General features: G+C 50.5%; 6 protein-coding genes across 8 annotated transcripts; 1 reads left to right on the top strand and 5 right to left on the bottom strand.

The window, feature by feature from the left end:
* The first annotated feature begins 34,873 nt into the window (after positions 1–34,873).
* MAN2C1 (mannosidase alpha class 2C member 1) lies at positions 34,874–59,504 on the top strand. Its single transcript, XM_074966022.1, has 26 exons — positions 34,874–35,045; positions 37,147–37,272; positions 38,880–39,003; positions 39,631–39,701; positions 40,202–40,379; positions 40,822–41,011; positions 42,483–42,589; positions 42,966–43,076; positions 45,231–45,323; positions 46,032–46,148; positions 46,539–46,634; positions 47,131–47,276; positions 47,548–47,671; positions 48,696–48,817; positions 49,830–49,915; positions 51,364–51,525; positions 53,095–53,177; positions 53,351–53,445; positions 53,900–54,004; positions 54,377–54,533; positions 55,911–56,054; positions 56,829–56,938; positions 57,576–57,655; positions 57,867–58,012; positions 59,079–59,182; positions 59,259–59,504. Exons 1-26 carry the CDS (start codon positions 34,945–34,947, stop codon positions 59,374–59,376), a joined length of 3,096 nt encoding a protein of 1,031 aa, XP_074822123.1. The 5' UTR covers positions 34,874–34,944; the 3' UTR covers positions 59,377–59,504.
* An 8,910-nt stretch (positions 59,505–68,414) lies between these two features.
* Positions 68,415–86,915, bottom strand: NEIL1 (nei like DNA glycosylase 1). 3 transcript variants are annotated; one of them, XM_074966025.1, is made up of 10 exons: positions 86,839–86,915; positions 84,872–85,359; positions 82,704–82,823; positions 81,665–81,728; positions 79,406–79,508; positions 77,745–77,869; positions 73,518–73,545; positions 72,841–72,902; positions 71,119–71,359; positions 68,415–70,592 (listed from the first exon to the last, which is right to left on the bottom strand). In XM_074966025.1, the coding sequence occupies exons 2-10, from the start codon at positions 85,348–85,350 to the stop codon at positions 70,546–70,548; spliced, it is 1,269 nt and encodes a 422-aa protein (XP_074822126.1). In that variant the 5' UTR covers positions 85,351–85,359; positions 86,839–86,915; the 3' UTR covers positions 68,415–70,545. The 3 variants fall into 3 exon arrangements, with proteins under 3 accessions (XP_074822126.1, XP_074822125.1, XP_074822124.1); XM_074966024.1 differs by having other exon boundaries at positions 84,872–85,519; positions 86,839–86,891; XM_074966023.1 differs by lacking the exon at positions 86,839–86,915 and having other exon boundaries at positions 79,406–79,505.
* Positions 86,916–87,882: 967 nt separating this feature from the next.
* On the bottom strand, positions 87,883–99,228 carry COMMD4 (COMM domain containing 4). The gene is made up of 8 exons (XM_074966033.1): positions 99,087–99,228; positions 97,368–97,439; positions 96,635–96,700; positions 94,679–94,718; positions 92,627–92,746; positions 91,992–92,072; positions 90,229–90,405; positions 87,883–89,960 (listed from the first exon to the last, which is right to left on the bottom strand). Exons 1-8 carry the CDS (start codon positions 99,087–99,089, stop codon positions 89,920–89,922), a joined length of 600 nt encoding a protein of 199 aa, XP_074822134.1. The 5' UTR covers positions 99,090–99,228; the 3' UTR covers positions 87,883–89,919.
* A 10,815-nt stretch (positions 99,229–110,043) lies between these two features.
* Positions 110,044–112,390, bottom strand: LOC141994666 (zona pellucida sperm-binding protein 3-like). The gene is made up of 8 exons (XM_074964891.1): positions 112,229–112,390; positions 111,394–111,512; positions 111,207–111,310; positions 110,948–111,125; positions 110,750–110,870; positions 110,556–110,647; positions 110,322–110,467; positions 110,044–110,195 (listed from the first exon to the last, which is right to left on the bottom strand). The coding sequence occupies exons 1-8, from the start codon at positions 112,388–112,390 to the stop codon at positions 110,044–110,046; spliced, it is 1,074 nt and encodes a 357-aa protein (XP_074820992.1).
* Positions 112,391–119,720: 7,330 nt separating this feature from the next.
* On the bottom strand, positions 119,721–122,766 carry LOC141994502 (zona pellucida sperm-binding protein 3-like). Its single transcript, XM_074964734.1, has 9 exons — positions 122,566–122,766; positions 121,702–121,820; positions 121,508–121,611; positions 121,254–121,431; positions 121,056–121,176; positions 120,864–120,955; positions 120,630–120,775; positions 120,358–120,483; positions 119,721–119,827 (listed from the first exon to the last, which is right to left on the bottom strand). The coding sequence occupies exons 1-9, from the start codon at positions 122,749–122,751 to the stop codon at positions 119,721–119,723; spliced, it is 1,179 nt and encodes a 392-aa protein (XP_074820835.1). The 5' UTR covers positions 122,752–122,766.
* Positions 122,767–128,053: 5,287 nt separating this feature from the next.
* On the bottom strand, positions 128,054–131,318 carry LOC141994501 (zona pellucida sperm-binding protein 3-like). The gene is made up of 9 exons (XM_074964733.1): positions 130,884–131,318; positions 130,020–130,138; positions 129,826–129,929; positions 129,572–129,749; positions 129,374–129,494; positions 129,182–129,273; positions 128,948–129,093; positions 128,677–128,802; positions 128,054–128,160 (listed from the first exon to the last, which is right to left on the bottom strand). The coding sequence occupies exons 1-9, from the start codon at positions 131,295–131,297 to the stop codon at positions 128,054–128,056; spliced, it is 1,407 nt and encodes a 468-aa protein (XP_074820834.1). The 5' UTR covers positions 131,298–131,318.
* Positions 131,319–132,867: the final 1,549 nt, after the last annotated feature.

Here is a 132,867-nt window from a genome sequence, read left to right as displayed (position 1 = left end):
AGGCAAAGCAGGGGCTGAGACCCTATCCCCGCTGTGGGTGTCTGGCAGGCAAGGGCCAGGAGCAGCTGGGCAGGCTCAGAACCAAGTCAGCGGTCACATGGCCCGGCAGAGGCCATGGATAAACTCTCCTAGTGAGTGACTGAGCCAAGGCGGGTTTGGTACCTTGAAACCCCCACCCCGATCCAGCTCTGTAGCACTAAGGATCCCAATTCTGCTGCCTGGTGACACCCCCCGCCCCCCTCCGGATATGCTGGCTGTACCTCCCCTTGTGTACCTCCCCCTGTACCTCCCCTTGTGACAGCACATCTGGGCTGAGTGGGACCTAAGCATCTGGGAATCATTTCAATCCGTGTCCACTGACTCTTTGCCCAGTGGGCACGGGGGATCCCACTGTGGGCTCTGTTCCCCCAGCTGGGGGATGAGTCTGGAGACAGGGCACTTTTCCTAGGGAGTGAGCTGGGCAAGCCAGACTCCTGGGATCAATGCCTGCAAATGATTACAGGGCCGTGCCCAGTGGCCGCCCTGCAGACAGGGGATGGATGGGTCCCATTGATCAATGATGGTGAGAAGGGACATCTCCCCTCCACATCCTCCCTCGTGCCCCAGAAATTCTGGGCATGGGGCAAGATGGAGCTGCCCAAGATGTCCAATGCCCAGCCATTACTTGGCCCTGTAGCTCTGATTCTTTCTCTCTCAACACCGCCTCCATGACGCCTGCCCGTTGGTCAGCACGCTCCCCCTTCTCCAGCAGGCCCACCGGCAGGGTGAAGCTGAAGGGCATGAGGTCATGCGATGGCAGGTGCTTCGCAATGAGCTGCAGGGAAAGGCACAGGCCGAGTGTGAGCAGTGAGCCCTGGCCCAGGGAGGTGGGTTTGCTCCTCAGGGAATGGAGATAGAGGCACTGGCAGCCTACGCCCAGGGCTATGTGAGTGGGCATTGGAGCCCATACCCAGGAATTTCCATCTGCCGGCTCCTCATGGAGGGAAGGAGACAATAACACCCCCTTTCCCATGTGTGTGTCTGTCTCTCCAGCCACAGTCTCTTTTACTCCCATAGGAACATGGGCAGGGCTCTCTCTGCAGCTGGCATCCTTCTGCGTCTTGCTCAGCACGGTCACCATGCCCCTGTCTGGGTGTACATGACAGCTGCCCAAGAAACCAGCAGCGCTCAGGCAGTGCTCTCGGGGCCGGATTCTTCCCCCTCCCCGTCGAGCCAGGTCAGAGGTGCCAAAAAGCCAGACTCCGGACGCCGCTGGGAACGCCCAGCTACGGTGAGCTCTCAGCTGGCTCCTGGGCCAACTGCCCACCTATCACCCTGATGTAGAAGGAGTGTTGGGGGTAGGGGTGGGATCAGGGGAGGTCATAGATGGTCCCAGGCACCTGGTGAAGGGCAGATGCCAGGCCATCCTGGTAGGTACCAACTCACTTCTGCTCTGTGTCCCTCTGGTCAGGGCTGGGATGAAGGCGCCATGTTCTCTCTGCAGCCCTGCTCGCTAGGTCACGGCCGGGGCTGGCAGGTGGCGACTGTTTGCTTCCGCTCCATCTTACCTTTGCAAGGCGTGAAGAGCCAGTAGAGAGCCTGAGATGCCCAGTGTCTGGTGGCCTCCTGAGCATCGAAGGCCTGGCTTGTCAGCAGCCTGGCCATGTAGCCCTGCTCTGCCATGGGTCTCAGGTCCTAATGAGCCACTGAACAGAAAATCAAGGCATGGACTGGGGCTGAGCCCAGCTCTGTCTGTATCACCCCTCCCCCTCTCTCTGTGAGTGCTGCGGGGGGCAGCAGGGTCCGTGCTGCTCACCTTGGTGATGGCTTGGAAGCGATAGAACATGAGGAACCGGGCGCTGGCTCTCACAGCTCGGCTCTGCTCCTGGGCCCGGGGAGAGCAGATCCACGGCTGCAAGTGCTGGGGAGCAGAGAGAAAGCCATGTGAGCGGCAGCAATGCCGGGGCGACCTCCCCGCCATGTCCTTTGGGCAACCTCCAGAACCTGCTTCCCGCCCCAGCAGGGAGAGGAGATGGAGCATTTAACCCCTTCTCCTCCGCTGCTGGACACTGGAACTCGGCGCTCCTCTCCTGTCCGGGGGGCGAAGGGACAGGTCCGAGGATCTTGGACTCAGCGCTTTGACGACTCTCCCCATTGATCCTGTGGGGTCTCGGGGCTGTTTCCTTCAGGAGCACAGGGGTGCCAGCCCAAATTTAGGAGGCCAAAGTGACACCCCCTGGAGCAGGACTAGGATTGTCTTGCTGGATCCCAGGGTCGGGTGTATGCCCCGTGGGGACTGGCTAGTTCACAGCAGCTGGGAGGCCTGCTCAGCCCCCTCAGGATGAACTGGAGCCTTCCCTCTTGTGGTTCGGGTAGAACCTGACTAGCCGGCTCATCCCCACATGGCCAGCGTGAATGGGCCCCTCTTCCCCATCATACCAGAAACAGATGCAGCAGCATGGTGGGGGTCAGGTGCAGTTCCAGGAACGGCTGCAGCATGAGATCCAGGGCCTCCCAGGGCAGTTGCTGGAGACACTGGAGCAGAGAGAAGCGGGGAAGTAAATAGCAAGGAAGGTGGGGTGCACAAGGCAGGGGGACGAGTGGATCCCCCGTCTGGAGCCAGGTGCTGTTGGTATTCGGGGTCCCTTTCCCCAGGTGATACTGATCCCCCTGCACATAGACATGGGTCTCACCTGGACCACGGGCTGCCCTTTCCCAAAGAATCCTTCCTCCCACCTGGGTCCAGCTACTCAGCAGGGGGGTGGCTGAGTTTCCCAGCCAAGGAGGCAGGTGGGAGCTGCAGCTTTGTCCATGCCTCACTAACCTCTACCTGGATAGCGGAGCTTTCTGCCACCTTCAGCACCAGAGCCTGTCTGCTGGGCTAGGGGCCTGAATCACTCAGTGCCCCTTTTGTGCCCGGCTACACCATCGACTGCAGTGTGTGGGGAAACAAGCCCTAAATCTTTATCTTCTGATCCCTGAGTGCAGCACAAGCCTAGAGATACCAAACAGGGTACAGTCATCTCTGGGACAATAGCATCAAGTGATGCACAGTTACATTCTAACAAGGCCCAGATGGGAGTCCTTCCATTAGCTTCCATGGGCCTGGAATCAGAGCAGAAGCTAATCAAGATTGGAGCGGGGGCACAGAGAGTGGTGCTGCTCCCGTGTCTCCTGTCCCTCCTGGGGCAAAGGGCCAGCCTTTTGAGCTGAGTTTATGCAAAGACATGGCTCTGTGCTGCTGTGCACACCCTGGGTAGGTGCTGCGTGGGCGGTCAGGGGAGGGCTTTGATTTACGTGTGGGCTCAGGCAAAAGGGCTTCTGGATGGGAGACAGGATTTTGCAGCCTATGCTCTCTGGGATGAGATCCATGGGGCCTGAGTGGACCACATGCCTATAGGTGAGGAGCAGGAGGCTTCGCAACTGCTCAATGGAAGCTGGCTCCTGAGAATTGCAAAGGAGAGAGTGAGGAGAAGGGATGGCTTCCAGCTGGTCCTAACTCATGAATGGGGCCAGGGGAGGATTTTTCACCCAGCCGGGTTAGCAACCAAAAGCTACTCTGCTGAGCTGAATTGCCTGGACTCCAAGGCCCTTCCCAGCTTCCCAGGGTTGGGTGATTGAGGTGACCCGGCAGCCAAAGGGGACACACTAGCAGTTGCTTTAATTCAGCCTAGCTCCAGAGATGTCACTGGGACTATAGTGGATTGCACCAGCTGAGAATCTGGCCCAGAGAGTTACTAGGAAGGTTTGGAGGGTTGCAGGGAAATGTCAGACACGCCGGCCCTGGTGAGTCTGCCAGGAGGGTCTGTGAAATAGTTCAGAGGAAGACCAAGGGTCTGTTTTGCTGAGAAATGTGTCAGCTGGAGCTGATGGCATGGCAGTGTCTTTTGGGCCCTCTCTGAGCCTTGTTTATGGGGCTGCGTGGAGCATGTCTGAGCTGCCCAGGAGATACCCTGGAGAGCTTATACAACAGGACCCACCTTTCCCCCAGGATCCACCCCATTGTGCTGCGATTTCAGCTCCATGGAGCAGTAAGGAAAGGGCTCTCTCCACGGAGCCTGAGCCACTGCTTGGAAATTCAGCTCCTCACCAAACAGGCTTCTGGGAAGCAGTGTCCTCCCTGGCAGGTCCCTTTATCTGCAAAGGTTTGTGGAGGGATGGATGAAAGAGCAGAGATGCTAGGGGGACTGTACCTGCAGAGAGCTACCGGCAGAAGGGTGGAGCTGCACCCTGCTGACGAACTCTTCCCAGTGCTCCAGGATGTCGAAAATCTCACCTAGGTGTTGCCTGGCACGCAGCCCAAGCCCTCAGGCCAATCCCTGAAAGACAGAAAGACGGAGGTTGGGAATGTGAGCAACAAGCCAAGGGGCCATGATGGGCTCTCAAGGTCATTGCCAAGGGCATGTGTATAAGGAAGGTCTTTTCAATCCCCTGGACTGTGTCCAAGGCAGAACATACACACGTAGCATCAGGGGATTGACAAGGAACGAGTGATCTCTTGTCAGTGGAGGAGCAAAGGCCTCACCTCTCTTTCCTCTTCTTCTCGGAAATTGACCATCTCCACCATAAGCCATAGCTGGGGCTTGATGCTCTCTGCTGGAGACAACATCAGCCCGGTGAACCAGCACTTGTAGAGACAGCTCTGCAAAAGAGACACCATCATGCTGGCTGCTGGCATGCACAGAGCCCACGGGGTACAGTTGTGTGCTTCACTGGCCCCAAGCTGCCCCTGAGGAGCGACCACTGTTCTGAACTAGGCACTGAGCCCTAATTCCTTCCAGGACACTGACCTTGTCACTGGGCAGCTTATCACTGTAGACCAGCTGGCGCCTGATACTAGTGATGAACCAGCCCAGCCAGATGTGGTCTGAGATTAAGAAGAGAAGGTCTTCCAGGAACTGCCAGGGAAAGAAGAGCCAGTTAAACTCAGACAGGCCAAGAAACTGGTCCTCTCAATAACTCCAGCCAGGAACCCACAACACTTGGGAGGGGAGGGGAAGAGGGAGCATGAACTGTCACCCCCACGTCTCTCCTAATGCTTGTGAATCTTTGTGAGCTGCCCTTGGTGCTTCTCCAATTGTATCTGCTGGGCTCAGCCGCTTCCTCTGTCCCACAATGCAGTGCTGCTGGGGGGCCTCTTAATCCTGCCCCAGTGCGAGGGACAGAGCCCGGATGGCAGCTGGGGGAGCGATCAGAGAGAATGGACTGGGAGGAAAAAACACTGTCTTCTATTTGTCATCATCTTTCATCAATAGATGGAGGGTGCCATCCCCAGTTCCATCTGCTTCCCAAGCCCTATTTGCTGCACATCGCCTGCCCCTCCCACATCTGCAGCTGCCCCTCCTTCCCTATCCCTTGACCCCATGTTCTACCTGTTCACGGACTCCCATCTCTAAGGTCTCTGTGGATTCTTACCGTGCTGTTGAGGATCAGGGTGCACTGATGCACCAAGAAATCAATTAAGGATCTTGATGCAGATTTCTCCAAGAGCCCATGCGCCCCCATTGTCCGTATAAAGTAAGCAAGGGCTTCTCTGACCTGCCAGACCCAGACAGAAACAGAAATGATTTGCACACAGTGTGGAGGCACCTTGTCCCCTCCCAGTCCAGGCTGGGATCCTTTCTCAGCGGGGTGTTCGGTGAAATGCTGCTAGGCAGCCCAGCAATGGGAGTGCAGCCAGAGCCCTGCTGGGATTCTTTCTCCCACCTTCTGCCCTACACTATGGAGCACTGATGGGTCGTGTGTTTCGATGCACAGGGTCCCAGCAGGCTCTGCACTGGCAGGCAGACATTCACCAGCTTTGGCCGCTTTGGCCATGGTTCCAGACTCACCCATAGGCTTGTGCTCTGCAGGATTGGCCCCAGGGCTATGAACAGCTTCTCTGTATGGTTTGTCATTTCAGAAACTGTAAGAGACACAGACACATGGCTCAGCAGGGCTGGTGTTAAACCAGGGTGTGCAGGGACCTGAGATCTCAGGAACCTTAGAGCAACCTCAATGTCCCTACATGACCCTAGCGGCAGATTACCCCCATGGGTAACCAGCTGGATCTGCCCACACTTGCAGTTCCAGCAGTGATTGTCCTCTCTCATTGCTGCAGCATCGGCTGAGGGGGCTGCAGGACTTGGATTATCTACTGCAGAGACGTACAAATGACCCCAGTGAGGCCCAGTGCTAAGCGCTGCTAATTGCACAAGAGGCCATAACACATCAAAAGGCGAGGCCTCGCTGTGGAGTCACTTACTGTTGGATCAGACTATCCGGTCCAGAATGAAGAGACTGGCACAGGTCTCCTCTTCCTCGTCCTTGTTCAGCCTCCTGAAGAGGAACACAAGCAGCTCCACCAAGAACAAGCGAGCTGCAGGAAGAGGAGTGAATCATAATGGGGTGAATCATAAAGGGGAAGGGAATATAGTTCTATGCCTGGGCTCTGGAATTCCGCAGGCTGTGATCTCCTTCTCTGGGAAAGGTGAATGGGTTTCTAACCCAGATGGACCGGAGAGTCCAGGGCCTCTCTCCACTCCTCCAGGTGCTCTCTGGGGAGATGACACACCTAAGGGAAGAAAGCAACACCAGCAAAGGCAAACTAGATCAAGCATCTCTCAGGCCAAGCCCTCAGATGGCAGAGTGAAGGGGTTAGGGTGGAGGAGCAGATTTTAATTCCCATCTAAAGAACAGGCCAGCCAGCTGGATCAGTCTATGAGTGAAGCCGAGGCTTCGGGGGCCATGGCTCATGTAGAAGCAGAGCATCTCAGGTCAGGAACCGAAGATGTGGAGTGTTGGAACAAGGTGCGGGATGCTGATGTTCCCGGTCAAAGGGGTTGGGGTGGGTGGGAGGAAAAGAAATCAAAGGAGCGTTCTCCAGGATCCATCACCCAATGGGAACAGGATGCGGCAGGGACAGTTCTTCCCACAGCCTACCCATGTTAAGCCAGTAGGCCCCGGCATTTTGCCTGAGTGATTCCAGCATCTCTTACCATGGAGTGGAGTGCTGGGAAGAGGGTGCCAATGTCCTTCCTCAGGGCAGCCTCATCGATGTCTGAAGGATTCATGCAGGGTTCATGCACTTGGCAACATTCAGGGCACACCCTGAGTGTTGTGTAGGAGCAGTGCACACACGGCTCCTCTCAAGGGCATGAACCTTGGAAACTCGCCCAGAGGACATGAACCGTGGGAAGCCTCCCAGGACTGGGCTCAAGGCCCGAGAGCAAGGAATGCGGTAGATAGAAATTGGTAAATAAGAATATTAAACAAAGCCAGTGTATTCCTTTTATCTGTTGGAGTATGTAATGCGCAGGAGGAGAAAAAGAATAAAAGAGAGGGTGGAAAGCTGACAAGGCAGACCAGCCTGCTTGCTTGCTTAAAGCCTTGTTCTGTCTTGTATTTGGACCGCAACACATGTCCCTCACGCGAGCAAGGCTCTGTGCAAGAGAAGAGAAGCAGGACATGGGGATGACGTGTCAGCCAGACAAGCCCCAATGAGCAGAGTCTCCATCAGCGGCTGGGTTACCACAACCCAGACTTGGAAGGAATAAAGTTATGGCCCTGGTGGAGAGCAGCTTCCAGCTGGTGCCGGTCTCTCCCTTCTCTGGGAGGGGCATTTGACCCCTTTGGTTGCACTAGCCTAGTATCACTTATGGTTGGTTCAACAGGATAGTTGTACCTGGCGCCAGCTGGGGTGGTGTGTGCTGAGAGGATGGCAGGGATGGCGGGGCCTGGTTTGAAAGAGCAGGGCCTGCCCTGATTACTTGTCACTACTGATGTTATGGCAGTGCCCGGAGGCTCCAGTCAGGATCAGGCCCTGTTGCACTGTGTGCAGCACAACGCAGACAGACGACCTCTGTCCTGAAGGGCTGACAGTCTGGAGTCCCACACAGACAGGTCAGCAATGGGGAGACAGCATCCAAGGGCTCCTCCCTGCCCCCGCACTGGGGTGAGGAAACAACATGGCAGCTTGGAAGGGAGAGCTTAAGGTCCCTTCATGCTGCCTTACCAGGGGCCAAGGATCTGGCCCATTGTCTCTGCCTGCCCACCTCCTACAATGGTCACTTCCAGAGTGTACCAGGGATGTATACTCCTGCTTTCTGGCCTTGGGCCAGCCACTTCCCCTCCTGGAGCCTTGCTCTCCGCAGGTGTAGGCTGGGCTAACAGCTGACCCTGCCCTGGGCCCAGGGTGAGGTGAGTGTGTGGGACACTCTGGGGAGAGGGGAAGCTCAGGTTGATGGTTATTATTTCTCTCCCTGGTTCCCTAATGCAGCCCGTTTGGAAAGGGGGTCAGAGCTTCAGAGGGTCAGTGCGTCGTGGGGAAGGCAGTAGTGGATGGGAGTCCTGGCTGGGTTGGTGATGGAGGGAACCTTGTACCATCTGTGCCACGGGCACTTCCCCAGTGTGCTGTGCATTTCCCGCTCTCTCCTCACTCACTCTTGGCCTTTCCTCATCCTCACTGACTGGGGCTAGCTGTCCCCATGCTGACGAATAGGCCTTTCGCTTGGTGCCTAAAATGAACAGAAGGAAACTAAGTTTGCTCTTAAGCAAAGTAAGCAGTCATGGGATTAGAGCGAAGGTCCTCTCATGGACTGTAGCTGGTTAAAAGACAGGAAACAAAGGGTAAGAATATGTCAGTTTTCACAATGAGGTAAATAGTGGGGTCCCCCAAAGATGTGTACCAGGGCCTGTGCTGTTCAGGGTAAAATGGTGAGGTGGCAAAATCTGTGGATGATCCAAAATTACTCACCATAGTTAAGTCCCAGGCAGACTGCAAAGAGTTACAGAGGGATCTCACTAAACTGGGTGATGGGGCAACAAAATGGCAGATGAAATTCAGTGCTGATGAGTGCAAAGTAATGCACATTGGAAAACATAATCCCACATACAAAATGATGGGGTCTAAATTAGCTGTTACCAGTCAAGAATGAGATCTTGGCGTCATTGTGGATAGTTCTCTGGAAACATCCACTCAATGTGCAATGGCAGTCAAAAGAGCAAACAGAATGTTGGAAATCATTAGGCAAGGGATAGATAATAAGACAGATAATATCATATTGCCTCTATATAAATGCATGGCACGCCCACATCTTGAATACCATGTGCAGTTCTGGTCACCTGACCTCAGAAAAGATAGATTAGAAATGGAAAAGATACAGAGAAGGGCAACAAAAATGATGAGCGGGATGGAGCAGCTTCCATACGAGGAGAGATTAAAAAGACTGGGACTGTTCAGCTTAGACAAGAGACAACTAAGGGGAGGCACGATAGAGGTCTATAAAATCAGGAATGGTGTGGAGAAAATGACTAGGGAAGTGTTATTTAGCCCTTGACATAACACATGAACCAGGGGTCAGCCAATGAAAATAGGGAGTGGGTTTAAAACAGACAAAGGGATGCATTTCCTCCCACAATGCACAATCAACCTGTGGAACTCATTGCCAGGGGATGTTGTGAAGGTCAAAAGCATCACTGGGTTAAAAAAGAACTAGGTAAGTTCAAGGAGGATAAGTCCATTAATGGATATTAGCCGAGATGGTCAGGGATGCAACCCCATGCTCTGGATGTCCCTAAACCTCTGATGGCCAGAAGTTGGGACTGGATGACAGGGGATGGATCCCTTGATAATTGCTCCATTCTGTTCATTCCTCTGAAGCACCTGGCATTGGCCACTGTCAGAAGACCGGGTCCTGGGCTAGATGGACCATTGGTCTGACTCAGCATGGCCATTCTTATGTTCTTATGAAGAGCCACTGGGGAGCTGAGCTGGTAGAGGGAGCTGCCTGGTGGGTCAGTTCCCCCTTTACTGGCACCCAGGCTGCCAGGTGGTGATTCCATTGCTGCCCTATGGCAGCCAGGCTGTAGCCCAGGGTGGGATGGCGCAGAGGCCGGCCTGGAGGGTGGAGCACAGGGCAGTGGCTTATGTGCATGTGCAGAGCAGGGCACAGAGCCTGGGTGGAGTCTCTTCTTGCCCTCTCAGCACTGGGGTTTTGCTGTCACTGTGGCTGCTTTCCCCCCCTTTATTCCTGGCATGCAATACTGGGCATGGGCCCACCTGGATCAGGAGGCTCAGCACTTGGTGCTGCAGTGGCTGCTCACTCCTGCAGCCAGGGTTTGTGGCTCTGGGTCTTGGTTTTGGGCCTCCTTCTGCTCCTCTGTGTCTGTGGATACAGGCAGATGGGGGTTAATTCCTCACTATCATGGTCACTAATAGAATGCCCTGGGAGTGACAGGGACATACAACTGTGTGGAAACGTCTGCACTGTATGGAACCCCTGGCGAGGGATTTCCACCAATCACAGCCCGCACAGTGTCATGTTACTTAACACTGAGATCAGGCATTTCCTCTTCCAGTCCCTTTACAAACATTACCCACACCTTCCAGACCCCAGTGAAGGTTGTGAGTCTTGTTGGCCCCATTATACAGCTAGGGAAGCTGAGGCACTGAATGATCCTGTGTGCACTGCGATGGAACTTCCTGATGAGACAGAAATAGAAATGTGGTGATTTGTCACAGCCAAAGGCTGTTGACTCCTACCTGGGGCAGAAGAATCAGTGGGGCCTGGCTGGCTGGAGTCCAGATTTGTCCTGTCCGTTCGGAAAGGTGTCCATCCTGTAATTCAGAAGGGCAGTAGTGGGGTGAGGTATCATGTGACTCATTCTATGTAGGGGCAATAGGAATCGGAGGGAAACTGGGGGAAATCTGTAGCATGGGGGACGCTTCTGGGCAGAATTCCTACTCACCAATAGTCTGAGTCAGTCTTTGGCAGAGACAGTCCAAAAGCCCCATATTGACTCCTAAGACAAGAACCAATGTAAACAGATCACAGGAGTTTCTCTTCTACTGCACGGACCTCAGAACATTCACACCTCACTCTTGGGAGGCCAAGCTAGCACTCTGGTGCCCAGTGCTCTGCATTGCCATGTGGAATGAGACCCAAGCTTAATTCTCTGTGCTGGTCTGCGGCTCCCAAGATGGCTGGAATTGCTCCGGGTGGGGGGAGCCTCCATTTCCTAGGGGAGGCTCTCTGCTTGACTAAGGGCTTTGAAATGGATTCCGTTGGGTTCCCCTCAGCCAGAAGGAGGTAATTCATGAGCTGGAGAACCCCAAGGAGCCAGAGACATTGCGAGGCTCGGACAGAGGTGGATGCACAGAGCTGCAGCTGCTGAAATGTGGGATCCCCCTTCCTTGGGGATAAAACCTTTGTGGTACCTCTCCTCTTCCTTGGGATTCAGCAAGGCGGCTCTGTCACCTAGAGCATTGGTTCCATGAGGTAACTGAGTTTATGAGGTGTGTTCTGGCTGGAGAAACTCTGACCAAGAAGTGATCTATTCTGGCCCACCTCACTGCACAGCCCCCAAACCAGCAGTGCCTGAGGCAGCATCTGATCGTGACTCACAAAGCCTTTTGTAATGTACATATGAAAACCACGGGCAGCTCAGTCATGAAAAATGCATTGGTGTCTGCTTCCACGAATGGAGTGTGTGTGGCTCAGTAGCACCCACAGTTCCAGCCCCAGCCGTGATGGCTTGACACACAGTCAGCCAGTTACACATCACAATGATCGTTTGCACAAGCAGTCACCGCAACTGCTTGGATCATTGCTGCAACCGTGCACACAAGTTCATAAGCCGTTGTGGGCATCCTTCTGAATTTTGAGGCTGATGAGACATTTGCTCTCATAATAACAGCTGTGATGCTCTAATATAGCACTCTGTGTTAATATACCACTCTTCACCCAGAAGGATCACACGGGGCTTATACTGTTTGCACAAGCTAGAACTAAACATTATGTTGATTCTGTAAAAGACATTGTAGATGACCAGCAACTTTGGCCTCGGAAAGGAATTCTGGCTGTGCATCATGCTGCTTTCTGCCTACCTGGACCAGGAGACTCTGTGTCAGGTGGGTTGCCATCTCTGGCTGACACTGCAGTCTCTTGCTCTGCTGTGTCTGTCAACAGAAGAGAAGGGTTAAATTTCTCCATTAAAGGTCTCTCGTTGAACCGCCAGAGGAGTGATCTGAATGATAGTGCTGAGGGGAGGGGAGTTTTCTGTACCCAAAGCAGCAGGTTCCAGTCCTCTTGTGGAACTTCAATGAACCTGATTTCACTGAGTAACAAATACAGTCACACCTGGGTCACCAAAGAACTTCCTCAGTTACAGAGAACATGTGTGTGACCCAGAAAGGAGCGATTCTCTAAACAGAGGCAAAGCCACCCCAGCTTTCCTTCTCACTGTCACAGGTCGGTGCCAACAATCACAGCCCTCCGGACTCCCCCTCAGTGTGCAATGGGGTCTCAGCAGTGCAGGGGATGGGGACTAGCTTGCAGCAAACACAGCTTGGAGGATTTAGAAATCTAGCACGTGCAGTGCCTGGGGAGGGAGAACTGCAGGGAGATGGGGACTCCAAGAGCCCTTCTCATTCAGGCAGTGCAGACCACAAGGCCTCTGGAAAAGTCGAATGCCAGGCACAAGCATAACCTCATTAATGGGAAGGAAGGGGCCGACGCACTGAAGGGAGTTGGCAAAGGGCAGGTATAGCCTATAGGTAGCACCCTACCAAATTTACGGTCCATTCTGGTAAATTTCATGACCACAGGATTTGAAAATCAATTTCAGGTTTTCAGATGTTTACATCTGAAATTTCACAATGTTGTAGTGGGGGTTCTACCCCAAAAGGGAGTTGTGGAGGAGTTGCAAAAGTGTTGTAGGGGGGTTGTGGGATTGCCACCCTCACTTCTGCGCTGCCTTCCAAGCAGTGGGGGTATGTACCCAGAGGGGGGTCTGATCTCCCCCGCGAGGGCAGCTGTGCAGGGGAAGTGTGAGTTCCGTCCCTCCCCAGCCCAGAGGGGACTAGCAGCTGGAGCCAGGGGCATGGTAGGAGCCTGCTCTTCACTGCCCCTCCAACAGCTAGATTTCATGGTGGAGGTCTGAATTCATGGTCCATGACTTTTCATGGCTGTGAATTTGGCCTACCAATGGGATGGTTTAGGTTACGAAATAAGTAGAAATTAGGTTTTTGGCCTAAGTTAGCTTAAGTATAGAAGAGTTTGGAAAACTGAAGTTGTTAGTGTGAGGAAAGCTAGCGATAAGTTGGAGATCTTGTTATGGGAAAGTAAGAGTTAGCAAGGACATGGCCTGGGGTTCTGCTACTGTTAGGTTTTGGTTATAACTGGCTTAAGCAGGGTTTTTAATGAGTGTTTTTGTGAATTGTGACTGTTTTATTAAAGTGCTATCTATACTGCTGGTATGGGAAGGATATTGGTGCAGATGTTAATGTAAACCACGTGTAATGTAGAGTCAATAAGGAGGCGATGGAAATATAATTAGTGTAAGGGGCAGTTGCACGTTCAATAGTATGAGAATGGCTCCTACTGGGAGTTGTTTTGTTAATTCGGTGAACGCTCCAATTAACACCCCAAGGGTACCGTTATGTCCCAGGGTTCTAAGGCTGTACTTCACTCTGTTGTCAGTGGGCTGATCCCCCACTGATCCACAATACAACAGTTATATGCACACTCGGTGTTGACAGTGTAAGTGGTAATTGTGCACCTGTTTGCTTAACTAATCATTTTCTTTTTGAATGAAGTTTGGTTTTTATCATTCATAGTGTTGCCTAAATACATTTTCTGTAACCGACCTAGATGCTTGAACCTGGGTTTTGTTGCAGCCTTATCTGTAACGACTTACTGTGAATTGGAAACATTTCAACATCAAGGTTACAGAAGGTTACGCAGGGAAAGGGGTGAATCTGAGTTGTATATACCCCTGTTTCCTATTTACCTGAAGCAGCAGGCCCAGATAGGGAAGGGCTGCAACACCCAGTGGCTGCTGTATTCTCATTCCCCTGGTCTGTGGCTGTGGATACGTGCAAAGGGGGGGGGGGTCATTTCCTCCTTTCCTGGTCACTGATAGAAACCCCAGGGGGTGAGGTAGACAATACAGCTGTGTGGGGAACTAATCACACTGCTTGGCTTCTCTGGGGAGGGACTGCCACCAGTCACAGCCCAGAGCATTTATATTGCACACCCATCTCCAAGGCATTTGACAAACACCTCACCCCACAGGTAGGGAGCTGAGATAACATGGACAGGGACAATAGGGACCAGGGGGAAATTTGGGGAGAATCTGCTCCAAATTCTTCCTAAACCAGCAGGATTCCATTAGAGATTTTAGCCCAAGAGGCCAGGACTTCACCAGCTCTGCTTGTCCCCACTTCTCTAGTTAATAACAGATCTCCCTCAGGAGACGAGGAGAGTGCAGACAAGGCCGGGATGGCAGTGCTGCATTGGGGTCCCATCAGGGAATTCCCTGTTAGTCCAGAAGGGCTAGAAATGTCTGTGGGTTTAAATAAAGCTAAAATGCTCCAAGGAACCTTGGAGAAAACAAAACTCCTACATCAGGAGACCCTGTCTCCCCAAGCACATGGAGATTCCAGGCACATTCCCAGTAGTCTCCTGCAGGTGGTCTGGAGAGGACAGCAATGGGGGGAGAGCAGGTTCCATTTCTGGGGAGAATTCCTACTCACCTCTAAATCAGACCAGCAGTTGGCAGAGGTGGCCGTAAAGATCCATATCTGCTTGTTAGAGGGGGAAAGGACTGAAAGGCAAAGGAGGAATATGTGTGTGTGTGTGTGTGTGTGTGTGTGTGTTAGTTAAAACAAGAGATATGGATATGCTGTTGTAATTTAAGATGTTAACAGTTTCTCCTGTTAACCACTAAATGGTTAGATCATGCATTTGGGGGAGAGACAAGGGCTAAACATTGGGAAAAGGAGAAATAGTGGGATTTAACTGAATTTAAGATTCTAAATATTTTGTTAATTGGCCAATCTCAAGACAGCTCCTTAAATGGCTTCTTCTAACTAAAAAAAGAAAAGGAGTACTTGTGGCACCTTAGAGACTAACCAATTTATTTGAGCATGAGCTTTCGTGAGCTACAGCTCACTTCATCCGATGAAGTGAGCTGTAGCTCACGAAAGCTTATGCTCAAATAAATTTGTTAGTCTCTAAGGTGCCACAAGTACTCCTTTTCTTTTTGCGGATACAGACTAACACGGCTGCTACTCTGAAACCATTCTTCTAACTAAGTAATTTAACTACTTTCTTCGATTTCAGAGGATTTAGTTAAAATTGCTTACTTTGCCCATCTATATAAACTGTCTAGTTATTAATAGGATCTTAAAATTATTTTGCTCATCCATAACCAGTCTTAGTATCGATGACTCACAATAATTTTGGGAAATAAGACCTTGGTTTCAACTTACCAAGAGAAAAGTGCCCCATCAAAGGCAGGCCTGCTCACAAAGGTGTAATCTGTTAAAAGCTCTCCAGAGAGAAGCATACAGAAGAGATTGACTAGAAGTCAGCCTTTTATCCTTTGTGTTCTATCTTTTGTTGTTTTTAGTGTTTTCTTTTCTTTAATAATAAAATAGCCATGGTTAATAACAGTGATTATTTTGCTTGGCTTTAATCATGGTGTCCCCCACGGTATGTAAAAGAACCCCTGTGACTAAAATAGTGGAATTGGGAAACAGGAAGAGACAGCCGAGCATTTCTTGTTTCTCTAAACGCACTATTTTTACTAAGTTTTGGGATGAAATTACTTGACATTCAACACAATTTAAAATTACCCCTTTCCACCCCACACTGAGTTCATGGCAGTATGGACTGGTTTAAATCAGAGCGAGTCAAATCAATGATTTTCATTGTGATTTAAATCAGCAGGCACAGGAAATCTTGATTTAAATCAGTGATTTTAATCTTGTTTTCCATTTTTGCTTTTTAGATATTTACCTAAAGAAAGGCTGATTCTCAGAGCTTGGTATAAGTTTGTACTTCTTTTTCCTAATCCCTGAGGATGCACTAAGTGTAAGCAATTATATAGCTTAACGTATGTTTATTCAGTCTTAATTTTTACATTTTTTATTGTGATAGAAAATTGTGAATCATACATTTCCTATTTACTGGATGGCAATTAATCTTTTACTCATGATTTGTGTCAAGTTAAATTTAGATGGAAATTGGAATACAATTAAAAATGTACAAAAGCGTTTTTAAATTGTTTCTTATTAAAGAAAATGATGTTAAATGTGCTGGGTGCATAAGAAAATATGTAAGTTTATCAAAGCCTGTTTTGCATTTAAATCTAACTGATTTATTAAACAAAAGAAGTATTATCTGCAACTGATCAGTTGAACTGATTTTTTCCGGTCACCACGTCTGTCGAGATTTTAGAACTAATAGATCTCATCCTCTCACATCTCTTTTTAATTCATAGATTAGAAGAGGAAAACAAGCTTTCCTGCTTTTTCAACTCCCAAATGAGTCCTAAACTTTAGATGAACTACTCATTGAACTGAACTAGTTGGATAAACTGAAATGAAGAAAATATTCTCTCTGAATCCGCAGAAGAGGCTACTGCCATCGAAAGAGGGTTTAGTACTTCAGCAAACTCTGGTTTCTTCCAACTGGTTAGTCAGTGACATCTACCAGGTCAATGCTTTGACTTTCTTTAAAACTTTGACAGCAAGCCCAGATGGCTAGAATATTTGCTTATTTAATTTCAGTTATATTAATAGATTATATTCATTTTAGGGCTGAATATAGATTGTCATACTTTCACATTTAAATTTTAAATATATTTATCTGTAAAAGTGTATTTAATTTGAAGAAAAAATCTGATTACAATAAAAATATCTGATATTTTTGATTTTTTAATTGATTTTTTTATTCACCCTCGTTCATGGAGGAATCAGGAAGAGAGAGGAAGGGGCACTGAGGGAGAAGAACGAGGGGGCAGGGAGGTGGAAGAAAGAAGGGAAGAAGAGGAGAGCTCAGATTCCTTTTCCCAGCCCGTCACTGGAATGTTTCCCCCAGATCAGCCTGCGGGAAAACTGGAAGATCCCCCTTCTCTGTGGAGTATCTGGAAAGGTCCCTCACCCCTGTGCTGGGATGTTCGAGCCACAGAAGAATTTTGATGTTTCATGTATAATCGCAGATGACAGTGAGGATGTGGATTCCTCCACGAGTTCTGTGTAAACAGGTGCTATCCACTCCAAAAAATGCTCCCAACTGTCTGAAAAGCAGAGCCCAGACAGCCATGTGCTCCCTCCTCCAGCTCCCAGAGCACACTGAGCCACAAGTTGCCTACCCGCTTTGTGACCCAGGGCCACTGCTGACATCACAGGGGCAAGGTGCCTGGGGCTGTCTGGGTAGGGCCCTTGGGGTTTGCATCCCCCAGATAGGATTAAGGGAGGATTGCTCTTGGCATTTGTTGGGGATTTTAATCCAAGGGGGCCCCGGGGCCTCCCCACAAACCCTGTCCGTGTAATGTGTCATGAGAAAAGGAGATTTGACCACAAGGTGCAAAATCATTCTGTGTCAGACACTCTGGAGATCATTTGTTCTCTCCACTCCAGTATCTTGCCTCTTGCAGCAGCAAAGGGGAAGGTGAAATCCCCACAATGCACCTGGCCAGCTTTGCAGTTCTGGGATATATGGGTAAAAAATTCCTTCCTCGCCCCTCAGTGACCATGGAATCCCTGAAGCATGAGATTGGACTGGCCATCTCTCTCAGTGTGAGGCGCTCCAATTGCTAGTCCAGCCACAGCCGCATTGGTGCCCTGGGCTGAGAGAATAAAAGGGCTGAGAAGATTCTTTCCTAAGGATACACACAGACACTAAATCCCATTCTTAAAGGCTGCAATAAAAGGCAGTCAGAACGCAGGTCCATGGGTATTTAGTGAGTCCCAACATCATGCTGGGGGCTATACAACACAGGGGAGGGCACAGCCCTACCCCAAAGAGCGGAGAATCTCTTGCTTGGTTTATTTGATTTCCCATTCTCCTGAGCAGGATCTTGTTTAAGGAGGAACTTGAAGGAAGAGAGGGAAGTTTGGGGCAGGAGAAAGAGAGAATAATGTTAGCCTGAGGAGCAGCATGGCAGGGGGTTGGCAAGGGAGAGCCAGGGAAGGACACAAAAGGAACGGCTGGGAGAGTGGCGGGGGAATGAGCCCGGAGAGCTAGGTGGGGACAAAGTTTGCAAAGACTCAACACGGAGCTGCATTCGGGTGCTGAACGGAGCTGAGCGAATCAGTGACTTTTCAGTTTGGGGGCCAGTCGGAGAAATACAAATACAGGTTTGGTCTGGCCTGAAACAAAACTTGTTTTGGTTTTTTGTTTCAGGTTGGTTGTGGATGTTTTTCAACCTCCACTTTTTTTTTAAATTGCCTCAATTTCAAAATGAAAAGTGACATTTTGCTGTGGAATGGTCCAAACAGACTGGTTTAACTTTTAAAGCAAAACATTCCCTTTTTGTGTGTGGCTGAAAGGATTTGCTGAATTCACACATGGTTTGGGTGGCCCTGAGAGATGCATTCTTGGGGAATTTGCTAGCTCTAGCATAGGACCTGCAAGGGAGCCAGGGGATGGATCGGAATGGGCTGATCTGATGGGTGAGAAGATGATTTTACAGCGGGCTCTGAAGAGGAATGAGAGGAGATGTGGGGGGAGGGCAGAGTTAATGGGATGGGTGATCGAGGCCTGGAGCAGGTGGGCTGGAGAGGACAAGGGGGATTGTAGAGACGTGGTAAAGGAAGGACTGGCAAGATTGGGCAGCAGCCTTGATGTGGGGTGGGGGGAGGGGGAGAAGAAGGGGCAGAGTTGTAGCTGATCCCAAGGTTGAGACCGTGGGGTTGATGAAGAGGAGGGTGGCTGTGGGGCCGGCATTGGAGGGGAGGGTATGGGGCAGCTGGGCAATGCAGCTCTCACAAGGGCTAGTATGAGTTGCGGGGAGAGAGGCAGCCATAGCCTGGAAGGTTTTTGTATTTGTTTTATTGGAATAAATTGGCCTAGAGATTGAAAGGTGTTAACACAGGGGTTTTCAAACTGGGGTTTGGGACCCCTCAGGGGGTCACGAGGTTATTGCATGTGGGGTCGCGAGCTGTCAGCCTCCATCCCAAACCCTGCTTTGCCTCCAGCATTTATAATGGTGTTAAATATATTACAAAGTGTTTTTAATTTGTAAGGGGGGGCTGCATTCAGAGGCTTGCTATGTGAAAGGGGTCACCAGTAAAAAAGTTTGAGAACGACTGTGTTAACATGACCCCTGCCACTGTACAGCACTAAACAGTGAAATAAGGCTTGGGATTTTGGAACACACAGACATTGGTCTGCTCAGTCCCATGGCAAACACCCCGTTAAAAATCGTTGTAACCTTTATTAAAGACACAGAACAAGAAGGAAACAGTTCAAGCATTTGAAATGCCGGGTACTGAGTGAGGCTTTAGTTTTAACAGTATTCTTTTGCAATAGAGAGAATTTTTAGAAGGGAAAAGCCCTGTCTGAAGGTCTCTTTGAATGTATTAAAGATGATTATAACTGTCCTTTGTTTTTCCCGTTGTTATTTTGGTTTTGTTTGTTTGTTTGTTTGTTTTTGGTAAAGAGAAGGAGTTTGTTGAGATGGGCTGGATCTGTTGTTGCAGATGAATGCTGTTTCCAAAAAGACAGAACAAGCCAAAAACACACCAATAGGGGAAGATTGAAAAAACAGCTTCAGTTTCTGGTGTTGACTTTCACTTGCAGCCTTACTGCTGGTGATCTAAAGGCACAGCAGCACACGGTCCGATCAGCCACCACTGTGAGACCTGGCAAACTTGTACCAGTGTTGGGCTGCTTAGAACATTGCTTTTCGCTGCGCCTTTAGTCACAGGATCACAGCAGTGTTGCAAAATATGCACTCTTGGCCAGCTCAGCCAGACTCTTACTAAACAGAAGGCAAAAGAAGAGGAAAGAGGAGAAATAGGAGGGAAGGAAAATGATACACAAAGGTGGGGGCGGTGGTGACAGCAGGAACCAAAGTCTTACATCCCAGGTGGTGTTTGGGATTTGGCCGGAGCCAGTGGAGGTGGCAGTGTCATCTTGGTTCCTCTCTCTCAGGCCTGGTTGGACAGGACATTTCTCAGGATCAGGATCATGAAGGCCCAACAGCATTACGGTGGATCCTGAGGTCCCTAGGAGATGGTGGATGTGGCAGCCATGCGGTGAAGCTCACTTCTTTCTGTCTACCTGTCTCCCAGCTAGTCAGAACACTTCATTCTCCCAGCAAGGTCTTTTTTTCTAACACACCCCAAAGGGAGCGATGGGTGAAATAGTCCTTCCCCTTATTATTTAGTCCAACAATTAGGCCTAATTTCTGACACACCAGTTTTGGTCCCTTGATTTCCAGCCCCACAGTTCTCTTGTTGGCCAGACATGATCTTAACACCAGGTCCGGCCCACAACATTTTGTCACCTGAGGTGGGGAGCTCAAATGATGCCCCCATGCCCCCTTGCTTGGGCCAAAACTTTGAAAGGTCTCAATTCTGCCGCCTTCCTGTTCTGCTCCTCTCATGGTACTGCTCTGCTACCTACCCCAATAAAGGAGAACTAACAACTTAAAATGCCTTCTTCAAAAATTTTAGGTAACACTTAACTTTCAAACACCTGAATGTAACTTTTCTTGTCTGCATAGTAAACACTGGCATTTTTATCTGTTTGAATAATCAAAGTGGTGCTTTCTGTGCCTTCTTGGTTGCAAAGATTTGAACTGCTTCCTGCTGAAGGTCTACAGTCTGGGCCAGCTCATGCTCTACTGAGATGGTTGCAAGGCCGACCAGCCTCTCCTGTGTCATTGTGGAGCGTAGATGTGTTTTTATTAACTTCAGCTTGGAGAAGCTGCGTTCTCCACTGGCAACTCTTACTGGAAGTGTTAGAAGTATGCGCAGAGCAACAAAAGCATTTGGAAAGAGGGTGGTCATCTTATTTGGGCACATACATTCCAGAACAACCTTTGGAATTGATTCTGCTGAAATGTATCTTGAAAGGGCTTTCAGTTCATCACCTAAATCACTCGCATCAATATCACACATGTCATCATGTGTCAACTCTGTCTCTAGTGCCCTGCACTGCTGGTGTAGGTCTTCTTCAGGTATAGGGGGTAGTCTTGGAATATCATACAACATCCCAAATATACTGCTGTGTTGCTTGAGCTGCATGAAACATTCTTCATCTGACTGTATTGCACAATCTAGCACCTGGTTAAAGAATTCAATTTGAATTGTTGTTTGGGGTCTCTTATGGGATTATCCCGTGCCTTGTAACCAAAATGTCTTCTTCTTTGGTGACTCCTGTATTCTTGAATGGATGGGAAAATAGCTTCAGTGTGAAGTTCCTCTGCCAACTTCTGTGCACTCTTCAGAATGTTTTGAAATCCCTCATCTGACTGGTAAGACTGTAGGTAGGACTTTGCTTTGTCCAGTTGTTCCATTGTTCCAGCTATATCAAGGTCAGCTCCTTGGAGTCTCTTGCTTACAACATTTATTTCAAACAGCATGTCATGCCACAACACAATGCAGAAATTTGAAGTTATGTATGTTTCTGGTGATTCCATTTCCCTCTGCCACTGTTCACCCACGAACAGTTCCTGTCATAGCGTTATCCTCCATAATGGCAACGATGGCATCATCGATCTTCCCAATTTGATGTTTGATAGGCTTTATCACCTCCACTCGACTTTCCCATCGTGTTGCACTCAGTGGTTTCAGTGTCAGAGAGGATGTTCCCAGATGTTGCTTCAAAATTTGCCAACAATGAGTTGATGCAGAGAAAAATACATAGATGCTTTGTATTACATTAAAAAATTCAGCAGCCTCACTAGAAGCTGATGCTACATCACTGACCACCAAGTTCAATGAATGAGAACTGCATGGGACAAAAAAAAACTCGAGGGTTTAACTCTCAGATCCGTGTCTGCACTCCTCTGTTCTTTCCTCTCATGTTGGCATCTCTCATGTCAGCTATCGCAATTCCCATATCTTCCAGCTTTTTAAGAAGCACAATTGTCATACCAGCTCCTGTAGTATCATCAATGTCAATACATTCTAGAAAATGCTCTCTGACAGTCACCATTGCAGGGACATTTTCACTAGGTTCTGTTGTTGTTACAAAACGCACCATTAAAGTCATTTGTTCCGTATGGCTGATGTCAGGGGTGCAGTCCAGAATAACAGAGTAATATCTTTCTGACTTCAGATCTGCCACAATCTTCTGTTTGACTTTTGTTGCCAGTAACTGTGTGATCTCATTTGGAATTGTTTTTCCAAGGTAATGGTGCGTGTACATTTCTTGGGTGGTGACTCTTCTTAGATGCTCCTGGAGTACAGCATCAAACTCAGCCATCAGCTCCACAATTTTAAGGAAGTTTCCATTGTTTGGCACATACAGCTGATCTGAAGTGCCATGCAGTGCTAGGTTTTGGGTAGGAAGCATTCTCACAACGGCAACGAGCCTTTTCAGAACATTTTGCCAGTAAAGAGACTCTGATGCAATCTTCTCTTGATGCTGATCATCAATGGTGGCCTTTAACCTCAGTCTCATCTCAAGCTCTTTCCACCTATGGAATGCTCTCTGGTGATTTGATGCCTTCTCATGGCATGCCAGATTTCTAGCCAGATTTTTCCAGTCCTTTATTCCTGTAGAGCCCAGCATGGCTGGAACATTAGACTGGAAGAGTTTGCAACAAAAACACTATGTAGCATTCTGGGTTTTGAGCACATAAGCCATGGCCTCTCCACTTTGTCACCATTGGGGATTTCATCCCAGTAATGTGTTGGATGAAAAATTCTATTTTCATTGTCTTTGGGGAACATGAAGTTTTTCACTTGCTGTGGCCCATGCAGAACAAGGAAGTCCCTCAGGCTACTGCTCAAGTGGGTCCACAGTCCTGGATTGTCTAGACTTAAGGAACTAAACTCAGCAGCAGCTGTTTCTTGTGCCTCCACCACACCCTTCTCTGATCTACACTTTTCTTCAGGAATGTGAATGGTTACATCCATTTGAGATGGAGATATGGATGCGGCAGTAGCTGCCAGGTCACCTGCACTCTGACTAACTGGAAGATCAGACATCTCCTCACCATGCACATCCTTACTGGGGCCGGAAGGTATCTGTATATCTGTGTCTGTGTATCTCAGGAGAGATCCTTCCTGCTTAGATAGAAAAGCTTCCTTTGCTTGCTTTCTTTTCTGAATGTGCCCCAGAGGGGTGTTTCTTCTTTCACTCATGATTGCTGTTCTGTGCCAGCTTTAGTGGCTCTCAACACTCAGTTGAAGGGGACAAATAAGCAGGCTGGTAGCAGGGCCTGAGTGAGGGAAGATATCAGCCTCTTAAGGGCCTAATGACAGGTTTCAGAGTAGCAGCCGTGTTAGTCTGTATTCGCAAAAAGAACAGGAGGACTTGTGGCACCTTAGAGACTAACCAATTTATTTGAGCATAAGCTTTCGTGAGCTACAGCTCACTTCATTGGATGAAGTGAGCTGTAGCTCACGAAAGCTTATGCTCAAATAAATTGGTTAGTCTCTAAGGTGCCGCTAATCCTCTTTTTCTTTTTAAGGGCCTAACTGGCTGCTACTACTTCAGTTGACTGCCTGATCTCCTCAAGTGGGTTCAGGGAAGCAGCAGGAAACAGGAAGCAACCTGAGAAGCTGGTGTTAATCAGTCCAGGCTCCTGGGGGTGCTAGAGAGGGACATAAGAGGCTCCTCCTCCTCCTCTCTCTCCCTGCAGCTCCTGTTATTCCCTCTCACCTTTTCTCCTGCCTGCCTGTTATGTCTCTTGTACCCTCCTTCCTCCAGCACAGCACTCCACCGTCTCTGTGCATCTAGATCAGAGAGAATACACATGCACCAGCAGCAGACACAATTTTCTACACTCTGGGTCCTAGTGGCGGTGCCCCCTCTCCTCCCTTCCCCCCATAGTCCGGCACCTGAGGTGGCTGCCTCAGTTTGCCTCATGATAAGGCCAGCCCTGCTTAACACTGTCCTTGAGTTACTAGTAGGCCTTTCTGTTTGGGCTCATTCAGTCTGTCTCCCTTTCATCAACATTCCCTGTTATGAGTTATTGGAACATTTGATCAACTTTTTATCCACTGACCCAAAATTAAGCTTACAATTGAGGTAGGCATACGAGGCCCAAATTATTACAACAGGTTCCACTAGCACGGCTGGATCGTAACGTGGTGGCATGTCTTGCTCCCTCATCCCCTTGAGCCATTTCTTTATCCCTTCTCTCTATGATTTTCATTCCCCCTTCATCTATCTCTCTCTCTTTCTCTCTCTCTCTCTTTTTTCTATTCTCTTCCTCTGCACCTCCTCCAACCCCTTTCCCTGGGGCCTGCGGACTCTTCCCCTGAGTTTCCCCAGCTCCCCTCCCCTCCAGGCCTCCCTGTTTTCTTTCTCTTCTCCCCCGCCTCTTTCTTTCCTTCTGTCCCTTTTTGGCTCTTCCTCCCCCAACCCGCTTGCTCCCCATTCCCCATGGGTGACTTTCCCTAGTGCCTGTCTCTGCTCCCTGCCTCCTCTACCTGCTTTTTCCTACCCATATAGGTACACACCCCATGTACTTTCTCTCTCTGTATCCACACACACACACACAAAGAGTGACTGAGGAAGAATTTAGAATGAATCAAAGCTCTTGGCTCTCTTAAGGAAAAGCTGCCAAACTATAGGAGAGTCCCTGGCTCCTGCTTTCTGATCATCTCGATGTTCCTTTGTAACAAGAGTATCTTGTCCCCCCAACCCCAGGCAGTATTGTCAGGGGCATCTGCTCTTCTAATGTGCCACTGAGGAGCAGTTGAGCGGCCACTCGAGATGCAAAGGCAGTTTAGAATTGTTCAGTGGACGCATGATTTCACTGGGCATTCCAGAGACTCAGTCAAAGGGGTGGGAAGCAACATGGCTTCCGCTGGGTCTCTTTGATCCGTGGGTGAGGATAGTGCCTCTCTCTCTACAATCTCTCCAACAAGCATGACCAAATATTCATTATTCAAAGTGCTTTAGCAAGGTGGGTGAGGAGTACTATCTCCATTTTATAGATGGGGAAACTGAGGCACAGAGGGGGGAGGTCAACGTTCTCGAAAGTGGCTACTGATTTTTGGGTGCCTTCATTTCTTGTGTCCAACTGGGGACACCTGGGGGCTGATTTTCAGTGGGGCCGTGGAGCCAGTGCTCCCATTGCCTTCAACTGAATTTGGGGCTAGAGCTGGTGCGGAGGTAAAAGGCCTCTGCATGGAGAGCCCTCCCCTTCTGTGGTGCTCTGGGGATGTGCAGGGCTTGAGGGCCTTATGGTCTTGTTTCCTCTTTGCCCCCTACCAGGATGATGTGGAGGTATCTCAGCTATGGTCTCCTCATGGAGATTTCCTCCCCCAGAGCCTTCTACCATGGGTTTGACCATGGGGGTGGGATGACGTTAGCCGCAGAATCCCAAGAAACTGCATCCTGAAAACAATTCAGGTCAGAACAAAACCCTCATTGGACAAAGGATCACGGTGCAGTATGAGTGAATGGCGAGAACAAACAGCGGCAGTGTGGAACTATCTGTACTCTGCTACTTTCTGGATGCCACATTCTGCAACATGGGAAATTCACAGGGGCTAAATTCTTCTCTTACAGAGATGTATCTTTAAATGACTGCCCTTGTCTGATTTCCAGCCCCATAATAGCCCATGCTTATTGAACTCTTAGGGAACAATGTAAATGTCTATTGAACACATTTGCAGAAGTGATTCCTTGAAGTGGAGATAGAGAGTGTATATTTTAATACATGATGGAGTTCAAGCTTCTCTGGCTGCTCACACTTCTGGGAATGTTTTCAGCAACTGTTCTGATCATCAGAGAAGTTGTCACAATGAAGGCCCCGATCTTACAAGCTGATCATTGTGGGTGGCTCACTGCACCTAGAATGAAGCTCACAGAAGACTCTGCAGGCGTCCACTTACACGGACCTGCTAGCAGGGTTTGAGCCTGAGAGAGTTTGAAATGGGGTCCCCTTTCTAGCTATGATTCATTTACAATGCGGCTGATGTAACAGTGACAACATAGTGGGGTGAGTAAAAATATTTGAAGGTGTAAAATTGTCATGCAATGGGGGCAAACTCAGTAGATGTCCCAGTGCTATCACTAATTAAAATGGATTAATCATCTCTCTTGCATGCAGTGACGACTATAAACTAGCACATTAAAAGGAGATGTTTGTAAATGCTGAGATGAAAAAACCGTATTCTTTCAAAGGTCCCAGTTTTACAATGAGATGAATATGGGTGGACCCCTGCGGCTGTACGGAGCTCAGACAAGTTTGGGGGCCAAAGACACTGATCCTCTAACTGATCCACATGGAAGGACTTTTGTGCATGTGCAGAGCCCCAGTGAAGTCAATTAGACTATTCACGTGAGCAAACTCATGCAGAAGTGACACAATCCTGCAAGCGGGTCCACCTCGGTGGATCCCTGCATGCATGGCAGACCCTTCTTGGCTTCCATGGAATTTCTTGCAGGTGTAAGGACTCGAGTGCCCAGGGCAGCTTGTGGAATCCTGGCCAGCGTTTGCAGGGACAGGGCCTGATTTAAAACAAGATGCAACAAGCGAGTGTGACAAATGCTAGGAGGAAAGGGCATGTGGAATGAGGGTGACAGTAACAAGTTCAGCCTGGTCCATGGGCTAGTTGTGTGTGGTTGGTTTGTGGGTGTATTTTATAACAACATTACCTGGCGTGGTTCAGTTTGGGAGTGTGTGTGTGTGTGTGTGTTTTTACTCATATCTCTGCCTGTTTGTAGTCTGTCTTAGGTACTCCTGTGGCCCCATTACTCTAAGAGCTGAGCACCTCCCAATCTTTAAGGTCTTTATCCTCACACCACCGCTGGGAGGAAGGACAGGGCTGTAACCCCCATTGCAGGGTTGGGGAACTGAGGCACAGAGAAGGTAGGACTTCAAGGGGATTTAGGCACCTAAACCCATGAGGATCTGGGCCCAAAGACTGGCCCACCATGGCACTGGGAGCCTGCGGCAATCTTGGGGCTGACCCCGTGGCTGTTCACAGCCGGTGTAGTGAAGGATACTGCTCTGTGGAGGAATGTGCTACCAGTAGCACTTATCGATATGTGTAGATTGTAAGAAACTGCTATTGTATTAAACAGCTACCTGATGTAGCAAATGCCTACAGAGAGCAGTTTCTCGCACCATTGTGTATGTGAAATTGCTACATGTAGAAATGTGCTATCTGTAGCAGTTAGCGATACGTACAGATTGCAAGAAACAGCTTTTGTAAAAAGATGCTACTTTATTTGTACATGCTTGAAAACTGTTATCATATTTCAATCTTCCCTCATTGGTCATGTTTTCTAGACCTTAAATTTTCACAAACTTTATAAGTGTACTCTCTATGCCATTATCTAGGTCAGCGGTCTCCAAAGTTTTTGGATCGTGCACCCCCACGGTGCCGCCGAAGAAAGGAGAGGGGAAGGCCTGCCGCAGGCATGTCGCCGGAAGGGAAGACCTGCTGCAGGTGTGCAGAGCTGCTGCCCACGCCATCTGGCTGCGCTCCTCCTGCCGTGCACCCCCTGGGATCCTCTGGCGCACCCCCTGGGGCATGTGCACGCTATTTTGGAGACCACTGATCTAGGTCATGTTTTCTAGACCTTAAATTTATAAGTGTACTCTATGTACTCTCTATGTCATTATCTCAATCATTAAGATTTTGAATAGAAACATATCCAGAACTCATCCCTGAAGAACCCCACTCGTTATGCCCATCTTCTTTACCCTTATGTCCATCTAGGGTTCATGTCCATAGTTTGTTCATGAGAAGGTCATGGGAGACAGTATCAAAAGCCTTACTAAAGGCAAGATAGACCACATCTACTGCTTGTAGGCTTTTTACACTGGTAAAGAGAGCGATCAGGTTGGTTTTACATGTGAGATTGCTTGAAATACCATTTTTAGCAAAGTTGGATCTGTCGCTGCTGCAAACTATAGAGATGTGCTGCCTATGACTCTGCAGTGCGATGAAGCGAATTCCTACAGACAGCACTTTCTCACGCCACTGGTATGTAAGGCTGCTATCTGTAGGAATCAGCTACATCAGCTGGCCTTAGTGAGTTCTTACCATTAGCAGTTCCTGTTAGGCTTGTGGTGTTCTGAACAACATTAGCTATTATGCTAAGAGAAAGTGAGATGGATTGGGTACGAGCGAAAGATATGACAGTCTTAACTCCTCTGCTGACAAAACATGAAAATAACCTTTTCCTTACATATGTTTCTGGATGGTACACAGCTGTGGCCAGCTCAAGTAGGGCCCAGCTGGCCCTGATAAGAGGGCTGTGGGCCAGAAGCTGGAGAAGTCTCACTCTAGCCCTGGAGTGAGTGGGGAGGGGACTAAGGTACCTGAAGTGGAGCAGTGCTGGGGAAGGGCAAGAGGAGCCGGGGAGCTCCAGCCTGTTACCCCCAGGCTGCAGGTCTTGATGAAGGCCTTTGAAAAGGTACTGGGGCTGCAGAGGGGCAGCCCGGGGATAGGAAAAGGCAGCAGGTCCTAACCCCTTGCCAATGATGAGTGGCCATTACACTGCAGTCTGCCTCAGTGAGCGGGGGCTAGATGATGACTGGCAGTAGCCACTGAGGCAAGGTGGGTTTAGAGGGTTGGGGGTTCCCCTGGGAGGGGAAACCCAGAATAAGAGGTTACTGCGGGGGCAGCACCCCAAGGTAAAGGGCACCGGGGTCCAGCAGGGACACGGGTGCCAACAGCAGGCGAGACACTGGCCAGTCGGAGGTGCTCTGTACACTGGAGAGCTAATTCCCTAGACTACCAGCAGGAGGCGCTGCGCTGGTGAGTCTCGACCTCGCTACAGTGCCATTGGGTTAGAGAAGCTTTTGTGGCAAGAACCACCAGTAGAGCAATGTATGTGTAATATAACTATGTTAAAAACGCCCACCTTAGCCTATTATTTCCCAACTCATGAGGATAAAAGAACTAACACACTGGATACCAGTAATATTATAAACTTTAACTTTTCTTTGTGGGTCAGTTGGACAAGTCTGTACAAATTAATGAAGAAAAATAACCAAATTATCCAACTGACTGAAATCACACAGGCCCAGGTTCAGACATGCAGTCTGGCTATTTTACATCAGGGATCTGAAATATAAAGAGTATCTGCACAAGCAGAACAAATTATAACACACCATTGGTAGGATATTCTTAAAGGATGGGCCCCCTCTTGGTCTTCAACTTTAAAAATTGTTACACCCAATTATTCTTTTCTGTGTTCTGATAAGTCTAATGTTAATTGTAATGTGTGGTATGTTCTGTTGGATGCTGAAACCACCAGCTCAGGTTGTTTCAAAAAAATTATACAGCCTTGAGACAATTACATAAAGTGTGACCCATTCAATACCTCTGGATTGAAGGGTCCTTTGCGGGTCAATGTAGAGCTGAATTGATGAAATTGTTTCTTTTCTTTAATTATTTATTACTTATTAATATAACTTTATTTTGTATCAAATGAACAAACCAAATTTCACTGTTCTAACATTGTAACTCCTGTTTGCTTCCCAACATTATAAATTGTTCATTACACTTGTTTTAATAAGATTCTATATTGTAACTAAAACCCCATTTTAAAATGCTTACTCCATTTCGCAAAACCCTGCTGTAACCTCATGAACTTAGTTCAGGTGTGTGAATGAGGTATGCACGGATAACAACCTCCAGCTGCAGCCTGTCCTGATAAAGTTAAGTGCAAACACCAACGGCTGAAGATGCAGACAACAGCACTGACAAAGTAAGAAGAGTCCACCCCAAAAGAAAAGAACAAAGGTACAACTGAAGCAAGATCAAAGACAGGTCCAACTGACGGGTGATCAATCACACCGAACCCAGAGGCAGCGTGACATAGCAAGACCTATAGACTCTGAATTCAAACTAAAAGCCTATAAAAAAGGATGGGTGAGATGGAAGACTGTGGGTAACATTCTTCTGCCAACATCGAGGGGCATCTGTGCACGCCCAACAGAGACCCAGCCCTTCCTTGTACCCGGCTTTCCTGGCCAGTTAGCCGCTACGAACCCAAGCTGCGAAATCAGGCCATGTACTCAAGCTACGTTCAGGACTGGTAACTATCCAGCAGCTGCAGAACATTTGAAGTGTGTGTGTGTGTGTGTGTCAGTATTAGGTATAAGCTATTGGTTATAGATCAAATTGTGTTATCATAATAAACGTGGCATCTTGCCTTGTCCCCTGAAACGATCCTGTGTAGTTTTATCTGTATAACATTTTATCTGTCCCTCCCCTGTTAACTCAAGAGTAAATAGTCCAGCTACAATTCTGATTTCAGCAGCAGATATTTTCACCCCTCTGGATCTATCACCTGGTGGTGGATAGAAGTTTCTGTGCCTCCCACCTCTCTTGTGTGGTGTAGTGGACAAAAGAGAGAGAGAAATGATTTTTGCAAACAAACAACAGATTTATTTAAGGGAAGTAACATCGGGAAAAGGAAAAAATCATGAACTATAAAAAACATAGGCCCTAAATAACCGGAACCTTGACTGTCTCTATAACGAACAGCCCCCGAGCGATGGGTGCTCACACCGTTTTTTTTCAAGATGCATGTGCCAAAGTTCTGAGGTAAGCAGCTCTCTAGGAAACAGGTGTAACTGGTTCCAAATGTCTCTTGGCCTCTTTATGGAACTTTGGATGGAAAGAAACTTCACTCATTTTTGGAGACCCATTTTTGGAGACAATCTACCATTGTGCTTTATACAGACTTCCACTTCTGTCACCGTTACACACACTTAAGAGTAAAGAGGTATCACCACCAAAATGACACTCAGAACTGTGGTACTCACGTCACCTCATTGCTCTCTCATTTAATTTTTGAGACGTTTTCTTCAGCCTTTGTCTTCACTGTTAAAATGTCACTTGTCTTGTGTTGTTTTCATTAGTTTTATTAGCAGTGAAAAAAAGGCCTATGTCTGCATAATGGGGACACCCAATATATTAGACACATCTGGACTATTCTTCACTAAGTGATAATATCAGATCCTTCTCATTCTCAGTATGCTGAGCTGAGCTGAAGGGTCTGTCTTCCCATCATCGAGATTGCTGGGACAATCACTTCTCACTGTTCAGTCTTTGTACCTCAGGTTGTTTCCAGTTGTTCTTGTAGGCTGTCATTGTCCACCTTTTCTTTCTTCCCCCCACCTTCTGGAAGGCTCTTTGCTGTGACCTGGGTCAAACAGCACCCACTGTGTAGAGGTATCTGATCTTGGTCAAGAAGTCCCCATTGTATAGCACTATCGTTCAGAGGTTTCTATTGCACACAGTTCCTGGGGTAATCTTTATGTGTTTGTGCGTTCCTTCAATAAGCCACTAACATTGTCTGGCCTCATCCAGCAGAGCACATTTGAAATACAGAGACATGGTCAATATTTCTAGCCTCAGATACAAACATTACATGCATACAGGTTGGATAAACACAGTCAATAGGTCTTAAGTTTTGCAATGATACCCCATATCAGCCATCTTGTATAAAGTATACATTAGCTATGTCATATCCATATCATAAGCATATTTTCATAAAGAATGTGGAGTATAATGTCACACCCCACATGCTGATCTGCAAATACTAAAGGAGCATGCACCTTTGGGTGAAAACGCTCATGACAAGAGTGCAGAGCCATGCAAGCTCCATGATTCTGTGTGAGATGGCAGACAGGGAGGAGGGCCAGGCAGGTTAGTGGGTTTAGAAAAAAAGGTGTAAACATTATGTATACGTTTATGTATGGGATACATATAAAATTAGTGGATGGTTAACAATGCATTATAAGAAGTTTGATCCCATGGCCACAACCACCCCTGTCTGACCTGTTTGGTACCCAGCATATATTGCAAAACCAAAGCTTCCCAAAATACAGTGGGTGGACAGTGGGATATCTATTCACGGTGCACCTCACTCTGAATCTATACAAGTGCTTCTGGTGAGTACCCTGACTGCTGAGGCAAGGAGTCCAGGAGGCATGCACACAAGTGACATAGTAACCATAGTGAATCTATGCTGACATAACTTGAGTTAACCCACACTTAAAGTGTAGATATGGTCTTAGGTATATGAAATGTTTGGCAGAGGTAACAGGAACAGTATGAGGGTTGACTAAGATTCATTCAGGTGTTTAGGCTCAAGGCATTGGAACTGGCCCTACTGAACCCTACAGGCTCAGGAACAAAGAGGCACAAAAAAAAGATATAATTTCTTTATTAAAAATTCTTGACTGGAGGGTGTATAACTCATAAATTTAGAATTCTTGTGGTTGTAAAGGTTTCAGAGTAACAGCCGTGTTAGTCTATATTCGCAAAAAGAAAAGGAGGACTTGTGGCACCTTAGAGACTAACCAATTTATTTGAGCATAAGCTTTCGTGAGCTACAGCTCACTTCATCGGATGCAATTTGAGCTTATGCTCAAATAAATTGGTTAGTCTCTAAGGTGCCACAAGTCCTCCTTTTCTTTTTGTGGTTGTAAAGATATCTTGGGGTTGTAGATGAGTGTTCATTATACTTTGAAAGGAAAAACTATGAATGGATTGAACAAAGAATTAGATCAGTCCCTTAGGATAAGTAGATTGGCTATTAGCCAAGATAATTGTCACGGAGTCCCCGGGCGATGCTCTGGAACTGCTCCCTACGAAGCCAGTCAGGACTCTGGTGAAGTCTCCTCTCTGTGAGCAGACTGTCTTCAGGGCAAGAAGCTCACACGGCTTCCACCTTCCTCGGTCTGACCTTGGAGCATTCAACATCCTCTGCCCCTCCGTGAGCTTCCCACAGCAAGTCTGCCCAGGTGGGGTCCTGGGGAAGCCAGAGGGTCCTGCACCCCAACTTCACAGTCAGACGTGACTCTCAGCCAGCCAGTAAAACAGAGGTTTATTAGATGACAGGAACACTGTCTAAAATAGAGCTTGTAGGTACAAAGAACAGGACCCCTCAGCCGGGTCCATTTTGGGGGGCAGTGAGCCACACAACCACATCTGCACTTCGCTCCACGTCCCCAGCCAGCCCCAAACTGACTCACTCTCCAGCCCCTCCTCCTCTGGGCTTTGTCCCTTTCCCGGGCCGGGAGGTTACCTGATTCCTTTGTTCTCCAACACCTTTAGCTATCACCTTGAAGGGGGGAAGGGCCCAGGCTATCAGTTGCCAGAAGACAGAGTGTCGGCCATTTATGTACATTGGCCCTTTGCTTTGCAACAATTACACCCCCTTAGCCCACCACCTAGAGACTTAAGAAATGCATAGGATGTTGTGGAAAACGAGTCATATTTTTTGTTTGGTTCAAACAATCTGAGGCCTTTTATTGAGTACAAGCATACAGGGAGAAAGAGTCAGAGATGGTCACACGCAGGTGTCAGCCTGATTTCTCTCTGCCCTGCCCCTATAACACCAGTCTTATATAGGTCCATGTTCAAGCTGAACCGATTAGTAATTTCCCACCACTCAAGCATTATTAATAAAGCCTTATAAGGAAAATAAAAAAACAGCTTCATAATTAGCACAGTGCTGATGCACCTTGTCATTATCAAGATCTGCGGTTTGTTATGGCAGCATTTTGACTAGGGACTTTTTGCAGGGTGGAGGGTGCATACAAGGGGCAGCTAGGGCCTTTTCAGAGGCCCTTTGGTTCTTATTTAGTTAGAAATTGGCCTAGTCCATTATTTGTGTCAAGTGCCACAGCCTAGCATATGTCAATGCTTTAGCTCAAGCCAAGTTTTACAGGAGACAGGCCTGTAGGCCTCTTGCATTACAGCCCTTGCATATGTTGCATATAATGCATAGATGGAGCTGCAGAAAGGGGAGGAGGTTAGGTCTACAGCAATTGCCCCCACAAGGGGAAACTGAGGCACCCCTACAGTATTCAGAGGAAACATTAAGAACGTTCCCACTTTGTCACAATGATCAGGGATGCAGGCCCATGCTCTGCATGTCCCTAAACCATCCTTTGGCTGCCAGATGCTGGGAGTGGACAATGGGATGGTCACAAGACAGGATACTAGATTAGGCGGACTATTTGTCTGACCTCCAATATTTACACCATTGGTGGATTGACTCAAAACAAAGTTTTGACAATAGGCCAGAAATTCAGTCAGAGTGGAAGACAGATGATCCAACAGAATAAACATCTGCTCTAAAAACGAGAAGAAAAAATTAGAATTAAAAATTCAGGGAATTCAGGGAATCCCAGCAGCAGCAAAGACAACTTGGGAAACTGCTTGGAGACTCTATGCATTCAGATACAGTGATAAGGGATTCTTTGTTTCTGAGGGGATAGATGTAAAATGTTTCACTGAATTAAGTCTCAGGGATTATCTACACTGGCAAGTTAAAGCGCTCTAACTTGCTGGCTCAGGGGTGTGAAAAATCACCCCTGGCCCCCAAGCGCAAGTTTGAACGCTTTAAAGCGCTAGTGTGGACAGGCTCGGCTCTCAGTGCTCGGAGCTAATCCCCTTGTCGAGGTGGATTACCAGGAGCACGGGCACCCGCGACAGCGCTTTGAAATTTGCAGTGCAGACATAGCCTCGGTCGGTTAGATAAGACAAAGAGGAGCTGCATTGACGAGGCATTGGGATGCCTGTGACTTTAAGAACCCGGCCCTGGGAAGCCGATGCTGAGAGGTGCTGTCTGTGAGAGGGGAAATAAAAAAGGCCCTTTGCCGCCCCCCCCATTTTGGCGAACACTGGTGTCTCAGTCCCACTGGGGCACCTGTTACCCCCTGTGCCCCTGCCTGGGCCCGGCTTTGCCCTCTGTCAGCACCTCGCTCCGAGCTTAACTCCGGCTCCACCCTGATTTTGCCCTTTAGCCCCTCTCCTTATCCTGCCTCCAGCTGCCTGACCAGTCAATTTCCGCCCCCTGCGCAGACCCTGGCCACCCCCCTGCTCCGATTCGCCCCCTTTGCCCCTGTAAAGAGCAGCCCGCAGATTTTACGGCTAGTAAGGGCAGGGTGAAGGGCTGTGGGTTCAGCAGATGTTACTGAGCATGCGCAGATGAACGGAGCATGCTCAGTACACCTACGCGGAGCCGTAGCCTGCGTTACAAGGGGCTCCCCAGCCGCGGCTCGGCCCGTGTCCGCGCGGCCATGGCCGGGCCCCAGGTGCTGAAGCACCGGCGCACCACGCTGGAGCGGGCCGAGAAGTTCCTCTCCGAGCACGGCTTCCCCGACTGCAACCTCCGGGGCAGGTGGGAGCCGGACCGGTGCCCCGCTAGTTCCGCCCCTCCAGCCGAGGGGGGGTGATGGGGGGGCGCTAGTTGCGTCGCCGCACCCCCAGCCCCTGGTGCCTGCTGGCCCGGCTGTGCGCAGGGGCCGGGGTCGGGCGGGGCTGGGTTTGGAAAGCGACGTGGCTTCTCCCCGGTGAAACCCGCTGCTCGGGCGGTGGGTCTGCCTGAGAGTGGCGGTGACTCCAGCCGTGCCCCGGGGCGGGGGAGATCGGGTGGGATGTGCCCACCGGCTACAGCACAGGGGTCGCCGCTCTGGAAGCGTGGAGCAGGCTCCCGGGGGGGGGGGGGGGGTAAAGGGACACTTACAAGATCCTTCATTGTGCGTTTAAAATTAAAGGCTTGAAAAATCAAAGGTGCTCTGCGGCTCTTTCCTTCCCCTTTGCCGTTTCACTCTGCAGTTAGGCTGGTCAGTTTCAGTTTTGCTGCTTCTTTCTCTCGGATTCTCATAATCCTTTTGAGTTTCTCACACTGTAGGACGGAGGTTCTCCTTTTCACCCTGTAGAGCAGCTCATAACAGATCCTCTCACAGACCCATCTGTCTTACCAGCACCACAGTCCTCCTGTTGTTTAGCTCTCAAATATTTAAACAAAAAGACTATTTTCATAGACCCTACCATGACTGCTTCTGTTCCTGGCAGCTGTCATGTAAATCCTTGCTCCTGCAACTGACTCCGCTCAGGAGGAGCCCAGCGTGGAGGCTGAGCCTCATTGACGTTAATGGGGCTTCTGCGTAGACACACTTACAATAAATTGCAGGATGGGGGCCTGAATCTACGCATGCACAGGAAGCTAGATGTGAGATCAACAGTATTGCCACGTGTGTGTCCCCCCTCCAATCCTGCCATGGGGCACAAAGGAGTCATGTAGGCTGGGTTGGGTGGGAGAAAGTGGGAACCAACCAGCCTCAGAGCAATACTGCTGTTCTCACAGCTAGCTCCCTGCCCACATGCGCTACTCTGATAGCAGCATGCTGCAGCCACTAACCTGGGAGGATGTCTGAAACCCCCTACTTGTATTACATTTTAAAAAATCCTTCAATCCTGTTTTCCTGGAAAAGAACAAACCAATAATTGCATTGTAACCCTCTTCTTCATAACTCAGATAAACGAATGACGTGACGGGTCTAAGACTACGTCACTCTGTTGTTTCAAGAGTGGAATTTCTGTCTGGACTATAAATCTCTAGATGCTTTAAGTCATAATGTGACTTACTGCTCAGTTAGTGTCTTTAAAATCTGTACAAGTAGATAACTATACCATGGTATTGCTATCCATGGCTCATGTGAGTACACGTAGGGACAGATCCTCAGCTGGTGTAGATTGTCATAGCTTCATCCAGTGCTAATATGGGGAATACTGCTGTAACCTTTGCTTGCAAAGGTATTTGTAAAGCTTTGAATGGGGGCTACTGTCCTTTAAATAGAAAGGAACAAAAGGGATACATTGTTACGAAGAGGATGGTGATCGATTGTTCTCCACATCCGCTGAGGATAGGACAAGAAGTAATGGGCTTAGTTTTCAGCAATGGAGATTTAGTTTGGACATCAGGAAAAAATTTCTAATTATAAGGATAGTTAAGCTCTGAACAGGTTACCTAGAGAGGTTGTGGAACCCCCATCATTGGAGGTTTTTTAAGAACCCCTTGGACAAAGACCTGTCAGGGATGGTCTAGGTTTACTTGGTCCTCTCTCAGCACAGGCGGCTGGGCTAGAGGTCCCTTCCGGCCGTACATTTCTATGATTGTGTGATTTGTGGGAACAAAGAAAATCTCCATGGCTTGGCACTTGTGGTAGTGAAAATATACAAGGCAGATATAGGTGTTCTGCTGCTGATGGTGACCACGTGCCACTCTGGGCACCCAGGCTTATTGTCAGGCTAACAAGAAACGGGGTTGTTAGTGTTTTAAAACATGGTTTGGGGTTTTTTTAAACTGAATGTTTCTGCAATGGTGAACCACTGAGAAAAACCAAGTGTGACAAAGTTTTAGCCTTGGTCGGGAGACTGGGAGACCAATCCTTGTACCTTGGGGCATTTGGCTTTATTGCCTGTCATCTTTACTGCAGGCTGTTTGGGGACACCTGCCCCCTGGAGTCTCTCTCCTGTTTCCAGACCCCTCAGCGAATCCCATATGATGAAGCTGTCAGACAAGAATTCAGACCTGCGAAAGTTGGGGATTCCTTTGGACCCACGTAAGTACCAGCCTTAGAGGAACAAAGTGACATGAACTGGTTTTTAACTGTCTCTTATTTAAATGAGGAAGTGGTGTGAAGACACCATTGGTTTTCCCCTTGAGGGACACAATGAGCTCTGTGTGTGAGGGTCCATTTTTACTCCCCAGGTGCTGCAGATTAATCAGTAGAACTGTATGCAGCATGTGTGTGTATACAGCTATTCTTTTCTACACCTAAAGATATCTTTATCACCTTGCATCTTGAGGTTACTTGTAGACATATTAGCTAATCCTTAGAAACCCCTGATGAAGTAGGACAGAAGATATTTAATCGTCCCTGTTTTACATTTGGGGAGAAAATGAGGCACGGAGAAGTTAAGTAACTTGAGTGAGGCCGCATGGCAAGTCAGTGTCAGAGGCAGGACTAGACTGCGAGCCAGGCACTCTGAAATCTCTTCACTCAGCCTTCTACCTCACTCTTTTGGATTCTTTCAGCTCCGTGTTTAGGACTTGGATTTTGATTTATGCCTTGGGCCTATCGGCAAATCTCCAGACAGAACAGAAGGTCTGTGATAATGCTGGGGCAGTTAAAGGAGGTATCATAAATACCTCTGTCATGGGTGTTTGTAATTTGGTCATAAAAATAAACTCCGGACTAAAACTTGACCCAAGATCTCTGGAAGCTAATTACCTGTCTCTGTCCATCCAGAGCCCCTGTCCTTCAACTTGACTCCCCCAACAGCTGTCCGTGTGGAATACTTCATGTTAGACTATGGAGGTGCGGGGAGTGGATCTTTGAGACTTGGGGCTTCATGAACTAGGGTTGATTTCATTCCTTTTCTCCCCTTCTGAGGCCTTTTCCTGCCTGGTGGGTAGCTGCTCTATCCCTGCAGTCACAATCTCCTCTGGTCTCACCCCATGCTGGTAATGTGAGACCCCCCTTTGCGTGCCTCTTCTGCTTCCAGCATGGCAGCTCCTTTGTCCTCCTGGAATTGCTACCTACAACACTGCCAAGCCCTGCTGCATTGGGGAATGCCATGGAAAAGGGAGCTGATCTCAGTGTCCTGTTTGACCTGCGCTGTCAGAGAAATCTACTGCTAGACAGCTGGCTGAGATGCCCTGGGTCTTTGGGGACCAAGGTGGAATGTGTGGGTGTCTCAGTCCAGTTCTTAGGTTACAGGTGTCTGTACTGTAAAAGCGCCTCTAAACATCCCCCTCCTTGATGACCTTCTGACTGAATGAGCCATGGAGAACAAACTGCCCGTGGATGTTCCTGGCGCATCTGGCTTGATGTGTATGGGTGGAGGCAGAGCATGGGGTGCTTGTACTGCTGCTGACCATGCCCTATTGTACCTGATCTATACAGAGCAGACCTCTGTCTATGGGGCTGTCAGCTGAGCATCTTTCACTCTTAGAAAAAAATAAAAGCAAGCCCTGGAGGGATTGTCTCCTGTGTGTGTGTGTGCGCGTTGGTGTCTGTACATACTACGTGGTTTTCCCACAGACCTCCTTAGAGATTCTACTGAGGCTGTAGTGGGTCTTGTGCATGTTAACCTTTCATAGGGAAATGCTTAATCATTAATGGCTCAACATGAGTTCAGGAGTGTATGTGCCTATCTTTTTCAGGTGGTGGACCTGCTGGTTTAAAGTGGAGCTTAGGATCCCCAGAGAATGGGCGGAGAAGGAAGTGCATCTCCTGTGGGAAAGCGATGGGGAGGGGATGGTGTGGAGGGATGCGCAGCCAGTCCAGGTAAGAGGAAGTGCATGTGCCAATGCTAGATCTTCATTAGAAGTAGATCCTGGGCAGTGCTGCAATCAATGCTGTTTCCTCTGTCTCAGCCCTTTATAACGGGGCTGTAGGAATGCCCTGCCATTTGTTACATGGTTTGAATCAGACTGGATTTTAATTTCCTCTAATTATATAGCGCTTTTCCCTGTTTTCTGAGGTTTTTAATGCAATAGTCCTGACCATTGGTCTGTGGCATGGAATACCCATGGGATTGGTATTCACACTGGGGTTGCAGCAGCTCTCCAGGAGAAGCCGACCCTTTCCACGATGTTTTTAGTGTGTGTTTGATGGGGCATGGAGACATGTCCTAGGGAGTTTAAGCAAAATCTTCATTTAGCGGGGTGCTCCAAATACTCTTTGTACTAGTTCCATAGGCAAACAGTGAGCACAATCTCAGTACACACAACTCCATGTAATCTGCCATGTGTCAGAAGGGGCCCCTCTGCTGATATGTATCAACAAGCCGTGGGTTAGTGATTCTGTACTGATGCAGAATGGCAGCCGTTCCCATCGGACCTGTTAACGTCTCTGATGTGAGTGTTGTCATGGAGCTATTTTAATGTCCCTCCTCCCTGTCCTGAGACACAGGGTTTGACTAAAGAAGGGGAGAAGACCAGCTACATCCTGACAGAAGGCCTCAAGGAGGCGGAGCCTCACAGGTGAGCATTGACGCTTGCTGAAATTCAGGGAAACCCCCACCCTGCACTGGTTGGAGGGGCCATGAGGCACTCTTGGCACAGCCACAGCACGCAGGGAAAGTGCCCAGGCCTCTCTGTTCAGAGCTGTGTGAAGACCAGTGATGCAGCATTGTCACCCATTGGCTGCTCAGCTCCTGAGGTAACGTCAGGCTGGATTACAATGGCAAGGTTTATTGAGTGCTGTGCTTCAGGGTGTGAGTTGCTCACTAGCTAGGATCAGAAAGAAAATTGTCCCCTGTGGAACAGTGTTGCGGAGTTAGGGAGGTGTAGTATGTCTGTCTCTGAAGCACTGGCCACCATAAGAGACGGGATACCAGACCAGACGAGCCATTGGTGTCTGGCCTGGTCCAACCGTTCCTGTGCTTTTGGCAGATCTTGTTTCCTAGTCTCCACGCAGAGAACACAGTGAGTTGCTCATTGATATCTGGTGACTTCTGTTTCCATTTTTCTCGTTTCTACAGTCTGACTGTCTACGTGGAAGTTGCTTGCAATGGTCTCTTTGGGGCTGGAAAAGGCAGCCTGATTGCACCTCCTGACCCTGACAAGAAGTTCACCCTGAACAAGGCGGAGCTTGTGGTCTTCAACAGGGATGTCCATGAGCTGCTGGTAGATTTTGAGATACTAGTGGACATGGCCAAGGTAAATATTTTAGTCTTCTGTCTCTTTTATTCTCCAGCTCCTCTACCTCCCTCCTGCCTCCTTTTTTCATGTCTTTCCCTTGATTTAGCCTCCTTCCCCCCAGCGCTCCAGCCTCTACCAAAAAGACCTGAAGGAGTAGGTATTTGCCATCATAGCTTATGTCTCCTTTGTCTAATCATGCCAGCTAACATCTGCAGCCTCTGAGTTCCAAAAAAGCGAGGTGCAGACACTAGGTGAAGGAAACACCACCTTTGGGTCTGTATTGCATCAGGCTCCACGTGTCATTGGTAGAGGTGGGAGGTTGGTAGGACACGGCTAATGGGCTGTCCACGTGTGCAGCAGTTCAGCATGCTGTCCATCACCTCGTATAGACTCTCAGCCTGTTCAATATAAGAGTTGCTGAGCTCAGTGTCTCTCTCTTCTCACTCTTGCCCTCCCTCAGCTCCTCGGGGAGGAAAACCAGCGGAGCTTCCAGACACTGTACGTGGCCAATCAGATGGTTAACCTGCTTGACGTCACTGACCCCTCTACCTTCCCTGCAGTGCGTCAGCTCGCCTCTTCCATCTTCAGCCAGAAGAATGGAGAGAGCCAGCACACTATCCACGCTATGGGCCACTGCCACATCGATTCTGGTAAGAACGGGTCCAGGGGATGTGTCCTTACTGAAGGGTCTGTGGTTAGTAGGGCTGGCCATTGACGCTGGGTTCTGCCAGAGGGGAGCGGTTCTCAGGCGAGCAGGCACTGAGCGTTCTGTAGAAGTGATGCTCTGAGCCTCTAGGGGAAGGGACTGGGACATCCTAGCCATCAGCTACGAAATGTACGTAGCCATGTCAGCCTGGCTGGAGATGGTGATTTACCACAGGGCTGAAAGGCATCCTTTTCAAAGGGGCATGTCAAAGCCTTCCATGCCCATTCCTTACTTCCTTTGCCTGGCCCCTAGATTTCAAATTCCCCGTGGGGTTTTCCCTAGTCATGCTATTGTGGGGAAAGGAAGTGAGGCATCCAGGACAGGCAGCTGCCCCGTGAGCTGGGGACTCCTCAGGATTTACAGCCGTGCTTCAATCCATTTTCATTTTAATAGTGTGATTCTTCCCATGTCTTCACTCCCCGCAATAGATGATTCTTGTAAAGGCAGTACAGCTTGGATCCCGGATGAGTAGGGCCCTACTGAATTCACAGTCTGTTTTCGTGAATTTCACGGTCGTAGCATTTTAAAAATTTTGAATGTCACGATTTCAGATATTTAAATCTTAAATTTCCCGGAGTTGTTGCAAAGCATGAATATGTACTGAAAAACGGAAAAATACAAACATGTAAAGCCCTTAAGTCAGCGTGTCTCAAACTGAGGGTCCCAACCCAAAAGGGGGTTGCAAAGCTATTGTAGGGGTGGTTGCAGTATTGCCACCCTTACTTCTGTGCTGCCTTCAGAGCTGGGTGGCTGGAGCATGGCGGCTGCCGGACGGGTGCCGAGCTCTGAAGGCAGCGGCGCCACCAGGAACAGCGCAGCCTTCAGAGCTGGATTCCTGGCCAGCAGCCGCTGCTCTCCGGCCACCCAGCTCTGAAGGCAGTGCCACCAGGAGCAGCAGCGCAGAAGTAAGGGTGGCAATACCCTACTATGCCATCCTTACTTCTGTGTTGCTGCTGGAAGTGGCACTACACTGAGACCTTGGTGCCTGGCCAGCAGCTGCCGCTCTCCGGCCACCTAACTCTGAAGGCAGCATAGAAGTAAGGGTAGCAATACTGCGACCCCTATACAATGGGCTTGAGACCCCCTTTTGGGTTGGGACCCCCGGTTTGAGAAACGCTATGTTCTTGTATATACTTTTACCCTATAGTATAAAAGAGTACAGTAAAGGGTAAAAGTACTCAAAAGATCAGATTTCACAGGGGAGACCAGATTTCATGGTCTGTGACACGTTTTTCACGGCCGAGAATTTGGTAGGGCCCTACAGATGAGGCTCAGTTGTGTCTTTCCAGCCAGGGGAAGGCAGCACACAGTGGGCACTGGCAGGCGTCAGGCTGTGTGTGTATATAAAATAATGGCCATTTGAAATGGAAAAGCCATGTGGCCACGGTGAGCTCAGCCTGCTTCTGTCCCTGCAGCCTGGCTGTGGCCATACGAGGAGTCTATCCGCAAGTGTGCTCGCAGCTGGGTGACTGTCATACGCCTGATGGAGAAGAACCCGGAGTTCACGTTTGTCTGCTCACAGGTGAGTCGGCGTCTTCTGCCCCGAGGTGGGCAGTGAAACTCCTGGAGCAAAGACAGGAGGAAGGTCAGTGCATATTCTAAGGAGCATGGTAAGTGGCTGGGAGGGGGGCTTCTATGCAAGGGACTTCTCTATCCCTAGTCTCCAAGTTGCTTCTACCATGCTCCCAACCCCAGATGCCAGGTGCAGATTTCAGCCCAAGCCTCCTGCCTGGCAGCAGAGAGCTGTCCTGCCAGGTCTGGGACCAGTCCTATTTGCACTGAGCTCCAATGCCTGCTGAAAATTCAGGTTTGCAGCTGCTGTGAGCCAGAAGCTTTAGCCAAATTGGATAATCTCTAGAATAATTTCCATGTGCTTTTTGGCTCCGTCTTCTTTGCAGGCCCAGCAGTTTGAGTGGGTGAGGAACTGGTATCCTGGGCTGTACGCTCAGATTCAGGACTATGCCAAAGAGGGACGGTTCATACCTGTTGGTGGCACTTGGGTAGAAATGGTAAGATCACAGCAGCCCTTCTGCACCACCCTCTGAGTCTTCTCTATAACAGATCAGTTACTGAGTCTCAGGTGCCTTCTCTTAACATGTTCTTCTGCTCAGACCCTCAAGGGGAACCATGAGAGGGGTTTTGGAACCCAGACCCTGGCCCGGGGAGCCCTCCCTTCTGGAAGTATAACCCTAACCCTACCATTTGGAACACGAATAGTACCTGAAGACCACTATCTCAGACCCCTACCCTTTGGGACATTAATCTTAGCCGTTGGGGCCTAGCACAGTGACCCTACCCTTTGGAGACCTAAATGTATCCTGGAGAGCCCTATACTCTGAAACCCTAACCTTCGCTAGGGGAGTCCTTTGCATTGGAAACCTAAATATAGTGTGGGGAGTCCTTTCTGTTGGAACCATAAGGCTACCTTGGGGATCCCTACCCTGTGGAACCCTGACCCTAGCTTGGGGAGTCGTACCATCTTGAATCCTAATGCTTGCTTGGGCAGCCCTGTTACCCCGGGTTTTCAGAACCCACAGCGCTGCAGTAGTAACTTAACTGTTTCTCTCCAGGCAGTGTCAGGAATAAATCAGTGGGGACACAGCTCTTCCGTCTGATAAATGATTGGCACAAATGAGTGCTTTTATCTAAAACTACTTTTTTATGAGGTCTGAAGTGCGCACACATCTAAATGCTTCAGCAGCAGGGCTAGGGCATTCCAAACATTTATATTTACCCAAAGTCTGAAATGGTTTTGAGTGATAGCCAGCCAGCCTTCCGGGGGCCCTTCTGTCCAGCTGATGGGGAGTTTAGGTATCGGCTCCTTGCCTGAAGAAAAGCTTCCTCCGACTGCTCCAAAGCATGCTTTTTAACTAAACTCTTTTTATAGATTTTCTCCAGACAAAGCACATAACTCACAATAGCTTCTAACAGGCTAACAATTTCCCTAGCAACAGCCAATAACAATTCATTATTCTCCATATAAGCAAAGCAGCTTCAGCAAAAAAAAACCCTGATAAACACAGACAACCAGAATCAGGGTCAGTTTTCCATGTTTCCCTCCCACACACACCTTCCAATGAATCTATCCGTTCACTTTATCTATCCCAGCCAGTAAAACTGCAGCTTGCAGCTGTTTTTGCTTTGTCTGCCTAAGCAAGGCCAGATTATTCCTATGTGGTGTCCTCGCTTCCAGCTTATGGGGGGCTAAGTGCACAAGATGGCTGCGAGTTATATCAAATCCTGTTCTTTCACAACAGCCCTACCCTGGGAACCCTAACCCTCGCTTGGGGAGTCCTCTCCCTGGGAACCCTAACCCTCGCTTGGGGAGTCCTCTCCCTGGGAACCCTAACCCTCGCTTGGGGAGTGTTGTCCATTTAAACTCTAACCCTAGCCTAAGGAACCTTATCCTCAGGAACCCTAACTCGGTGAGCCTTACCTGTTGGAACCCTAACCAGGGGAGGCCTATCCTCTGGAACCCAAACTTGAGGAGCCCTACCCATTGAAACCCTAACCTAAGCTTGCAGAGTCCTACCCTCTGGAACCCTACTCCTAGCTTGGGCTGGCCCTACCTGATGGAATCCTAATCTGAGTTTGGGGAGCCCTACCTCTGGAACCCTAACCCTGGCAGTCCTACATTCTGGAACCCTAACCCTAGTTTGGGGAGCTCTACCCTCTGGAAACTTAACCCTAGCTGGGGCATCCTATCCATTGGAAATCTAACCCTAGCTTGGGGAGCCCTGCCCTCTGGGACCCAACCCTAGCGGCAGGAATCCTATCCATGTGAACCCTAGGCTTGGGAGCCCAGCCCTCTGGAACCATAACGCGAGCTTGGATAGTCCTACCAACTGGAATCCTTACCCTATTCCTACTCTCTGTACCCCTAACTCTAGCTTAGGCAACCTTATACCCTGGAACCGTAACCCGGTAACGCCCTCAGCTGTATTGTCAACACAGCTCTTCCCTTTCCCCAGACCCTGTCACCCTCCCCCACCCCTCTGGAGGGTGTGTCAAGTCCACACATGACTGCAGTGTCTCAGCTGGGAGCTGTATGGATTGGGCCTGCCATGGGGTGCATGCTACTGGGGTGGCCACTCGCCTTTCTCTGTTGGCAAGGGGTTCGGGAGATCTGCACAGAATTCCTCAGTGCTGCCATTGTCTCCCAGGATGGGAATCTTCCCAGTGGCGAATCAATGGTGCGTCAGTTCCTGCAGGGACAGCGGTTTTTCCAGCAGCAGTTTGGGAGGCTCTGCTCGGAGGTACGTGTTCCTCCTCAGTGGATCCTCTACGCATTCCCTCTCTGTGTGTGGGGGAGGTGATGCATGTAGTCCTTTCCAGAGCTGATATTCCCACTGTCTTTGCTTCATTCTTGGTGGGACATGCTCACTTAGGAGTGATCTATCTAAGGTATGTATGTGGCCCATCACTGGGGTATTTGAGTTCTTTCGATCTCTTTTGTATCTATCCTCATGCGTCCCTGTGGGGTAGGGCAGTGCTGCTATTCTCATTGTACAGATGAGGAAACTCAGTCACAGATAGGCCCAGTGACTCGCCCAAGGTCACACAGGAAGTCTGTGGCAGAGCAGGGACTTTATTCCAGGTCTCCCAAGTCCTAAACTAGTGCCTGAACCGCTGGACCATCCACAAGAAATTCTAGCTGGAGGCTGCTAGGGCCTTATATATATTAGTGCAGCGTACCTCTTCCTACTCCCCAGGCCTTGAGCAGTTCATACAGCACCTACTACCTAGCAATATTTCCTCCAGGCTGGTGGGGACCTGTGCAGGGCATTAGGACCACAGTGATACGTGGCTGACTGTACGGGGTATCCAGAATTTGGGCCTGTTCCCATCTCTGCCCTTGAGATGTGTGGCGAGATAGGTGCACCCGGATACATTGTCTGAGAGACACCTGAGCAGGTGACGGGGTTGTGTTTCTCTCTCTCGCACGCTCTCTTCTCTACTCCCAGTTCTGGTTGCCAGACACCTTTGGATACTCGGCCCAGCTGCCCCAGTTGATGCGTGGTTGTGGGATACAATGGTTCCTCACTCAGAAACTCAGCTGGAGCCTGGTGAACACCTTCCCGGTGAGCTGGGCTTTCCTGCTGTGGGGGGTGTGCGTGGGTGTATGGGAATCTGCCCAGTGGGCTCGCATGTGACCAATCTTCCTACTAGTTGAACTGTTCCTTCGGCTCTCTGGGCATAAGCCCTCGTTCAAAGAGCTCACCAGAGCTGTACGTGAGACTGACTGGATCAGGTAGTTCATAGCCCACGACAAGAGAAGATTTGGTTACTGATCACATCGTGGTAAGGTGCTGAAGTATGAAGCCAACAGCTTTGAAAAGTTAATAGTGGGCAACCAGAAGTTTCCTTTCAGTAGCTCCCTGGACTAATGTGCCCCACTCTGGATGTCACTGTGGTGTCCCCCTGTGAGGCTGTAATAGACTCCCCCTTGGTGACATTTTGCTCTCTTCCAGCACAGTACCTTTTTCTGGGAAGGCATCGACGGCTCCCAAGTTCTGACCCATTTCCCGCCTGGCAATTCCTATGAGCTAAAAGGTCGAGTGGAGGAGGTGAGCAATGTGACATGGTAGGCAGATGGGTATGCATCTGTCTTTCTGTCCCAGTGTACCCAGCTTGCAAGGGAATGTCACCGCCATCTGGGCTGTAAGCAAAGGCTGTTGTAGGGGAGCGCCACATGGCGAGAGGTGAGGAGAAGGTGATAGGACGAGCAGGTGGGGGCTTTAGATGTTCGGAGTAAAGCCCAGATTTGTCTGTCTGTGCAATGTGTCAGAGCCTTGAGTTTTTATAATTAGCGGCCTTTTAAAGATAAATCCACAGGGGAGTGGGGAGCTGATGAGTCACTGCAGGAGGGCTCTCAACTTCTCCAGCTTCTCCTGTCTCCCTGGGCCCTGGTGGATGTGTCCCAGGAGGCAGATCTGAAAAGAGAATGAACATGGTGAGAGGACAACAAGCTAGTGCCTGATCTTTACGCCTGCAGGGCTCTCCTTGGCTTGACGATGTGAGGGCCTGGCACTATGTGTCATGTGTATACGTAATCTCCTCTAGATGCTGAGAACCATGAACAACAACAGAGACAAAGGCCGTGTGAACCACAGTGCCGCTCTCTTTGGGTTTGGAGACGGAGGAGGTGGCCCGACCCAGAAGATGCTGGACAGGCTGAAGAGAATGAGAGACACAGATGGGCTACCCAGGTCCGGGGAGACTCTGCCCTCTCTTCTCGTGTGTCCTTCAGAGCTCAGTGCCGACTGCTGACTCCTGAAAGCTTTCTGCTATCGCCTTTGGTCCTAGCGTTCTGGAGAGCGGGGCTGGAGGGAGCTGATGATTCACGGCTGGGGCTGTTTCTTTCCCACTGGCAATCCATCGACTCATGCTAGGGAAGGAACCACAGGGGTCCTCGTTCCCTCTGCAGTGGGCAGCAGCTGCTAAGCCTGTCTTGTCACTATCTGCATTTCTCCCCCATAGGGTTCAAATGTCCACACCTGACCGGTTTTTCTCTATGCTGGAGAAGGAGAAGACCCAGCTGTTCACCTGGATAGGAGAACTGTTCCTGGAGCTGCACAACGGCACTTATACCACTCAGGCCCAGGTTACCACTTGCCCGGGATGGGAGGGGAGATAAGGCAGTGGGTGGAAACTATCTAGATCAATGTTAACTCTGACCAGTAGGGAACGCTTCCACTCTGAATCCACCTCCTTGGTGTGCTGTCGTTGGTGCAATTTGGCACCATAGCAGGACCCGATAAAGACTTTGTGATTCTCTAAAGCTGTGAGCCCATGTAATTTCCCCAGTTAGTCCAATATAAGTTATCAGGACAGAGCCCTATGTGCTACAGTGATTGGTGCTCCGGCTGCACCTGAAAAATTAACAGAAAACTCCCATCGGCGTGAGCCCTAGTGTAGACAAGACTCCTGCAGATGGTCCGTTTTGAATGCCATTTCTATTTGCCTTGTTCCAGTGTAGACACACTCTGTTTCTGGTCGATTCCGCTTTCTAGGTCTCATGCACTGGCACAGCATTGGTGGGTTGGGGTTTTTAGCACTGCTTTTGGTTAATTCAGGTTTTCTTCTTTACAGGTCTTAAATCTCAGCTTTAAACTATTTGACAGGGTCTCTCTGAACTGTGTTTGAAAACAAGAGGGATGCTCTTGTTTGAGCCAGAGATGATCTGAAGCTGCTCATTGGATCTCGGGTTGATTGCTGAGCCAATGGGGTTTTCCCTGTAGTAGGAAGGGGCATTCAGCCCTCAGTTTAGTGTGTCTCTGTGCCTAACCTTTGTAACATGGTACAGAAAGGCTGCCACCCAAAGCCCCTTGTTTCCAAAACTGACATGGCAGCACTGGGTGCTGCTGTCGATTTAACAGAGCATTGTGGGAAGTACCATCTTTCAGAACAGCTAGCTAATTTCTGAGCGACTGTAATCTCTGCTGTTAGAGTGGGAGGGGCTCTGGAGAAGGAACCCTCAGGGAAAAGAGAATCTTATTGCTATTTGTGAATACGTAATAGATACTGTCTACATCCCAATGTCTGATCTGATATTTTGCTACAGATGGCAAAAATCTCCTCTGATATAGCTCTTCCTAAAAACCTGTTTTCTCCTACTTTGGGATCAGATAAAGAAAGGGAATCGGGAGTGCGAGCGGATACTCCATGATGCTGAAGTACTGAGCAGTTTTGCTCTGACCCACAAAAATACTTTCCAGTATCCTTCCATCAAACTGCAGCATCTCTGGAGGTAAAGTACTTCGTCTGAGTGCCACCATTGATTGGATAAAGCAGCAAGCATGACTGGAGCCCTGCGCTGATACAGAAATGTGGATCTGCATCTGTGATAATTAACTTGTATCTGACCTGCAGTCCGCACTCCCCCTTTTATATGCATTTGCATCCGCACCCTACCTCACTGGTAGAGCTCTGCGCGCATACAAAAATTTGGATCCGCATCCGATCCGTGATCTGCAAAGATGGCAAACAATACAACTGCATCAGTGGATGCAGATATCTGCGAGTATAAAGTGGATAACCGCAGATTTGCAGGGCTCTAGTGATGAGCACACTCAGGTATATAAAAAACAAGCAGACACAGTGTTTTCATTAGATGAGATCGTAACGAACAATGTATTAAGTAGCAAACCAAAAAATAGCGTCATTCATTTTTAGCGTAGACCAAACCCCAGACAATGTCACAACAGACTGATTTAGAAGAATTCCTTTTATGGACAAGTATGTCATAGTTTCCTGTATATCACAGGCGAATAGAAATACCCCTCTGGTCCTCAGGAGGCAGAACTATTGTGTGCCACAGGCAGAGACCAGGAGAGACTGAGATGTCACCAATGCCCAAGGTTACTGCCAAGGCAGGGAATTGTAGGAACAAGTACTTTTGTTTCTGTGAATTCCCAAACCTGTGCCCAGGGAATCCTCCCAGAAGAAGGCTAGGAAATGCCTGGCTCAGGTGACTGCTAAGAGAGCTCAGGGCCGGCGAGCCGGCAGCTCTCTCTCTTGTCTCCAATAGCAGCAGAGCAGGGTCCAGCAGAACTCCCGTTTTTGATGGATGGAATGAAAATGGTGACCTGAAGCCAGAAGTTACCATGTGCATGTGAGAACTGCCTGACTGTTGCAGTCCCCATCAGCCAGCTGCAGGATACAAAGGGCTTTGTCCTCTAGCATGAGGGTGGCGTGGTTCATTCATAGCGATCCTAATCCATAGCTCTCTTCTGGTTCTTGCCTCGGTCCCCTGTGCTCAGGCTGCTGCTCCTGAATCAGTTCCATGACGTGTTGCCGGGCAGCTGTATCCAGCTAGTGGTGGAGGATGCCATGAGATACTACGCAGGTGAGGAGTGATTTGTGCTAAGAGGCTTTTCCTGCCAAATGGGTTGGGTTCATTGTAACACCCTCTGTCAGGTGGGCTCTGAAAGGTTTTGTTCCTGCTTTCTGATCTGACTCCTCACCTGGTTTGGTGAATGTTTGGTTGTGGTTTGGTTTTGTTACAAGCCTGAGAGGCATCGGGGACTCTACATTGATAGATGGTGCTCTTGGCGTCGGTAATAACTAACGGGACCTGACCTGATTTCCTGCCCTGCCCATCCTGCTTCCAGTGAGGCTGGTAAGAGGAAGGATGCATGTAGTGTCCTGGGCCGTGGCCCCCCTGCACTCAGCCAGTCTGCATTATGCCATTTGTCAATATCCAGAGAACACAAGTCCCAACTGTGTCTGGTTACACAGTCCTAGTCTGGCAAGCAGAGACCTCCCCCTACAGGTGGAGACTCCCAGGAGCCCTGTGACACTGGAAGAGACTGTGCATGGGACGGGCTGGTTTGAGCAGTGGGGACGGGGAGGATTGTTGGGAAGATGCTAGGAATGGCTGCAGAGATGTGTCAATTCCAAGGCTAGATGGAATCATTGTGATAATCTCACTGATTCATAGACTTTAAGACCAGAAGGGACCATCATGATCATCTAGACTGATCTCCTGCACATTGCAGACTACAGAACCTTACCCACCCCTTCCTGTAGTAGGCCCCTAACCTCTGGCTGAGTTACTGAAGTCCTCAAATCATGATTTAAAGACTTCAGGTTACAGAGACTCCACCATTTACACTAGTTCAGCAAGTGATCTATGCCCCATGCTTCAGAGAAGGCAAAAACTTCCCAGGGTCTCTGCCAGTCTTACTTGGGAGGAAAATTCCTTCCTGACCCCGAATGTGGAGATCATTTAGACCCTGAGCATGTGGGCAAGACCCATCAGCCAGACACCTGGGAAAGAATTTGCTGACCTCCCGTATGACACAGGCCAGAGAACTTCCCCAGAATAATTTCTGGAGCAGATATTTTAGAAAAAAAAATCCAGCCTTGATTTAAAAGTTGCCAGTCATGGAGAATCCACCACGACCCTTGTAGGTTGTTCCAATGGGTAATTACCCTCACTGTTAAAAATGTATGTTTTATGGCCAGTCTGAATTTGCATGGAAGATGGAGGAATGTTAGGATGGTGCAAGGAGGGAATGCAGAGTTTAACTGGAAAAAATGCAGCACAGAGTTAAACACAGCAGATGAATGGAAGGGAGTTGGGGGAATTAGGGTTAAGAGCAAAGAGAATTTGCTTAGTAAGATTAGGCATGAATGGGGCAAATGGACAAGAAATTCTGAGGACAGTGTGTACTACATCCTTTCTCTCTCTCCGTGGTCTTTTTGTATGTCTCTAAAGGGGCTCGCCAACTTTTGGGTGCTCTATAATTAATAATAATCTGCTCTGAACTGAAATGTCTTTTCTTTGCCCAGAAATCCGTAGCGTGGGTGGTCTCCTCATTAAAGATGCTGTTCGGTCCTTGTTTGGAGAACTTTTGCCGACTGGTCCCGAGACAGCAGAAAGCCTCCTTGTTCTGAACACTTTGCCCTGGGAACGGACTGAAGTTGTCTCCAAGACTGGAGCAAAGACCTTAGGTGCCATTGTCCTGCCTATCTAAGGACTTCCAGATCGTCCCCCGCAAAGCACAGATGCACCCTAAATTTTCTGGTGGGAGGGATAGGAGCAGAGGAGGGGAGGTGGACCAGGAAAAATAGGCCAACAAAGTGATGGCTGGCTAATTCCAGTCACATGGAGGATACAGAACCATTGCCTTTCGCACAGCTGAGAAGGACATTGGCTTATCCATTATCTCTAGATCAGGGTTCTCCATGATCACTGTTCCCTCTAAGCTGTGTGTGTGTGCACGCACACAGATCCTACACCGCGCGCACATTAGTCCCTCATCCCGACTGCACATCGGTCGGGACGCCCTTTGTCCTGATATCGGGGACCGCTCATCATCACCGCCAAAGTCCCAGGGCTGGCGTGGCGGCGATTCTTGGGCCAGCTCCTGGCGGTGCGCCCACCCGCTGGCAGTGCGGGCAGCCCCCAGGCACAGAGGCGGAGGGGGTCTCCATGTCCTGCACCGGCTCCCTCCTGCCCAATCAGAGCTGCAGGGGCGGGGCTTTTAGGCACCGGCAGTGGGCAGAGAGCTCTCTGCTCCCCCCGCCCAACCTGACCTGACCCTAGGAGCCAGAGGGACCTGCTGGCTCTTAGGATCGCTGCACACTGCAGGCGCCTGCAAGCCCCGCTCCGGCAGCTCCCATTGGCACTTTTCCTGGCCAATGGGAGCCATGGAGCTTGCGCTTGTGCTGCGCCCACCACGTGGAGAGTCTGGAGATACCCCTCCCCTCGCCACTCTGACCCTAGGAGCCAGAGACCTCCCAGCAGGGCTGATGAGTGCAGCCAGGGAAGGGGGCAGGGCATGATGGAGTGAGTGTCTGGGGAGTCTGTGAGGCTGGGCTGTGAGGTGGTGGAGGGCACTGGGCAGTGGATCATTTGGACATGCTAATGTGTATTAAGAGTTACCAGTTGGTTGGAGGACTGATAGATCTGGACAGAGTTTATATTGAATGGGCAAATGAAAAATATCGCAGGGAAAAACAATAAGGTTAGTTTAGCAGTCTTTGACAGTTCGACCAGTAAGGAAATTAAAATGCATTTGTAATTACAGTACATATCTTATTCTTGGCTGATAATCATTTATTGATTTTTTTTTTTTTTTTTTAGGAAAATTTTAAATTTAAAAAACAAACTCTTGTTTTTCTTTTTTTACTTATGATATCTCTATCTGAAAACCCATATAAATTGACACAAATTGCAAATTAAAACTTTGTAAATGTATAAGCATTTTACTTGCTTGGACGCATTTGCCTCATGGCGCACAAATTTGAACTCGGCTTCAGAAATTCGCACAGAAGAAATTTTTTGCGCACCCGGCCTGTCAAAAATTAGAGGGAACATTGGCCATGATCTCTAGAAATAGGTTCCATCTCCCTCAGCACCACATGGAAAATTATTTTTATGTGGGAAGCTCCTGGGCATCAGAGCATGGGGGAGGTATTTCCTAGTGAAGAGGAGGCCCAATGGCACGGAGTGAGAGAGAAGACATCTCTTAAAGGGCAAAGCGTTTGAGTGAACCGCTCTGCCTCTCTTCCTTTCAGCCCTGGTGAAGGTACCTAGCATGGGCTACTCTGCCGTGGAGGATTCGTTAACACCCCCTCATCCCGTGACGGTGACGAAACAGGTGAGCCGCCCTGTGGGGTTCCTCGCTTGTACATCAGAAAGCTCCATGGGCAAAGCTCCCAAGCAGGATTTGCAACACCGTTTTCAGTAATTTGTAGCATTACACACACTAACTCACTCTTTGGCTGATGCGGAGCCTGCGCTGTCTCCTGATTCTTTCCTCTTTCTCACCAGGCGGACGGCTCTGTGACCATGGAGAACGGGGTTATCGCGGCTCACTTGGACTCCATGGGGCGTGTGGTGTCGCTTCGCTTAGTGCACTCGGGGAGGTATGATGATTATTCTTCGTGTTTATTGCAGCTGTGCCTGAAGGCCAATCCAGATTGGGGCCTCATTGTGCCAGGCACTGGGCAAACACGGGAGCAAATGGACCCTGCTCCAAAGAGCTGACGGTCTATGTTGTTTTTATTTAATGTTCGTAGAATATGGATCTGCTGTCACTGAAACCATCTCCAGTGATTCCACAGACTGGGTGTGAAACCCAGTGGGGACTCATTTGAGGCCTCTTCTCCTCCTCAGTTTCATCATAACTAAGGCTGGCTGTGGGGCTTGAACCTCAGTCTGCCAAATGAAAGGCTGGTTCATTTCTCCCACCAGAGAACCTGAAGTGGCAGGTGTCTGTTTCCAGGCTGTTGGAATGTTGTTTCAGGTCACGGAATTTCTTGTCATCCACCGCAGCTTCTTGTTCCATTGCTGATCCTCTGCCTCCCTGCTTTGTTTCAGAGAGTCAGTCCAGGATGGTCACTGCGCTAACCAGTTTGTGATATTTGATGACGTTCCCTTGTACTGGGATGCTTGGGATGTGATGGATTATCACCTGGAAACCAGGTAGGTGAGCAGTGCATTGTGGGTACCGGTACTTCTTTAGGACCCTGCAAAGCTCTCTGCCTCTTGGTTCTCTGCTACTCTGGGATTGTAGCAAAGAACCAAGAGAGAGGACAAAACTTCTGCAGTGGAAAACTATGTGCTTGTTCTTTCCAGCGCTTTGTGTCCAGGGGAGTAGCGTAGAATAGTGTAAGATTACACAGCACCTGGGAGGGGTTCTAAGAATTCCTCTGGTGAGAAAAATGGAGCGTCAGGTGGGTGGGCAGTATCCCTGCTCCCTGCTTGTCTTCCAAGTGTAGGAGCCTGATGTTAACCTTTTGAACGCATTGCTGTCACCCCCTGAATCTTAACCCTTATGCTTGACATCTGTTTTAGGAAGCCAATCACAACCCTTCTGAAGCCTCTGGAGATTGTCCTAGCTGGGGGCCTGCGAGGAAGTGTGAAATTCTCTTTGCAGATCAGCGAGCGGAGTGTCATCACCCAAGAAGTCATCCTGGATGCCATGTGTCCTTATCTTCGATTCCTGACCCAGGTTTGGAAAGGCCTGTGCAGGCCAAACCCTCCTTATACAGACTGCCGTGGTGGGAGGAGAGAATCCCAGAAGGACGAGTGCTTTGCAGGAATGGAGCATAGAGGTGGCAAAGGTGTGGATGGCCGGGGTGAGGTCCAAGGAAAGGTTGCATTCTAGGCAAGCCGAGACCAGAACTGGAGGACAGTCAAGAAGCAGCCAAGATAGGGAACGTTCGTAAGCAAAGACAGGCGCGCCTCCTCACTGGAGGCAACACCCAGAGCCTCTGCTGCCTCTCCTGGATGCCCCTATTCCCACCGAGCCTTTACTGCAAATAACGGGTGGCCAAATTTACCGACAGTCTGAGCTGCATACGACAATCTTCAGAAGTTTGAGAGTAGGGCATGTCTGCTGGGGCTTGGGGCTTCAGCCCCACTCCTGCTGAAGCCCTGCACCCTGGCAGGCATGTCCCATGGGACTTGAGCCCCAAGACCCCCCGCCCTGCTGGGCAGAAGCTGGAGGTGACATGGGGAGGGACGGGACACAGTGGGTTACGTGCCCCCCAGATATTTGCCAGGGTTTGCTAGCCCCACTCGGTCACATGGTGCTGCCAGGCCTCATCCCTGCACAGCGGCTGCTGGAGCCGGCAAGCTGGGAGCTGCGGCCGTGGGGAGAGGCAGCCGCACACAGCTGGGAGCTGCAGGGAGAGACAGTGTTTTGCTGCTCTCTCTCCCCACGGAGCCGAAGCAGCAGCCCCTCGCTGCAGCTCCCAGCTATTTGCCGCTGTCTCTCCACAAGGAGCTAACACCTGGGTGCTGCAGGCAGGGGCCACTGAGGGTATGAGGGGGTGTGTGCCTGGGAGGGCATCACTCAAGCTGTTGGGGGGGGCAAATGTTTAAATTTTGCCCCCCACCCTCAGCAGGTTCCAGTCATCTCTGGCAGAAGCCCTGAGCCCCACTACCCTGCCGCAGGGCAGAAGCCCTGAGCCTGCCCCGCTTCTCCTACCCAGTCTGGTAGGGGGAGAATGGGGGGATTCAGGGAGGTGTATTTTAACTGTAAAAGAGCCTCATGTGGCTTGCGAGCCACAGTTTGGCCACCCCTGGCGTATAACGAAGCACTTTGGAAGAGCTTTGGGATTGTTTAAAGCCACTGGGATGGATTGATGTGATCAGGTTTTCCCACGTTCAGAGGCAGGAGAGTACAGTCCTAGGGCCAGTTTTAGCCCTTGCTTGATACTTTCCTGCTGTTGCCCTTGAACCAGGTCCCTGTTGGGTGGGGCTAACGAGCTGGCAGACAATGGGGAAGCGAGCACAGGGGAGCCGCTGCGGTGAAGATGACGCCGTCTTTCCTGTCTCCCACACAATGACCTGAGCCTCCTTTTGGCCGCCCGGTTTGCTCTAGGTTGACTGGAACGAGGCTCACCGATTCCTGAAGGTGGAGTTCCCGTTGCGGGTTCGGAGCATGAATGCAACGTATGAGATTCAATTTGGGCACCTGCAGAGGCCGACGCACTGGAACACGTCCTGGGACTGGGCTCGGTTTGAGGTAGGAGGGCAGCAGCCTGGGCCCTGCCGCTGCCCCAGCTCTCTAGGTAGAAATAGCCCTGATAGATGGACACCGTCCCTTGTTTCCCCACCCCACGTGCCCTCTGAGAACAGCTCGCCTCGGGCCACAGCTGCTTGCTGAACTGCTGCAGGGATAGGCTGCCTCCTGGGCGGAGGGGAACCCGGCAGGAGCAGATTCCCCGTATCCCAAGAGAGCAGCACTTCAAGCAGGGACCTCGGTGAGAGCAAAATCTTGGGTCGCTGTGTCGGCGCCGCTGTTCAAATCCATCCCAACCCGGGCGCAGATACGGCTTTGTACACTGACGTAGCAAAGTACCAGCCTCCCACGGCCCAATCGCCAGCTCCCTCCGGGCGATCCAGGTGGGGGCTGAACTGCCTTGGAATGGCCTGTGGTTTGCCGGCCTGGGGCAGATGAGGCTGCATTTCAGTGTGAAGTGGGTCATGCAGTTCCCCAGAGGTAGGGAGTTTGCATCCCGGCCTCACTGCAGCTGCCGGTCAGTTTGGTGATGGAGCCCGAGCCGCCTTTTCTTCATGGGGACTAGCTTTCCCGTTACGCTCCTGATTGGTGCACCTAGGCCGTTGACAGGGATTGGCCCCAGTAATCTCTGCAGAGCCCAGGGGGCCATCGGCTGCATCCCCCAGCCAACCCTTGTGTTCTTGATCAGAGGGACAGTTTGTGTAGCACCCACCTTGCTCCACAAATGACCGTCCTGGGTGACAGCCCCCGAATGCCAGGCTGGTTGTTTTCCCCAAGGTGTGGAGTCACAAGTGGATGGACCTGTCTGAACACGGCTTCGGGGTGGCACTGCTGAACGACTGCAAATACGGCGCGTCAGTGCACAAGAACGTGATGAGCCTCTCGCTGTGAGTGGGCAGGGGGGTGGGTCTGGGCAATGGATGCCTTGGTTTTACAGTTCTGCTCGCTGGGGATGCTGCAGTCCCGTGTGCGCTATCGTTTAACTTTGCAAACGCTGTGGTCTGCACCCTGTATATAGCAGCGGGATTGGACTGGAAGTGGAAGCCCTGGTGCATACTGTGCTTTAGAATGTGTCCCATTTATAACGGGATCCGCTCTCTGCCCCGTCTCGTCAAGTACGGAGGTTTTAACCCTTTCCGGCAGCGGTCAGGAATGCATGCTGCTAAGGATTGCCTGTCATTGATCTAGTTATTGATCTAGAGAGCACCTTGCTCTCTATAGTGGGATCAACTTCTTGACCACTTTGATCCTAGTGTTGGGTCAGTGTTTGGTGACAAGTCAAGTCAGAACTAGGCCTCTGGCGTGTGAGTGCAGCGGTCCTGTGGCAGGAGCTCCTCCTCCAACGGGGCACCGCCACGGGGCCTGACTGCGGTGCAGTTTGCAGGGGTCCCTGCTGCCTGTTGGAACGGCAGGGTGGTTTGACACCGGCAGTGTGCGTGCACTAGCGTTTAAAGGGAGTGGGGCTGGTTCTAGGCACTGCCAGTGGAAGAGGCTCCACCCCCTTAATCTGCCCTTCTCCTCCAGGCTGAGAGCGCCAAAGTCACCAGATGCCACTGCAGATATTGGACCCCATCAGTTCACCTATGCCCTGATGCCTCATAGGGGTGAGTTTCGGGGGCTGAGCAGCACAGCCGATATGCCCCATAGGAGCCTGCCAATTCATGAAGGGAGCATGTGGGCAAAGAAGATCGCCCTCTCCTGGTGTGGGGCAGCGGCATGGCGACCGCTCCCCTCTCACTGGGGACGGTGCCGTTGCTGTTTCTCACTGTGCTGTGCGCTTAGCTCCTGACAGCTGCTGTTGTATTCTCTGTGCAGGTTCCTTCCAGGAGGCGGGGGTGATCCATTATGCCTACAACTTGAACTTCCCCCTGCACACCGGGCCAGCTGTGTCAGCGCAGCGCCCAGCCTGGAGTGCCTTCTCTGTGCACTCACCAGCTGTTGTGCTAGAAACCGTCAAACAGGCACGTGCCCCAAAGAGAGACGAGGAGGGCGGTGGTGTGTTGAAAGACGCCAGCTGCAGTATCTGCAGACACAGAGCACTGGCAGCTCTTGTGTTAGCATTGTGCATTGTTACAGCAGTTTGGATTGACAGAGACCAAGTGCCTTGCTGGAGAGTTAGCTACAGCTCTCAGTCCTAGTCCAGTGATTGGTCCTTTTCATTCATCCTTAATCTGCCCCCACCTCCCAGGTCTTTGGCATTCAGCTGAGCTGAGCAGGAATTTCCCTACACTGACAGGGCAAGCAATGTGGGCTAGTGGTTATAGCAGGAGGCTGCGAGTCAGGCAGCCTGGCTCGCTGTTTGGACTTGGAGGAATCGCAGTAGGCAAAATCTTGAACCCATAGCTGTGGCAGCTTCTCTTCCATTTTTGGGCACGCAATTTACAGTGCCTTGGGCCTGATGCTCAGAGTTGCTGAGCGCCCACAAATCCAGTGTACTTTGCTGGGTGGGGATAGGACTGAGCTCCTCTGGAGATCAGGCCCAACGTGAACACTCACAGTATAGGCATCTAAACCCAGTGGCCACTTCTGGGAATTCAGGCCTGGATGGGCTGAACAATTCCTGGCTGTGTCGCGCTCTGAGGGCTCTGGAAGAGAATTGCAAAGCATTACTCCTCATTACAGCCTCCTGCAGGGACTTGCAGAACTCAGAATCCGTCTGTTCTAAAAGGGGGCGACCCAGCCAGGTTCAGAGTTTGACCTCTTCCTGCTGGCTATCGTCTAGTTGAAATGGTGAACCAAAGCTGCTCTTGAACATTAGTGATTGGCAGGAGGCACCGTGCCCTCTAGGCAGCATATGCTAGTGCCTGGAGTACTGGACTGGGGCTCAGCTGACCTGGGTTCTAGGTCCAGCTCTGCCACAGGCCTACTTGGTGTGTGTCCCTTCCCCTCCCGGTGCCTCAGTTTCCCTGTCTCTCTAATATGGATTAATGATACAAAGGGAGGGCGGGGGTGGTAAAGCATTTGGAGATCAGGTATCATTAGCCATCTGGCTGATCCTGAGAATAACGTTTCTCTCTGTCCATGAAGGCTGAGGACAGGCTGGACGGACTGTTAGTCAGGCTGTATGAGTCACATGGCAGCACGGTGGTCACGTGGCTCCAGACCTCCCTTCCTGTGAAGGAAGCAATCAGGTAAGTAGGTGGTGGAAGGGGGAGGCCCCATATTCTGGGGCTTCACCTTCATCCTCTCTTCTTCTTCCCTCCCCAGCTGTGACCTCCTGGAGCGGCCAGACCTGAGCAGTCATCTGCCACTGGAGGAGCATGGCCTGAAGCTTTCTTTTACGCCGTTCCAAGTGCGCTCTGTCCTCTTGATCTTGAGGCAGTAAGAGGACTACCCTGCTGGCAGCCCAGCCCCTATCCCGGCACCAGGCAGAAATCACTGTGCTCGGGGCGATTCACTAGCTTCTCAAATCATGGACACGTCGATTCCAGCACCACAGCTACACAATGGGGGTAGTAATGAGTTGCCCCTTCTCAGTGTGCGCCAAGGGGTGGTCTCAGGGCAGAGCTCAGCTGCCTCTGGGCTCAAGTCAGCACTGATTCTGAGTGTAAATGCCTGACTGGTGGGCTACGACCTTAGTAACGTTGGGGGTGGGGAGATCTTGATTTGTGGGGGAAGATCACAGAGCTGGTGTTGTACTGGCTTAACCCACTAGTGAACATCCCAAATAGAATCCTGTCCTTTTCAGGGGAGAGGTGCTGGGGTTTGATCCTTGATAATGGCAGAATCGGTTCCTTTTACTGCGTGCCCTACAACTCCTAACCGTCCTGTGCTTCCCTGGGTGGGGTTTTCTCCACAACACTAACAGCGAGGCACTTCACTGTTTCTGCAGACGTGGCTTCTTTGTGCCTCGTCTTTCTGTAGAAACTGAGCATTAAACACTGAGTCACTTGCTGAGTAAAGTGCTGACTGTTTGACTCTTGCCTGTGGCATCAGAAATGGGGCTGCTGCCCTTCACTCAGACCAGTGCCCGGCCGCTAATAAAATCCCTAGTGTAGGAGCCACAAAGCTTCCTAGGCTCCAAAGTCCTGTTTTTAGGCTCAACTGTGACCCTCAAAGCTCCTGTTCGGCTGCCATCCAACCCTGCAGGCCCCTCCGGTTCTGCAGCGTGTGCTAGGGTTTCTGCCTCTCTACACGCAGGCTGTTGCCTCACTCAAGGTGTCCTACCTACCCCCCAGAGCGAGTGAGCCACAGCCTGGTGTTCTCCTAAGTCACAGGTGGGGCCAGTGGACATGCTCAGAGGCTGCCTAGCTCCACAGGACAGCTGCTGGGGGGGACTTCACTTGTCAGCTGTAGCCCTGTGATTAGACTGCTGGGAGGAGACCCTTGGTTCAAGTCTCCCCTCTGCTGGATAAGAAGAAGGGATTTGTGCAGGGATCTGCTGCCTCTCAGGTCAGGGGCCCTGAGCATGGGATATTCTCATGTAGTCTCCCTCAATCTCTCCTATTGAGGTTTTCACTTTAATTAAATAATTGAAAGGGCCAGAGAAAGTTAGAATGACTCTGCTTGGGGCACTCACCTGAGAGGTGGCAGAAGTTTGTTCAAATCTCTTCTCAGCTGGCAGAGGAGGGACTTGAACCCCATTTGTCCATGCTCTTTTGTGGAATTAGGCAGCTTCTGAGTACCCTTACTGGATCAGGCCCCGTTTGTGACTTAGGCAGCCGAACCCCTGTTTGCTCCTGGTTTGTGGATTCCTACCAAAGATAGGTGCCTTCCACCAGCCCAGACTTAGGGGCTGAACTCAGAGAGAGGGGCAAGGCTTAGCACACTCCTCTTACTGGCCTCTTCCATTGTCTCCCCACCTACCTTACTGGCTTTATGCATTGTTCTCAAAGGCACCTGTCTCACCCCATTCACTGTGAAGGCTCCTACCGCAGGGTTGTTCCTATGATTTTCTAGGTGTCTAAAAGTTAGGCATTGTGGTGCCTCAGACCCTTTTGTGGATACAGGCCTTAGGGCTTTCAGTATCATTATCCCCACTTGACAGTGGGAAACTGAGGCACGGAGCAGTGATGTGGCTTGCCCAAGTAGTCTACTAGCTTGGACTTATGTTGAGCACTAAGGGGTAACCCATCAGCTAGAAAAATGTTCTTGCTACCACACTAGGCACCTCTCTGGTGCTCATCACCAGGGTGGATGGAGATGCTGGAAATGGTGCAGTTTTCTAAATCATTCAATATTTAAATGTTGGGCATCCAATCACAAAAAGAGCCACACCTCATAGAAAGGTGGTTTAATTTTGACCAAAGGTGGCAGAAAGCATTGAAATACAACTGGTAATGGAACTAATACTCAAAGCAACGCTGGTTTGGACAGATTGGGAAATATTTAGTCCCCCCAGTGATATATTTTATACATATTCCTGTGTTGTTTTGCCTTTGGTTAAAACAAAAGTCTGTGGTCACACAACATTATGAGTTTGTTTGTACCATGTATTACATCGAAATATGTGTCATTATTTGTAGAATGTACTAATTTGAGAAAAGGTTTTCCGTCTGCTATTTTTCTGAAGTTATGCAGATAAGACCCCCTACCTCTTAATTATAAAACATAGTTTGATGTTATCTGCTCTGCCAGAAACACACGTGAGGAAGGAACATGGAATGGAATCTGTAAGGCTAGGGCAGAGAGTGTAGCCTTAAAATGTAGACTATTGCAAACTATAATCATGGCTGTTAAATGGTTAAGACAACATGCCACAAAATTGGCAGGGCAAATAACAGAAACAAAGAAAGAGTTCAAAGAAGCAGGGGAAGCCACAGAGCCCTGGAATGCTCCCGCTCTCCTAACACGTCAGCAAGCAATCCAGGAACAGAGTAAAACATTGTGGAAACAGCTCTAAAAAACCTACAAAAAAAGAGATGTGCTGTGCCATTATACATATTGGTGGTCAGCAGGCATCAGGTAGCTACCCTGTGCCTGAAAAGTGGGAACAGGAATGAAGAAAGGTGGCCCTAGGAAAATGAAAAGATGCATTAACAGATGGAGTTGCCCCAAAACAGTTAACTGAAGCATATAAGGGCACTGCTGCACTCCATGTGGCATGCAGACAAAAGCAACAGACACTGGGATGGGGTGGGGGGAGACAAATTGAGGTTTTGCAAGAGCAGGTAACAACCCCCACTTTCAAAGCCCAGATAAAAACCAGGGGTGCAAGTTCCCAACTGCTTTAACCCCTGGAGCCACGCTCCTTGCTCATGGCTAAAAATATAACCACCTTTCGCAAATATTTTTACATACCAGTTAAGTTTTCCTTTATCACCTTTCTCAGTCTGCTAAACTTGCTGCTGCTGCCAATACCTTAAGATGACTTTATAGAGTTAATTTCTCTTGGCTCAGGTCTCGCTCCCTTCCTCGGTTGCTCTTCATCCCCTCTTCCCCTTCCTCTCCTCACTTGGTCTCTCTCTCTGTTTTAAAAGTTACAGGTTTTACAGAAACTTCCAAAACATAACAAAACAACAGTCAAACAAAGAAAAAAACAAGGTAAACATTTTACTTCAAAAAAAATCCAGTAAATTAATAATTTTAACCCTTCAGGAATGCAGTTGCTGGAATTACTCCTAACTTTCTTGAATTATGATTGCCAAGCAACAGAAATACACACTCTGCTTCTAATCCTAACCACTCACTAATATTTGAAACATGGGCGTTCCTTATTACCACATAGCAGAGTTTTAAAATAAAGTTAATATAAAATAACGGAAAAGGCCTCGTTACTGAATTAATACAACTACTTTTGCAAATATCAATATGAATTATTATTTTTATTAAAAAATTAAATAAGGTAATAACTTGCTTCTTTAAAGGGCTAACCATTTTGTTTATTTTTTGAAATATTTTGTTATTTTTGTTTGTCTTACCTTGCGTAGGTATCAATAAGAATTCTGGCGCCACTTGTTTTTAATTGTAAGTTTGTCACGTATGCTGCCCTGTGTTGTACGTTATGGGTGTAACATCACTTTTTTTTTAAATTATTTTTATTTTGTTGCAACAAAAGTCAATTTTATACCTTTAAAAATAAATTTATATATATATATATATATATATAAAAAAAAGTGGTACCACATAATATTAATACCATTTTTTTAAAGTTCAAAAAGTCTGTTTATAAAAATATGTACATATATTTCTGCCTCAACAAATAATGCAATTAAAAACCAAAAGCATTCTCTTTTATTAATCAGTTTTTTTATTTTTATTTTTTATTCAATGAAAGAGGAAATCTCAACATTAAGACTATTTTGAGCCTCTATTCTAGCAATTAAGCATTACATTTAGTATCAAATATTAGTAACGCACCTCAAATAAAAATTAATATCTCTACAATTGCAAAAGGAAAGCTTGCGTTATAAAAGACTCGGTCACCATTACATTGTAAACAAACTCAGTTAATCTGTGTATTAAAGTTCGAGGATTAAACGCCAGAAGAAATATCAAGCAAACAAACTTTATTAGGTTAACTAACTAGCTGTTTAAAGTTGCATCCCACAGACCAAAAACAGCAGAAGACATCAGTATACAGTGAAGGAACCCCCAAGCATTAAAAAAAAAAAGGAAAGTGCTTTATAAATAAGAGACTGGTCAACTACACCTCAGTTTACCATATATGGACAATTACGTGGGTAATCAGCTAGAAACCACTAACTGGACCAAATTAAACTGTCATTTAATTGAATTTGGCTACTGTGTACAAACTAATTGTGTTATTGCTGGATTTCTCTATTATTGCTGTACAACGTTTACAATGTGCATAACCTTGCTAAACTGTTTAACCAACACACAGGTAAAAATCAACAAACCAATGGCAGCAAACAACATGAAGGCAAGAAAAAAAATGGTTAAAAAATTAAGTTACATAGTAACTACAAATTGGGTACAGAAATTCCCTGCTAGTACCACCCAAAGAATAGTGCACGTGTGAGCCCAAGATCTTGCTCTATCTGAGTCCAAGCTCCACATTATCACCCTGCTTACTCTGAGTGTTTGCTTTGAACATACAAACGGGCAAAATGGGTCAGACCCATAGTCCCATCTAGCCCAGGAGCCTGTCTTCCGATAGTGGACGGTGCCAGGTGCTTCATAGGGAATGAACAGAACAGGGTAATTATTAAGCAATCCAGTCCCAGCATCTGGCAATCAGAAGTTAAGGACACCCAGAGCATAGGGTTGCATCCCCGACTATCTTGGTTAATAGCCATTGAAGGACCTATCCTCCATGGACTGATCAAATTCTTTTTGAACCCAGTTATACTTTTGGCCCTCACAACATCCCCTGGCAATCAGTTCCACAGGTTAACTGTGTGTTGTGCAAAGAAGCACTTCCTTCTGTTTGTTTTCAACCTGCTGCCTATTAATTTCATAGGGTGACCCCTGATTCATGTGTTACGTGAAGGAATAAAGAAGACTTCCTTCATACAACTCATGATTTCCTGGACCTCTATCACCCACCCCCGTCATCTCTTTTCTAAGCAGAACCGGACCAGGTTTTTTTAAATCCCTTATCCTGTGGACACTGGTCCGGCCCCCTAATCATTTTTCTTGCCCTTCTCTATACTTTTCCCAATTCTACTCTATATTTTTTGAGATGAGGTCAGAACTGCATGCAGTATTCAAGGTGTGGGGGTACCATAGATTTTAAAAGTGGCATGATGCTATTTTCTGGCTTATCTGTCCCTTTCCTAGTGGTTCCTCACATTTTGTTGGATTGCCGCTGCACACTGAGCAGCTTTTTTCAAAGAACTAGCCACAATGACTCCCACGATCTTTCTTGAGTGGGACTAGCTCATTTAGATTCCATCATTTTGGGGGAACAGTTGGGATTGTGCTTACTTCGCACTTCTCAACATTGAATTTCATGTGCCATTTTGTTACCCAATCAGCCAGTTTCGTGAGAGCCATTTGTAAAGCTTCACAGTCAGCTTTGGACTAAACTAGCTTGAGTAATTGTGTTTTGTCTGCAAACTTTGCCACCTCACTGTTTACCCCCTTTTCCAGACCATTTAGGAATATGTGAAACATCACTTGTCCCAGTACAGCTCCTTGGGGGAACCCCACTATTTACCTCTCTCCACTTAGAAAACAAAGGGTAGGAATAGTCAGTTTTCAATCTTTTAACCAGTTACTTTTGCTAGCTGCTCTTCAAAATCTTTCCGGACCTACCTTTTCCACTTGACTTGCCAGAGTTTATGCTCCTTTCTATTTTTCTCAGCAGGATTTGACTTCCATAAAGGATGCCTTTTTGCCTCTAACTGCCTCTTTTATGCTATTGTTTAGCCACGGTGGCATTTCTTTGGTCCTCTCTCTTTTTTTTTTTTTATTTGGGGTATACAGTACATTTCATCTGAGCCTCTATTATGGTGTTTTAAAATAGTTTCCATGCAGCTTGCAGGCATTTCACTCTTGTGGCTCCATTGAACTAGCCTTCTCCTTTTTGTATATGTCCTTCCCCTTTTTGAAGCTAAATGCTACCTTGGTGGGTTTCTCTGGTATTTTCCCCCTATTGGACTGTTAAGTGTAATTACATTATGGTCACCCTTACCAAGTAGTTTGGCTCTATTCACCTCTTGGACCAGATCCTGTGCACCACTCAGGACAAAATCAAGAATTGCCTCTCCCCTTGTGGATTCCAGGGCTAGCTGCTCCAAGCAGCAGTCATTTAATGGTGTCTAGACATTTTCTTACTGTATCTCTTCTTGAAGTGACATGGACCCAGTCAATATGAGGATAGTTGAAATCGCCCAATTATTACTGGGTTTTCTGGTTTTAGAGCCTTTCTAATTTCTCTCGGCATTTCACTGTCCCCATCCTGGTCAGGTGGGTGGTAGCATATCCTTACTGCTATATTCTTATCATTCAAGCCTGGAATTTCTATCCACAGAGATTCTATGGGACAGTTGATTCCTTTAAGATTTTTAAAGGAATCTTTAATTTTTAAGATTTTACTATATTTGACTCTATGCTTTCTTTCACATACAGTGCCACTCCCCCACCAGCACAATGTACTCTGTCATTCCTATATATTTTGTACCCTGGTATTACTGTGTCTCATTGATTATCATCATTCCACTGAGTTTCCGTGATGTCTATTATATCAATAGCCTCCTTTAATATGAGGCACTCACGTTTACCCATCTTTGTATTTAGAATATTAGCATTTGTACGCAAGCACTTATAAAATATCAATATTTAGTTGTCTGCCTTCATGGGATATAACTGAATGGGACTCTTTTTTTATTTGACTCTTCAGTTCCTACCTGCACTTTATCAGCTTCTATCCTCTCCTCCTTACCAGGATATAGAGTATCCCCTTTAAATTAATCCTTCCCTAAGGGATATCTCTGTCTAAACACTGTGCTCTTCTGCAGCTATTGGCCCTTAGTTTAAAAACTCTATGACCTATTTTAATTTTACATACCAGCAATCTGGTTCCGTGTTGGTTTAGGTGGAGCCCATCCTTCCTGTATTGGCTCCTCCTTTCCCCAAAGGTTCCCCAGTTCCTAATAAACCTAAATCCCAACACCAGCATCTCATCCATGCATTGAGACTCTGTAGTTCTTCCTGTCTAACTGGCCCTGTGTGGGGGACTGGAAGCATTTCAGGGAATGTGACTATGGAGTTCCTGCACTTCAATCTGTTACCTTGCAACCTAAATTTGGCCTGCAGGATCTCTCTCCTACCTTTCCCTATGTCATTGGTCTGACACATACCACAACAAAGGGCTCCTCCCCAGCTCTGCACATGTCAATCTAGATGTCTTCAGAGGTCCACATCCTTTGCAACCAGCAGGCCATTCACCATATGGTTCTCCCAGTCATCACAAAACCTATGGATATTTCTAATAATCTAGATAATACTTAATCCTGCCATGAGTGTAGAGGACTGGACTAGATGACCTCTCGAGGTCCCTTCCAGTCCTATGATTCTATGATTACCCGTCTCTTCCCAATAACTTGGCTTACCTCCCATGGAGGAGTATCCTTAATGCAAGAGGATACGATGTCTTTACCTTGAAGGAGGGTCCTAACTCTGGGATTTTTTCCCTACACTCCAGCTTGGTGTTCTCCTTCCCGGAGACTTTCAAGCATGTTCTTGCACGTGGCTCACAAACCTGCTTCCTTGTGATCTGCCTCGAGTTCTGGTATTGCAGAATGGGTGCCAGGCACTACTTTCACTGCTTGTGCGATGTCGTGAAACCCACCAGCAAGCTATACTTCACAACCAGCTGATCATCTCTGTTCACACTCCCTGATCCCATCAACTGAGGAGAAAGTTTGCATTGTTACGCATATTCTTTGAATCTGATACGATCTTCAAGTCTCGCTTTGGTAATGGTGTTACCACAGTGTGGTTCCAAAGTTCTCGCATTTGGACATCCCCCTTGTGGGCTCTCTCACCAGTTTTCATTGATTCTTCATTTGCACCAACAGCAGGGTACTGACCTTTTAGTCAAAGGATAAGTGTTCAGGAGCTGATCAGACAGCTCCCCAAAAGTTTTTCACTTGGCAGGGTTGGTGCACACCGTTGGCAGAATCCTTGTGACGTCAGTAATAGCTAATGTTGGCTCACAGGAGTCTGGTAGCTCAACCATTGATAGATTTTTCTCCAGCCAAGACAACGTGCTGCTCTTTGGGGTCTTTCTTAGGGCTTGTCTACACTACCGCGGGTGTTCGATCTAAGATACACAACTTCAGCTACGTTGTGCAAAAGGGGCAGGGATGTTAAAGCATTGCCACGGCAGCACTTTAACGTGGGCTGCGTACGGGCTGATACCGTACCGGCTCCCTTTCACCCGTGTCCAGGGTACAATCTGGACTGTTGGACAGCTGTGTCCCCTCAGTTCTCCAACATGGGTTGCCTTTTACGCTGCTTTGCTGTCAGAGCAACCACTCCTGGCTTGCTCACACACACAGCCTCTAGCATGTAGACTACTCCCAGCTGAGTTAGATGAGTGCTCTTAGCTAGCCACTCCTGAATTATACTGCAGAGGGACACAAGCAAATTCCCAGTCCCAGACATGTCCCCAGAAATGTGCCCAGCTCTCTCCTTCTTGACAAGGAAAGCTCATAGAAAGGCTGTCATTTCATTAATAGAAAATAATATGCACAAATCTTGCTATCCAAATGGAGTTTCCCCAAACACTTCAATCCAAATACACACTGGTTTAGATAAAACAGGAAAATAAGTTTAACAACTACAGAAAGATCGATTTTAAGTGATTACAAGGAATGAGGCATAAAGGTCAGAAATGGTTACAAAGAAATAAAAGGTAAAATGCAAACTAATACCTAACCTAACAAGCTAAGTGAACTTAGAGCAAGAAGCTTTCTCTCACCATAGGCTTACAATAGTCTGGCTGGATTCCTCCCAAGCCAGGACCCCTCCCCAGGTACCGTGATGCTTTCTTTGTCTTTCAAAGATTGTTGATGCAGTGAGTAGAGATGAGGGGAGAGAGGTGATTTGGGGCCTCTATTCCTCATTTTTGTATCTTTTCCTCCTCTTTGAAGATCATCTCCAGCTGGAGTTCAGGCGACAGCCACTCTGTTTACCCCAGCTGTTCCATTGCCAAGATTCCCAAATTTCTCACTCACACCTTTCTTACTGCCAAAGAACGATTGCTTAACCAGGTGATAGTCCATTTGATTATGCTGCCAGCTGGCTGAGGTGCTGGCTAGCCTTGGTCTCTGGGCAAATAGTTTGAAGCTGTTTTTCTAAACTTGGAGCATGTCTCAGTAAAATCACACAGTAGAATCTTATAATTTTACACACAATGTTGCCACATGCATTTTACCAGGACAATACTGTTCAGCAGATTATGGGCTTTTAAATGATACCTCACAAGGCATACTTTGTACAAGAGTGATCATGGTTTTGTAAAAGTGGTGAGCATAAGGGTACAGACTGTCACAGGGGGCATTCTCAACAGCCCTTCAGCTTCACTCCAACAGTTTCCTAATTCACATGGGGAGCCAGGGCTCTCACCCACAGTCAAAGGCCCCCACTCCCTCCAGACATGAAAAAACTAGTTCTAGCCAAATGATCCAGGCAAGCACCTGAACTGGTGCCAGAAGAATCTGCCATTAACTCCCAGTTATTACAAGGGCTTCTTTACTCCATTTATGGACAGGTATTTCTATAGCATCCTTCCCCATTTGAATCCTCACATTGAATCCCCATGTGAACGCTCACAACAGGAATCCAGCAAAGCTTAGCTATGGCCACTAGGACCTCCCTTTAGCTGGCTGGAAAGGAGGCACATCCAAATCACTAGCACCCAGAAAGGGCAGGTCCCAGCAGAATGGCCTGAGCTGGCTGTAAGCCATACTATGACTATATTGCCTCTTTGCCCTAATACTTGGCCTCCAGAACAGCAGAGAGTCTCCTGCAGTGATAGCAAAGCAGCCACACAAGGGATTGTTTATGGAAAGCTTTTATTGTTAGTACTAAAATCAGATTGCTAAAAGCACTGGTAGTTGGGTCAGAGAACCACACTATAAGGAGGGTGGGCAGGTTGGCTCAGCCGCTGAGCCTGTAACCTCAGGGCACTGGTTTCTGGGCAGCCCAGCTCAGGAGCGACTGACTGATGGACTCATTCCACACAACAGCTAAGTGTTTGCACATCCCCTTTGCAGAGGTCAATTTTTGAAAGAGCCATCCAGGCTGTCCTACCTTCTGATCCGCTACAGCGCTCAGGCACACTAGCAGGGACAGCAAGGAAAAGCTTGCATGGCCGCTGCCCAGAGACTGTATGTGTGTCCAGTAGCAAAGTTGATTCCTTATTCAGACATGCCACTGCCGCCCTCCTCCTGAGTTACAGGAGATAAAATGCTGCTGATCTGCAAAGCTCATCCCTCCTGCAGACCAAGGGTTAGAGACTCTGGAATCAGCCAGGGCAATAAAAACATTTGCAAACTCTGCTCTGTCCCCATTAACTTGGGCCAAACACAGCCTCAGAAGCCAGAGCCATCTCATGGCAGCGTGCAGGGAGGCTGCAAAGGGCAGCTGAGAGCAGGGAATGAAGAGCTATGGTCTTCTGAGGATTTTTAACCTGACCCTCAGGAAACTGTTTCAATCTCAGACTTCCCCCACTCGGCGTGTTCCCATCTCTCTGCCCAGAGCTGCCAGCTCTCAGCTGCAGTCACCAGCGGGTGCCCCAGCAGCTTCCAAGGGGTTCGATACAAAGTCGCCCAATTGCTGGTCCTGAAGCTGCATTTAAAAAGGAATAAAACCCTGTAACCGAGCAGGGAGGCTGACGCCATGGCATCACCTTCACCATTTCATGGGGCGGGGGCTCTTGCGTCAGCTGCTTAGAGCCCCTGCAGCAAGCCACCTCTGAGAAGGGATCTAAGAAATAACGCAGCGGGCACGCCCGCTTCAGAGAAGAGTCACCCCAGCAGCTGCTCCCTGCGCATCTCCCTCAGCACGTGCAGCAGTAGCAAGCGAGCTGCCTTCTGAGTTACTCCAGGCTGAAGCGAGGACAGATGCCGTGCCAGACCAGTCATTCAGCCTTCACCCGCCTGGATCTTGGGGCAACAGTAGCTGTTCCTAAAAAGACAGGAGAGAAAGTCAGAGCAGTGAGAGGGCAAAGTTTGACAGTCAAGCTACCTGTTCCCTGCAGCAGGGGAAATACACTTTCTCCCATGGGAAGACTGAGGGGGCGGGAAGCTGGGAGGGAGGAGGCGAGTGCCAATTGCTTCCTAATAGAACTCAGATCTCAGTCCTGGCCAGATCTGGGGCCCCAGGATCCTGTGTAAGGTATCACCCACCCCAAGCCACCAGTCTGCTATCCTGGTGTCCATTAAGGATTCACTCGCTGCGGACCCACCATTCCTACGGTCAGTGATCTGGTCACACAACACATGCACAGAGAATTAGCTTCAGAGTTTCTAATTCCAGTGGCTGGCCAGCAATCCTACAGCGTGTGGGTGGTGGATGGGGCTTCCCCTTCCTTGCAGAACACAAGCTCTTTTATTCCACTTTTGAAAAAAAGCCTGATTGACCTTGACCAGCATAAGCCATCCGGGCTTATCCCCCTCCCATGCTCACGTTGGAGCCAGAGCAGAATTCTAACCTGTGCTTCTCCGAGCAGATGCCTGCCTCTTCCTATCTGCAGCAGGAGTTTTGCTCGTGGGAGACTCTTGGCTTGCCGAAGCTTTCCTTCTGGACCTGGCGTTTGGCTTTCTTGCTTCATTTCCCTTGGTGTTCTCGGCTCCTGGGATGAGCTCTTTCCCCTTCTTCCTGCCAGATCGTGTTGCTACCTTCTCTTGGCTGCTGCTGCCCTTCGAACTTCTCTTAGGCACCGGCTTTGTGACCTAGGCAGATGATTGAAATGTGCACTCTCAGTCACAGGGAAGCGACTTGAGCTTCTTCTGTACGTTTGAATGTTCAGGGGAACCAGGGGCAAAGGCTGTTGTGGGAAGTGCTGTCGCTGTTCTGGGATCGACCTTCAGATGCACAGGTTTAACCATCTGCCCTATGGAGTTTACTCCACACACATCAGCTGGGAGAAAACTGGGGCAAGTTTTAAAACGTAAGCTGCCTAAAGTCAGGCACCAAATGTGAACATTTGGCCTTGTTCTCCCTAAAGTTCTCCACCTCAGGAATGCACATCACCAGCTGTTCGCGCAGCCACTACTAACCCTTACAGTAAATGCTGAGAGAACATTTGGTGCTGTGCAAGGCAAAGACAGAGCTCACATCATTGGCTTTGGAGCAGGGACCGTCTACTACTCTGTCTGTACCGCACCCAGCGCAGTGGGGTTCTTGGCTGGCCCTTAGAAAGAATCATATTTATTATGATAGTGCCTATGTTACACAGACAGACAGAGAGAGGTATTTTGCAATCCGCCAGTCAGATATGCATAGGGATGTTTGCGGATTTGCAAAGTTTAACAACAAAGGGGAATAGATTAGCTGTTTCACAATTAACCCAAACAAGGGCAGTAGTACCAGTAAGATATGCCACAGCCTCGGGTCAATAGCAGCTGTATTTTGATTAAACGTTTTGCAGGGACTTTGCAGTTAAAAAAGCTGCATCTGTACCCACCCTTAAGACGCTTCCTTTCGCCAAGTTGCACAACTTCTGTTGTTCCAAAGACACTCCTTGATCAGCATGATCCTGGTAGCGATTTGTCTCTTACTGCAACATCGACATTTGCAGTATATTGCTCACTTTCAAACGTGAGATTAAATAATGTCTGGACAATAGAAGTGCGTTTCTTTAACCCCACCCCTGAGGCCAGTGGGCAACAGTTAGAACTGCCGAACCAGCAGAGACTACTAAAAAATAAAATAACCTGTTATTCGTGTACTGCGTTCATTTCATCCTGAGATGAGCTTAATGAGAGCGTGGGGTTGAGATCCCAGCTACCAGAATATCTCTGGGATGAGGAGCCTCTCTACAGAGATGTGTGTACAAACAGAGTGTAAAAACATGCACACATGTGCCTAGTGTCAGGATATGTGTAGTAAAGTGTCCATGACTTAGGGGGCTAGTTGAGAGAGGCAGTATTATCTAGGGAAGTGTTTAGAGGACAAGAGTGCGAGTTTGGATTCTATTAGTTTTAGTCCTGATTCACCGACCCCTAATGGCAACACATTGTAGAACAGAGACAGACCAGTTTTCTCATCTGGGAATAATGGGCGGCTGTGAAGGCTGAGGTGGTGTTTAGCTTCTTCCATCCAAAGATCCAATGACATGCACAATGGGGGCAGCAGGAGAATGACTCTGGGAGTAGAGGAGCCCCCATAAACACTGAGAGTTACAGAAGACATCTAGACTAAGGCTCTGTACCTTTGGACTTGAAGGCTCAGGGTCAGCATTCACCCGCGAGCGCCTCTTGCGGGACTTTTCCCCTGCAGAAGAGAACGTTAAGATGACAGTTTAACTCTGGAGGCAACAAAGGGGCCTGACTGCAGCTGAGTCAGAGGTCTAATCCCCAGCCCTCTTTTCCTCTGGGAAGCCATCCAGGGAAGAAAAGCTCCCACATCTGGTCTGGAAGCTTGGAGATGGTTCTGAGAGAGGTTGGACACAGCTGGCCTGGTTTTGTGGACATCTTGCCTGGACTACACATGAACTGAGTGTACGGAGGGCGCTCAGAGTGGGCTGGTTTGCATAGCTCTCCCTCCACAGAGCAGGTATAGCACAAAGAGCGACAGTGCTAGCTTCCCCACGTTCACATGCAAGGACACTTGTAGGGTACACAGGCCACTTGATACTGGGCTGCCAACAATAATGGGACCCTTGGAGACTCACTATCTCCTTTCACCCGGGCTGCTGAACTGCCACCCAGTGGTAATGATGCGTAACCACTACTGGATTCAGGGCAGTGAACTAGAGTTTGAGAAGAGTGTAGCTTGTTTCCTTAACCTTAATAATTCCACAGCAAGCGAAGGATCTCCCTGCCTCTCCCAACCCAACCAGAAGCAAGAGAACCCTGCAAAGCACGGAAGAGTAAAGCGGATGTTCACCTTTCGGGGCCATAGGTCCAGGCTCTCCCTGCAAAGGAAGGCAGAGCTTTTAGACAGTGCCCTAACCCAATCCAAAGGGCAGTTCAAACCCCCCCCATCAGGCATCAAAGGTCTCAGCAATGCTGCCAGACCCAGCAGAGGGGCACCCGTACATTAGCTGGAGCAACAGACAGTGACAGAATGGCGTCTTGGAGCAGCAATAGCTCACTCAGAGTAGTGTAAAAGCCCAAACGTTGGCATCCTAGACTTGGCGTCTGTGGTGTCCATTTCTTACAGGTCTACTTCTTTCTATATTAAGCCATATTAAGAGAGCAGTAGCCATTAGCCAAGAAACAGGAAGTCACATTCCATCTAAATTACATTAAAACAATGTAACATTGGGCTGTGTGATGTTATTGACATGAACTGGGACCATATAGATCATTGTTGCAACCAAGGTCCTGTAATGGCACCAAATCTTGTATAAAGGGGGTCAAATAAGGTGTCTAAGACAAGGTTATGGTTTGCTGGTTATGATTATGCTATCTGTATGTGTGTATCATTTTTGTAGTTGAAGTTATGAATATTGGCTCTATACCGTCTATATTTCAAACGTATGCTATGTTTCTGGGTGACACTGCAGACGAGTTGGTGTCAGCTCTGCCTAGCCTGCTTGATGGCCCATTAAGGACCATCAGTTATACAACTGACCCACTGAAAAAAGGCAGATACACCTTGGGACTCAGCAAGGCATGCAGGGACATGTCTATGGACAGAATTCTGAGGTTTTTCCATGCCCCTGTGATGGACAGCTTGTCTTTGGGACAAAGAAAGCAGAGACCACATGGCAAGAGACTATAAAAAGCTGCTGCAGCTCCTCCATCCTGTCTTCACTCCTGCTTCTTACTTCTGGAGGGATTTTGCTACAAACTGAAGCTCTAAACAAAGGACTGATGACCCATCCCAACTGTGGATGCACTCCAGAGACTTGATTTGAACCTGCAGTTTTAGTTTATTCTATCACTGTTACAAGCCTGAACCAAGAACTTTGCCATTACTGTATGTAATTGATTCCATTTAACCAATTCTAGCTCTCATCTATATCTTTTTCCTTTTATGAATAAACCTTTAGATTTTAGATTCTAAAGGATTGGCAACAGCGTGATTTGTGGGTAAGATCTGATTTGTATATTGACCTGGGTCTGGGGCTTGGTCCTTTGGGATTGAGAGAACCCTTTTTCTTTTACTGGGGTATTGGTTTTCATAAGCATTTGTCCCCATAACAAATGGCACTGGTGGGGATACTGGGAAACCGGAGTGTCTAAAGGAATTGCTTGTGTGACTTGTGGTTAGCCAGTGGGGTAAAACGAAAGTCTTCTCTGTTTGGCTGGGTTGGTTTGTCTTGGTGTGCACAGAAACCCCAGCTTTGGGCTGTAACTGCCCTGTTTTAAGCAATTTGTCCTGAGTTGGCACTCTCAGTTGGGTCCCACCAGAACCAGCATAGTTACAGGCTGTTAAGAAGGAGATCCTGTCCTAATAGCACCCACTATCACCAGATAAAGAAACTGATCTTAAGATGGTTAAAGAACATTTAATTTGACAGCATTCTGTCTGGCAAGAAATCACTTATCAATAGTTGTGGGTGTGAAATAGATTCATAGAGTCACAGATATTTAGGTCAGAAGGGACCATTGTGATCATCTTGTCTGACCTCCTGCACAACGCAGGCAACAGAATTTCACCCACCACTCCTGCAAAAAACCTCACACCTATCTCTGTGCTATTGAAGTCCTCAAATCGTAGTTTAAAGACTTCAAGGAGCAGAGAATCCTCCAGCAAGTGACCCGTGCTCCATGCTACAGAGGAAGGCGAAAAACCTCCAGGGCCTCTTCCAATCTGCCCTAGAGGAAAATTCCTTCCCGACCCCAAATATGGCGATCAGCTAAACCCTGAGCATATGGGCAAGATTCATCAGCCAGATACTACAGAAAATTCTTTCCTGGGTAACTTGGATCCCACCCCATCTAATATCCCATCACAGGCCACTGGGCCTATTTACCATGAATATTTAATTACCAAAACCATGTTATCCCATCATACCATCTCCTCCATAAACTTATCGAGTTTAATCTTAAAGCCAGATAGATCTTTTGCCCCCACTGCTTCCCTTGGAAGGCTATTCCAAAACTTCACTCCTCTGATGGTTAGAAACCTTCGTCTAATTTCTAGTCTAAATTTCCTGGTGGCCAGTTTATATCCATTTGTTCTTGTGTCCACATTGGTACTGAGCTTAAATAATTCCTCTCCCTCTCCAGTATTTATCCCTCTGATATATTTATAGAGAGCAATCATATCTCCCCTCAACCTTCTTTTAGTTAGGCTAAACAAGCCAAGCTCCTTGAGTCTCCTTTCATAAGACAAGTTTTCCATTCCTCAGATCATCCTAGTAGCCCTTCTCTGTACCTGTTCCAGTTTGAATTCATCCTTCTTAAACATGGGAGACCAGAACTGCACACAGTATTCCAGGTGAGGTCTCACCAATGCCTTGTATAATGGTACTAAAACCTCCTTATCCCTACTGGAAATACCTCTCCTGATGCATCCCAAGACCGCATTAGCTTTTTTCATGGCCATATTACATTGGCAGCTCATAGTCATCCTATGATCAACCAATACTCCAAGGTCCTTTTCCTCCGCCGTTACTTCTAATTGATGCATCCCTAGCTTATAACTAAAATTCTTGTTATTAATCCCTAAATGCATGACCTTACACTTTATTGTTTTGTCTTTATGGACCCCACTTACCTATTGTTTGTCTGTATGATCTTTGTCTGGTTCTTTGATTGTTTCTATCTTACATAATTAATTTGGTAGGTGTTAATTAATTAAGGTAGTGGGGTATGATTGGTTAGAGAATTTTGTTACAATATGTTAGGATTGGTTACTAAAATTTTAGTAAAATGATTGGTTACGATATAGCTAAGCAGGACTCAAGTTTCACTATATAAACTGGGGTCCAAAAGGAAATTCTTGGGAACCAACTCCAGGACACAGCCCCAGGATCAGAGCTGCCAGACCTCACACACTGCCAATCACAGAGTGCAGAAACTGGAGTCCCCCAGATGACTTGATCCTGACTGGCCAGCAGGGAAAAGTTCATCTGTTTTATTGGGAGTGGTGAGCATTGTATGTGTAGCACGTGCATTCTGTTTTGGTGATTGTTAATAAATAGAGGTTAAGTAGGATACTACTGTGTAAGGCTCTTTCACTGGTAAAAGACCCCATAAACCCACAAAAGATTAGGCCCTGAGTCCAAAGGGAATGAGTGTTTGCTCTGAGCCCAGAGCCCACGGAGTGCCTAAATTAAGAGGGTTACGCCTGAGCCCTAGGAACTAGGTAGACGTGGGTGCCCTCGAGTGTGCAAGTGACAGACAATTTTGTGCGGGTAACAAAGGGACAGACTTTATGCTAGGCTTAGCCAATGTCTCCTGGTGATGAAGAGCGGAAGGGGCTGGGAGAAGGCCAGAGCCAGATTAATTCTCTCCTGTGGGCCCGGGGTTATTAGATTTTCTGGGTCCCTGGGGGTTTGGAGTGGGCTCAGGGCTGGGGCAGGGGATTGGGGTGCAGGCTCCGGCCGGGAGGCGCTTACCTTGGGCAGCTCACCTTGGGCAGCTCCTGGTCGGTGGTGCAGCAGCGCTAAGGTAGGATCCCCGTCTGCCCTGGCTCCGCGCTGCTCTGCTCCCCAAGGTGGCTGGCATGTTCAGCCCCTAGGCAGAGGGGCCAGGCCGCTCTGCACGGTGCACCCTGCCTGTGCACGCAGGCGACACCCCCATAGCTCCCACTGGCTGCAGTACCTGGCCAATGGGAGCTGCAGAGCTGGCGCTGGGGGTGGGGGCAGCGCGCAGAGATTCCCTCAACACTCCCTGCCTTGGGGCCGCATTGGCGAGCCAGCGCTTGCAGCTCCAGGCCTGGGGTAGGGCACCAAGGCTCAGGGACCGGTGTTCAGCCTGCGGCGTGGAAACTTGCTGTGGGCTGGATGAAAAGAAGCAGCGTGCCACATCTGGCCCACGGCCTGCGGGGGCCCCCTTAGCCCAAGGCCCTGGGCTGCAGCCCCTAAAGCCCCTGCATTAATCCGGCCCTAGGGAAGACGTCCTGCCAGTCTCCTCTTACAGCGGGGTCCAGGCCCCACGGTAGGGACAGCAATCATGAGTCAAGCCTCTCTGAGTGCAAGGCCACCGCAGTTCATACCTGAAACCAGATGGTCCTACCATTGCCATCACGCAGCGACCTCATGCCAGGGACACAGTAACACTGCAGCCACTCCTCAAAGGCCGCGGTATCATCAGAGGGCTCCGGGCCGTAACCCTTCCCCCCTGGTGGGACACAAAAACGAGCATCAGGGAAAACTCTCAGGTCCAAGGTTCCCCCTGCAACTCCAGAAGTGAGGGGCTGATCTGCTGTGGGCTTTGCTCTATGCTACAGTGACCCCTGCTGGGGGCTGCAGCAATGCTCAGCTCCAGCTTTCTGAACCCTTCCAGGGGCTCCCTCTCACATACCCAATGTGGGATAGCTTGGAGATGGATTTGCACCTCTCCAGCCTGCACACACGCAGCTTGAAAGCATTCAGCTCTCTGGAGCTTGGTGTTTTTAAGGGATTGCCTCTATTTCCACACCAGCTGGAGACATCGACTGCTCCGATAAACCAAGAGGTCGTCAATTTCTCTCGTATCAGGCCTCACTCGTCTGCATTTGCTTCCCCACCAATGTCTGCAGCTGTCTGGCTCGCTCACCACAGTCAGTGTGCAATGCACTTAGCTCTGGTGGGGCGGAAGGGTCTGCTGAAATCCTCAGGGGAAGTCTGGGAAAAACCTAGAGCAGGCTGAAACAGAGGCAGATCCAAAAAGGATGCAAGAGAGGGAAAATAATGGATGGACCATGGGGCCTCTCCTTGCTTAGTCCCAGAGAGGAAGACAGGAACACGGAGTGAAGTCTGTCCCCTGCAATCAACCGTTGTGTAGGGAACACTGAGCAGGGTGACAGAACATGCACCTGCGCTCCGCTCTTCAGCCAACAGGGCCACCATGGGTCTCTCCTATTATAGACTTAACAGTCAGAAGTGACCCTCAGGATCATCTAGTCTGACCTCCTGCACATTGCAGGTCACAGAACCTCACCCACCCACTCCTGTAATAGGCCCCTAATCTCTGACTGAGTAACTGATGTCCTCAAATCATGATTTAAAGACCTTAAATTACAGAGAATCCACCACTGACACTAGTTTAAACTTGCAAGTGAACCAGGCCCCACACTACAGAAGAAGGCAAAAAATCCCCAGGATCTTGGACAATCTGACCTGGGGGAAAATTCCTTCCTGACCCCAAATATGGTGATCAATTAGACCCTGAGCATGTGGGCAAGACCTAGCAGGCAGACCTCTGGGAAAGAATTCTCTGTAGTAACGCAGAGCCCTCCCCATCAAGTGTCCCATCTCTGGCTGCTGGGGATTTTTGCTACTGGCTGATGACAACAGCTGCCCATTGAAATCTGAACGATGGAAGTAGCTTTGTAGGGGCCACTTGCGCACCCCACAGGACACGTCTGGTGTCACCCTGCCTCTCACGTAAAGGCCCAGCCTCCTCCCACTGGCATTAAATGCCCAGCCTGAGCGCTTTCATTCGGTGCCCTTGCTTCCTACTACCCTTGCCCCAACCCACCCGAGTAGGGCTCTGCCCTACCCCTCCCCCGTTGCGGAGCGTCTGCCCAGCTGAAGGCAGCAGGGATCCAACCCCAACCCCAACATCTCATTGCAACTCCTCCTGCTGGTGTGGCTGAGTCACCTCCATCACAGGCTCCCATGGCTCACTGCAGGGCAGGAACCCGGGGCTGTGCTCCCTGAGCTATCTCCTTACCCATGTCAATGACCTCCATGGGCACTGCATGGCAGAGCTCCAGCAGGTCAGGATTCTCCCGCTTTAGCTTCACTTTCTTGCTCAAGGTCAGGTCCGGACTCTGCTGGGTTTGAGAGGAGGAGATTCAAACAGGCAGCCCAGACACAGCCCAAGCCAACCCTCTCCCATGCAACCCTTCCCCAGCCATCCAGCTCTTCCTCCTCCCAGCAAGGGTCAGCCCACCCTGCAATCTGAGGTGCAACTTAGCACGTGCAGGCATACCTGAGTCAACTTGCTAATAGCCACCAGCATACACACCCAGGGTCCCAGGCAGGCTTGTATTCGGGTGCCTAGCCTCTCTGCTAGTTTTAGCGAGCCAGCTGAATCAAAGAGAGCTTGGGTATGTCGACCCGTGCTGCACTTACACTTCTGACTGTGGTGTAGACCCTACTCCAAGCCGCTTTGTAGCTGCTGGTCCCACCCAAAAACCAACCAGCCTAGTCCCCTCCCAGCTGTCCAGCCCTTCCTATAAGGCAACTCCTCCACAGCTGCCAAGCCATCCTGCTCCTCACCCCTCCCCCAGATTTCCCTTACCAGAGGTCTAAACCCGCCCTGACTGCTCCAAGTCAGCTTCCTCTCCCTCCACATGCTAAATGCTCCCTGTTTCCAGATGCCATGCAAAATTCAGCCCTGGCAGAAACAGGGCTAACTCCATAGACTTTGAAGCAGCTGCCCTCGCTGAGTGGGAATCTGACCTGCCTCTGTACAGTACCCACTTGTATACATCAGTCACTTTACCACTCCACGCAGGGCTGAATTTAGCCTGGCAGCTTTGGAAGGCTAAAGATCCCTTATGGCTGGGACGCATCACTGACTGCACTGCAGGTGTTTGTAACTTAACTACAGAGACAGGCCGGGGGAGGGGAGGGGAGGGAAGGGAGGAAGGCTGGTCAGACAAAAACACTATTTGGGCTTTTTTTAAAATAGCTACTTCCCCTCCAGAGGCCACACAGCACTAGACCAGAATAGTCAGATTTGGAGCCTAAACTACCGTGGTCCTCTTAGTTGTGGGTTCTTTTCACAGCGAACTAGGATCTTTGGCCCAGATCCCCAAAGGTATTTAGGCACCGAACTTCCCTTGAAATCAGTGGAAGTTTGGTGCCTAAATACCTTTGAGTATATTTGAGATTGGTCGGGGGAGGGAATGGTAAAGTGACTGAAATATGCAAGAGGCTACTGTACAAAGCAGAGAGCAGTCCCCCTCAGCAAAGGACAGTGCATACACAACACAGGAGCCATAGACGTATATGCCATGACAGGCAGTCATGGTCCATCTGGCTCAAGATTTGCAAACAAGTTTTACATGCAGCACTTTTGCAGAGCAACTCCTAGGAGTTAAAGGCAACGGAAGATAAGCAGACGTTTGCGTAGCATCTGTCCTCCCAAATGTGCTTTATAAACTAACCATACACATGCCGTATATCACACGAGGAAGCGAGTGATTCCTTCATGGAGGAGCCAAATGCAATCACTGAACTGTTAAAGCAAGTCTGAGTATGGGGAGGGAAGAAGTCCGTCTCCTTCTCAAGCTGCGTGGCTAATTGAGGAGCCAGAATGCAGTCAGCAGAGCTGGGATTTGGCGAGGGTGCTGGTGCTAACCTCCCTGCTTGGACAAGGTGCCAGAGGAGCTTTCACGACCACATGGGAACAGGCCCTGTCTCAGAGCTCTCCAGAAAACCACCCCTCCAGACCCCATGCAGGGGCATTGCCTGCTCCAGGCCTGACTCAGAGCCAACAACTAAATGGGCAGCACTATTGTCTGCACAGGTCACCCATCCAAGCCATGCACATAACGATTTGGCTGAGCATGGGGGATCTGACAGACTCCAGGCCATGGCAGTGTGGCCGCACGTCACGGGGGGTAAAGCCTGAAGAATTAAACTGAGATTCCCCTGTGAGAAGGGATTTTGAGAGAGACAGAACAGGCCCTGAAGTCAGAGTGTCTGGCCTCCTGATTCATGATGAGGATCCACCTCCAAGACAGCAGCCACTTCTAACAAGAACAAAGAGCAACAGGACCCAAACCAGAAGTGGTGGAAGTTCTAAGGTTAAAGCTACAACTTGTAACTGGGGCTGCAGAGGGTCCAAGAGCCACTGATGCCATCACACCCCATGTGCTGCGATCCCCAGGTGCTACAAGGTGAGCACTGAACCCTGAGTTCTGTGTGAGGAGCTGCAACATTTCTGCGCACGTGTGTAAGCCTTCTTCATCCTCCTCACCTGCTTCCGATGCTGAAGGGCCTCTAGCACCGTCCGAGCCTTTTCAAAGGGAGGGATCTTTAACCTAGGAGAGTCCATCTGTTACGTGAGGACCCCAACACAAATGCCAGCCAGCGCAAATGGAGTCCCGGCCTAAGGAGGGAGATTGCTTACGCAGTGGGTCAAAGCATTGGCTTTTCACCTCTGAAGAGCTGGATGCAATCTATGCAGTAAAACATTGGTGCATTCTGACTACAGCACGTGAGCATGCTGTAATTCAGCTCCCCAGGCAAGGTCCCGGACTGAAAGTGTCACTGCAGGCCAAATCTGAGATGCCCAGCACGTATAGGGCACTCAGAAAAAAAATAAAGGTCAGGGCTGTGTTGGTAGCGAGGGTAGTGCAGGAACTGCAAAGTACTCAAAGCTGAGGTGCACTGGCAGTGCTGTCTGTGGGTGCTTAGCACTGGAATGGATATGGGCTGGCTGCATTTCAGCAAGGGAAATGGAAATGGGTGGCCTACCAACAGTTTGGATCCTTACATGGTGCTGGTCTCATAGCTACAGTGATGGGAATAACAAGGTCTGGCTATCTACTTACTATGTAAAAGGGACCCTATACATGAGCACCTTATGCTCGCTAATGTATTCATCCTCACAACCCCTAAGGCAGTGCTAATATCTCCATTGTACAGATAGGGAAACTGCGGCAAACAGCAGCTAAGGGCTTGTCTGCGTAGGGAGTTCAGACCAGTTAACTGAAGCTGTGAAGTTAAGGCACATCAGTGAAAGTGCATCATAAACCCCCATTTGGAGAGGCTCATTCAGAAGTAAAGTGGCCTTAGTTTGCTGTAACTGAATCCTCCTTGGGGGTTTTATGTACTTGACCTCCCGTGCATTAACTTCACAGCTTTAGTTATTTCATCTGAACTTTCCTCAGCGTCCCTGAGTAAACAAGGCCTGGTTTGCTCCAGGTCACATAGGGAGCCTGGGGTGGAATAGGGAATTGGACCCACTTCTCCATTGGGCCGGCCTCCTCCTCTCTGCTCTGCACCCTGCTCACCTGTAGAGAATCTCAGCTCGGAGGTAGTTGCCAATCCCATTGAAAAACTTCTGATTCAACAGGGCTTCACAGATGGGCTTGTTGAAAGCCTTGTCAGACAGGTTCCTCAGCACGTTCTCCCTGGAAGACAGCAGGGCCAGTCAGCTAGGGAGGAGGGGCTGGGGAAATGACCACCTCACTCAACCTGTGATGTGCTTCCAACACAGTAACCAACATGTGAGGTGGGGTTGTTCTCCAGTGGGGTTTTCTGCTGAAGAAGGGTCTGCCTCCCAACACAAGCAGGGAGAAGTGAAACTAAAAATGATGGAGGCTATGGTCTAGCGGGCACAAGTGAAACCTTGGGGGATGGTTCTTATAGCAAGACTGTAAATATAGATGTGAACAGTCTGTGTAGGAGAGAGGAGGGGGCAGCATTAGACATCAAGAGGCGTTACAATAAGACCGGTAACGATAAAGGTAGAGGAGAAACCCTTTGGGTAAAGATACAGGGATGACCCACTGTTTCCTTAGCAGGAGCAGCACATGGACTTGCAGTTCCAGTGCTGTAAGCTACTTGAATTCAGCCCCATAGGGAACGGGTTCCCGGAATGCAGCAGTTATAAAGGTATTCGATTGCAGGGAAGCAAATTAAGAAATTGAGTGTGATAAGAGGAAGCATTAAAGACCCATCACAGCGTGAAGAAGGCTGGAGGAACAGTAAGACACATTGCCATTAAAGCATCAAAGGCAGTCTAAGGGTCCGCTGAAACAGATGAATACAAAGAACAAGAAGGAGCCTTTGAAGAGTGGCTTTATGAAGGGCTGCTCTAAGATCTGCACATAGAAGAACAAAGAGATAAGGGAACACCAACATGTAGAGTCAGGTGAGGCTTGCAGTGAAGAGACAAGGGTACAAGGAATGCTGCCAAAGGGAAATAAACATAAGTGGCCACACAGAAATGCACTGAAGAGGGAGTAGCTCATTCATCAAAGAGGAGAGGGATGAAACTAACAAGGACTCAATACCTGAGATACTGGAATCCTTTTATGCAATCTGCCTTTGACAAGGTGGTCAGGGAATTAACCAACAAACTCACCAAGCCTCTGATGACTGAATGGGATACAATTAGGGAAAGGAAGATTTAAGAATTTGAGGGGTGAAAAGATTGGAAGGGAAGCAGTGGAAACCCCAGTGCTCAGCAAATTAAAAACTAACCCTGAAAATCCGCTAATGAACGTACCACATGGTACGTGGGCGGGCAGGCACGCGTGTGTGCACCAGAGAACCCAGTGACCCCTTTCAATCCCCAACCTCTGTCAGTCTGTGATACGCCCTTCAGCTACAAATTCTACCTGTGAAATACAAAGTGGGCACTTTGGCCCACAGCCTCTAAGGTATTTAGGCTCTTCCAATAGAAGTTAGGACCCTCATTATCTTTGGGGACCTGGTCCTTTGTCCACCAAGCTACAAAGCCCCTCCTTGCCTGCCATGGGATTTTGCGGGTGTTAAAGTAGCTACAGCAGGGTTCTCACTCTCTTGCACTATTTCACAACTGTAACAGACACATTAAGAGTGAAACATTAACTTGGACAAAATAATACAAGAGCTCAACCAAAGCCCTCTGGAAATCTGTCGTAGTCAGTTAACAGGTCCTAACCCAGGGGATCTCCAGCTTTTTCCAGCCTCCCATTTTGCAGACATCTCCTCATGGACCTACCTCATTCTCAACCATTCAGCCTCCCCCTGCTTGGTTCTCAACATGCTGAACTGCATGGCTAGCAAGGTGGTCTGCATAGCCCTGGAGAGCCATTGCTGTGAGGGTTAAATAGCTCAGCTGTGCTCTTCCTTCTTGCAACACTTAATTATTCTTGTGCTGTTCACTTGTTATATAAGAAAAAGCCACACAGTAGGATGTTTAAACCAAGCCTGTTCCCTTATTCATAGCGAGATCTCAGGGAATACAAAGCACCAGACAAACCAGACAGTCTTCAATCCAAGACAAAGTTTCCATAAACGTGAGCTAGAAGTATCCCTGTAATGGCGAAAGACCCCATATTCTATCACCAGGCGCCACACAGAATTCACTGTTAGAACATTGTGTTTATCATTCAGCCCGTGTCCCTGCCCATTCAACACACACTCCTGGTCAGTTTCTCAAGCAGAGATGAAAGGTCATGGTGGATCTCACCTGAATTTCTCATACTCCAGCATCACACATGGCCCTCGGTCCAGCTGCCACGTCCCATGCACTTCCCACCGCCCGAAGCGCCTGAAATCCACGAAGCAGAGGGCTCGGCGCGGGCTCTCCTTGGTGTAAAACCGCAGGTGGGCATGTTTGGGCAGCTCGGCCCCGGAGGTGAGCTTGAAGCTGCCTGACATTCCAAAGCGGAAGACAAGATCCATGGGCTGCTCGGGACCGTTCTGGCTCTGCCCCTCCTTGCCCCTCTCTCTGCCAGGGAGCATATTCTTCTCCTCTTTGAGTGGCATCAGGGTCAGCTTGATCTCTTTGCCCCGCGAGGTGGCAGAGATCAGGTACGCATCGCTCTCAAACAGCACCTCTGGGTTCTTGCTCACTTCAGACTTCTCCACCTTCCCCGAGAAGATGAGCCCTGCGCATACTGTGTTGATGTAGCAGCTGGCCAGGTGAAGCTCTGGGCCCTCTGGCATCTTAGACACCTAAGGCAAGACTCAAGCATAAGGCAGAGCAGCTACTGTAGCACATGCATCTTACCAATCAGGGCGGGCAGCTCTCTTAGTCCCTGGCTTTGCAGGGCCCTCCTGGCCGGTGAATATGGACCCAACAGCAGGTGTGCAGGGGACAATTGCAAGGCTGAGGCTGTGGACAAGGATATCATGGAGAATGGGTATTAGGGATGGGGCCATGGGCTGAGCCACTAACCCATTCCATGAGGAGCCAGTGCACAGCCAGGAGATAGGCACCACCAAGCTGGCTGGGACCAGGAACAGAGATGGGCCCTGGGTCCCTGTGAGCCAGGAAGCTCCCCACAGGAGCCCCAGCACAGGCCCAGCTTCCCCCCGCAGCCAGTGCCCCCCCGCAAGCACAGGCCCAGCTTCCCCCGCAGCCAGTGCCCCCCCGCAAGCACAGGCCCAGCTTCCCCCCCGCAGCCAGTGCCCCCCCGCAAGCACAGGGCCAGCTTCCCCCCCCGCAGCCAGTGCCCCCCCGCAAGCACAGGGCCAGCTTCCCCCCCCGCAGCCACTGGCCCCCCCCAGCACAGGGCCAGCTTCCCCCCCCCCAGCCACTGGCCCCCCCCCCAGCACAGGGCCAGCTTCCCCCCCCCCAGCCACTGGCCCCCCCCCCCCAGCACAGGGCCAGCTTCCCCCCCCCCAGCCACTGGCCCCCCCCCAGCACAGGGCCAGCTTCCCCCCCCCCCAGCCACTGCCCCCCCCAGCACAGGGCCAGCTTCCCCCCCCCCAGCCACTGGCCCCCCCCCCAGCACAGGGCCAGCTTCCCCCCCCCCCAGCCACTGGCCCCCCCCCCCAGCACAGGGCCAGCTTCCCCCCCCCCAGCCACTGGCCCCCCCCCCCAGCACAGGGCCAGCTTCCCCCCCCCAGCCACTGGCCCCCCCCCAGCACAGGGCCAGCTTCCCCCCCCCAGCCACTGGCCCCCCCCCAGCACAGGGCCAGCTTCCCCCCCCCCAGCCACTGGCCCCCCCCAGCACAGGGCTAGCTTCCCCCCCCCCCAGCCACTGGCCCCCCCCCAGCACAGGGCTAGCTTCCCCCCCCCCCAGCCACTGCCCCCCCCCCCCAGCACAGGGCCAGCTTCCCCCCCCCCAGCCACTGGCCCCCCCCCAGCACAGGGCCAGCTTCCCCCCCCCCGGCCCCCCCCCAGCCACTGGCCCCCCCCCAGCACAGGGCCAGCCACTGGCCCCCCCCCAGCACAGGGCCAGCTTCCCCCCCGAGTACAGGGCCGGCTCCCTGCTCCAGCCAGTGCCCCCCCGCAGCACAGGGCCAGCTCCCACCCCGCCCGGTTTGCAGGGGGCCTGGAGGCAGTTACACAACCAGGCACCGCAGCAGCCCGGCTCCGCAGTCCCCGCCCACAGCCCCAGCACGGGGCCGGCTCCCCCTTTCCCCTCAACCTGCACCCCCCGGCCCGGCTCCCCAAAGCCTGTCCCAGCACAGAACGGGCCGGGGCACCTGAGCTCCCGCTCGCACTGTCCGTCGGCAACCAGAGGGTTAAACAGCCCCTCCCCCACACCCCTGCTGGGAGGGGCGGGGCACCGCGGGGCACGATGGGAGTAGTAGTTTCAAAGGGGAGCTCCCGCCTACAGGGTGGGGAGCGGTGGTCTCCAGGCCCGCGTGGCTGCCTGGGAGGGGCTCGGGGGCACGGGCAGGGAATGGAATTCTCCTCCTCCGCCCTGTGCCTTGTAGTCTATGGCTGGCTGGCTGGCTGGGGAAAAGCACCGCACAGGCCCCCACCCCCAACCATCTACTGCACAGCCCCCCTGCATCCCACTGTCCTGTGGCCCCCCCCAGAGCAGCTACCGCATGGGCACCCCTGCATCCCACCGCCATCCTGCACCCACCCAGAGCAGCTACCGCCTCAGCAGCACTGCTGCCAGCTTCCCCGTGCACTGTGCGGATGGGTCGCCTCCCTGCCCCACAGTTAGATTTACCAGAGCCAGCCTACAGAGCAGAGTTATTCATAACCTACTTGCTGGGCACAAGGTCACAACATGCCCGAACTTCTCTCATAGAGATGATTCCTCTCCCCACCCCAGCACCATTTAATCTTGCCTCCAGCATAAGCTTCAGAAACCGACAGAATGAAGCACACTGATGTGTGGTAGCTGTAGTAACTTTTACCCTATCTTCTACCCCCCAAGCTACTCTTATCCATGTATAACACTAAGGTAAATCTTACCAAGCTATTTGCCACACTATCTTACAACAGTTAGTTACCTGTTGTGTGACCTAGGCAGTGTGGCCGAGGTGACAGACCTCTGGACTAGGACTCATAACTAGTTTCCAGTCCCAGCTCCTCTGCTGGCTGACCTTGGGCAAGTCACTCCCCCCCCCCACTGCCTCAGTTTCCCTACCTGTAAATTGGGGATAATGATACTGACCACCTTTTTAAAGTGTGTTGAGATTTACTTCTGAAAGTGTGATAGAACAGTTAATAATAATACCTAACAAACTATTGTTTGTACCATTTTAATTGTATTGCCTTTCAATTCAATGGAACATGGCCTTGTTCGTAAAAATACAGGGCTGCCCTGGTCTTTTGCTGTTCAGCAGCAATTTACCAAATTATTTCAAAGGTTGCAGTTAAAATGGTTACCCACTTCACTGCCTTCGGGCTATGTTGACTTTGCTCTAAAGGAGCAACTGCATGATTCCCAAGCTGTGAAGTTCCTGTAAATCAGAGCCCTGAGCTGTAGCCAGGAAAGGGGGTTAGCTCAATAGGGCACCAGTGGCAGGGGCCAACGTAAACGGAGCACAATTTAAATGAAGTTACCAAAACCCAACTGGTCTCCCGATGGCTGTGTTACCAGAGCTGTGCCTGGGGCAACGGCTGGACTAGCCAGGGTTGCTACAAGACAAGGCTGGGGTGAGCGAATAGTTTATGGACTTTGCCTACCCTGGCTCTGGTTTCTACAAAGATCAAGACTGAAGGAGCAGGGAGGGTGTATGTGGGATGGAGAGACATTGACAGAGCTGCAGGGGCTGGGAATAGGTTATAGAGCACCTGCCCGTATGATTAATTTTGCCTGCAGCATCAGTCCCTCCCTTTCAAATACATAAGACAGGGATCGGCAACCTTTGGCATGCAGCCCATCAGGGTAAGCCCCTGGTGGGCCGGGCCGGTTTGTTTACCTGAAGCAGGTAAATTCCGCAGGTTCGGCCGATTGCAGCTCCCACTGGCCACGGTTCGCCGTTCTAGGCCAACAGGGGCTGCAGGTAAACAAACTGGCATGGCCTGCCAGGGGCTTATCCTGACCGACCGCGTGCAAAAGGTTGCTGATCCCTGACTTAAGATTTACTCCAGTTATTTAAAGACAAGTCTCTGTTCCCCATCTCATGAGGGTTTCAGAAATGAGGGCACAGGGGTAACAAGGGAGGCAGCAGTGCAAATTAAAAACGCTCCTGCGGGGCGCTGCCTTTGTTAACCACGTGGCTTTATTGGATCCCGCTGGCAAAACAGGAAACTACATATAACTGGCTTCATGTGCCAAGGCCAACCAGAAACGCATGGAGAGATTCACAGATGCATGTTCCTGCTGATCCTTTATTCCATGCACTGAGCTGCCCTGGAAAAGGTGGTAGGTGCGGAGGGGGTGGGGGCGGAGAAGGAAAGATAGAAAAGCTGCATTTATCCCCCCCACAGGCAAGAGGTTTCTTTAGAGGAAGTGGAAAGAACAGTGGCAAAGTGCTTTTTAGGGGAGGGATGCGGGGGAGCAAGAAGGAACTAGAGAACGCTCCATCTGCTTCAGCTGGTGAAACTTCCCAACCTCTTATGTACGACTGGGAGAGTTGCCCCAGCCACAGGCATCCCGGATTGCTGCAGGAGTTCAGTCAACAGGTGATGTGGAGCTGGCCGAGCCGCAGCGTTTGGTGGGCTGCAGCGTGCTACGTCTCCAGAGGAGACATGGGAGCCCGCACGCCTGACCTGGAGTAGCCACAGGAGACAATTCAGGCAGAAGCAAAAGGGCAGATCAGCTCCCTGCAGCTGGTCAGGAACAGAGCCACCAACAAAGGGCTGGGCAGGGGATTTCAGGGTCTTTCACTGTTAAAGTAGCCTCCAGCCGGCAGGCCTGGGTATTCTCCGGAGGCGTGTGTGTTACACGGTGGCACGGCCCAAGGGTTTGGACACCTTTGTTATGGGAACTCCAAGCTGAAGCTGGTCTCGAGGTGGAGATCTCGTTAGCAGATGCAGAAGCCCCCAAGTCCCCATCCACCATTGCTCTGGGGATGGGTCCTGGGGTGGGGGTCCTGGAAGCACAAGAGCTTGTAGGCAGGTTGGAGGAGGGGCAGGGAGGGGACTCCGCAGCAAGAGGTGGGCAGGGGAGACAGCAGCCAGCAAGAGTGGGAACAGCAGTCGTCAGTTTCAGCTGCAGGGATCCGAGAAGGGAGGAGAGAGCCCAGTCCAACCTCTGCCCAGGCAGTGTCTGCGGCTGTATGCAGCGAGGAGCTTCCCCATTGGAGGAACCGCACCCACCAGACTCTCCGACGGGCCGCTGCACAATCAGCTGGCTCCTTCCACGCTTGCTGCCCTCCTCAGCTGAGAGTTTTCATCATGGCGTGGGCCTGTCTCAGCTCTGAAAGTGGAAGAGGAGATGCAAAAAGCCAATGGGGGCAGAGTGACCTGGATCTCAACAGGGGGCGCTGCAGCCAGTTCCCAATTCACTGGTCACAGCAGGGCAGAGAATAACCTCTCCGCTGTGAGCAGGAACAGAGAAATGACATGACAGGAGACAGCCGATCTCTGCCCCAGCCAGTAGGGGGAGCAGACAGGACACAGGAAAGGAAGCACCAGCTGGCAGGGCAGGGACGAGGTGAGCAATTCCAAGCTGTCTGTCTACTCACCTGCCAGTAAGACCCGGAACTTCTCTGCCGACATGGTCATGGCAAAGGGCTCTGTCCCGCCTCGGTCCCCGTCTCGCACGGTGAACTTCAGGTGCACGAGGGGCTCGTTGACCTGCTGGAGCTCGCTGGAGCTGAGTGTGTGATCCACCCTCCAGGACACAGAGTCCAGACGGTTCACTGAGGACAGAGGCAGAGCCAGTCTCAGGTTTGCACTGTCAGTGTAAAACACTCTCTCTATGCACAAGCCGGCAATATGGATTTGGGAAGCATTTTTCAAGAGCATTAAGCAGCTTCTCCCACCCCTGAAATGCAGCCACCTCTGGTGTGTGCGCAACACAGCAACTGTCTTACCAGCCCACAGCGACAATGTAAGACATTACAGGAAGGAAATGTCTCCAGTTGAAATAACAAGGGAGTTTCGGTCAGTGGAGTTGGAGCGCTCCGAGATAGCTGTGTTATCCCAGCCACAACCCTCATTGCAAAGATTCCCATGAGTCCAAGTGGTTAGCACCGCCTCAGCTCCGTCTCTCTTTACGGCCAAGAGAGGTAACGCAGTGTCCTCCAATGCCCTGCTGGGGCGCTGCTTCAGCGCTGGCTCAGAAAGCAGAGCACTGCCCAGTGCAGAGGTGGGCAAACTCTGGCCCGCGGGATCCTCCTGCCTGGCCCCTGAGCCCCTGGCCCAGGAGGGGAGCCCCCAGCCCCTCCCCTGCTGTTCCCCTTCCCCCGCAGCCTCAGCTCACTGTGCCGCTGGCACAATGCTCTGGGCAACGGGGCTGTGAGCTCCTGCCGGGCAGTGCAGCTGCAGAGCCGCGGCCTGACCTGGTGCTCTGTGCTGTGCGGTGCGTGGCTGGCTCCAGCCGGGTGGCGGGGCTGCCTGTCGAGGCAGCGTGGTAAGGGGGCAAGGAGCAGGGGGTAGATAGAAGGCAGGGGAGTTCCAGGTGTGGTCAGGGGTGTGGATAGGGGGTGGGGCGGTCAGGGGGCAGGGAACAGGGGGGTTGAATGGGGGCAGGGATCCCGGAGGGGGGGCAGTCAGGAAGGGGGGGGGGTTCGATGGGGCAGAGGGGGGCAGTCAGGGGTGGCGGGTCCGGGGGCAGTCAGGGGACAGGGAACGTTGGAGGGGGTTGGATGGGGCAGGGGTCCTGGGGGGCCATCAGGGGACAGGGAACGGGGGGCGGGGGGGAGTTGGATGGGGCAGGAGTCCTGGGGGGGGGGGGAGAGCATTGGGGCGAGAAGCAGGGGGGGTCAGAGATCGGGCGAAGGCCAGGCCATGCCTGGCTGTTTGGAGAGGCACAGCGCTCCAAACAATTTTGGAAACCCGATGTGGCCCTCAGGCCAAAAAGTTTGCCCACCCCTGGCCTAGTGCATCACCTGCACCACTCCCTGCTGCACTTGGATTGTCCCGGAGGTGAACTAACCTGGGCAGCTCCTAACCTACCGGGCTGACAAGGTCACAGCCCAAGGGGGTCAGACAACAGGGTTCTGGTCCCAGCTCCTGGTCATCCCCTCTGTTGCTGCTGAAAACCCAGTCACCCTCAGCAAACTGACCCTGTCCCGCAACCCTCAGGAGCAAGTTCTCCCCAGGAAGTCCCAGAGGAGAATGGCTGGGGAAAGTCCTATTGAACTTCCATCCATGGACACAGGAGAACAGCTGGAGGAGTGGGGGCAGTGGGTACCAGCAGGGCCTGTACCCCTGCTGAAGGACCATCTCCCATCCGCGGCCTGGAGCAGTGTCAGGTTTGCATGGCCAGAGGGGGAACACTTACATCTCAGGCTGCGTGCCCTCAGGCTGTCCTGTAGGGGGCTCTGTTTCTCCTCATAGGACCGGCACAATCCTGTGGCATGTTCTACAAAACACGGAGACCAAGAAATCACCCACCAAAGAGCATCAGATCGGTCCCTGCACAACACGACTCCGGTTCCAACAGGCTCAGAAGGGACCCTGGCTGCAAACAGCTGAGTTGTCCTGTTTAACAGGGGGACTCTAACAGGATGCTGACACTGGGGCGCACATGGGATAACGGGGGGATGATGGTACCCTAGGGCATTTCAATCAGAAGATGGCCCAGCTACTGCTCCAAAGTCCTTCCTGATGGTTAACACATCGAGTTCTAACTTCTCACTGATGTGAGAGTGCGGGGGACACACAACCCAGCAGCAATCGCCTCCTCCCCCCAAGAGCCAATGTACTGAATTCCACACAGGGCTGGAGCAAGGGTGGTAGGACACAGTTATCCAGGGTTACAGCCTGGTGCACGGGGTGGACAGACTCAGCTCTGCTCCCCAGCACCCTCCTCTGGCTGACATTGCACCAGACAATCAGGCTGCCGCTACCAAACCCAGGGCTCCCCAGTGTGCTGCAGCCCACTCCAAGAGACCCATCCCTTGGCACTTCCCCTACCTTTGGGCAGCCCCAGCTGTTGCAGCTCGCTGGACAGAGAGTCGCTGTCTACGCTGTGTTTGGCCGCGCTGGAGAGGATGAAGCTGAGCACGGCAATAGTGGCCTTCACGTCCCCAGACTCTGGAGAGAGGAGGAGAAACCTTTGGGCCTCTGCATGGCAGCAGGGCTCTTCCCCGCAGGGAGGCAGCTTTGATAGACCCTTGCAAGGGTCCGTGTCCATTGATGTAGGATCCGACAGCCCTTGACGTGGCCTGTCCTTTGCAGTTCATTGTCTGCAAGAGACTAGAGAGGGTGCACAGACAGACGCCGCCTCGCACTGGGCCACGAGGGGCAGCAGGGAAACAGGCATAAAGAGCTGGGCTCATTGTCACCAACCTGGGTGAGAAGCCATGATGGGCAGGGGACTGATATATGTGTGGGAGGGAGGGGGGAGTCAATGCAACCAGCAGGGCTCAAAACAGGTTAGGATTTAAACAAGCCTGGGACAGGCAGAGGTTAAGTCTAACTAGAATCAACTGATGCTAGGGATCCAAATACTAATAATGGCCAAGGGCCAGAGGAGTAAGGGCCTGTCTAAGCGAACACTTAGCTCGTGGCAAACAGGGGTGTAAAACTCCCCTGCCCTAGCCAGCTGCGCACTGTCCGTGGACCCTGCTGCTGCAGACTAACAGCTCCCTAGGGCACTTTCACCTACTCCTGTTTCCAAGCAGGGAGGATCCCAGGCGCACTGCGGAACTCGGGGTGTGGAGCAGGGTCCACCCGGTCACCTAGCACGTGGCCGATTTACACCCTGGTTTGCTGACACTAACCATTCGTACAGCCAAAGCCTAAGGTTAACACTGCACCATAATCGGGCCAGTGGCAGTAAGACAGGGCCAAGCCACAGCACGGCAACTCAGCTGGGGTCAGCTCATTCATAAAAACCAAACCAGACATTTCACAGCTTACATTATGGTCCCATCTGGCCTCGATCGTCCAGTCTGACCTGTGTAACACAGCCCATTGGGCGTCCCTGAATTAATGCCTGTTTGAACCAGAGCAGATCTGGATTTAGAAATCGCCAGTGATGGAGAGCACTTGGGCAGTTGTTCCAACGGTTAATGACCCTGTTAAAAACACCTTATTTCCAGTCTGAATTGGTCTAGCTTCAACTTCCAGCCATTGGCTCATGTTAGACGTTTGTCTGCTGGACTGAAGAGCCAATTATCAGCTGTTTGTTCCCCATGTAGGTACTTACAGGTTCCCATCACCTCACCCCTTAACCTTCTCTTTGTTGCACCGACCAGGCTGAGTTCCTGGGACCCATCCCCTCCCCTCTGCATTGCCACACTAAGACAGCAAGTTCTGCAGGGCAGGGACGGGGGCTGTTCGGGCAGTGCCTGGGAAGTTTTGATTGCTACTGTGATCACCACAACCATCAGGCCCAGGGCTCTTCCACACACTCAGGAAATGGTGTTATCCCCCAATGCAAGGGCCCAGAACCACCCAAAAATATAAAGCCAGGGCAGTGTTTGGAGTGAGAAGGGGAAACTCGTCAGGCTGCCGATTAGTAGCGTCTCCCCCAAACAGAACAGGGGCAAGGACCCTGGGAGATTAGCAGGGCTCCTGTGCTTGCTCACAAGCAGAGGGTGCCGTTGGTTTCCAATGGCTGAGCATTAACTCTTCAGGCTTCACTGCTTCAGGACGTGCCTCTCCACTCGAGACCCCAGCCAGCGACGCTTTTCAGACAATGTGGCTAACAAAGCCGAGCCCGGCGCCCATAAACACTGCAGGTAAAATGTTCTCAGGCCAGGGCACTGGGGTGTGGAATGGGCCGGGGGGGGAGATAAGAGTCAGCCAAAGCCTGGCCTAGCATCCGAAAGCCACCGGTTTTCCGCAGCCTCCTTGCCGTAAGCACTGACAGAGGAATGTCAGTTCTAGTAATGAAGCCAGCAAAGCTCCCTGGAAGGCAGGTGAGGCAAAGAGCCAAATCCACCGTGACGGCCTCACGGACAGCACTAGAGGAGCCCAGGCTACGGGCACCCAACTGCTCTGAAAAGGAAAGACACTCACCAAACTTGGCATCCGATGTCAGCTTCAGGATCTTTTCATACTGCAAGAGAAGAGCAACACGCAGGTCCATCAGCCCCAGGGCACTCTGCTCCCGGGGCACACAGCACGGTGCAGAATGATCACTGAGCCCTCTGAATGACAGGTTTCAGAGTAGCAGCCGTGTTAGTCTGTATCCGCAAAAAGGAGTACTTGTGGCACCTTAGAGACTAACAAATTTATTAGAGCATAAGCTGATCCCTCACTCTCACAGATCTTGGGAGACAGACCAGTCCTCGCTTACAGACAGCCCCCCAACCTGAAGCAAATACTCACCAGCCACCACACACCATACAACAAAAACACTAACCCAGGAACCTATCCTTGCAACAAAGCCCAATGCCAACTCTGTCCACATATTTATTCCAGTGACACCATCACATGACCTAATCACATCAGCCACGCCATCGGGGGCTCATTCACCTGCACATCTACCAATGTGATATATGCCATCATGTGCCAGCAATGCCCCTCTGCCATGTACATTGGCCAAACTGGACAGTCTCTACGCAAAAGAATAAATGGACACAAATCTGACATGCGGAATCATAACATTCAAAATCCAGTAGAAGAACATTTCAACCTCTCTGGCCACTCAGTAAAAGATTTAAGGGTGGCAATTTTGCAACAGAAAAGCTTCAAAAACAGACTCCAACAAGAAACTGCTGAGCTTGAATTAATATGCAAACTAGATACCATTAACTTGGGTTTGAATAGAGACTGGGAGTGGCTGGGTCATTACACATATTGAATCTATTTCCCCATGTTAAGTATCCTCACACCTTCTTGTCAACTGTCTAAATGGGCCATCTTGATTATCACTACAAAAGTTTTTTTCTCCTGCTGATAATAGCTCATCTTAACTAATTAGCCTCTCACAGTTTGTATGGTAACTTCCAACTTATCTGTATATATCTATATCTATATCTCTTACTCTGTGTTCCATTTGGTGCATCCGATGAAGTGGGCTGTAGCCCACGAAAGCTTATGCTCTAATAAATTTGTTAGTCTCTAAGGTGCCACAAGTCCTCCTGTTCTTTGAGCCCTCTTAGCAGATCCCCCATGGGGCAAGTAGAGCCAGGCTAAGGCCAACACTTCCATAAGGGGCCTCTGGTTTTGGGTGCACTTGGAGTCAATAGGAGTGGTGGGGGCTCGGCACTTCTGAGTAATGGGGCCGAAGTGTCTCAAGGGGGAACCCAAATTACCAGAAGCTACTGGATTTAGCCTAAGTAACCTGCCCAAGGCCACATGGCACGTGGCTTATCGGAGACTAGGACTCCTGGGTTCCTGCCTCCCACTAGACCAAGCTGCCTTCACAATGTGGGGTGCAGGAGAGGCCATTCCCACTGGCTGCTAGTGCTCCAGGCATGTCCTACAGGGAACCTCCATGATCCAAACAGTGGGTCAGCTGCTGTATGCGATGGGTGTTACAAATGGCTCAGCCCCATGTCCCCTAGTGGCCAAACCCCCTTGCTGCAAGACTTCAAGGGAATCCGTGTTGTCAACCACTGGCCTTTCTCCTAGCGATGGCAGGGCCAATGGGTGGATGAGGTGAAGCAGACCACACAGGACCCTTAGAGCAACAGACACTAATATTTACTAGTAAGTATTTAGCAACCATACGTCCCTTTCCACCAGCAGATCTCCCCGATGGGGGAGTATCACTGGCCTTCTTTTACAGATAGGGACACAGGCTTTAGGCACCCTGCCCAAGATCAGTGGCAGAGCTGGGAATAGAACCCAGGTGTCCTGACTCCCACTCTGATACCCCACCCACTCCACCGCACTGCCTGCCCTGAGGCTGGCCAGCTCGACATGGCCCACGCCACTCAGCCAGGGGGAGACGAGACTTGAGTCTCTGCGATCGCTGGATCCCGGCTCAGCTGGGCTGAACGTGGGAGAAGAACGCCCTTCACTTACATCAATCCCCTCGCCCTGCAGGTCCTTGAGCACCTGGCCACAGATGAGCTTCAGCTTCACTGAGGACTGGAAAGGAGAGAGCAAGAAAATAAAACCCCACCACAGTGCTGGGCCCGGCGGGCTCTGTCTGGCAGGAGTCTGAGCTCCCCTCAAAACATATGCTTTCCGCCACATCAGGGGGACCCATTTCAACCTTGCCCTGCCCCAGCCAAACAGCCAGTGGTTTGGGTTGTTTTTAAACCACTCGCTTCTTGCCACTTTGGGGCACACCATGGTTTGGATTCCACAAAGAGACTCCCTGACCATTGGATGCAACATTCAGGCTAAAGCCCCAGCCAGCTCTTGTAGTGCACTGAGTGTATTGCTCGAGCCCTCAATCAAAGCCTGTTCTACATACTTCCTGAGCCTTTCCCCGCTCTCTTAGAGACACCCTCTCAACCAGGGACAGGTGCAGAGTTCATGCCGGTCGCTCAGGGACCTGAGCTCTCCCCCTTCATCAGACACCCCGAGTCCCAGAGCTCAGATCGGGATGCATCACTCAGATATTCCCATTGCTCCCCAAGGCCATCGTACCCCTCTCGACGGCCAAGGCTTCGTGCTGACTGTCTGGTTTCACAGCACCCGATACCGTCTCTGAGGGGAGGTTTAAGAGCAAAAAGTGCTCAGATCCCAGGGTGCTGGGCACCGGATAAGATCCAGAAGAAAACAGAGAAAGAGAAAGCTTCCACTTAACTATTTTGGCCAAGGTGCTGATTTCGGCCAGGACCCAGTCGGGACAGTCCAAGTCTCCACAGAACCGGAACCTCTGGAAGGAGAAGATCGGGGGCAGTTAGGACCCAGGTGGCCTTTGGGCCAGGGGACATCAGCGGCAGAGTCTCCTTTGCAGGGCAGCCCTGCTCTTCTTGCCAGAGCAGGGGAACCCTCATTTCCCACCGTTATTGCTGCCCTGTCTCCATTGCACCAGAAGAGCCACCCCCCAGATTTCTCTCCTCTCTGGGTACTTGGCTGCCCTCATCTCCGGTCTCTGCTCTGGCTGAGCCTGCTGCAGAGTCGGACGACAGCTGGGTCGATCCGGAGCTGTACAAATAACTCTCCTCCTCAGGCCCTGGGTCCCCACTGTATAACGCCCCTGCGAACTCAGGCGCAACGGCTCCGTGCACGGAGGCTGTTAGCCTTTGGAGCAAGCTCCTGGGGAGAACAACCAGACTCAGCTGGCCAAGCTCAGCCCTGGCACGAGGGGATGCAACTGCCCTGAATTCAAAGGGCTTCCCCCAGGGCTGAACTGGGCCCAGAGTCTGAAGGAGACAGACTCATCCCCAGAGAAGGAAAGAGTTGGAGGGGGCTGGGGTATGCCCAGAGGGATCAGTCTGATGAAGGGGTGGGGTGAAGGTAGGACAGGGCAGATGGCCCCTTCCTGTTCCTAAACTTCTTCCGTTCCTAATAGCTGCCAGTTAGGCCGCAGCTTCAGCAGTTTAACCCAGCAAACACTGGTACAGACCATGAGCCCACATCCTGGAGCAGCTGCTTTATACCCGCTGCAGTTAGGCAGTGAGTGCAAGGGGACAAGTCCCTGGGAGCTCACGTATACAGGTCCACAGGCTACAGAACCAGGCATAAGTCTCTCAGAGCAGGGGGCAAACGGCTAGGTCGAGGGGAGCAGGATGGCGGATCCCCCCAGTGTTTAACATTAACGTGGCTCTGAAATGATCCTTTCCCCTCCCACTCATTCCCCTGCGCTTCCAGTGCTGAAGCCTTTAGTACTCCCTGCTTTAGAAACACAGGTGCTGCAACAGCAACAGCCCATCAGAGCCGGCATCCTGCCCCCAGCCCTGGCCAGTGCTGGCTGCTTCAGAGGAAGGATGCATTACAAGGAGTTGTCACTTGCCCCATCCTGCAGGGCAGTACTCTGGGTGGTGGGAGTGAGGCAGGGAAGGCAGCGTTTCCTTCCTGACCCCTGCAGGCTACTGGCCTGCACCCTGAAGCAGGAGATTCATTTATCCCGAGCACATTTAACAAGGAGAGGTATTAGAACTCAAAGGGGCGTCATTCCATTCACCGGCTGCCACTGTGGGTTCCCCAGGCCAATTACCCACTGTGCAAAGGGGCAGCTCTTTCTATTTGCTCCAACTCCTTCCTGGGACCCCACTGATCTCAGGTCACTGGAGGGAGGGAGCAGTTTTTAAGCCAGACCCTTCACAATGTTTGACCCCAAATCCCCTCTCCCCCCAGCTCTCCCCCTTCCCTGATGCACATGTTAGGAAGCTCGTGACACTGGCCTGGCGAACCCCAAGGACTGGGCTAGTAACGGGGAGCCCTCAGGCGTGGCTCCCGTTGTAGTACCCAGAGTCCCTGCTGCCCCAGGAACTCAGCTCTGCATCGCCCCCGGCCCCCAAATCCCAGCAAAGGCCTAGCACCCCCCAGCCAGCCAGCCATGCACAGCGCCTGCGCTCACCATGGTTTCCTGCTGTCTCTGCAACGCCGGGCACGAGACCCCTCACCCGCGCCAGGGCTGGAGCCATCAGCTGATCTCGGAGCGCAGTCAGCTGACCACAGACTTCCCCGCGCCGCAGCCTGTCAGCAGCTCGCTGAGCCGAGTCAGCTGACCGCAGATTGAGTGACACTTCAGCCGTGGAGCCTGCTGACTTATTGCACAGACTGAGCCTCAGCCCCTGGCAGCTCTTCCCTGCTGCAGGCTGGGGGGTTACCAAGTCCCCTGAGACAAGGGGTGTGGGAGGGGATGTCTGTTATGGAGCCAGCTTCTGTTGGTGGGAGAAAGGAGCTTCCGAGCCACACAGAGCTCTTCTTCGGGCCAGGCTGTGTAGGCTTGTCTCTCTCACCAACAGAAGCTGATCCCATAAAAGATATCACTTCCCCCACCTTGTCTCTCTAACATCCTGGGAGCAACACAGCTGGAACAACACTGCATCCAAAAAACCCATGAGTTTTTAAAAGACTGCTACGACCATTAGGGTTCTTTTCTTTTGGTGTCTGGTTTTTGAGGCTTCAGGTCTTACGTTTTGAAGCTTTTTCTATACAATGCTGGGTGCTGGAAAATGGTGTGGGGGGGTTTAAATGGAACCTGAGATTCTCACATAATCTCATGACTCCATGAGCTGGGGCTTTAAGGCAAAGCACCAATTGTCATGAGTGAGACAGATGATAAAGTGAGCTGAGTCAAATCCAGCACCCTGCTTTGTTGCTAAATTAAAGCAGCAAGTGATCAGTTTTATTGGGTAATTGTCACAAAGGCCAAAGAATGAGAGTCCAACTCCACCCCACCCCCAAATTCTAGGGAAGTTCTGATCCAAATGTCATTGCTTGGGTTTCTCTCTCTGATGGGCCAGACTGGAACCCTAAATCCAAACGTGTCCAGTCTCGGGGGGAGTTCAGATTTTGATTTGAATCCAGAGCAGGTTTGGTCCAAGCTCTTCCAAAAATGTGCCTATGACACACTGCTGGGGGCGGGGGAGAGGGAATGGAAGCTTTAGGGGATAGAGTAGTTCTGTGTTATTACTAAGATGCATTCACTTTCAGAACAGCTTGATGCTTTCCTTAACATTGCTGTGGGGAATGCAGGAGGGATTGGGGACGGCGTGAGAGGACATCAATGCCTTCAGGAAGGGCTAATAGCTTAGATGGGCAGGGGAGGGTCAGGTCAGCCTGCCTTTGGCTGTGGGCTGGCTCCTGATCACAGCCTTTTCCTATCTCCCTGGCCACCTACTGGCTTTCCAGCCTCCGGCTCCGCGCACCTTTCCCCTCTCCAGCTCCCTTTCACTCAGTAACTGTCCAGGAATCTCCCCATGCTGCACTGGGACACTGGTCCCCTTTGTGTGTTCCTGGTGCAGACAGTGTCCCACAGCTGTAGGGCGTTAAGAGCAGCTCTGCAGAAGGAGGTGAAGCTGGGTCTAAAAGGAAGGAGGCCACTGAGAGGCCTGGCTTAGGGCATAGCATTTCGCACACACTCAGGATTTAGGTCAATGGAAAGATCGTTCCCTCTGTGGCTGCACATGAGAATGAACCAGCCTGGGCATACTGAGGGGTAGGGGGATGAGGGAGGAGCACCAGCTCCCTGCCAGCACCACACCTTGCCCAGAGGAGCTGGGGAGGGCTATGCAGGTGCCAGGTACATCCAGTGGGTTACGCACCAACTTCCCTGCCTCTTTTGCTTGGGTGACTAGCCCCCCTCCCACACACACTCCCCCAAAATGACGGGAGAATGTTGCAAGCTGAACCTTGTAGCGTGAAATCCTGGCCCTGGAGAAGGCAGTAGCAAAACCCCCATTGGCTTCAATAGGATTTCATTGGTAGCATTTCCTCTCCCACATGAACCCACCTCTCGCCTCTCCACCTTAAAACACTCTCCTAGGAGATCTCTCTACCCTTGGGCCCAGAGCTCCTGTTCAAAGCAGCTGGAGCAAAATGGCCATAAAAATATTGAAACACTAATCTTGGGGCTGACAAGGCCTGAGCTAATGTCACTGCTCCATTGCTTGTTTTTGCTGCATCCTTTGCCCCACCCTTCATCTGGGTATTTAGCTTGTAAAGTGTCTGGGACAGAACCTTGTCTTCATCCTGATCTCACACATCCTTTCACAGCAAATGGGGAAACCGAGGGCCAGGGAGTTTAAGTGACTCACCCGAGATAACATCAGGGGGTTGCATGCTAGCAGAGAAAACTGGCATGCTTTTAAATAGCTATTGTGTTCAATTGATCAGACAGTAGGGTTTTTGTTAAAAGCCAATGTTTATATAGGACCTAAACATTAATCTTTTGTGCAGCTGCATTTAATATGCCTATTATTATTTATAAGTTTCAGAGTAACAGCCGTGTTAGTCTGTATTCGCAAAAAGAAAAGGAGTACTTGTGGCACCTTAGAGACTAACCAATTTATTTGAGCATGAGCTTTCATGAGCTACAGCTCACTTCATCGGATGCATACTGTGGAAATTGCAGAATACATTATTATATACACAGACACCATGAACCAATACCTCCTCCCACCCCACTCTCCTGATGGTAATAGCTTATCTAAATTGATCATCAAGATGGGCCATTTCCAGCACAAATCCAGGTTTTCTCACCCTCCGCCCCCCCACAGACAAACTCACTCTCTTGCTGGTAATAGCCCATCCAAAGTGACCACTCTCTTCACAATGTGTATGATAATCAAGGTGGGCCATTTCCTGCAGAAATCCAGGTTCTCTCACCCCCTCACCCCCCTCCAAAAGCCACACACACAAACTCACTCTCCTGCTGGTAATAGCCTATCCAAAGTGACCACTCTCCTTACAACATGCATGAAAATCAAGGTGGGCCATTTCCAGCACAAATACAGGTTTTCTCACCCTCCCACCCCCATACACACACAAACTCGCTCTCCTGCTGGTAATAGCCTATCCAAAGTGACCACTCTCTCCTCACAACGTGCATGAAAATCAAGGTGGGCCATTTCCAGCACAAATCCAGGTTTTCTCGCCCCCCCCCGCCCCCAAAACACACACACACACACAAACAAATTCACTCTCCTGCTGGTAATAGCCTATCCAAAGTGACCACTCTCCTTACAACGTGCATGAAAATCAAGGTGGGCCATTTCCAGCACAAATCCAGGTTTTCTCACCACCCCCCCCCACACACACAAACTCACTCTCCTGCAGTTATGGGTGCCAGGTTTGTATAATTTTTGGTGGTGCCCAGAACAAGTCCAAGCAGAGCCATCCCCAGGGCAACTGCCCCAGGCCCTGCACTGTGGGGGGCCCCACGCTTTGGGGGGATGAGGGGTCCAGATAGAGCTGTCCTGTCCATAGGACAGACCAGGGCAACCACCCCAGGGCCTGCACTTTGGGGGGCCTTGTGCTTCAGGGGACAGGGGGTCTAGAGTGGCCTGGAGGGTTAGTGGGGGGCCTGGTGCCAGCAGCAGCAAGCGAGCTGGTCCCAGCCTGCCCCTGCTCTGCCCCCATTCCACCCCTTCCCCCAAGTCCCCGCTCCACCTCTTTCCAGCTTCCGTCCCTCCCCCGAGCGACGCCAGGAGCTGGTGAGGCAGAGCAGGGTGGGCTGGGGCTGGGTTGCTTGCTGCTGCTGGTGCCAGCCCCCGCGCTAACCCTCCAGACCCCGCATCCCCCTGAAGCGCAGGGCTCCCAAAAGCACGGTAAGCCCAAACATTGGTGGAGCCAGGCTCACATTCCTAAATATTGGTGGAGCACGGGCACCATGGGCCCATATAATTTGCTGCCTATGATTACAGTCGCATCTAGAGCTCCAGCTGAAATCAGGACCTCATGGTACTTGGTGCTGTGCATACATGAAATCCCTACCCTGAACAAAAAGAAAAGGAGGACTTGTGGCACCTTAGAGGCTAATCAATTTATTTGAGCATAAGCTTTTGTGAGCTACAGCTCACTTCATCTGATGCATTCAGTGGAAAATACCCTGAACAGTTCACAATCTAACTAGGCATGACAGAGCCAGGCTGGGAAGGAAAATTGAGACAGAGAGAGAGGTAGTAACTTGCTCAAGATCACACAGCAGGTGTGTGGCTGAGCCAGGATAGGGTTGCCAGCTGACCGGTTTTTGACTGGAACACCTGGTCAAAAAGGGACCCTGGTGGTTCCAGTAAGCACCACTGACCAGGCCATTAAAAGTCCAGTTGGCACAAGGCTGGCAGGCTTCCCACCCAGCTCCCGGGAAGCGGCCAGCATATCCCTCCGTCTCCTAGGTGGAGGAGCAGCTATGGGGATTCTGCGGGAACTGCGGCCAATGGGAGCTGTGGCGGTAGCCTCTGCAGATGGGGGCAGTGTGCCTGTAGATAAATCTCTGCATTAAGCATCTTTGCATAATTGTGTATCATTTTCATATGACTTTGTATTATGCCTCTTCATATAACCTTGTATTAAGTCTATCCACGTGTGACCTCTGTTTTCATTCAACTTTGTGTCAAGTCCTTTGATATGGGAACTTTGTATCAAATCCTTATATAGAAACTTTGTATTGAACCTTGGTATAATGTTATAGCCCCTAAGGATAAAGGTAGAAGAAAAATGTCTTTTTGCTAGGCGTAGAATAAGATCTCCCCTCACTTTTAATCAATTGCCCTGTTGAATGAATGAGGTGCGAATGAGCAAGGCGTGGAAGGCAAGCACCTCTAGACAGCTGCAACAGTTGGAGAGAGGATGGAAGCCAGACTCAAGAACAATAGAACTTGTCAAGCGGTCTCATTAAAGAAGATCAGACATATTGACGGCCTTGGGAGTTAGAAGCAAGCACCTTCTTTTGAAAACACCCCCTTTGAAAATAAATGTGGCAGCATGAAAACACCACCCAGAAGGAAGCACCACAGATGACCAGCTGACACAGACACAGATTTTGAATCTGGTATAGATTTGCATGAGAGGGGAACTGCTATAAATGCGAGGTATCTTGCAGAGGACCCCAGGTTTAGTCTTGTCAAGATCGGAGCATCGATCCGGATTGACAGAAGCCCGACTCCACCCCTCCCGCATCTAACTCACCTGGCCAGTGAAGTTAAGGGGAGGAACTATTTGGTAACAATAAGATTGAGTGTGCATGTGTGTGTGTGCTTGTATGTGAGTGCACGAGTGTAATATATATCATATGCATAAGATACATGTATTACCAATAAATGTGTCACTTTGCCTTATCCCCCCTGAAAAGATTCTGTGCAATACTTTAAGTACAACACTCAGAGCCCCCGTGGCCACCCCTAGGCCTAGCAGAGGGATGTCAGACACTTCCCGGGAGCTGCGGAGGTAAGCGCCCTCGGGAGCCCATGCCCGTCACCCCCTCCTGCACCCCAACTCCCTGCCCCAGCCCAGAGCTGCCTCCTGCACCCCAAACCCCTCATTCTGGGCCCCATCCCAGAGCCCACCCCCAACCCTCTGCCCCATTCTGGTGAAAATGAATGAGTGAGTGTCAGGCTGGGGGAGAGCGAGTGATGGAGGGAAGGAGATGGAGTGAGCCGGGCCTCAGAGAAGGGGCAGGGCTGTTCAGTTTTTTGCAATTAGAAAGTTGGCAACCTTAAGCCAGGAGCAGAATCCAGATCTTCTGAGGCCCACTCCAATGCTCTAGTTACCACTCAACGCCAGGCTCATGTTACCTCTCCAGGCCTGTTCTGGGAACTGTGCTATGGGTCTGATGCAAAATAAGTAAACGCCATGTTAGATTTAGCACCATTAGGAGTAAAAGGGGAGAAAAAAATCCCTGCTCCTTTCCCTTATTTCGGTTCCTTCTCCCCTTCCCTGGTTCCCTGTCCCTCCCTCTCTCTGCTTCCTTCCCAGCAGAGCAGAGATTAGCGGCTCCAGGTACTAGAGTCTAGGAAGGGCCATGGCAGCAAAACTATAATAAACTCAATGTAAACCCCTGATGGAGGAATCAGGAAGGGAGGGAGCAGATAAAAGAGCCACTACTGAGAGTCAAGGAGCGCTTGCCACTCCCGGTGTGACGAACAATCACACAGTAAAAGCCAGGCACCACTAAGGAAGGTGCATCAGGTGGCAACACTATAATTCTCTCCTGCCAGCAGGGGGCACCAGAGGCCTTCAGATCTGTCTCTTAGGTGTTCTATTCCCTGCTGCAAAGCAAACACTGTACCTTGCCTTCCCCCCAGGGCTACTCTGAAAGGGAGGTCAATGACTGAGCAACTGGATGTCCACTGGCCTGTTAACCCTGCTAGCTAAGGTACAGCTACAGGCCCCAGCTGCATAGGCTGTGAGCACCTCATGCTCTTAATGTATTTGTCCTCACAACATTCCTGGGAGGGAGGGAAGTGCATATCACAGAAGGGGAACTGAGGCAGAGATCCTCAAGCCCAGATCCTCAAAAGGTACTTGACTCCTCCTTTCCCTTGATTTAAATTCAATGGAAGTTGAGAGTCTGAATATCTTTGAGGATCTGGGCCTAAACGACTTGCCCAAGGCAGGGCAGGGATGGGAGGGGACCCCCCACCCTGCACAGCCCCTTGGAGAAAGGGCACCTCTGCTCTGGAACCAGTGTCTGCCAGGGCTGTCCCGAGGTAGAGAGCTGGGCAGGGAACAAAAGGCAGCAGAAAAAACATTCCATGGGCCACCCTTCCCCGGAGAACTCCCCAGGCCCAGGCCCAGGCCCAGGCCCATTTTTACAGTTCTGGCGCCCACCTCAATTCTGAGCCTTGAAAGTTTGGCCGCACCTGTTCATTATTGTAATTAGCCAAAGGCCACTGGGCACAGAGCAGCACTGGAAGGGTAGTTGAAGGGAGGGGCCTGTTCTTCTCTCCCTGCACCCTGTGCTAGAAGAACAAGCACTGAGTCTGAAGGTCCAGGACTGCCCAGGTTTCCTTTTGTAGGACAAAGGACACCCAGCTGCACCAAAATCCAGCCCAAACTCTCACCGGGGGAGGCTGGAGTTGGCCTTTGGACCACAGACACCACCAGCTAGGCACCAGCTGTTCCAAGCAGTTGGGCTCAGCTGTGCCCTCCAAGCAGCAGAGCCATGCACAGGATCTTGCCACTCTAGCCCGAGAGCATTAACTCGTGCCTGGCTCCTGGAAATGGCTTAGCATGGAATGTTAGTTACTAGAATCCAGGTGGGACTCTCCCCTGTTAACTCCTCTTCCAAATCCACTCAGCCAGGACCAGGGGCTTGGGGAAGGGACTGAGCCCGGGACCTGTGGAGTCCCTGCTCCTACCCCCTGAGCCTCCAACCCCCTGAGTGGTGAGGCTCTGATGAGCAATGGGGCTGGAACAGAGCTGGACAGTTATCCCAGCTGAGCAGGGACTGTGGTCTCCATGGTATTCGTGAGCACACTAGGTGGGGAGAGGCGCTGGAGTGTCTCCTAGCAGGAGGCTTTCAGGGTAATTTCAATGGAGAGCTAGAGGCAGATTTAAGCTGACACCTTCAGATCACAAATCCATGAAGGCCAGTGGGTTTGGGGGACTCCTACCTTCCCCCCTGCGACAAGGAACAGACAGCAGGAGGGCTGAGTCAGCAGCTCCAGGGCGGAACAGGAACACATGAGGTGCTGCTGACCTCACCTTCCTCCTGCGGCAGCTGGTTCCCTGGCAGCACCACACAAGGATTTCCACACATACACCCCCAAGAGTAGCAACATGGGGCTCCTGGGAAACAAAGCCCCAATCTGAAATGCAGCTCCCTGCTGCATACCCTGCCTCTCCCAGGGAGGCTCCTGAAGGGGAATAAAGGTGTTTTCCAAAGTGCCCAGGGGGGTCTGACCTCCTGGCCCCCTTGCTCATTAACAGCATTCACAGCAGCATTTCAGGCAATACAGGGGTCACCCCCGCTCCAGCCCATCCCAGGGAGGAGCTTCTTGTGGGAGAGTCTGGGATACATCTAGAGGGGTCACCTCCTTCCTTGCCCATTCACTAGCGGGAACATCCCCCTCAGGCAGGCAGCAGTTGCCTCAGTCTGCTCAGTGCTCTTCATTTACTCTGCAAGGATGGCAGAGTCACTTGGCAGCTCGGGCAGGGACTGGCTGGAGTTTGTGCCTACAAGGAAAGATCCCAGAGTAAAGCAGGCGAAAGCTGGGGTAGCAGCTGCTGCACTCAACCCCCCCAGCAGCACAGGATCTACAGCTGCTGGAACAAGAAAGCCAGGGTTAGAACTTGTTGCCCGATTGTAGGTTAGTATAATATAGGCTCCCCCGTCAATAAGGTTCTTGTCCTGGAATCAGGCTACACAGATGTAGTGAGTTCAGTGTCTTGTACAGACCCTCGGGGCATTTGGCAAGGACACTCACACTGGAGAACAAAACAGCCTTGGAGACTTTTATTAAAGTTAATGAAAAGGCTATAAAAACTCCAGACCATGTAGTACAGCACTGGGGGGAAACCTGTGGTATCATTCTTTACCACGCTCCTAGATTAGCACACTCACACCCTTCCTGGGGTACCTGGTGGTAAGAGATAAAGGACCAGCCTTGCTTCTGGCATGCCAAGTGAGCCCTATGGTCCAGCTTCCTCAATGGATGGTGAATAAATAGAGCTGAAGAATCAAATGCTGAGTAGCTAAGTTATAGACAGCTACGAAATTTAAAAGCTAGAGGAAGAAATAACAGAATAAGAGACTAATTCCACAGGGCGGTTTGCCCTTTGTACAGGGCCTGAGCGATATCATGAATGTTCATGCTAATACCCTACCTTCCATGCCCAAATCTAACTTCCTCAGCCACATAATATTAGGGTGCACTTATTTTATAGGCTAAAATAGCTATAGATCTTAACACCAATTAGCTCATTCTCAAACCTGCCACTCCATGCCTGAAGTGGTTTATGGCAAGTACATCCATGTTCCTGCAGCATTCCCTGTGGTTACCGTCTACTGTTAAGAGTAGGAGACGGAACTTAGGTAAACATGTTTAGTTCCCCAAAATCTAGAAGGGTGACGATTAGGTCATTTATCTATGCCAAAGGTCACTAGCCTACTTCACCACACTTATGCTAACTTGCTTAAGCTCCTCATACAGCTTTATAATTCCAGCTGTTGATCATAGACCACAGCTCGGTGCATCAGCCTAGCCACCAAGGCTCTTCACAGCCTAGTTGTGATGGACTGGGGCAGGCATTCAGTGGAGAACCCCCCCCATTGACTCTGGGTTTGCTACTTCCCTCTTCAACCCCCATTGTTATGAATAATTCCCTCCACCCTGCCCCAGGATGAGCGATGCTGGAGGAATTCCAGGACAGATTATGGTTCTGTGCTAAGGACAATGAACTAGGGCCCAGGGAAAGGGATCTATACCATCTCGGCCAGATTTCCTGTGGGACAAATCACTTAAACAAGGATTTGTGGTGCTGGCACCTCAGTTTCACCTTAACCTTTGGGATGCTCTATTCCCCCTGTGTGAACCAGGGAGAGGGAGGCTTCTCTGCCTCACACAGCTGCCCTAGAGACAAATTCAGTTGTGTTCTTGGAGGTGGAAATGAATCATCCTGCAGGGAAGGGAGTCAGCAGCTGGGAGCTCTCAGTTGAGGAAGAAACAGGTGGAGGACCTAGATGTATGTTAGGTGTATCAGGAAGGGATGGGAGGGTTGAAACTGTATGGGTAGGGGAGGCTGGATCTCTGCCACAGGAACGGATGAGGCAGCAGATACAGGCCTCGGAAAGGTCTCTAAACCCCTCCTTTCAGGGGGTTTCAGGCCCTGGCTTGGGCCTCAGAACACCAGCTTTCTCTTGCCAGCACTGAAGGCACTTCCTCTGTGACCCTCCACAGGGTCAGGTCAACCAATAGCCCATAAGGGGCACTGGGCAGGACTTTGGCCATTGCCGCAAACTAAAGCGACCACCATTCAGCTAAGCTGTTGAGAGACTCTTGTGCCCCTAGATGTAGCTTAGAGCAGATAGCTTGAGAAGCACTGATGTGGGGGACTGGCAATTTCCTCCCCCACAAAAGGTGCACACAGTCCGGCAGCTGATGGCTCGTGGACCAGCACTGGTCCGTGGACTGCCACTTTGAGTAGCACTGGTCTAGAGGGCTTTGTAAAGCTACCCTGCCAAAGTCAACCAGCCTTGGAAGCTATTTCATGCAGAGAACTGGTGGCTGGGAGAGGGAGAACACCCAATTTGTAGGCACCTGTAGAACTGACTTGCACCTTGGGGGGGGGGGGGGGGAAGAAGGGGGGGTTATGGTATCAGCACATGCCATTTTACACCTCTTTTGCCCCCACTCCCAGCTTTACCAGATACAATCTAAATCTCATCCCATCTCATGTTCTACATGGGGACATATCTACACCCCTCCCTGTTTTTTCTAAAGTGATGGGGCTGCAGGAGGGGGCTCATTTAATATCTAAACAGAATTGTCCCTTGACAAAACAAATAAGGTGACAGTCACCCGCACCCATTCAGAGCCTCCTCTTCCTCTCTATAATTTCCTTCGTGTGCCCATTGTGCTGAAGGGCTGCCCCTGTTACAGTCAGTACAGGCCAGCCTCACACAACAGTGGATTTTATTTGTCATTATACAGAAGGTACAGCTCACACAAACAGCTCCCGCAATGAAACTGCAGCTGTTTGATATGGAGGAGGCCCCCCTACAAGTAGGTAAAAACCTACACAGCCACCATGGTTAGCCTCAGCCAAGCCTTCTCTCCTGCCCCTGAGAGAGATACAGGTAGTTAGAAATCAGGACAAGGAATGTATCCACCTCCATCGCCCTGTCAAGTCCACCAAGATGACTTGGCCAATTCACAGAGTGCAGCAGTTTGGAAGCATTGTGTGTGCGCCATTGAGCTAACGCTGCTGTTCTCTATACCCAACTGGAGTTTTAGCCTGCACGACAATGCAGGTACCTCTGTTGTAAATCCCTGATCAACCTCTGCTTCTCAGACCACCAGTGGGGGCTTCAACCCAGCGCTGCAGTTATGCCAGACCAAGACAGCCAGCCAAAACACACTTATAAGCTAGAAGATAGATACCCTCTGATGCCATCTCCTGTTGGAGGCTGCCTTTCCCACTGCCACTGGATCCAGGAGATTATCCCTGGATCCTTTATGGGCATCCATGATGAATAGGGGTCCTACTACAGCATCAGCTTCCCTCCTGGAAAGAGGACCTGTACGGGGGAAGAACCCATTAAGTTGTGTCAGTTAGTCTCACTTTGGAATGAGAGCACCCAGAGACCAGTCAGTTTGAGCAAGCTAGACATCTTTCCAGGTAGAGTGGCTGAAATAGAACTTACCGCGTCTGGAAACCACATCTCTTTGGAAGTGCTCTCCTGGCCATCTATTCAAATGCTTTGCTCTCCTGGACTGTCTTGCAAGCAATCCACAGTTCCCAGTCTCACAGCACCTGCAGATGTCTCGGGTGCCTTCCACTGGAGACCAGCTGGAACAGAACAGGAACAGTCATCTACAGTGAAGAGTTCTGTTCTAGGCTGCCTGTCACTCCCCTGTTGGGGTTCTAGGCTACTCACATGTTGCCTGCTTTGTTGAAGGAACAAGCCTTGTTCAAGGGATCCGGGGCTTGCTCAGCTGCAGTGACTTTCAGATGACAGGTGATGTAGATCTGGAAGGGAAGTGGGAAGAGGGGTTAGGACCATCCCAGGGGACACTGACAGCTGCTTAGCCTGGGGAAAAATTGACTTGGAGCAGAAATGTGGGCACTCACCAAGTTCCTGGCATCTCCTGCAAACCTGAACACATCCACCATGAACTGCAGCGTGTCCTGCCTGGGCCTGGGGGATATGAAGGCCGAGGTGGTGTCATCTGATCTCCCATCCACCAGGCACCTACACACAAGCAGCAAGGGTCAGTAAGAGTCCCTGATCAGTCTTGTTTTAGTCTAGAAAGGGCTCCCAGCTCTTACCCATTGAAGTCAATGACAGCATAGCGGGGAGAGGAGTCCCTGTCTGGGCTCAGGGTGGCCACACAGCTGTCCACAAAGAGCCTCAGAGCCACATGGTTCCCAGTGCTGACATCAGCTTGGATATGCATGACCTCCCCCAGCTGGAATTCATTGGAGGGTCTCTCAGCACTCCAGTCATCTGCAAGGCAAGTTCACAGTGAGCAGGACAGACAGGCAGGCAGGGCTGGGCTGGGCTCCCCTGAAGGCTCCTCCCACCTACCATTCATCAGGTGCAGGGAGAAATCCAGCCTCTCCTCAGCAGACAGGGTGGAGCTGAAGGGAACCCATGTTGGCTTGATGGCTTTACTGCTCACATTGTTCTTCCTGGGAGAAGAGGAAATCTCAATAACTGAGCAAGATCAGGGACCAAATGGGAGGGAGGGGATCTGAGCACCTCAGACACTCACCTGGGGTAGTGACACTCAATGGGAATCACAGCTGGATTGGTTCTCAGGATCACTGAGTTGCTGGCAGGGGTGGGGTTATAGTTCAGGCTTGTGCTGTAAACCAGGGAGTCTGGGGTCGTCTGGGAAGGAGCAGACATGGAAGGGTTAACACTAGTACACAGAGCATTTGTAAAGTCATTCAGATGAGCCTAAGAACAAGCCTCAGCCAGATGGAAATGAGCTCAAGTTTTCCAACAAGCGGTCACCTGGGAACTTCAGAGCTCAGTTTGCTGGAGCAGCCATCAGAATACTAGATCCAGAGTACTGCCATTTTGTACAACTACTCACTAGTTTTCTCTGTGCACATTGTGAAAGAATCAAACAGTAACCTCCCCCCACCCCCACCCCAGATATAACCTGTTAACTGCATTCAAGTGAGTTTTAACCAGTGTTTCAGGAAGACAGGTGTCTATCCCTCTCTCCCCCCCCTACATCCTATGTAGGGCTCCAGCAAATACCAATCAGCATATTCAGTTCAGTGGTCCTGTCTGTAGAGCTTCCAGACAGTCTTTGGACAGGGGTGTCTAGAAGTAAAGTCTGTCTGAGCCACAAGAGCACCCTATTCAGGCTCCACTTATGAGCCTACTCCAGGAGCAGAGCAGGGCAGAATTCTTTGACTAGTGCATGAAATTGGAGGATAGGAAGAAGCACCCAGGAAAAACAGGGAGCTGGTCAATGACAGGAACAAGATTCCACCCACTGTTCCCTCCCCCCCTGCATTTTTAACCCCATCAGACAAGACAAGGGCAGCGATGCTAGGGATCAATAGGGGCTCCTGGCTTGCATGAATCCTTACCTGTAAGGTGCTGCCACATTCATGGAGCCCAGCTACAAAGATCACTGTGTTCTCTGCAGCATTAAGGGACGTGTACCGGCAGGCAGCTGGGCCAAGGCTCAGGTCAGCAGCTTTGATCAGTCGCCCTGTCCCAAACAGATCCCTGTGCACAGTGATCACCATTTGAGCCTCCTCACACTGCAGCATGACAGGCTGCAGCACAGACACAGCCCCAGGCTGGGAAACTTTAGCCCAGGGGTAGGGCTGGGCAAGAGAGGGCACATGGGCTTGTCGTTGAGGGGGCTCAGCCCTGGGGGTGGGTCTCCAGATGGCAGAGTCACTCCTAGAGAAATCCCAGGGATTGTAACAGGTCACCCCACTGACCACCCAGCACAGAAGAGCAAAGCCTAAGCTGCTGCTATACCCCATCCTGCCTGCTTGCAGCAAACCCAGTATGAAGGGACACTGTTGCTCTGGGGCTTTATACCCTGCACCTAAAGCCAGCTCAGAGCTGCCCCAGGTAATTAACATCCTCCACTAATTTGCAGGCAGCTGGGGCCCAATTACACCCACTGCCCACACCCTGGAGCAAGGAAATAGGAGGGCCAATGGGAATCAGCTCCACCTGTTGGTCAGTTCATCAGCTGCAGTTTGGGAAATTCCTGCCCTGTTTCGTTCAATGGAAGGCTAAGGGTGGGCTCCACCACAAAGAGACCCAGGCCCCTCAATCCCCAATTGAGGCCTGTAAATCCTGGGTTTGGCTCCACTGTGATCCACAAATCACACAGCCAACTCTGTAGGCACCTAAATTCACTCAGCAGCATCTAAGTTATTACAGTGGTTTTGAGATGTGGTCCCCTCAGCTCAAAAAAGATATACCTGCATTGAGAAAAGGAGTACTTGTGCTCAAATAAATTGGTTAGTCTCTAAGGTGCCACGAGTCCTCCTTTTCTTTTTGCGAATACAGACTAACACGGCTGCTACTCTGAATACTGGCATTAGAAAAGGTTCAGAAAAGGGCAACTAAAATGATTAGGGGTTTGGAACAGGTCCCATAGGAGGAGAGATTAAAGAGGCTAGGACTTTTCAGCTTGGAAAAGAGGAGACTAAGGGGGGATATGATAGAGGTATATAAAATCATGAGTGGTGTGGAGAAAGTGAATAAGGAAGTGTTATTTACTTGTTCCCATAATATAAGAACTAGGGGCCACCAAATAAAATTAATGGGCAGCAGGTTTAAAACAAATAAAAGAAAGTTCTTCTTCACACAGGGCACAGTCAACCTGTGGAACTCCTTGCCTGAGGAGGTTGTGAAGGCTAGGACTATAACAGGGTTTAAAAGAGAACTGGATAAATTCATGGAGGTTAAGTCCATTAATGGCTATTAGCCAGGCTGGGTAAGGTATGGTGTCCCTAGCCTCTGTTTGTCAGAGGGTGGAGATGGATGGCAGGAGAGAGATCACTTGATCATTACCTGTTAGGTTCATTCCCTCTGGGGCACCTGGCATTGGCCACTGTCGGTAGACAGGATACTGGGCTGGATGGACCTTTGGTCTGACCCAGTATGGCCATTCTTATGTTCTTAAGTATAAAGTTCCCAAGGTGCCCATGTTTCAGACTCTGGGCACGTGCACAGCTGCCTCCCTCTAGGAGTCCAGACACCTATCTCCCACCTAAGCCTACTTGGTGCAGTTCACTTCTGTCCCTGAAGCCTGTCCCTTTTGTGGCGTGAGGGAGACCCTGGCACATGCGTACCTTCAGTACGCCAGGCTGCAGCTCCTCTTCCAGCTCCTCCAGAACCTCTTTTTGAGGTTCTGGCTGCACTTTTCCCCACACTTATTTATTTACATACATCCAATCCGAGGCTCCATGAAGTCATGGGATCACCTCGTCAGGCACCCCCTGGCCATGGCCAATGTGGCCATTCGTAACACCAGGAAGAGGAGGTTGGCAGATGGGGTCCTGCGACTGTGGGGCTGTCTTTCGTTCTTTTATCCATTCACGTATCTGGGAAGAGATCCTCTGGGCAGCATCCCCCAGCTCTCTCGTTGCCTTTGAGGAGCAGTGGGCACTGTCCGGGGCTCTCTGCTCATTGTCCCTTTCTGGTTCCCTAGTTTTGGCCCTTTGACCCCCATGCCTGTTCCCGTTATTGCCTTTGTTGTCCCCTGAACTTGGTTGGGTTCTTGGTTCAGTAGCTCCTCCCTAGGCTGAGGGAGGGGCTTTTAGCAGTGGGCGAGCTAGCTCCTGCCCACATCCTTGCACTCAAAAGGACCTAAGCCCAGAGCTACCCATTAGCCAGGGGAAGTTAGGTGTTTGGCTGCCTAAGTCGCATGTTGGTCCCAATCTTCTCAGTGTGCTGCTTACTGGCTTGGTCCCCATTCACAATTCTACTGGAGCAGGACGTGGTGTCCATGTCAGAACTTTTAGCCCAGTTGTTAGAGCGTTCACCTGGAATGTGGGAGACCCAGGTTTGATTCCCCCTCTCTGCTGCAGGGGAGAGAAAGGATGTGAACAGGGGTCTCCCATCTCTCAGAAGAATGCTTGAACCACTGGGCTAGGGGACATTCTGATGATGGGTTTCACCCTGCTCTCCCATTCAAGCTATTCTGTTGTGGATAAATAATGAAAGAGGGACCAGACCCCAGTGCTTCCACCTCCCACTGGGCTACAGCAGCATTCCTGGTCACTTGCTCACTCAGTCTGGCCCAACGACTGTTCCACTGTGGATAAGTGCAAAACTGAATTCTGTTCAAGGGGAAATTTGTGTCCTCTCTAATATCCGCAGAACTCATCAGATGAGTTCCAAAACTGGTGTTCTCATTCCAGGGTAGGGGCGGAGTTTGCGGGGTTGAGTTGTTTTCCCCAACGTGTTCCCCAGATCCGCCCCCTATCTCTCCTCCCCCGGAATGGTTTGTTTCTGAAAGCCAAGAGAGGGCCTGGGCAAGCCATGCTCACCTTGCTTCCCAGGAAGGGGGACCTCTGCAACCTTCGGAATTGGTGTCCTGTCTCGCTCCTCAGCATGAACTACAAGGTCATAGTGACGGCCATCTCGCTGCGGCTGGGATCCATGCTGGTGGATGTGGTCCACCCCGACCAGACCTACATTGTCCCGGGCCACTCCATCTTCAACAACCTGTATTTGGTCCGGGATCTCCTTGAACTTGGGTGTAGGGATGGTCTGTCGTTTGCCCTCCTGTCTCTAGATCAGGAGAAGGTGTTTGACTGGATGGAACACGAGTATCTCCTGGGCACTCTGTGAGCATTTGGTTTCGTGCTCCAGTTTGTGGGGTTTCTCCAGGTGCTGTATGCTTCCGCGGAGTGTCTGCTCAAGCTCAACTGGACCCTGATCAGCTTTGGGCAAGGGGTGCCCGCTGTCAGGCCAGCTGTATGCACTGGTGATTGATTCCTTCCTTTGTCTCCTCTGTCGAAGGTTGATGGGGTTCGTGCTGCGAGAGCCGGAGTTGCGGCTGGTCCTGTCAGCGTACACCAACAACATGCTCCTCACTGTCCAGCACCCGGGCGACCTAGTGCGGATGGAGGCTTGCCAGGCCATCTACTCCGTAGCCTCCTCTGCCCAGGTCAACTAGGTCAAGAGCTCTGTCCTTGTGGTCAGGGATGGGTGGCAGGCGAGCTCCCTCCCACTTGCGCTTCAGGCCATCCAGTGGAGAGCAGGTCTGCTGCTCTGTCTCGACATTTATCTTTCTGCCATGCATCTGTCTCCACTGGAGAACTGGCAAGGTTTAGAGGGTAGGGTGTCAGAGCGGCTCCGGAGATGGGCAGGACTACTCCGGTGCCTCTCCCTCCGAGGGAGGGCACTGGTACTGAACCAACTAGTCCTGTCCATGCTCTGGCACTGCCTCAACACCCTGGTCCCGGCCCTGAGTTTCCTGGCCAACCTCTGGAAGCTGGTTCTGGAGTTCTCCCTTGACACCTTTGAGGAGCAGTGGGCACTGTCCGGGGTTCTCTGTTCGGTGTCCCCGTCAGGTTCTCTTTGTTCAGCTCTGTGACCTCACACCCGTCCCTGTTATAGCTTTAGTTGTCCCCTGTAATTACTTGAGATCCCGGACCTTGTGGATCCTCCCCTTAGGCTGTCTCCAGTATGAGGGAGCCTTGCCTATGCCAGCTGGATGTTAACTCCCCAATGCAACCAGGCAATCAGCCCCTCAAGCATTCTTCTCTGGACTACCCAGCCCTGTCTTTTGCCTTGCAGATTGACAATCAATGCACCCCAGGCTTCAAGTCCCTTCAAAGCGGCCCCCTGTGGGGTCCTGTCCCAACCACTGGAAACCCACAGAAATCCCAGATCCTCTGTTTCCAGAGGAACAGCGTGCCCCTGTTTACCAGTTTGGCCTTAGCTCACTGCTCTTGTATCACAAACAACACTTCAGCTCAATTCTAAAGCAAAAGGAGATTTATTTAAGACAGAATAGAGAGTCAAATAAAAACCAGTGTGAGAGCTGGAAACAAATGGCTAGCTATGAAACAAAATCATAACTCGCATTCTAGAGCCTACACTTAACTAACAAGTTATCCTCCAGTCTAGAAAAGTGTCCTTCACCCAAATTCCCTCCAGCGTTTTCAGCCAAGCCTGGCTGAGACCCCTTATTCATGACGCCAACTCACTGTCAGTTTACTTCCTGGGCACCTGATGTCGGGGTGTCTTTTTGTCCCTCAAATATACCAGAATGCATCTTTGATGTTTATCTCTAGCTAGGGTTCCCCCTCCAATGTTTACTTTTTCCTGTTCATTTCTTTCTGAAGTCTCTGCCAACTCCACATTAGCAGTTGACTTAGACATTGTATGACATACAATACACAATGGTCCACCATGGAGATGAGCATCGCCCACCCCTTCTGTCTGCAGGACTTTGTCTCAAGACCCACTACCTTTGAGAGGCCTGCTTTATCTACAAGGCCTACAGAACCTCATTTTCAGTGCTCCTTGCATATTTCCCATATCTACATCTCACAATGGTTATGATGACCTGTGTGACCCAGGGTTTCATTAGAGACCTTACATGACATTCTTTTGGTGAACATAGGGGGTCCCTGTGCCCCCCAGTACCCTCTGTCAGTTGGCATCATGAGGTTCTTGTGGCACAGGTACCCCTGTGGGAATCTAGTGGCCTGCACCAAGGCAAGCTCCAAAAGCTAGTCCATATGAAGTTTTTCAACCTTATCTCTGGTTTGATGGAACAACCAGTGGGACTGCTGTGAGCCCTGCATGGAATGACAGCGTGCCCAGAGAGAGACAGACACTTGTTCTCAACACCATACCTGTGGGGAGCCCATGGGATGGCATGCAACTGGTCCATTCCACTGACGGCTCCTAATACGTACTTTTACCTACATCGCTAATAACCAATTAAGGCTTCATAGCCCTATTCTAGGGCAAGGCAGCTCTCATGCTCCGGCACCTTAGAACTAAGCTAAAGGAGAGGTTACATCATGTTCCCCCTGGGAAAGCTAGGAATAAAACCCAAGTGTCTACCGCTGACCCCAGGCACAACCGTGCTGCTATCTGAAATGAATGCATGGAGTGAATGTAGTTGGTTACCTTCCCTGTGCTAAGGATGAGACCAGTCTCCTCCCAGAGCTAAGTCGAGAACTCAGGAATCCTGATTCTCTGCCAAGCAGCTGTGAAGCCCACTGACAGAAAGGTTAGGTCAAGGGGCAGAGGACTGTGTCCAAACCAGGTGAGTCCCAGGGGTGTAATTTTGGCTCCACATGATGGAATTGCTCTTTTCCCAGTTTAGTGAAGGCTGCAGCTAAATTTCTATTTAAAAACCAAATTTTGCATCCCCTCTTCAAGGCACCCAAGAAAGCTAGAAAATTGGCAGGTCAGGGGGCTGACAGCTCTACCAGCTGCAGTACCTCCAGGCATTGAATGCACACCCCTCATGAAGCTCCAACAACTCTTAGTTTGGGAACTGGCAACTAATTTTGGCTTAGCTGCTCTGAACCTCAGAGTCTCCTCTATGAAATGAGGACAGGAATGATTCCTGCTGTTTGTCTAGAAACAGCCAATAACATTTGGGAGGGAGAGAAACAAGCTGAGTGCAGAGAAAGAAGGTGGAGTCAAGGGATATCAGGGCCTTGGAGCTTCCCAACTGGGGGACCTAGCGTACGCTGGGGTAATGGTGGGAGGGCTGGAATTAGGCCAGAGGCAGGAGAAATGTACCTACAGGAGAAGGGCTGGATCTCAGCTAGACCAGGGGAAGAAGAACAGAAGGACCATGAGAATATGGTCTGGAAAGCACTGAGAACAATGGTGTGATGGTTGGGACACCACCTTAGGATGCAAGAGACCAAGGTTAAGCTCCATACTGTGCCAAAGCCTTCCTGGGCAATCTCACTTAATAACCCTGTCTCTTTTACCCCTTGTAAAAAAGGGGGTCAGTACCCCCCTACCTCCCAGGGTGCTGAGAGAGTTATTGGACACTGTAGATGAAGTGCTCTGACCTTGGACAGCACCTGTCAGGACCTTACTAGCTCAGAGTCCCTTCCACAGCAAGCCTCCAAGGGCCACTGCTCAGAGAGCTGCATGTGTTGGAGGAAGAGGGGCTGCTCCTGCCCCACTATCTTGCCCACCAGCTTCAGTGCCCCACTGCAGCACCAGATAGGAGAGGTGGAATAACCACTCCTGCAGAGAGCTTGTTCTGGGAACATACACTATGCTACTCCCTATGCCCTTCCTGGGCCTGCTGACAGTGCTTCTTGTGCGTGCAGCCCTGGGCCTGCTCCCCCCACAGCTACAGGAGAGATGTTGTTTGAACAAATTACACGCTACTACGCAGCAGGGTGGGATGTGTTTGTTACAGTGGTAGAGAGAGCAAGATAGTAGAGCCCTTTAGACTTGGGTTTGAGTAGAGGCTGCCCTGGCTGTGTCAAACAGGCCTCACTGACCTGCAGGTCATGGCCCAGAGCATAAGCAGAAACTGGAAGATTTTTTTTAAACCATCTTTGCTTAGGCCCTGTGGCACCAGTAGAGGGGTGGCCTACACAACCGGATCTAGCTTAACCCCAAAGAATGAACACCAGGTGATTTAAATCCATGGTAAGAAGAACTGGGCTAGCCTGCTCACCTTAGACAGAAGGATTGGGGGGAAAGTTATCCTAGAGCCTCACTTACGGCCCGTAATAGAACTCTCTCTCTCATGGAATGTGTTTCGCTCACAGGTCAGAGTGGCTGGGGGATTTATTTTTTCTCTACTGCTAGAGCCCTGTAATGCTTACAGCAGCCAGCTGGACAGGTCAGAAGAGGTAAATGCCCCTGCCATTTGCCCATGAGAGAAACCAGCCACTCGAGTCTTGGAACTTGAAGGTAGCAAGCTCTGCTCTCTTTACCCTCACATGATTTCTCCTTGTGAAGCCTATTGGTGTGTCTATGATGTGGTTGGTGCATCAGAAGGGGGTGGGGGCAACTCCCTTGCCCATTAAGAATAAGTCATAGACCAGACTCAAGTCACTGGATTTATTTACATTAGACAGAAGGTACAAGGCATGCGACTGCTCAGGCACTAGAATGGCTGCATCTTCTGTATACAAGTATCCCCAGAGTAATGAAGGCCAGTGCAATGGCAGCTGCCACTGAGATCAGGCCAGCTGTAGAAGAGAATCCTACAAGAGGAAGAACAGGTGGTTAAAACTGCAACTAGCTGCTTTTCCAGCTACCTCTCCAAAAATCCACCACGGACTTGCTGGGTCCATGAGTGAAGGCCACAATTAAATAAAATGGGAGATTTTATTTGAGCTCTATTGTCGGGCCATTTTTTTTTTCCCCCCAAGCGATACCAGTTGGTGTTTGTCTACTACAAGTGGCCAGAGCAGGAGATCAGCACCTCCTTATAAATCCCACTAGATAATAGGTTGCAGGTCTCAGGCCACAAATGGTGGCCCAGCAGATAAGCCCAGGCTGCAGTGGCTGACAGTCCAACCAGAGCCAGTCAGTGTCAGACTCTCAGTGAGGAGCCCTCCTTGAGCCGAGGTTACTCATTACCAACAACCCCTCCTGGGGCTAAGGGATTCTTACAGCTGGTCTTGTAAGACCCATTTCTGCCATCCTTTACATCAACTTTTCCAAGCCACCCTAATGTAGATTAAGTGACAATAGAGACACCATGTGACTTGTTCTGAGTAGTACTAGTTACCTTCTGATGCAGTCCTCTCTACTTCCGTTTGATCCGTTAAGAGATCCCTTGATCCTTGATCAGCATCCAAGATGATTAGGGGTCCTACCACAACATCAGCCTCAGCTTCCCTCACCAAGGGCTCACCTGTATTGAGGAGAGAAGCACTACTAGAGAACCAATACTTGTCAGGTTACTCTCATCCATCCCATTTTGGGTGGAAGATCCCCCAGGAACACAGTCTGTTGGAGTAAGCCAGACATCTTCCCAGGTGAAGTGGGCACAGAACCTACCATGCCTGGAGGCCACATCTCTCTGGAAGCGCCTCCCTGACCATCTGTCCAGAGGGCTGCCTCTCCCAGACTGTCCTCCAAGGAATGCACAGTTCCCAGTCTCACAGCACCTGCAGATGTCTCGGGTGCCTTCCACTGGAGACCAGCTGGAACAGAACAGGAACAGTCATCTACAGTGAAGAGTTCTGTTCTAGGCTGCCTGTCACTCCCCTGTTGGGGTTCTAGGCTACTCACATGTTGCCTGCTTTGTTGAAGGAACAAGCCTTGTTCAAGGGATCCGGGGCTTGCTCAGCTGCAGTGACTTTCAGATGACAGGTGATGTAGATCTGGAAGAGAAGTGGGAAGAGGGGTTAGGACCATCCCAGGGGACACTGACAGCTGCTTAGCCTGGGGAAATCGACTTGGAGCAGAAATGTGGGCACTCACCAAGTTCCTGGCATCTCCTGCAAACCTGAACACATCCACCATGAACTGCAGCGTGTCCTGCCTGGGCCTGGGGGATATGAAGGCCGAGGTGGTGTCATCTGATCTCCCATCCACCAGGCACCTACACACAAGCAGCAAGGGTCAGTAAGAGTCCCTGATCAGTCTTGTTTTAGTCTAGAAAGGGCTCCCAGCTCTTACCCATTGAAGTCAATGACAGCATAGCGGGGAGAGGAGTCCCTGTCTGGGCTCAGGGTGGCCACACAGCTGTCCACAAAGAGCCTCAGAGCCACATGGTTCCCAGTGCTGACATCAGCTTGGATATGCATGACCTCCCCCAGCTGGAATCCATTGGAGGGTCTCTCAGCACTCCAGTCATCTGCAAGGCAAGTTCACAGTGAGCAGGACAGACAGGCAGGCCGGCCTCAGCTCCCCTGGAGGGACCTCCCACCTACCATTCATCAGGTGCAGGGAGAAATCCAGCCTCTCCTCAGCAGACAGGGTGGAGCTGAAGGGAACCCATGTTGGCTTGATGGCTTTACTGCTCACATTGTCCTTCCTGGGAGAGGAGCAAACCTCAGTCACTGAGCCAGATCCCAGACCAGGGACTGAAGGGGAGGGAGGGGATCTGAGCATCTCAGACTCTCACCTGGGGTAGTGACACTCAATGGGAATCACAGCTGGATTGGTTCTGAAGATCACTGGGTTGCTGGCAGGGGTGGGGTTATAGTTCAGGCTTGTGCTGTAAACCAGGGAGTCTGGGGTCATCTGGGAAGGAGCAGACATGGACGGGTTAACACAAGTACACAGAGCATTTGTAAAGTCATTCAGATCAGCCTAAGAACAAGCCTCAGCCAGATAGAAACAAGAGCTCAAGTTTTCCCACCAGTGCCTAGTCAACTGGCAACTGCCTTTGGAAGGACTGGACACTAGAAGCAGGGGATTTCAGAGCTCAGTCTGCTAGAGCAGCCATTGGAAGACGAGCATCACAGTAGTGCCATTTTACACAACTCTGCTCACTGGTTTCCTCTGTGCAGGTTGTGAAGGAATCTCAGACAGTAAAACCCCCAGGGTTAACTTATTAGCTGCTTTCAGGTGAATTTTGACCAGGGATTAAGGAAGCCAATAGTGTGTCCCTTTCCCTCCTACAGGCTATGCAGAGCTCAGGCTAACACCAATCAGTTTATTCAGTTGAGAGCTCCTGTCTGTGGAGTCTGCAGACAGACTTTGGACAGGGGTGTCTAGAAGTAAAGTCTGTCTGAGCCACCAGAGCACCCTCTTCAGGCTCCAGTTGTGAGCCTGCTCCAGGAGCTGAGCAGGGCAGAATTCTTTGCCTGGTGCATGAGATTGGAAGCTAGGAAGAAGCACCCAGGAAAAACAGGGAGCTGGTCAACAAGAGGGACAAAATCCCACCCACTGTTCTCTCCTGCTGCCCCATTTTTACCCCCTCAGACAAGACAGGGGCAGTGATGCTAGGGATCAGTAGGGGCTCCTGACTTGCATAAATCCTTACCTGCAAGGTGCTGCCACATTCATGGAGCCCGGCTACAAAGATCACTGTGTTCTCTGCAGCATTAAGGGATGTGTACCGGCAGGCAGCTGGGCCAAGGCTCAGGTCAGCGGCTTTGATCAGTCTCCCCATCCCAAACAGATCCCTGTGCACAGTGATCACCATCTGAGCCTCCTCACACTGCACCATGACAGGCTGCAGCACAGACACAGCCCTGAGCTCAGAAGAATCAACCCGAGCCCAGGGATAGGGCTGGGCAAGAGAAGGCACATGGGGCTGTCTCTGAAGGGGCTCAGCCCTGAGGTTGGGTCTCCAGATGGCTGAGTCAATCCTAGAGAAATCCCAGGGATTGTAACAGGTCACCCCACTGACCACCCAGCACAAAAGAGCAAAGCCCAGGTTGTTTCTGTGATTCATCCTGCCTCCTTGCAGCAAATCCAGTATGGAGGTAAAATGCTGCTCTGGGGCTTTATACTGTGACCCAGAGCCAGGTGACAGCTGTCCCAGGTAATTAACACCCTCCCCTAATCTGCAGGTAACCGGGGCCCAATCATAACCAGTGCCAACGCCCTGAACCGGGGAAATAGGAGGGCCAATGGGAATCAGCTCCACCTGTTGGTCAGTTCATCAGCTGCAGTTTGGAAAATTCCTGCCCTGTTTCATTCAATGGAAGCCTAAGGGTGGGCTCCACCACAAAGGGACCCAGGCCCCTCAATCCCCAATTTAGGTTTGTAAGTCCTGGGTTTGGCTCCACTGTGATCCACAAACCACACAGAGGCAAAGAGTCCTGTGGCACCTTATAGACTAACAGAGGTACTGGAGCATAAGCTTTCGTAGGTGAATACCCACTTTGTCGGATGCTACCCTCTGATGCAAACCATACAGCGAACTCTGTAGGTGCCCAAATTCATTCACCAGCTCCGAAGTTTTTACAGTATAAAGTTCCCTAGGTTCCCGTGTCCCAGCCTCTGGGCACATGCCCAGCTGCCTCCCTCTGGGAGTCTGGGCACCTGTCTCCCAGCTAAGCCCAGAGCCGTCCATGAGCCAGGGGAAGTTAGGCATTTAGTTGCCTAAGTCGTATGCGGATCCCAATTCACTAGCTGTGCTGCTTGCCCATGTTGACCCCATTCACAATTGCACTGGAGCAGGACGCGGTGTCCTCCTCAGATCTTTTAGCCCAGTGGTTAGAGTGGAATGTGGGTGACCCAGGTTTCATTCCCCCTCTCTGCTGAGGGGAGAGAAAGGATGTGAACAGGGGTCTCCCATCTCTCAGAAGAATGCTTGAACCACTGAGCTAGGGGTTCTGATGTTGGGCTTCCTCCTACTCTCCCATTCAAGCTGTTCTGTTGTGGATAAAAGATGAAAGAGGGACCAGTCCCCAGTGCTTCCACCTCCCACCGGGCTACAGCCGCATTCCTGGTCACTTGCTCTCTCAGTCTGGCCCAACAACAGTTCCACTGTGGATAAGTGTGAAACTAAAATCTGTTCAAGGGGAAATTTGTGTCCTCGCTAATATCCACATAACTCGTCAGATGAGTTCCAGAACTGGTGTTCTCCTTCCAGGGTTGGGGTGGAGTTTGCGGGGTTGAATTGTTTTCCCCAACGTCTTTCCTACGTCTGCCCCCCTATCTCCTCTCCCCCAGAATGGTTTGTTTTTCAAAGCCAAGAGAGCACCTGTCCTGGAGGTGGGGAGGATCCATGTGAAACTGAGATTCCTGGGATAGGGACTGTGACACTTCTCAGGGCAGCCAGGTCTGTGCAGCACCCTAGTTGCCACCAGCCTCCAGTATGAAGGAGCCTTGCCAGTGCCAGCTGGGTGTTAGCTCCCCAATGCAACCAGCCCATCAGTGCCTCAAGCATTCTTCTCTGGGATAGCCCAGCCCTGTGTTTTGCCTGGCAGGTTGACAATCAACGCACCTGAGGCTTCAAGTCCCTTCAAAGAGGGATCCAGCCCTGATCCATGCTGCTGTCTGAAATGAATGCACGAAGTGAATGTGGTCGGTTACCCTCCCTGTGCTAAGCATGAGACCACAGTCTCCTCCCAGAGGTGAGTCGAGAACCCAGGAATCCTGATTCTCTGCCAAGCAGCTGTGAAGCCCACTGACAGAAAGGTTAGGTCAAGGGGCAGAGGACTGTGTCCAAAGCGGGTGAGTCCCAGGGGTGTAATTTTGGCTCCACGTGATGGAATTGCTCTTTTCCCAGTTTAGTGAAGGTTGTAGCAAAATTTCTATTTAAAAACTAAATTTTGCTTCCCCTCTTCAAGGCACCCGAGAAAGTCAGAAAATTGGCAGGTTGGGGGGCTGACAGCTCTACCAGCTGCAGTACCTCCAGGCATTGAATCCATGCCCCTCATGCAGCACCAACAACTCTTAGTTTAGGAACTGGCCACTAATTTTGGCTTAGCCGCACTGAACCTCAGAATCTCCTCTATGAAATGAGGACAGGAATGATTCCTGCTGTTTGTTTAGATACAGCCAACAATATTTGGGAGGGAGAGAAACAAGCTGAGTGCAGAGAAAGAAGGTGGATTCAAGGGATGTCAGGGTCTTGGAGCTTCCCAACTAGAGGACCCATATTTTGGAGGAAGGACTGGAATTGTGCCAGAGACGGGGGAAATGTACCTATGGCATGGGGGCTGGATCTCGGCCAGTCAGAGGGGACGAGAACAGAGGGACTGTGGGCTGAAAAGCATTGAGAGAAATGGTCTGATTGTTGAGACACCACCTTAGCATGAAATAGACCAAGGATACATTCCACACTGTGTCAAAGTCTTTCTGGGCAATCTCACTTAATCTTCCTGTGTCTTAGTCTTTTCCCACCTTGTGTGAAAAGGGGTCAGCACTCCCCTACCCCCCGGGGGTGCTGTTAGGGGAATTTTTATACTGTTTGCTGGGTGCTGGCGTTAGATAGCCCCCATCACTACCTTTATAGCTTAGAGTCCCTTCCAAGTCTAGGTGCACAGGAAGCCTACAAAGGCCATTGCTCTGAAAGTGCTACATTTGTTTGAGGAAAAAGGGGCTGCTCCTTCCCCACTATCTTGCCTACCAGCTTCAGTGCCCCACTGCAGCGCCACGAGGCTGAATAACCACTCCTGCAGAGAGCTTGTTCTGGGAACATACACCATGCTGGTCCCTATACCCTCCCTGGGTTTGCTGACAGCACATCTTGTTTGTGAAGCCCTGGGCGAAATCTGCTCCCCCCGCAGCTATAGGAGAGAGGTTGTGTCAAGGTTCCTTCCCCACTCTGAACTCTAAGGTACAGATGTGGAGACCTGCATGAAAACCTCCTAAGCTTACTTTTACCAGCTTAGGTTAAAACTTCCCCAAGGTACAAACTATTTTACGTTTCGCCCTTGGACTGTCACTGCCACCATCAAACGTATAACCGGTATTATTATTAGGAAAGAGTCTCTTTGGAAACGTCTTCCCCTCCCACCAAATCCTCCCAAACGTTACCACCCCTTTCCTGGGGAAGGTTTGATAAAAATCCTCACCAATTTGCATAGGTGACCACAGACCCAAACCCTTGGATCTTAAGAACAATGAAAAAGCATTCAGTTTCTAAATAAAAGAACTTTAATAGAAGTAAAAAAATCACCTCTGTAAAATCAGGATGGTAAATACCTTAGATGGTAATTAGATTCAAAACATAGAGAATCCCTCGAGGCAAAACCTTAAGTTACAAAAAGACAGAAAAACAGGAATATCCATTCCATTCAGCACAGCTTATTCTCTCAGCCATTTAAAGAACTCATAATCTAACGCATATCTAGCTAGATTACTTACTAAGTTCTAAGACTCCATTCCTGTTCTGTCCCCAGCAAAAGCATCACAGAGACAGAGAGCCTTTGTTTCCCCCCCCACTCCAGCTTTGAAAGTATCTTGTCTCCTCATTGGTCATTTTGGTCAGGTGCCAGCGAGCTTGACCTAGCTTCTTAACCCTTTACAGGTAAAAGGGTTTTTCCTTTGTCCAGAAGGGATTTTAAAGGTTGTTTGAACAAATGACGCCCCGTCACATAGCAGGGTGGGCTGTGTTCTCTACAGTGGTAGAGAGATCGAGACAGCAGAGCCCTTCAGACTGAGTCGAGCCTGCCCTGGGTGTATGATCACTGATCTGCAGGTCATAGCCCAGAGCATGAGCAGAAATTGGAAGGTTTTCTTAGACTGGGGTGGGCAAACAAAGGCCTGTGGGCCACATCTGGTCCATCAGACCTTTTAATCCAGGCCTTCAGCTGCTACTGGGGAACAGGGTCAGGGGCTTGTCAATGCCTTGATGAGCACCATTTTCCTGCAAGCAGAGTCACACTGCACAGGTGCAACTGGCATCGCTTACCCAGCCTTCACTGGGCTGTTTCCAGGATCGGAACCTGCCCCTACACAGCCACCCCCTATCCCCACAGGGCCAGCCTCCTGGCCCCAGCCTCCACCCAAACTAGCCAATGATTAAGGCCAGCAGCATGTGACCCTCCAGACTCAACCATCCAAGGGCCACAACCATCCCAGCTAAGGGGCCTGGTATGGTCACCTTGATGTGACTGCCAGCAGGGCCCCTAGGAGTTGCTGTTACTGACCTGTAGAGTCCCCTCCCCCCAGCTCAGTAACAAGCCTTATAGAGCCCTGCTATGAATTCTTAATTTTGTGAGCATTCATAGCCCACCATACAATTTCCATACTCAGCTGTGGCCCTCAGACCAAAAAGTTTGCCCACCCATCTTGGATCACTTTTGCCTGGTGGCAGAAGGCAATGAACGGGGCTGGTCTGAACACTCACATCTAGCCCTAACCCCAACATCTCACACCAGAGGTGATTTCAGTCCATAGTGAGAAGAACTTGGCAAGCCTGCTCACCTTAGACATAAGGATCAGGGGGAAGTTATCCTAGAACAGCAGTTCTCAAACTGTGGGTCATGACCCCATTTTAATAGGGTTCCTAGGGGTGTCTTAGACTGACTGGGGCTAAAGCCACAGACTGAGCCCGACTGCCCAGGGTCAAAGCCCAAGGGCTTCAGGCTTCCGCCCCCACATCCTCAGGGCTGAAGCCCTTGGGGGTTGATGCTCTAGGCCAGGACAGTAATTGTTGACCGAAGGGGAGTGCGGTGAAATGAAGTTTGAGAGCCCCTGTCCTAGAGCATCACCTGAAGCCAGTCAGAATCAGCAGGAACTCCCTCATGGCATCTGTTTCACTCAGAGGGCACAGTGGCTGAGGGATTTATGTTCTCTACTGCTAGATCCCTGTAATGGTTACAGGAGGGAAATTCCCCTGCCATTTGCCTATGAGACATACTAAGCATTTGACTCCGGGAACCTGAAGGCAGCAATCTCTCCTTTGAAGCCCATTCGTGAGTCCATGATGTGGTTTGTCCACAAACCCCATCATTTCCAACCCCACAGTAGGAAAGGCATCTCCCTTGCCCATTAAGAATAAGTCCTAGACCAGACTCGAGTCATTGGATTTATTTACATTAGACAGAAGGTACAAGGCACGTGACTGCTCAGGCACTGGAACGGCTGCATCTTCTGTATACGAGTATCCCCAGAGTAATGAAGGCCAGTGCAATGGCAGCTGCCACTGAGATCAGCCCAGCTGTAGAAGAGAATCCTGGAAGAGGAAGAACACATGCAGCTAGTTGCTTTTCTAGCAACCTCTCCAAAAATCCACCATGGACTTGCTGGGTACATGAGTGAAGGCCACAGTTAATAAAATGAGGGATTTTATTTGAGCTCTGTGGTAGGGCCATGTTTTTTAGCGATACCAGTTGGTGTTTGTCTACTACAAGTGGCCAGAGCAGGAGATCAGCACCTCTTTATAAATCCCACTAGATAATAGGTTGCAGGTCTCAGGCCACACAACTGGTGTCCCAGCAGATAAGCCCAGGCTACAGTGGTTGATGGTCCAACATTGACTGGCTCTGGTTGGACCATCTCAGTGAGGAGCCCTCCTTGAGCCAAGGTTACTCATTACCAACAACCCCTCCGGGGCTAAGGGATTCTTACAGCTGATCTTGTAAGACCCATTTCTGCCATCCTTTCATCAACTTTTCCAAGCCACCCTAATGTAGATTAATAAGTGACAGTAGAGGCACCATGAGACTTGTTCTTCATTAGAACTAGTTACCCTCTGATGCTGCCTTCTCTGCTTCCATTTGAGCAACTGAGAGATCCCTTGATCCTTGATCAGCATCCAAGATGATTAGGGGTCCTACCACAACATCAGCCTCAGCTTCTCTCACAAAGGGGTCACCTGTATTGGGAGAGAAGCACTACTAGAGAACTAATACTTGTCAGGTTAGTCTCATCCATCCCATTTTGGGTGGAAGATCCCCCAGGAACACAGTCTGTTGGAGTAAACCAGACATCTTCCCAGGTGAAGTGGGCACAGAACTTACCATGCCTGGAGGCCACATCTCTCTGGAAGCGCCTCCCTGACCATCTGTCCAGAGGGCTGCCTCTCCCAGACTGTCCTCCAAGGAATGCACAGTTCCCAGTCTCACAGCACCTGCAGATGTCTCGGGTGCCTTCCACTGGAGACCAGCTGGAACAGAACAGGAACAGTCATCTACAGTGAAGAGTTCTGTTCTAGGCTGCCTGTCACGCCCCTGTTGGGGTTCTAGGCTACTCACATGTTGCCTGCTTTGTTGAAGGAACAAGCCTTGTTCAAGGGATCCGGGGCTTGCTCAGCTGCAGTGACTTTCAGATGACAGGTGATGTAGATCTGGAAGGGAAGTGGGAAGAGGGGTTAGGACCATCCCAGGGGACACTGACAGCTGCTTAGCTTGGGGAAATCGACTTGGAGCAGAAATGTGGGCACTCACCAAGTTCCTGGCATCTCCTGCAAACCTGAACACATCCACCATGAACTGCAGCGTGTCCTGCCTGGGCCTGGGGGATATGAAGGCCGAGGTGGTGTCATCTGATCTCCCATCCACCAGGCACCTACACACAAGCAGCAAGGGTCAGTAAGAGTCCCTGATCAGTCTTGTTTTAGTCTAGAAAGGGCTCCCAGCTCTTACCCATTGAAGTCAATGACAGCATAGCGGGGAGAGGAGTCCCTGTCTGGGCTCAGGGTGGCCACACAGCTGTCCACAAAGAGCCTCAGAGCCACATGGTTCCCAGTGCTGACATCAGCTTGGATATGCATGACCTCCCCCAGCTGGAATCCATTGGAGGGTCTCTCAGCACTCCAGTCATCTGCAAGGCAAGTTCACAGTGAGCAGGACAGACAGGCAGGCAGGCCTCAGCTCCCCTGGAGGGACCTCCCACCTACCATTCATCAGGTGCAGGGAGAAATCCAGCCTCTCCTCAGCAGACAGGGTGGAGCTGAAGGGAACCCATGTTGGCTTGATGGCTTTACTGCTCACATTGTCCTTCCTGGGAGAGGAGCAAACCTCAGTCACTGAGCCAGATCCCAGACCAGGGACTGAAGGGGAGGGAGGGGATCTGAGCATCTCAGACTCTCACCTGGGGTAGTGACACTCAATGGGAATCACAGCTGGATTGGTTCTGAGGATCACTGGGTTGCTGGCAGGGGTGGGGTTATAGTTCAGGCTTGTGCTGTAAACCAGGGAGTCTGGGGTCATCTGGGAAGGAGCAGACATGGACGGGTTAACACAAGTACACAGAGCATTTGTAAAGTCATTCAGATCAGCCTAAGAACAAGCCTCAGCCAGATAGAAACAAGAGCTCAAGTTTTCCCACCAGTGCCTAGTCAACTGGCAACTGCCTTTGGAAGGACTGGACACTAGAAGCAGGGGATTTCAGAGCTCAGTCTGCTAGAGCAGCCATCGGAAGACGAGCATCACAGTAGTGCCATTTTACACAACTCTGCTCACTGGTTTCCTCTGTGCAGGTTGTGAAGGAATCTCAGACAGTAAAACCCCCAGGGTTAACTTATTAGCTGCTTTCAGGTGAATTTTGACCAGGGATTAAGGAAGCCAATAGTGTGTCCCTTTCCCTCCTACAGGCTATGCAGAGCTCAGGCTAACACCAATCAGTTTATTCAGTTGAGAGCTCCTGTCTGTGGAGTCTGCAGACAGACTTTGGACAGGGGTGTCTAGAAGTAAAGTCTGTCTGAGCCACCAGAGCACCCTCTTCAGGCTCCAGTTGTGAGCCTGCTCCAGGAGCTGAGCAGGGCAGAATTCTTTGCCTGGTGCATGAGATTGGAAGCTAGGAAGAAGCACCCAGGAAAAACAGGGAGCTGGTCAACAAGAGGGACAAAATCCCACTCACTGTTCTCTCCTGCTGCCCCATTTTTACCCCCTCAGACAAGACAGGGGCAGTGATGCTAGGGATCAGTAGGGGCTCCTGACTTGCATAAATCCTTACCTGCAAGGTGCTGCCACATTCATGGAGCCCGGCTACAAAGATCACTGTGTTCTCTGCAGCATTAAGGGATGTGTACCGGCAGGCAGCTGGGCCAAGGCTCAGGTCAGCGGCTTTGATCAGTCTCCCCATCCCAAACAGATCCCTGTGCACAGTGATCACCATCTGAGCCTCCTCACACTGCACCATGACAGGCTGCAGCACAGACACAGCCCTGAGCCGGGAAGCATCAACCCGAGCCCAGGGGGAGTGCTGGGCAAGAGAGGACACATGGGCTTGTCGTTGAGGGGGCTCAGCCCTGGGGGTGGGTCTCCAGATGGCTGAGTCAATCCTAGAGAAATCCCAGGGATTGTAACAGGTCACCCCACTGACCACCCAGCACAGAAGAGCAAAGCCTAGGTTGTTTCTGTGACCCATCCTGCCTGCTTGCAGCAACCCCAGTATGGAGGGAAATTGGTGCTCTGGGGCTTTATACCATGACCCAGAGCCAGGTGACAGCTGTCCCGGGTAATTAACACCCTCCCCTAATCTGCAGGTAACCGGGGCCCAATCATACCCAGTGCCCACGCCCTGAACCAGGGAAATAGGAGGGCCAATGGGAATCAGCTCCACCTGTTGGTCAGTTCATCAGCTGCAGTTTGGGAAATTCCTGCCCTGTTTCGTTCAATGGAAGGCTAAGGGTGGGCTCCACCACAAAGGGACCCAGGCCCCTCAATCCCCAGTTTAGGCCTGTAAATCCTGGGTTTGGCTCCACTGTGACACACAAACGGCACAGCGGCAAAGAGTCCTGAGGCACCTTATAGACTAACAGAGGTATTGGAGCATAAGCTTTCGTGGGTGAATACCCACTTCGTCGGATGCTACCCCTCTGATGCAAACCATACAGCGAGCTCTGTAGATGCCCAAATTCATTCACCAGCTCCGAAGTTTTTACAGTATAAAGTTCCCTAGGTGCCTGTGTCTCAGCCTCTGGGCACGTGCCCAGCTGCCTCCCTCTGGGAGTCTGGGCACCTGTCTCCCACCTAGCCCAGAGCCGTCCATGAGCCAGGGGAACTTAGGCATTTAGTTGCCTAAGTCGTATGCGGATCCCAATTCACTAGCTGTGCTGCTGGCCCATGTTGACCCCATTCACAATTGCACTGGAGCAGGACGTGGTGTCCTCCTCAGATCTTTTAGCCCAGTGGTCAGAGCGTTCACCTGGAATGTGGGAGACCCAGGTTTCATTCCCCCTCTCTGCTGAGGGGAGAGAAAGGATGTGAACAGGGGTCTCCCATCTCTCAGAAGAATGCTTGAACCACTGAGCTAGGGGACATTCTGATGCTGGGCTTCCTCCTACTCTCCCCTTCAAGCTGTTCTGTTGTGGATAAATGATGAAAGAGGGACCAGTCTCCAGTGCTTCCACCTCCCACTGGGCTACAGCCGCATTCCTGGTCACTTGCTCTCTCAGTCTGGCCCACCAAGTGTTCCACTGTGGATAAGTGTGAAACTAAAATCTGTTCAAGGGGAAATTTGTGTCCTCGCTAATATCTGCGTAACTCGTCAGATGAGTTCCAAAACTGGTGTTCTCCTTCCAGGGTTGGGGTGGAGTTTGTGGGGTTGAATTGTTTTCCCCAACATGTACCCCGCATCCGCCCCCTATCTCTCCTCCCCCGGAATGGTTTGTTTCTCAAAGCCAAGAGAGGGCCTGTCCTGGAGGGAGGATCCATGTGAAACTGAGATTCCTGGGATAGGGACTGTGACACTTCTCAGGGCAGCCAGGGTTGTGCAGCACCCTAGTTGCCACCAGCCTCCTGTATGAAGCAGCCTTGCCTGTGCCAGCTGGGTGTTAGCTCCCCAATGCATCCAGCCCATCAGTGCCTCAAGCATTCTTCTCTGGGATAGCCTAGCCCTATATTTTGCCTGGCAGGATAACAATCAATGCACCCCAGGCTTCAGGTCCCTTCAAAGTGGGCCCCTGTGTGGTTCAACCCCAATCGCTGGATACCCA

Source organism: Natator depressus, chromosome 10, assembly GCF_965152275.1.
Source record: "Natator depressus isolate rNatDep1 chromosome 10, rNatDep2.hap1, whole genome shotgun sequence".
Lineage (NCBI taxonomy): Eukaryota > Metazoa > Chordata > Testudines > Cheloniidae > Natator > Natator depressus.
Note: the sequence above shows the minus strand (reverse complement) of the source record. Positions and strands in the feature narration are given on the sequence as shown.

Excerpts from the sequence above, each read along its gene's own strand:
- MAN2C1 (XM_074966022.1), top strand. The coding sequence starts at position 34,945 with ATGGCCGGGCCCCAGGTGCTGAAGCACCGGCGCACCACGCTGGAGCGG. Across the intron at positions 39,004-39,630 it reads GGGATGCGCAGCCAGTCCAG|GGTTTGACTAAAGAAGGGGA; the intron begins GTAAGAGGAAGT and ends CCTGAGACACAG. Across the intron at positions 46,635-47,130 it reads TAAAAGGTCGAGTGGAGGAG|ATGCTGAGAACCATGAACAA; the intron begins GTGAGCAATGTG and ends AATCTCCTCTAG.
- NEIL1 (XM_074966025.1), bottom strand. The coding sequence starts at position 85,350 with ATGCCAGAGGGCCCAGAGCTTCACCTGGCCAGCTGCTACATCAACACA. Across the intron at positions 81,729-82,703 it reads CGAGCTGAGATTCTCTACAG|GTTAAAGATCCCTCCCTTTG; the intron begins GTGAGCAGGGTG and ends GGACTCTCCTAG. Across the intron at positions 79,509-81,664 it reads CCCTTCAGCATCGGAAGCAG|CAGAGTCCGGACCTGACCTT; the intron begins GTGAGGAGGATG and ends TCTCAAACCCAG.
- COMMD4 (XM_074966033.1), bottom strand. Across the intron at positions 92,747-94,678 it reads GACATCGGATGCCAAGTTTG|AGTCTGGGGACGTGAAGGCC; the intron begins GTGAGTGTCTTT and ends TCCTCTCTCCAG. Across the intron at positions 89,961-90,228 it reads GTTCCGGGTCTTACTGGCAG|AGCTGAGACAGGCCCACGCC; the intron begins GTGAGTAGACAG and ends TTCCACTTTCAG.
- LOC141994666 (XM_074964891.1), bottom strand. The coding sequence starts at position 112,390 with ATGGTGATCACTGTGCACAGGGATCTGTTTGGGACAGGGCGACTGATC. Across the intron at positions 111,311-111,393 it reads ATTGAGTGTCACTACCCCAG|GAAGAACAATGTGAGCAGTA; the intron begins GTGAGTGTCTGA and ends CTCTTCTCCCAG. Across the intron at positions 110,196-110,321 it reads AGATGTGGTTTCCAGACGCG|GTCCTCTTTCCAGGAGGGAA; the intron begins GTAAGTTCTATT and ends TCCCCCGTACAG.
- LOC141994502 (XM_074964734.1), bottom strand. The coding sequence starts at position 122,751 with ATGGTGCAGTGTGAGGAGGCTCAGATGGTGATCACTGTGCACAGGGAT. Across the intron at positions 120,956-121,055 it reads CAGGAGATGCCAGGAACTTG|ATCTACATCACCTGTCATCT; the intron begins GTGAGTGCCCAC and ends CTTCTCTTCCAG. Across the intron at positions 120,776-120,863 it reads TTCAACAAAGCAGGCAACAT|CTGGTCTCCAGTGGAAGGCA; the intron begins GTGAGTAGCCTA and ends GTTCTGTTCCAG.
- LOC141994501 (XM_074964733.1), bottom strand. The coding sequence starts at position 131,297 with ATGGGTCACAGAAACAACCTAGGCTTTGCTCTTCTGTGCTGGGTGGTC. Across the intron at positions 129,750-129,825 it reads CTCCCTGCACCTGATGAATG|ATGACTGGAGTGCTGAGAGA; the intron begins GTAGGTGGGAGG and ends CTTGCCTTGCAG. Across the intron at positions 129,495-129,571 it reads GCTGTCATTGACTTCAATGG|GTGCCTGGTGGATGGGAGAT; the intron begins GTAAGAGCTGGG and ends GCTTGTGTGTAG.